The 144,179-nt window shown below is 39.5% G+C and overlaps 2 protein-coding genes across 2 annotated transcripts; one reads left to right on the top strand and one right to left on the bottom strand.

Moving 5' to 3' along the window:
- The first annotated feature begins 72,585 nt into the window (after positions 1 to 72,585).
- On the top strand, positions 72,586 to 79,169 carry Ndufb4 (NADH:ubiquinone oxidoreductase subunit B4). The gene is made up of 3 exons (XM_005327635.5): positions 72,586 to 72,821; positions 77,596 to 77,742; positions 79,050 to 79,169. The coding sequence occupies exons 1-3, from the start codon at positions 72,642 to 72,644 to the stop codon at positions 79,110 to 79,112; spliced, it is 390 nt and encodes a 129-aa protein (XP_005327692.1). The 5' UTR covers positions 72,586 to 72,641; the 3' UTR covers positions 79,113 to 79,169.
- A 16,101-nt stretch (positions 79,170 to 95,270) lies between these two features.
- Positions 95,271 to 140,024, bottom strand: Hgd (homogentisate 1,2-dioxygenase). Its single transcript, XM_005327636.4, has 14 exons — positions 139,856 to 140,024; positions 132,733 to 132,804; positions 131,789 to 131,877; positions 127,724 to 127,829; positions 112,968 to 113,027; positions 110,962 to 111,053; positions 109,821 to 109,855; positions 108,814 to 108,893; positions 108,133 to 108,232; positions 106,225 to 106,349; positions 104,307 to 104,411; positions 102,025 to 102,151; positions 98,251 to 98,432; positions 95,271 to 95,631 (listed from the first exon to the last, which is right to left on the bottom strand). Exons 1-14 carry the CDS (start codon positions 139,868 to 139,870, stop codon positions 95,482 to 95,484), a joined length of 1,338 nt encoding a protein of 445 aa, XP_005327693.1. The 5' UTR covers positions 139,871 to 140,024; the 3' UTR covers positions 95,271 to 95,481.
- Positions 140,025 to 144,179: the final 4,155 nt, after the last annotated feature.

Here is a 144,179-nt window from a genome sequence, read left to right as displayed (position 1 = left end):
ACCGGGAGGGGGAGAAAAGAGGGAGGGAAAAAGTGCTGGGAACTGAAGTGGAGCAAATTATGTTCCATGCACAAAGATTATATAAAAATGAACTCCAACATTATGTATAACTATAATGCACTGATAATACACTTTATTAGTATACTCTAATGCCGAAGTCTGGCTTGGCACAAATCAGGAGCCACTAGTCAAAAAGAAACTAACTTTATTTTTAGAACTACAAACGCCAAACAAAACAGCTCCAGGGAAAAACCCTCAGAGCCCAACTGCCACCACCGGCTTCCACAAGCCTCTCTCCCCCACACCAGCCTCTCAACCTCCCACAATCCTCCTCCTCTTGAGGCTGATTGGCTGGGTTGCGTGGGCAGAGCCAAAGAAGTCACCCAATGAGCAGCTCCGTGGAGGAGCCAATCAGCTAGATGTTGCTGGGGCAGCTGTGAGCCAATCATCAGCTGGCAGTCTGAAGGGCAGGGAAACAGCCCAATGAACATCACCGCAGAGGAGCCAATCAGCTAGATGTTGCTGGGGCAGTCTGAAGCTTGCTGGCAGCTGGAAGTTTGCTGGGGCCCCTTTGGCTGTGGCTCTCAACATCTCCCCCTCTCTGTTTAAACAACAAGCATGTGGCTTATGGACCGTGCCTGCCTTAGGTTGTCCAATACATATGGTCCTTACCCGTCTTCGGATGAGCTGACCTCAGGGCGTCAGCCTCCTGTCTTAGGTTGGTACCATTGTAATTGGATCTTACCCGTCATTGACTACCGGTCCAGTATACAGCCACACCTGTGGAGAGGTCTCAGCGGGGGGGGGGGTGAGGTTCTTTGCCTCACCTCTGTTGACCCTCAAATTTTAGCTGAATGATCATGACAAGCAGAAGGGAGGAAGATATACCAAGTCAATTGACGGCTTCTTTTGGGAAAATTGTACCACCGATGATATCATCAGCAAAAATACCCCAACACTACCACAAGTCGCTGCACCAACAGATAGTTCACAATGCATACAAGTGACACATAGTTCTGTAAGCAGTTCAGTGCAAGTTCTGTAAGCAGTTCAGTGATGGCTATTGCAGAAACTGTAGATTAGTTTTATCTTTGTCTTCACCGGCACAGGGATGAAGATAGGAATTCTGGCAATAATGACTAAAGAAAAAATTAGGTAACATTCCAGAAGACACTAAAAGAAAACAATTTTCTTAACAATTTATATTATCTTCATCTGAAGATAGAAATTCTGGCAATAATGGCTAAAGAAAAAATTAGGTAACATTCCAGAAGGCACTAAAAGAAAACAATTTTCTTAACAATTTATATTATCTTCATCTGAAGATAGAAATTCTGGCAATAATGGCTAAAGAAAAAATTAGGTAACATTTCAGAAGGCACTAAAAGAAAACAATTTTCTTAACAATTTATATTATAGTGAAGAGAATTATTAAATATAATGAAAACGAAAGGTGAGAGTAAATAAACAGATCTGTTAACCTCCTTTTTTGTTTACATATTAAAACAATTCTTAACAGTTATTTACCCAATTTAAATTAAACCATTTAAATCACGTGAATAAAAAAAAATATTTGGATCCATCTTTTCATGAGCGCTCATCATATATGATATATGGAAATACGTACATTGGACATACGTACATTCAAACATATAACACAAAACACAAGTGTGCACACATAATATAATACATACAACACATAACATAATAGTAAAGGCCTTATAACTTTTTACAGGTAAAATCTCTATTGCAATGTTTAAAAACTCTATAGTCAAAAAAAAAAAAAAAATAGAACTGATCAGCAAAACATTAACCTAGGTCTGTATGAGCTCAAAAAAATAAAATAGAACTTCATGAAATGGGAAAGGGCAATAATAAAATAGATATTGAAAAAAGCATCCTGGTTCTGTCGCAGATGTAAGGATAGCCAAATTGGAGTTTTGGATATCAGCTATTATGGATTTGAGCTAAATCATCTTCTTTTTGGTCTGTAGAAATTGCTTTAGTTAATCTCTCTGGAATCCAAATCGGCTGCTGTTCTCCCTGTGGAAACACAAAAACAGACCCCCGACTCCAGACAATCACTGGGTCAGGATTTTAGTTAATCTCTCCGGAATCCAAATCAGCTGCTGTTCTCCCTGTGGAAACACACAAACAGGCCCCCGACTCCAGACAATCACTGGGTCAGAACCTTGGTTAATCTCTCTGAAATCCAAATCGGCTGCTGTTCTGGGTCAGAACCTTGGTTAATCTCTCTGGAATCCAAATCGGCTGCTGTTCTTCCTGTGGAAACACACAAACAGACCCCCGATTCCAGACAATTACTGGGTCAGGACCTTTCCATTGTCCTGTTAGAATATCTTTCCAAAGTACCTTGGGCTTATGTACATTTTTTGGACACATATGCCTTTCTGCAGCACTAAGTCCTGATGAATCCAAATTTAAAAAGTTTAGAGTAAAAAGCGTTATTTTAAGTTTATCTTTGGGGAATATATACCCCTTCCCAATTCCATCTTTTTGCTTTAATAAGTACATTTTAATAGTTTGATGAGCTCTTTCAACTATGCCTTGACCCTGTGGATTGTATGGGATTCCTGTTATATGAGTAATGCCAAATGATGAGCAAAATTGTTTAAAAGAAGTAGACGTATAACCAGGGGCATTATCTGTTTTTAACTGTTTTGGAATGCCCACAGTGGCAAAATTTTGTAAGCAATGAGCTATAACATCTTTAGTTTTTTCGCCGGCATGAAGGGAGCCCATCAAAAATCCAGAAGAAGTATCAATTGTAACATGCAAATATTTTAATTTTCCAAATTCTGGCAAGTGTGTGACGTCCATCTGCCAAATATGGTTAGGCATCAATCCTCTAGGATTGACTCCAAGATTAACTTGTGGTAAAAAGGTCACACAATTTTGACATTGTTTTATTATTTGTCTAGCTTGTTCCTTAGTTATTTTAAAACGCTTTTGTAAAGTATTAGCATTGACATGGAATCTTTCATGAAAATTTATAGCTTCTTCTAGTACAGAGAAAATATGTATGTCACGTGTAGTTTTATCTGCTAAATCATTGCCTAAACTAAGGGCTCCAGGCAATCCTGTATGTGCCCTGATATGTCCTATAAAGAATGGATCTTTTCTGTCCCAGATTAAACTTTGTATAGTGGAAAACAAAGAGAAAACAGTAGAAGAAGGGGAAATTCTACCAGCATCTTCAAGGGATACTATAGCATTAACTATATACTGGCTATCAGAAAATAAATTAAATACAGAATCTTTAAACATCACAAAAGTTTGTAATACTGCATTAAGCTCTACCTTTTGAGCTGATTGTTTGGGTACTAAAAATGTAAAAGTTTGATCAGGTGTAACTATTGCTGCTGTACCATTATTTGACCCATCAGTGAATATATTTGGAGCATTCATGATAGGTGTTTTTCTTGTCATTTTTGGAAAAATTACAGGATGCAATGACCAAAAAGACAATAAAGGATTAGATGGTAAGTGGTTATCAAATGAAACATTAGATTTGCACATTATTATTGCCCAAGTATTTAACTCATTAGCTAATTCATCAATTTGATTCATAGTATATGGAGTAATAATTTTATGGGGAGAAATTCCAAACACTGCCTTTGCTGTTTTTATTCCTTTGAGTATTAATTGTCCTACAGCCTCAGGATATCTAGTAAGAATAGTGTTAGGAGAATAAGATAAATGTATCCATAATAATGGACCTTCTTGCCAAAATACTCCTGTAGGAATATTTTTTGTTGGTAATACAATAAATAATAAAGGCAAACTTATATCAATTCTATCCAAATGCATATTTTCCATATATGTTTCAATGATTTTTAATGCCTTTCTTGCTTCAGGCGTTAACATTCGGGGTGAATTTGGATCTGATGGACCTTTTAGGATATCAAATAAAGGTCCCAATTCTCCTGTTGGAATACCTAGATAAGGCCTTATCCAATTTATGTCTCCTAATAACTTTTGAAAGTCATTAAGTGATTTGAGTTGATCTACTCGTATTTGAATTTTTGGTGGACGGACCATGGTTGAGGATAATAGAACTCCTAAATAATTAATTGGAAAATTTAATTGCACTTTATCTATTGCTATCTCTAGATTATAATTTTTTAATAAGTTTGTAAGTGTGGCATAACATTCTAGCAATGTGTTTTTAGCTTTGTGTGCCAATAACACATCATCCATATAGTGAAATATTTGTAGTTCAGGATTTTGATTTCTAAGTGGCTGGATTACTTTGTTAACATAAATTTGACACATAGTTGGGCTGTTAGCCATCCCTTGAGGGAGTACTTTCCATTCATATCTCTGATCAGGACCTTCATGATTTAGTGCAGGGATAGTAAATGCAAAACGTGGACTATCCTCAGGATGAATTGGAATTGAAAAAAAACAATCTTTAATATCTATAACTAAAACATACCAAGTTTTTGGCAAAGCAGACAATTGAGGAATCCCCGATTGAGCAGGTCCCATAATGACCATTTCATTGTTAATGGCTCTTAAATCTTGCAGTAATCTCCATTTACCAGATTTCTTTTTGATGACAAAAATGGGAGTATTATGGGGAGATACAGAAGGTTGTATATGTCCTTCCGCTAATTGTTGTTTGACCAGATCATGGGCTACTTGTGTCTTTTCTTTAGTCAAGGGCCACTGAGGAACCCATACTGGTCTTTCTGATTTCCATGTAATTTTTATTGTCTCAGTGGCCCTTTGTGAAAATCCAACCCATGTCTGTCTGTTCCTTGATCTATTTGTATTGGTGCTGCTATACATTGTTCTTGTCTTTCTAATCTTTTTCCTTTCCTAAAACCTTGTCTAGCCATAATAGTGGGTGCATTTTGATTGATATTATTTGTTAATGTCAAACCTAATTGATCTAAGACATCTCGTCCCCATAAATTTACGGGAAGATGATCCAATACATATGGCTGTATAGTTCCTTCACATCCTTCAGGATCCTTCCAATCTAATAGCATTGCACTTCTATCGGGATTAGTCGCCACTCCTAGGCCTCGAAGCGATTGAGTGGCTTGTTGTAATGGCCAATGTTTTGGCCATTCTTGACGAGAGATGATGCTAAGATCTGCACCTGTATCCAGTAGCCCATTAAATTCATGTCCTTGAATATTTAGTTTTAGCATGGGGCGAGAATCTAAATTTAAAGAAAGCATAGCCCAATCTACACCTGTGGAGCCTAATCCCTTGGAACCTCTTTCTACAACATGACTGGAAAATTTATCATGTAGGCTTGGTATTATTAGTAACTGTGCTATTCTATCTCCTGGTGAAATTACTGATATACCCTTTGGAGAACTGGCTATAATTTTTATTTCACCTTCATAATTGGAATCAATTACCCCAGGACTTATCAAAAGTCCTTTTAGAGTAGAAGAGCTGCGTCCCAATAATAAGCCTACTGTTCCTTTGGGAAGAGGTCCTTTTACCCCTGTGGGAATGATTTGAACTCCCATCTCTGGAGTTAGTACTGATTTGGTGGAGGCGCAGATGTCCAACCCTGCGCTCCCTCTGGTTTGTCTGATGAGGGATCTGATGTGCTGGGCACTACCCTGATGGGGTTGCTGGGGTTGCTGGGTTCCTCCAGTGCTCCGTATATTTGTGGTTTGGGGCCCCGGAGCATTGGGGCCCCCTGTCCATTTTTTGGCAACGGAGCCCGATGCCTTTGTCCACGATATTGTGGATAAACACCTTGTCCTTGTTCGTTTTTTGATAATGGAGTACCCTCTATGGTGGTTTGAGGACGGTATTCATTAGCCCAATATAATGGAGTACCCTCTATGGTGGTTTGAGAACGGCATTCATTAGCCCAATGTCTCCCTCTACGGCATCGTGGGCAAATACCCGGTATTCTACTTGTTTGATACCTAGTTTTGTTAAACCCTCCTCCTATGGGGCAATTCCTTTTAAAATGTCCTGTTTGTTGACAATTGTAGCATGTTCTTGGCCTGGCATCTAAAGCCTGTTTTACTGCAGCTGCCACAATTTGCCCTTGTTCATTAATGTCTCTGGCATCTAAAACCTGTTTTACTGCAGCTGCCACAATTTGCCCTTGTTCATTAATGTCTCTGGCATCTAAAGCCTGTTTTACTGCAGCTGCCACAATTTGCCCTTGTTCATTAATGTCTCTGGCATCTAAAGCTTGTTTTACTGCAGCTGCCACAATTTGCCCTTGTTCATTAATGTCTCTACATAATTTAATATATGTGTTTAAATCTTCATGTTTCCATGGTCTAATGATATCTCTACACCAACGATTCGCTTGGTCATAAGCCAGTTGTTTTATAAATGGCATTGCTTGTTCTGTATTCCCAAAAACTCTGGTAGCTGTTTGAATAAGCCTATCTACAAATTCAGCGTAAGGTTCATTAGCTCCTTGTATTATCTTAGATAATTGACCTTGTAAACCTCCAGGTTCTTGTAAAGACTTCCATGCCCTAACTGCATCTACAGCAATTTGTAAATATACACCAGGATCATATGCAAGTTGTTGCTGCCGATCCTCATAAGGTCCCTTTCCTAACAACATATCTAGATTTCTCTGAGGATAACCAGCTGCTGCATTTCGACTAGCCGTCTCCTTGCAAAATTCCTCATTGGCAACCTTCCATAACAGGTATTGTCCTCCATTTAGCACAGCTTTACACAAACTAGCCCAATCTGCTGGCGTCATGCTTAAGTTGGTAATGGATTCGACCAAGCTTACAGTGAAGGGTGCTTGAGGACCATAGGTTGCTACAGCCTCTTTTAGCTCCTTCACTGATTTGAAATTTAAACCCTGGTAAGTTCGCTGCCCTCCTACCTCAAATACAGGGCATACTTGAGATCCTGTCTCAGGATCCAAACTATCAACTGCGGGGGTTGGGAGTCTCTTAGCATATGGAGGTGGTGCTGTTGATTGGACACTTATGCCCTCTGGTGATAGAGTGCTGTTAGTAGCAGTCTCCTGTAGAGGTGGCGCTGTTGGTTGAACACTTACGCTCTCTAACAAAAGGGTCTTATTAGCAGTCACCTGTTTTAACTTTTCCCCTGATAGATTTTTCTGCTCTAAACTTCCTTCCTCTGTCTCACTATCTCGAAAGACCTTCTCTTTTACTTGAATCTTTTCCTCTTTCTGACTAGCTCGAGCTTTTACTTGAATCTTTTCCTCTGTCTGACTAACTTGAGAGACTTCCTCTTCTACTTGAATCAATATGTCTTCTTCTTCCTCTACCTCTGTCTGAACTGAAGGCTTTGGACTAAGCAAACTAGATACCAACGTCCACAATGACAATGTGCCAACTGGCAGAGTCCCTGGGTTGTTCTTTTCTATTCTTTTTAAATCTTCACCATGATGGTTCCATTGTGATATATCTAACAACCCCTCCTTAAAAAGCCATGGGCTATATTCTTGTATTACATCAACGTATGCCCTGACTGCTCTTGGTTTTACTGGGAAGCTTCCTTCCTCTAACAATTTACTTAACACTCTTTCGGTTTGTTTTTTACTAATTGCTGATCCCGTATTTCTACTATAATACAACCCAACAAGATGACGCCAAACAAAACCGAGACAGAATCCAATAAAAAGGGAACCACACAAAATCATTATAACAGCCTTTCTATCCTCCTGACATGTCCATCCGTCCTTTCTCCCTATCTGTTCCTCAAACGCAAATAGTTTTTCCCCAGATGTGAGTGGTTTTTCTTCCCTCTCACTCATCTCCAGGGACAGGCAAGTTAAAACAAAAATGAAGCAAAACAAAAGAGGAATCTTAGAATGGCTCCCCATCCTCTCGCCCTGCCCTCAGGGGCGAGCAGTTTACTTACCCTCAGTTGCTCCCCGTGCGAGCCACCAAATGCCGAAGTCTGGCTTGGCACAAATCAGGAGCCACTTGTCAAAAAGAAACTAACTTTATTTTTAGAACTACAAACGCCAAACAAAACAGCTCCAGGGAAAAACCCTCAGAGCCCAACTGCCACCACCGGCTTCCACAAGCCTCTCTCCCCCACACCAGCCTTTTCCTCCCACAATCCTCCTCCTCTTGAGGCCGATTGGCTGGGTTGCGTGGGCAGAGCCAAAGAAGTCACCCAATGAGCAGCTCCGTGGAGGAGCCAATCAGCTAGATGTTGCTGGGGCAGCTGTGAGCCAATCATCAGCTGGCAGTCTGAAGGGCAGGGAAACAGCCCAATGAACATCACCGCAGAGGAGCCAATCAGCTAGATGTTGCTGGGGCAGTCTGAAGCTTGCTGGCAGCTGGAAGTTTGCTGGGGCCCCTTTGGCTGTGGCTCTCAACACTCTAATATACCCATAAAACATCAGAAAGATAGTTCAAGGTGTGCAAAAAAGGATTTTTGTAGAACAATGGTTATTACAACATTATTTACCGTAGTGAGAAATTGGAAACAAATAGCCAAAAAAGTAGAAAACTGGTTAAACAAATTATGATACATTTACCCAATTGAATCTTATATAATCATAAAACAATGCTATGCTGCAGTAATTAAGTTCATAAGAAAAATTGTGATTTACATGAAGAGAAAAAAAAACAGATTATAAAATTATAGAGTCTAAGTTAATAGTGATATCTCTGGGGAGATACCAAAAACCCTGAGTTTTTTCGGCCCTTTTCTACATTTTCTTTGTAATCAAAGAGCAACAATTATCATAAGAAGCCACTTCATTTATGAATCTGCTGAGAGATAGTGCATTTTTACTTGAGAACTCTCAGATTACTTAGCTTGTCAGAGATGCATCTACTTATAGTTCTCATCAATTTTTTTAAAAATACCTATCACTTCCCCTCATGTTTGGAAGCTTTCTGCTTTCTGTTTATGCAATGCATTGGGAAAATCTAATTTTCTTGTGCCAAAGTCATCAAAAATGGCCTTAATGTTGTTTCTGTGAAGTCTCTTTAGAAGTTGTTGGGAAGAAGCCATCAGGGCTGCAGTAAAATAGCTCTTTATTACTGCAAAAATCTCCACAGAAAAATTCCATCTTTAAAGCAGCAGGCACAACTCAGAAACCGAAAAGAAGACAGACATGTTAAGCTAGGGTACTCCTGCAATCACAGCCTGGACCAAAATGCTCCTCTAAAGATGGAGAATTGAAGCTTCCAGCAGTAAGAGTGTAGGCTGGGAATAGATCAGTCTGTAGGTGAACTCAGCCTGGTGGGGGAGGAGCCCTGTCCACTGCAATGTCACAGCACAAATGAAAATGAGTCTTGGCTAGACAGGAAATTCCATTAAACTGTATTATCTTAGCATATCAGGAAACAGTATCCATAGACTAGCTGTATCTGACTTAAGACTCATACGTTGAGGGAAAAACTACATTTTAAAAACTACAAAATCTCTGCAATAGCATCTCAACACATGTCTGTCTATCTTTCACATACATATACACACACAGTGGGGAAAAAGATATTTTAAGATGGCAGTATCTGGAATTCTCAGTGTTCCCTCCTGTTACATCTCTGCCCATGCCCTAGAGCTCTTCCTTTTCTCCAAGGTATTCATATTTTTCACCTCCACCCCACACCAGGTGCAAACCCATTTGCTTGAAGGATAATGAAGTAGCATTACTCCAGGCCCCTGGCCGCTCAGGTTACATGCTCTAGGGAAGGAGAAACTCCAACATAGACAGTGTGACTACAGAGTAGCTGACTGTGGGTTGAGAGGCACAGGAAAATGCAGTTGTTTGGCCCCACACCATGGAGATGAGGAAACCAGGTCAGTGGAGGAAGAGTAAACTGAGAATGAATAGAGATGGAAGAGAAAGGGTTAATAATGTGAGCAAGATGAGGATACCAAAGCGTGACCTAGGCAGGATGAAGAATGAGGGAGCTGTGTTCTGGGAATGAGCTGCTAAAGAAGGGCCACAGTAGGAGGTGTATAGTAAAGGCTGACTATTGCAGTAGAGATCTGTACATTGTTCATTGTCTTGGTTTTGTGTATCGAAAAATATCTTTATTTTTCTGTCTCTTAAGTTGTAGTTTACCTGGATGTAACTCTACATTGGGAGTTTTGTTCTTTCATCATTTTGAAGACTGCTTTCTCCATTGTTTTGTAGTATTTAGGATTGTAGTCTACTAGCATTTTTGTTGAAGTCTACTAGCATTTTTGTTCCTCCTCCTCCTCTTCTCTTAAAAAATAATTTCCGTTTTCTTTCCAGCGGTTTTAAGATTTCCTTTTATTCTCAGTGTTCTAAGCTTATTACAAAGTTCTTGGCTGGGGTTTTTAATTTTTTAGTATCAAGAGTGAACTTTCAAGGTTTGTGTGTTTTGCTCTGGAGAATTCTTGGCCAGTACTTTGGTGTTAAACACCTTGTGTTGCTTCTCTCTCTTTCTTTTCACTCTCTTTTTCTGGGTTGTATATTATACATTTTTGACAACTCTTTGGTATATGTGAACTTTCTATCTTTCTGAGTTGAATTTGGGCGTAAACTCTGCCCTATGAGCTTCCTAGTCACCAGTACTTCCTTTCCTGAGTCTAGAATTTATTCTATGTATTCAGCATTTTTAATTTATTATTTTCATTATTTATTTATTTATTTGGTAGTGGGGATTGAACCACTTTACCGCTGAACCACATTCCCCGGCCCTTTTAATTTTTTTTTGAGACAGGGTCTTGTTAAATTGCTTAAGGCCTCGCTAAGTTGCTGAAACTGGCCTTGAACTTGGAAATCCTCTTGCCTCAGCCTCCCCCGCTGCTGGAATTACAGGCTGCACGCCACCATGCCTGTCTACTCAGCATTTTTAAAATACCAAGAGCCATGGTTTCACTTCCCAGAGTTCTACTGGGTTATTTTGTATGTTCATCTGTTCTCGCTTCATTTATGCCTGTTTTTTTTTTCAAAATGGCTAGTTCTTTTTATAAATGTTATTTATAACTCTTTGAGCATTCTTGACAAATTTTAACCAATTTGTCATACTTCATTAAAATTAATTTCCTACTGGAGTTTTATTCTGATTTCATATTCTACTGACTGTTTTTTAGGATTAGTTTTCATGAATTTTAAAATTTTGATTTGTAAGCTTTGTTTTTAATCAAAGTGTTTTGTTGTTTGTTTTTTCTCTTTTCTCTCCCTGTGTCCATTTCTGTAAATCCAGTGGTTCTTTCCCCTGATTCTCTGGAATCCCACCTCAAAACTGGGCAACTCAAGGTTGTTGGCCATGGTGATATCACAGATATCTCAGGTCTAGTCACCAAACCAGCATGTGCCTTTGGTCTTTTCCGGGGTTTGGGGTCTGTATCTGTGTTCTCTCACCTGGCTGGTCCCACAGATTCTCCTCAATCACAGCTCAGGCAGCCTCTGGCTAAGGACAATGTTCTGATTCAGGTCCCTTGTGTCAAACTCCCACACTCAGCCACTACCACCTGATTCTGATCCTAGAGACCAGCAGGTCTGTAGTCTCAGTCCAACTCCCTCTTTTGCATTCTTTTTTTTAAAAAAAAAAATAATTTGTAGACATAGTACTGTTTTCTTGAACTCCACAATGTCATTTTTGTCTACTTTTTTAGTTTATCCATCTTTGCCATGTGTTTGGGGAAGAACAGCAAGTTCAGTATAGACTATCTGTCTAATTTTTAATTTTATGCAAAATGATTTTGCATATAGTGTGATATAGCATGATATTATGATACATATGTTCAATGAATAGTGATCAAATCAGTGACTGGCATATCTGTCGCCTCAAATGTTTATCATTTCTTTGTGAAGAACATTAAAAATCTGTTCTTCTAGTTTTTCTGTAATATACAATAAATGTTAACTATAATCACACTACTGTGCTATGGAACACTTGAACTTATTCCTCCTAACTGTGACACAAACTTTAAAGTATTATTATTTCATTTTGATTTGGTTCAAAATGTTCCTCATATATTCTTTTTCCCTTTTTATTGTTTCCTTTTAGTTGTACATAACATTAGAATTCATTTTGACATAATTATATAAGCTCAGAATATGATTTGCCCTAATTGAGTGCTTAGTTACTTCCCCTTTCCGTCCTGTGCTCCTTCCCTCCTTCCCTTTCCTCTCTTCTATTGATCTTTCTGCTATTTACTTACAGTAATTTTTAAAAATATATTTATTTATTTTTTAGGTGTAGATGGACACAACACAATGCCTTTATTTTTATGTGGTGCTGAGGATCAAACCCCGGTCCTGCCGGTGCTAGGCGAGCGCTCTACCACTGAGCCACAATCCCAGCCCCTACTTACAGTAATTTTTTCAAGTTAGTGTCTTGTGAATATACATGATGGTATATTCATATATGTACATAGGAAACTTAGGTTAGATGCATTACTGTCTTTCCGTACCCTGTCCCTCCTTCTCTCTCCCTCTCAATCCCCTCAATCCGTTTTATCTAGTCCACCAATCTTTCTTCTTCTATTTTGATGGAATGCCCCTGACTTTTTTTCCTCTCTCTCTCCCTCCCTCCTTCCCTCTCTCTCTCTTTCCCTCTCTCTCTCCCTTCTTCTCCCTCTCTCCCCCTTCCTCTCCTTCTCTCTCTCTCTCTTTCATTCTCTCCCTCTCTCTGTCTCTTTCTCCCCCATCCCTTGACCCTAACCCCTTATTTTGAATAGCTTCTGCGTATCAGAGAAAATATTCAACCTTTGACTTTTGGGGTCCAGCTTATTTAGAATGATAACCTCCATTTTCATCTATGTTCTGGTAAAAGCCATAATTTCATTCTTTTTATGGCTGAGTAATAATATTATGTTGTGTATATATACACCACGATTTCTTTATCCATTCATCTGCTGAAGGGCACCTGGGTTGGTTCCATAGCCTAGCTATTGTGAATTGTGTTGCTATAACCATTGATGTGGTTGCATTACTGTAATATGCTGATTTTAAATCCTTTGGATATATACCGAGAATAGCTGGGTCATATGGTGATTCTATCCCTAGTTAGTTGTGGAATCTCCATACTGCTTTCCAGAGTGGTTGCACCAATTTTCAAGACCCACCAGCAATGTATGAGTGTACCTTTTCCCCCACATCCTTGCCAACATTTACTGTTACTTGCATTCTTGATAACTGCTATTCTGATTGGAGTGAGATGGAATTTCGGTGTAGTTTTGATTTGCATTTCCCCAATTGCTAGAGATTGAATATTTTTTCAAATATTTGCTGACCATTTTCATTTCAGCCTTTCAGAAGTCTCTGATTAGTTCTTTTGCCCATTTATTGATTGGGGTATTTTTTATTTTAGTGTTAAGTTCTTTGAGTTCTTTTTATATTCTGGGTATTGATGCTCTTAGGAGCAGGTGGTAAAGATCTTCCTGTCCAATATTATTAGAAGTCCAACAACTGTTTTTAAACACCAATCTTTCTATGCTTTTACTTTTTTTTTGACAAATGGTCATTAATAGTACATAGGCTATGGGTTATCATGCTTAAGGAAAAATGAGAATTTATATTTCGCAAAGCTAAGATGACTTGCTAAATATAAAAATAATGGGGTAGGATTTTCCCTCTCAAGAGAAACTGTTCTCACTAGAACACCAACTCTGCATATAGCTGGGCACAGTGGTACACGCTTATAATCCCAGCAGCTCGGGAGGCTAAGGCAGGAGAATTGCAAGTTTAAAGCCAGCCTCAGCAACTTAGTGAGGCCCCAAGCAACTTAGCAAGACCCTGTCTCTAAATAAAATATAAAAAAATGGCTGGGGTTGCCACTCAATAGTAAAGTGCTCCTAGGCTCAATCCTTGGTATAAAAAAACAAAAACAAAAACAATAACAAAAGACAACTCTGCATCTCAATTGATTTGCAAATTTGGTGGTCTTTCAAGACCTAAAGTTTAAAAGAATCTAAGTCTATGCTCACAAGATTTTATGAAATCACAGGATTTTAGAGTTCAAAGGAACATCAAAGATCATATAGCATATGGCCTTTCTGGGTCTGGAAGAGGACACTAGGAAATTAAAGGTCTTGCTCAAGGTTACATAGTAAGCTAGAGTTTGAATAACTGGGTCCTTTTAGGTTTATATTTTTCTAATAAAATTGTCCTTTGTGTATAGAAATGACAGAACTAAGAGCTTGAAAATTTCTAATTCAGTGTTTATTTATTTACTAAGTGGAGGTACTTCAAAGAACAAATCACATCCAGGTGTCTTAAATTCTCAAATGCAGTCAACTATGTGTTTTGTAAAAGGCAGTTATTTACACACCAGCATTTCTTGGTTTAGAAAGAAAGCTGAGTTAGCAAGGAGACTCTTTATTCTGTCTGTCACACGGTCATGTCCTTTTCAATGTCTGATCTAGATAAATATGAGAATAAAAATGAAAAATAGCTGAAAATATCACCTTTTCAAGGTGAGGCGTTCCAAACATCAAATTCTGACTCTGATGAAGCAGAGAAGTGAAGTGGTTTACTACAGGAGTTTCGTGTAACTCACAAATTCATGGAGAATGCTAGAGAACCAGATAAGTTTCCTGAAAGGACCCTACACTTTAGAACAAGCCTGCTGAGAAAAATCCCTGCTGCTACAGGGACTGAGCATTATGTGCTAGAGTGACTTTGATGCTTATAGAACTGGATTTTACTGAAACCATTACTACCACCACAATCCCCACCATTTCTGCTGTGGATAATGCTCTGTACAGCCATGGGAGCTCAAGTTTTGACCTCTACTGACCCTGAAAGCCAGTCAGCTCCCTGTCCAAAGCTTCCTTCTTCAAGCAAGAAGAAGGAATTCTTACAGAAGATATATCTGCTGTGCTCAGATATATCTAGTTGGCGCACTCTGGTTCACATACTAACAAGCTAGCTCCAAATGAGGGGAGGGGGAAGCAAGTTTTCTTTCTTCAGTCTTGGAGAGACAGGGCTCTTAATATGGAAACTTCTTCCAATACAGCCACAATGTTCAGGTACCAGGTAGAGAGCAAGTTTGCCAATGTTTACTACATTTATAAGTTAAAATTGCCAAACAAATAAAAAATTTGAGGTGGCCACGGGGTTGCATGTGAAATAAGATGGTCCATTTTCTAGACATTCTCCATTAACACTGCTAAATCCACCTCATTCTTCTGCACCCTGCACAGTGCTGCAGAAGGCCAACCTGTAAGCATTGCACCAACCACCTTCCTTTCCATTGGCCTCTGGGTGGGTATGACCCACAGGAGGGTCTGGCAGGAGTTGGGAAGTTAGCAGAAAGATGAGGTTTGGACACGTAGTCTCCAATTCTGTGTGTGTGTGTCTGTGTGTGTGTGTGTGTGTGTGTGTGGTACTGGGGATTGAACTCTGGGGCACTTTACCACTGAACTACTACATCCCCAGCCCCTTTTAATTTTTTTTAAATTTTGTGACAGGGTTTCACAGGGTCTCACTTAGTTTCTTAGGGCATTGCTAATTTGTTGAAGCTGGCCTTGAACTTGTGATCCCCCTGCCTGAGCCTCCCAAACTGCTGGGATTACAAGCATGAGCCACCAAGCCTGATCCCCCAATTCTGTCTTGATTGGGCTGCAGGTTATTTCTCTCCTGACAGCTCTTGTTGCGTGATTCTCTTCTACCGTTGGGTTCTGACCACCACTCTTCCCTCCTACATCTCAGGTTTATGATTCCCACTAGACAACCCATCTCTTGTGGTTTTTTTCTACCTCTCACTACACCTTGTAATTTCTTTAAAATCTTCTCAACTTATCCTGTTTTCATGTGCCATCCCAACCCTGCCAGGATCCTGAATAACACACCCATCCAATCACCATGACACGTGCTCAGATCTTGTATTCTCTTTTCACCAAAGTGCTAGAATATATTTTTTTTGTTTTCCTCTGAAATATAAACTACTAATTAATTGAATTAGATGAAGATAATATTTTAAAATATGACAGTAAGGTTTTGAAATTTATTTTGTGTAGCTCTTGTCCTTTTTAGTCCTGGCCATGCATCAAAGAAAGTTCTAAAAAAAAAAAATCATGAATTTGGCACCCCATTTCAGACCAGGGGACACCAGGGCATATGCCTTGACTGGTTCTGAGGCAAACCACAGACAGATGTGAAGGAAGATGGATTCACAGAAACAACACAGCATTATAGCTATTGCTGCTGCCTCTCTACACATACCAATGGGCATATTGCCTTCTCAATACCACAACTGTGACAGTACTAAAATTAGTCTCCAAGTGGTTTTTTTTTTTTTTTGCAGAAGAAAATTATGTCTGAATTTGAATTCTCATAAAATTCTATAAAGGGCTTCTTTACTTAAATGGCTGTTTTCCCTAGTTGGCTCTGATTGATGGATAATTTCCCCTCACAGTCTAACAGATGTCTTAGCCATTTCTACCCCTGTTAACATAAAATACTCTCCACATAAAGCTTTTACTTATATGACGTAGCATTGAATCAATGGAAATTTCTGTTGCATTCTTCTTTATAAAAAACGACAGCAACAAGGAAATAATAGTGCAACAGAATAAAAGAAATCATCTGGCCGTGGAGGTTCAACCAACCCTCTCCATCTACTTTCATTGTGTATGTAATCACTAATCTTCAGAATGAAGGACAGAGGAATTGCATTATCTTTGGTCTTGAAATACTATTTTAGTATGGTCACTATTTACTAAATGTATTTGTGTGCCTATCTCTCCTTCATGTTTTATGGAGAACGAAGACATATGACATGTATAGCTAACAAAACGAGAGGAATGATGGTGAGAATTATTTAAGTCATATTAAACGCTAAATTGTGTGACATTCAATGGAAGAAATATAGGGATGCCTAGTATGTTCTAGTGTAATATGTGTTTCAGTGGTTTGTTTTTTTTTTTAACTAGTCAGCCATCTTGGACGAATGGATTTTGATGGATGACCCAGCTGGAAGTTATGATAATATCTCTCTTCCTAAGCCTCCTCTTAACATGGCTTGAAATTGCATTCCATTTGTAGCACCCACATTATAAACCTCTTCTAAAACTATTCCACAATAATGACTCTAACACTAGATTTCTTACATCCCCCACTTGTACAATTCATTTTTTTGAACCTACAAATAAATTCATACTCATTCCTATTCCATTATTCTGGTATTTGAGGTCCATTATCCTAAGATAATTTGGACCCTGGTTCTGTCATTCAAAGTATTTAGGTTTCCTTCCCAACTTTGCTCACCTGAAACCACAATTGAGATAGGTCTTAACCATAAGGAGTTGTAGTGTGCGGTGAAGTTTGTGAAACTCTGTTGTCTGTATTATTTCATGTTGTCATCCAAGTCTCAGGAAGTGATTGTTCCTTTTCTCACAAGTGAGACCACTGAAGCTCAGGACAGTGAGATGACTTCCTAATAACTGCAGCAGGATGAGAATACATGTCTTCAGACCAGTGCCTTGAGGCACTTTCTTTCTTTAAAATATTGCATATTTTTAATGGATTCTTTTATTTATTTGTAATTTTATAAATTTTATAAATAACATGTTAAGTACATTAACATTGCATAAAACAAACACCAGAAATAAATTAATATCTTCCTTGGCCTTTCCTTCAACTCTATGTCCCTCTCCAAGAGCACAGCTTGGATTGTATTCTTCTCTTGTGCTTCATCGCTTTTGAAAATGGTTCATTTTGTGAAATATCATATGGTAATTTTCTTCTGTAACTTGTTTTTTTTCACATTTTAACATATTTTAGAGCACTTTCTAAGACAGTATTTACATATATTTTTGTCTAATGCACAGTATTACATTATAAGGATGTGTGTACAGATGGTCCCTGACTTATAATGGTCCAATTTATGATTTTTCTTTACAGTGGTGTGAAAAATGGTATACATTCAGTAGAAAGCATACTTTGAATTTTGGTCTTTTCCTGAAATGGTAATGTGTGGTATGATACTCTATCCTGAGGCTGGCCAGTAGTGCCACAGCTCCTAGGTAGCCAGCAACTGTAAGGGAAATGACCCATGCTCCATAATGTCGTATGTTGCTAAGCTATGATGTATGGTAGATTAAGTGTATTAAGCACATTTGCAACTTATGATATTTTCAACTTATGATGGATGTTTCAGGATGTAGCCTCATCATAATTCCAAGAGTATTTGTGATTTATTTAACTGTCAATAGACATTACTATTGTTTTCTTTCATTTCATTACTTTTCATTACTACAATATTCAAAATATTGTAATGAAGATCTTGTGCATGAATCTTTGGGCACAGTTGGGGAATTTCTCTAGGCTGTATATCTGGAAGTAGAATTATTGCTTGAAAGGGATGTCCACTTAAGATTTTGATAATGAATGCCAAAATTCCCCTCCAGAAAGGACATTTCAATGTGTATTTCCACCAAAGTATATAAGAATTTCATTTCCTCACACTTTCAGTAATATTGATTAGCACTATTTGTGTTTTTTTACTAATGTAAATTACTCCAACTTTAATGAGCCTGAGCATTTTGTATATCCTTTTCAAAGAATTACTCATTATTTTTATAGTATTTTCTGACTATACCTAATGTCTTCTTATGAACCAAAAAGGTGTTGAAGAATAGAGGAATATGTATAGAGCTATAAACAACTTTATAGGCTTTCCCTCCAATGGGTGTACATCTGCTAACAGAGAATTGAATGCAGATATTTGATGAGCAGCAGACCCCCCTATCAGTCTACAAGCTGGGCAACATCCCTTCGTGGTGTTCAAATGAGTATTATGAGCATCTTTGCAAAGCACTGTGCTGAAAAAAAGATTCACTTTATCTGGTATTTCTATATTCTATATATTTTTGTTCTATCCAAAAATAATATGAAGGTTGTTTGTATATGAAGGTTGTTTGTATTGTCTTAATGATTACTAAATGTTCATGTAATGTCTCTTCAAGAATATTTTGCAGAAAGTAATGCTCAGCTCACTTTATAGATTCTACATTTAATTTTCTTTCCATTTAAAAACATCTGTATTCTTGCTTGGCTCATATTTCTGGCACTTGCCAATTTTTTCTATTTCCCTGAGAAGAGAGGCAATGGTTCTGAGACCTATAATATTTTGCCAGTCTGCACAGCCTGTCTACTGAGTTCTGTCTGACTCTCTTCATTTCAAATTACTCTCTGTGTTACCTATTTTACCTCTCCCAGTTTGAAGATCAAGTTCCTTAGTTGAGAATAAAGAAGCAATTGAGTGGCTCTGCCTTTCTTCTCTAAGAAGTCAGTTATTCTTTTCTTCATCTTTCTGCTTCAAACGGTGGTGTGTTTTTTAAAGTCCTCTCTGTGGTCTTCATTTAGCACTCCTCAGCTCATTCTTGAGTTTCATCTTGCAGGGTTTCTGTCTTTCTCACCTTGGTATGTGTCCCTTCCCTAATTTTTTCATGTGTCATTTTGAAATACAGATTCATCCCAGAACCCCATGGAAAGTCATATTGGCTTCTGCAGTTAACATTATACTACAAAGTTCATTTTTAAGAGATCCACATTTTAAAAAATCCTTTTTGTTGCCTTTAGTCTTTGTGTTATATTTATATTTCTACAGATTTTTTGAAGTTTGTTTTCCTTAGAACCTCAATGATATATCTACTATGATCAAAGGTTCTTCTTTTTTTTTTCTTTTATAGAATCTGGTATAACTTAATCTCATTATTTCATCTTCAAGAAGGCAAAGACTGCATTTTATTTCACATTTGCTTAAGTGAAGTTTTCACACACACCCCTTCTATAATACTGGTGTTTGTAAGCCGGGGTGCTCTAACACTAAGCTACACTCCCAACCCTTTTTAGTTTTATTTTGAGACAAGGTCTTGCTAAGTTTCCCAGGCTAGCCTTGAACTTGGAGTCTTTCTGCCTTCAGTCTCCTAAATAGCCAGGTATAAGCGTGTACCACCACACCCAGCTTGAAATCAAGACGTCTGTCATATAAACATCACTAACAAATCCTTCCTTGCTAGTTAGAATGCAGTGTAAGGTAGCGGTGCCTGTTATGCCTTTTTTAAAAAATGGAATTATCAAGAAGGCAAATCAAGAATGCACTAAATTCTAAGATTGTTGTAGAGAGTTAGAACAGATGTCTAAATAGTTGAAGCAACCATTCAGTATTACATCTTGCCTCTGACATTTTAATTAATTGATTTAGGAAAGCATCTTCCAGCTCCTCCATTTGGCCTGGCGTTCCTAGCCTGCTCCCATAAATAACAGTACTCCTTCACTCTTGTTTAGTTCTCTCCATATGCTGTACTTGTGGATGCCACATATTTTCAATTTAGATGCTTGGTGGTAACATATACCCATTTTTACCCGACGTATTTGACATTGAAAAGAACACACTATTCCACTGTTTCACCTGGCTCCACTTCCCAATAATATCTAGAAAATCATATTTATCAATGTAGTGGTGCTGTGGTACACCATCTGTTCCTTTTCAGGAATAAATTTCTCAGTCCCTTTGGGGACTGCCTCAGCTGAAGAGAGTGTCCCCCATCCCCAAGGCCATTCCAGGGTAGCCTACCTTTATTGACAGATCAGTGTGGATGGTAAAGGATTGGGTGTCCCTCTTGGCCCAGTTCAGGACAGCTCTGTAGGGCCATGAGAAGTCCTCAGCAGAGCTGGCTGCGGCATTCCACTGAGACTACCTGAGTGCTCCACTTCTCCCTCTGGTTAGTCTTATATCTTTCCTTCCCTTCCACAGGCCTTAATTCCCCAAATCACTGTCTAATAAGCTTCTTAAATGCCAATCAGCTTCCTGAGAAACCCAACAGGGGACCATCTGCTTATTTTTTGTTGTTGTTTAGTTTCCTTTTTGACAGAGTCTTGCTGTGTTGTCCAGGCTGGCCTTGAACATGGGCGCTTCCTGTTCAGTCTTGAGAGGAATAAATTATAGCTGGGACTATAGGCCACAGCACTGCACTTGGCTCAATTGGCTTGTTTTAAAACTTTGGTTATATTGGGTTATCGTGTACACTGAAATATGAATAATTGAGCCATCAGTATTATTACCAGCCTAGTTCTTAAATGTATTATATTCTTGGAATTATTGGATTTCTCTTTCTTTTTCTGTGAATTGTTTTAATCTTTTTTATATTAACTTCTTTTTGTGGGATTTAAAAATTTTTTTCTCAGTCTTTTCTCCCTTCCCTCTAAACTTCCTGCAAAGACCTATTGTCATCCCCAAAGCATTTTTTTCTATCCTTTTTAACATGCTTTTTAATTTGCTTTGGCAATAATATGCTATTTTAATATTATAAATCAGAGTTGAGAAGAAAATATATTAGCAACATCTTCTGAGACACCTTTTCACCTCTAGCAATCTTCTTTATCCTCCAAAGGCACAACTGGAAGAGTCGAGAGAGTGTTGCCGCAGTCAGTCCTTCACCCATAACCCTCCCTGGCCAGCAGTTCAGGGCCCTCTGTCTGAGTCTCACAGCCAGCAGGGATTCTCAGTAAGGTACTTCCTCTCAAGGGAGGGTCAACCAGGCTCACATTTTGGTAGGGGTTCTGAGGGCCAGCGGGCCCTCCATTGTCAGTTTGCTTGCTTCTGGCAGCAAGATAGGACAGATTCAAGAGTTTAAGAATCAGGATGAAGCAGGAGGAAGCATAATAGAGCAGGGAAAGGTTTCAAACCATGATGTGGATCTGACATCAGTGAAGTTAAAAGTGAAGGGGAACAGAATTGGACAGGGAGAACTTCACACAGTGCTAGAGATCAAACAAGGTCTCAGCCAACCCAGTGAAGAGATTTGGAGCAAAGACTATTTGTTTGAGGTGTTCTATAATAAAGGAATGGCCAGACCCTCACATCCCTGCTGTGCTTAGTCACTGAAGGGGGCATGCCCCAGAAGAGCATGGTCTGAGCTTGAAGGTTGAGGTGTATCCTGATGGCTGAATGACAAGCTAGCTCTAGCATCTATAGCTGGCCCAGTCTCCTTCTTTATACATGGACAGGCAGCTCCTTCAGGATCTAGTGGGCCTGTCTTTCTGCAGGGAGACTTAGAAAAGGAAGGTTGATGGGATGAGCTACATCCTCCATAACTCCAGCACTATCCAGGAGTGACCTTCTCATGGCTAACTGGGCAATGGATGATTCAGGCCCAGTATTTCATATTTTCACATGCTTTTTTGAACCATTGTCTATATCAACTGTGTCAGTTGGGTCCTCCAGGAAGAGATGTTAAGAAACAACTAATAATTCATGAGTTTTGAAGTGGAAGGCACCTGAGAAAGATGAAGGGAAGAAAGCAGGACAAGATAGGGAAAGTTTTAGACCATGATACAGATCTAACCTCTGTGAGAAGAAAGAGCAAGGAAGCAGAATTGGAAAGGGAGAGAATCAGAATACAATGCAAAACTGACAGTTTTGGTTAACCCAATGGGGAACTCTGGATTAACGGTGGTTTGGTTAGAGGAGCCTTGCATTGGAAGAAATGGTCAGTCCCTGGTCCCCACCATGCTTACTTCTGACTTGAGCTGTCTGGGAAGAGCAGATGGCCATGGCATTAAAGCTGCAGAAAATCAGCAGATTGGGTCTTTTAAAAATATTTTTTAGTTATTGATGGACCTTTATTTTATTTATTTGTACGTGGTGCTGAAAATTGAACCCAGTGCCTCACGCATGCTAGGCAAGCGCTCTACCACTGAGCCACAAACCCAACCCAGCTGATTGGGTTTTTTCAGCTAACAGCAAATCCTTTTTTGAAAGGAGATCTATGTGTTGCACCTCTCTGTTACCACACTTTGTCCAAGCATGCCAACTCAGACTTGATGGCATTAGAGAACTAGGTTTTTCCTCCTCTTAGGCACAGTCACATATCCTGATTTGACCATGGCTTCACAAAGTGACCTATTATCAGGGGGTCTGGAAGTTTAGTTGCAGTAGAGGAAGGAAGCCCCTTGTCTACAGAATAAAATAAATCTCATAGATGGGGAAGCTGTCTCTAGAATGCTAACATGATCTTCAGTGCTCAAAAAGACTGAAAGCTTTACTACTAACTCTGCTTTTGGATTCTGAGACAGTTAAGACATCTATCCATTTCCAAAGAAGTGCTAAGGCACTAGGCTTTGTTGAAAGAGTAGACTTTAGGCAGGTCATGAGAACCTGGTCTGTCTTTGTTAGGTACCCAGAGGCCTCATTGTCCATATGTGGACTTTAGGTTGGATCCAATGTTCAAGAGATGGGTGATATTTAAATTCCTGAAGGACAAGCCATGCTTGTGATGTAGATTGTCATATTAATGGTATCTTCTGTTTTGATTTTTCATTTGTTTATTATCCTAGTCTAGTTCAGCCTTATGTAAACAATCATGCCTCATAGAGGCTGTGCTAAAGTTTTTGGGGGAAGTATTGTTAATAGGAAGGAGCTATTTCTCTAGAGGACCTATGCTTTGATCTTTGTTTTAAAAAATGAGATATTAAAACAAATATTAGAGGGGCTAACCTAAAGTTCCGATGAACAAAGAATGATCTTTCCACAGGGAAATTCATTAAATCGCTCTCCTACACAATAAACACTTGGTAGCTACTCAGGTAGAAACAGCCCCACCCCTCAAGTGCTACAATATCTTCCTCAGAGAGTATACTTTTTAGTCCCAAATTCTCCCTTATGAAGAAATAATTTTATTAGTAGTAGCTAACATTCAAGTAGCAATTACTACCCAGGGACTCTTCTGAGCAACTTATAATTGTATAGTAACCCACTTTATTTTTACAACAATAACAGTACAAGGTAGGTGCTATTTTCCCCATTTATCAGATAGTGATACTGGAGAATAAGGAGGTATATTTATTTTTTGAAGGTGATATAACCAGCAGGCAGTGAAACCAGGTATACATCAAAGTAGCCTGGCTCTGTGTCCACCTAGAAACCCCTAGGCTACAGTGCCTATTAAAAGATGCATCAAGGGGCTGGGGTTGTGGCTCAGTAGTAGAGCACTTGCCTAACATATGTGAGGTACTAGGTTCAAGCCTCAGCACCACATAAAAATAAATAAATAAAATAAAGGCATTGTGTCCATCAACAACTAAAAATAATTTTTTTAAATTAAAAAAATGCATCAAACTTCCCTATGGTGCCTCAAGAAATCTTATAAGAGGATTCAAAAATAGGTCACTAATTGTTAAAATTTAAACCAGAGATGGGTCATTTGCTGGATGGAACCTCCCACTGTTTTATCCATTGGAAATCAATATTGCCATATGCCAGGGCTTTTCACCAGGGCTGCTGATTCTGGAGCTGCAGAGAAGGTTAAGTCTGAATGGTGGTTTTCTCCTAAACTGTTACTCTCTCACTCTTCCTTTCTATGCAGGCTTGGCCTATTAGCAAAGTAGTAAAGGAGAGCTCCTCCCCATTAGTAATCTACCATAACCAATTTATCTCTTCTCACCTGTTTGCCAAGACCATTCTGTGAGGCTCTTGTCTAGGAAACTATTCTGAGCCTCTTGATCTAGGAAACTGTGAGAAACCTTTTAATTTACTTTCTTCTTTTCTAAATTATTATTTTCTACCCTTAGGAAACAAGCAAAGCAATGAATATTTAGTAATAAATGAAGGTGGAAAGTAGACTAATCCATTTTGGAAAGATTTTTTGTACTGGAAGATTTTTTCCCCAGTTAACCTTCCATATCCCATTACGCAGAAAATTAAATTAAAAAGAATGTCTAATTCCCTGACCATGCTGGTTAATCCATATTTAAATGGAAAACAAAGTTAATATTTACAATCATTAATCAATTTTTTCTCTAGAGGACCTATTCATTTGATTAATGTTTCTTATTTGTAACTCTCTTACCTTGTGAATATCTCCAATCTAGTTTTTATTTTTTTTCTTGTTTGAGAATGGTTTAAGAATTCTGCCATAAGTACAAGAAAATGTTCCTGGAATTGGTCCATGAGATAAATATCACAGAGCTACTTGTGGAACTTGAAAATCTACATCGTTTTTCTTATGACCTAAACTGGAGTAGTGAAACATATATGTGGTTCTGGTTTGTGTACTAGCACTGACTGGATCACACTGATATTGTATGATATACATTTACCAGCTTTTAGAAGTAACTGTGAACCCAATGTCGTGTCCTTTCATTTTGTGGATGTACTATCTACAAGATTTTTCAAAACCTGTGGAGCATTTTCTAGTTTACAAGGAAGCTAAAACCATGATTTCTCAAATTGTGGTCCACCTACATCAGATCACTTTAGAGATGGTGCTAAAAATGAAGATTCTTAGGCTGCTTGCAGGATTACTGAATAAGAATATTCAGAAGCTGACCCTAAAGTATGCATTTTTATAACTCTTAGGTGCACTGAAGTTTGAGAACCACAAGCTAACTATGGTAAATAGTGCAAGTTAAAATGGGTAACTTAGGAAGGTTTTTGTACTGGAAGACAGTTTTTTGTTTTTTGGTATTCATAATCCAATTCTAAAATTTTTATAGAAAGGCAAACAAGTTAGAATATTCAAAATAATTCTGAAAAAGAATAACAAGGTTAGAGAAGATTCATATTACTTGTTTTTAGGACTTACTAAAAAATTATAGTAATCAAAACTTAGACACATAGATTGGTGAAATAGAATAGAGTCCAGAAAAAACCCATACAAATATGGCCAAATGAGCTTTGACAAAGTGTATATGTAATTCAAAAGAAAAATTATAATCTTTTCATCAAATGGTGCAAGAATAACCTAATGTCCATATGCAAGAAAATGGATCTCAAATATTCTACAAAAATTAATTCAAAATGGATCATGAACATAAATATAAAACATAAAGCTATAAGACTTTTAGAAGAAGACGTAAGAGGATATCTTTGTGGGCTTGAGTTACTCAAGGTTCTTAGAACAGCAAAAGCACAATCTCTAAAAGAAAAACTTTGGGATGTTGAACTAGAGGGAAGCTGTGTTTCTCAGCTCCATGACACAGGACTCAAGAGGGGGAATACTGCTTCTCTTTGGTATGGGTGAAAAAGGGATTCACTGATACTCAATAATGGACAGAGAGCCTTGGAGGCTTGAAAATTTGGTGTGCATTAAACAAAGAAAAGGAACACAATTGGAGCCGAGCTCCTGGTGGGAACAGGGAATTGGCACACAAGATTGGAAAAGGCTGAGAAGTGCTGCAGACATGGAGAACCCTGGGATCAGAGGGGCAGCCTGCCCTCTGGGCTGACCCAGAGGCTATTTGGCTCATTAAACTGGTGCACAAAAGATATTCTGAGTGTGCCATTTGTGCATATGAAGCTGAGATAGGAGCCATCTTGGGGGACTGCCCTATAGTGGCACCAACAGATTTGTAAGTCCAATACATGATTCCAGCAGATGCCAGCCACGGGATCTAGACTGAATCTAGCAAATCCAGGGAATTTCAGTCATGGAGAGTATTTTTCCCCGGGGGTAATACAGATCAGGGACACCAGAGATAGCCTGCCTCCCTCCCCTCCTTTGAGTACAGCAGTATGCAGAACCAGCAGCAGCAGGCTGGAAATTTGAACAGGAAGGAGTGATGATGCTTTGGGACAGACTCCCGGAGGCCAGGAAGGACAATATCTGTGAACAACAGAAGGAGCTAAACATAGGCTCCCCTATCCCATGAGAGGAGCACTGGGGAACTACTGGGGTACAGTCCTAGAGGCGTGTTGATTTAATATTGCCCGAAAACTCCCTACCCAACGAAACATCTGGGACTATAGTAGACCTAAGCCTTGCCCCCAGGAACTTCACCTACAGAAACCAATCTCACAGAACCCAGCAGCATCTATACCTTGAGAATAACTTGGGAACAAAGCCCACAGTGCTTCCCATTCCAGCCCACACCATTATACTGAGAAGAGAAGCTGAGAAACAGAAAGGCAGTTCAGCATAGACAGCAGCATATTTTCTCATTGACTACTCTGCTTTTTTAAAAATATATATACTAATTGATTCATGGCATTCACAGTATACATATATGTTCCTGCTTTCTCGTTTTTAACATTTCCTGAAGGTAGTTGTGTTTCCTTTGTCTTTTGAGGGTTAGGGTTTTTGATTAGTCCATTTTGATTTGCTTTTGCATGTCTGTTTCATAGTTGTTTCCCTTTCCTTTTTCTCTTGCCAACAATCAAATGCTATTGTTCTCCCTTCTGCTCTTCCTTTAATTTTTTACTTCTATTTTTCTCCTCCCCTATTATAAACAACACATCCTCTACCACCTCGGCATCTGCCCTACTCACCTTTTGAAATTGCAAGCCCTTTTTACCCTCCAATCTCTTTTTCTTTCCTCTTAAATAACTCTAGTTATGTTCTCTTAACACTAATTTCTTTATAAAATGGCAGACCCAACTACTAATGCTATAGCAATGATTAATACAGCAGAAGTTATAGATCACACCTATTGATTGATTTTATGCCAGACATAATTCATCATTACTTACTGTCTTTACTATAGAAATTGCTGATCCTGCCTTTTCTGTTTATTGTGTCAATTAACATTGTAAATGTCATAATAGGGACTAAGTATTTAATTTAGTGTTATATATTGTATGCATAGGTGGTGGCTGTTGATTGGCTCTCCCTAATCTGTGAGGCACTAGAGACCTATAGGATTACTAAAAGCTCATAGAATAGGAGCTCTGCTGCTTCAGATCCATTGAGGTAGACGGGTAGACACACAAACAACATGAAAGCAAGGGAACAAACCATCCCAAACAAACCAGAATGAGTCAACAATGGACTCCACTGACACTGCAGCCCAGGCAATGTCAGAGATGGAATGTGGAAAGTTTACAGTCAAACTGATTTATGAAATTAAAGATTACATAAGCAGTGAAATAGGAAGGAAATACAAGAAGTGAAAGATCACACTACAATAAGGAGATGGAAATTATGTAGAAGAATCAATCTAAAATTCCCCAAATGCATGAATCAATAAATCAAATTAAAAATTCAACAGAAAGCATCACCAATAGACTAGACTATTTAGTAGATAGATTTTCAGGCAACAAAGACAAAGTACATAATTTTGAAAATAAAGTTGATCGTTGAGAAAAATAAGGATACAATTTTAAAAGTTGCTGGCAAAAAATGACTGATCACATTTAGAGGTAAACCAATCTGCATCTCAGCTAATTATTCAACCCTGACCCTAAAAGCTATGAGGCCTTAGAATAATATATAACAAAAAAATGGATGCCAACTAAGAATACTATATCCAGCAAAACTAAGCTTCAGACTTGAAGGTGAGGTAAAAACTTTCCACTCTAAACAAAAGTTAAAAGAATTCACAACTAGAAAGCTGGCACTACAAAACACACTCAATAAACTATTTCATAAAGAAGAGAATACAAAGGAAAACCAGTAGAGGGTGAAATTACACTAAAAGAATATATCAACAAATAATCTAATTCAACTTGAAAACTAGAAATAAATCAAAATGACAGGAAATAAAAATCATCTCTCAATGACTCTGAATGTTAATGAACTCAGCTCATCAATCAAAAGACCTAGGTTGGTAGATTCAACAATATGCTGTCTCCAAGAGATTCACTTCATAGACAAAGACATCCACGGATTGAGGGTGAAAGGACGGGGGTGGGGGGGGCAGGGAGAGGGACTTATCATTTACATGGATCTTGTAAACAAGCAGGCGTTTCTGTTCTCATATCTGATAAAGTGGACTTCAAGCCAAAGTTAATCAGAAGAGATAAAGAAGGTCATTGCATGCTACTTAAGGGAGTCATACAACAACAAGAAATAACAGTTGTAAATATTTATGCCCCAAACAATGGAACATCCATGTACACCAAACAAACCTCCTCAATATAAAAAAAATAAGAGACCTCATCACAATAATGCTGGCTAACTTTAACATGCCTCTCTCATCCCTAGAGAGATCATCCAAACAAAAACTAAATAAAAAAAGCTATAGAATTAAAAACATACAATTAATAATTTAGACTTAAGAGACATAGATAGAATATTTCACTGTCAATGACTGAATACACTTTATTCTCAGCAGGCACATGGAACATTTTCTAAAATAGACCATATTTTAGGCCACAAAGCTAATCTTAGTAAATATATATTTAAAAAAATAGAGATAACACCCTGCATTCTATCAGATCAAATTGGAAAGAGATTAGAAATCAACATTAAGATAAAAAATAGAAATTACTCTAATACTTGGAGACTAAATAATTCACTATTGAATGATAAATGGATAGTAGAAGAAATCAGGCGTGAAAGAAAAAGTACTTAGAGGATAAATGAGACTAGCAATGAATCAAAATCTCTGGGACACTATGAAGGCAATTCTAAGAGGAAAGTTCATAGCATTGAGCTCATTCATTAAAAAAAGTATAAAGATACCAAATAAATTATCTAACATTACATCTCAAGGCCCTAGAAAAAAGAGCGAATCAACACCAAAATCAGCAAAAGACAGGAAATAATTCAAATCAGAGCTGAAATCGATGAAATTTTGAGATTAAAAATAATTTCAAAAATTAATGAATCAGAAAAATTGGTTCTTAGAAAAAATAAACAAAATTGATAAACTCTTAGCCAAACTACCTAAAAGAAAGAAAAACTCAAATTGTTAAAATATGTTGATAAAAATGGAAATATCACCACAGATACTACTGAAATATAGAGGATAATTGGAGACTGCTTTGAAAATTGATAGTCTAGTAAGCTAGAAAATATTGAAGACATTGACAAATTCCTAAAGACATATGACCTAGCCAAACTGAACCAGGAGGATGTAGAAAATTTAAACAGATTAATTTCAAATAATGAAATTTAAGAAGCCATTAAAAGCCTACCAACAAAGAAAATCCCAGAATCACATGGATTCTCAGGAGAGTTTTATCAGACCTTTAAAGAAGAACTAACACCAATCCTCCTCAAATTATTCCATGGAATAGAAAAGGAGTAAACTCTTCCAAACACATTCTATGAAGCTAGTATCACCCTGATTGCAAAACCAAAGACACATCAAGGAAAGAAAACTTCAAGACTAATATCCTTGATGAACATAGAATTCTCAATGAAGTACTGGCAAATTGCATACAAAAACACATTAAAAAAAGATAGTGCAAGCCAGGTGCCTTGCCTCATGCCTATAATCCTAGTAGCTTGGGAGGCTGAGGCAGGAGGATCATGAGTTCAAAGCCAGCATCAGCAAAAGCGAGGTGCTAAGCAACTCAGTGAGACTCTGTTTCTAAATAAAATACAAAATAGGATTGGGGATGTGGCTCAGTGGCAAAATGCCCCTGAGTTCAACCCCTGGTACTTGCCCCCCAAAATAGTGCATCATGAGCTGGGGTATAGCTCAGTTGGTAGAGTGCTTGCCACATAAGCAAAAGGCCCTGAGTTCAATCCCTAGCACCATTAAAAAAAAAAAATATATATATATATATATATATACATGATCATCAAGTGCAAGTTAGGTTCAATATATGGAAATCAATAAATGTAATTTATCACATAAATAGACATAAAGACAACAATCACATGATTATTACCTCAATAGATGCAGAAAAAGCATTTGACAAAATAGCATCCATTCATGACGAAAACACTAGAAAAAGTAGGGATAGAAGGAACAGACCTCAATATATTAAAAGCTATATATGACAGACCCCAGGCCAACATCATTCTAAATGGAGAAAAACTTAAAGCATTCCCTCTAAAAACAGGAATAAAACAAGGTTGCTCACTTTCACCACTTCTATTCAACATGGTCCTTGAATCTCTAGCCAGAGTAGTTAGGAAAAAGAAAGAAATTAATGAGATATGAGTAGGAAAATAAGAGCTAAAACTATATGTTTGCCTAGAACATAATTCTATATTAGAACACCCCCCCCAAAAAAAACTAGAAAACTTCTAGAACTCATAAATGAATTCAGAAAATTAGCAGGATACAAAATTAACCATCATAAATCAGTTGCATTCCAATATTCCAATGATGAAGCAGCTGAAAAAGAAATTAGGAAAACCATCTCATTCACAATAGCCTAAAAAAAAAAAAAGCAAAAAACAAACAAAAAACCTTGGAAGTCAATCTAACAGAAGAGGTGGAAGACTTTACAATGAAAACTACAGAAAGAAATTGAGGAATACTTTAGAAGATGGAAAGACCACCCATGTTCTTAGATAGGCAGAATCAAAATTGTCAAAAAAGTCATACTACCAAAAAAAATGCGATTTCCATCAAAATTCCAATGATGTTCTTCATGGAAATAGAGAAGGCAGTCATGAAATTCATTTGGAAAAATAAGAAATACAGAACACCCAAACAATCCTTAGAGGGAAAGAAAAGCAGGAGGTTTCACAATATCATACCTTAAATTATGCTACAGACTATAGTAATACAAAACCAGCATGGTATTGGCATCAAAATAGGCAAGAACACGAACAGAACAGAGTAGAAGACACAGAGAGAAACCCGCAAAACCATGGTTACCTCATACTAGACAAAAAAAAACTATTAGGGAAAAGATAGCTTCTTCAACAAATGCTGCTGGGAAGACTGGAAATCCTTATGTAGTAGAATGAAATTTGACCCCTGTCTCACTTTGCACAAGACTCATTCAAAGTGGATCAAGGACCTAGTATTAGATCAGAAACCTTGCACTGACTAGAAGAAAATATAGGCCCAACACTCCAATATGCCAGGTCAGGAAATGACTTCCTTAACAAGACTCAAAAAGTACAAGAAGTAAAATCAATAATCAATAAATGGAATGGCATCAAACTAAATAGCTTCTTCACAGCAAACGAAACAATCAAGAACATGAAGAGAGAGCCTACAGAATGGGAGAAATCTTTGCCACCTGCACTTCAGATAGGGCATTAATTTCCAGGATATATAAAGAACTTAAAAACCTTAATAACAAAAAAACCAAATAACCCAATCAATAAATGGGCAAAGAAACCAAACAGAGGCTTCACAGAAAAAGAAATAGAATAGTTAACAAATATATGAAAAAGTGCTCAACATCTCTAGCAATTAGGGAAATGAAACTCAAAGCTACACTGAGAATTATCTTACTCCAAGCAGAAGGACAATTATCAAGACTACAAGTAACAATATTAGTGAGATTGTGGGGCAAAAGGTACACTCATATATTGCTGGTGGGACTCCAAAGTAGTACAACCACTCTGGAAAGCAATATGGAGATTCCTTGAAAAACTAGGAATGGAACCACCCATATGACCCATTTACCCCACTCCCCATATAGCCAAAAGATTTAAAATCAGCATACTACAGTGATCCAGCCCCATCAATATTTATAGCAGCACAATTCACAATAGCTAAGCTATGGAACCAACACAATAGCTAAGCTAAGGACACCAACATAGGTGTCTTTCAACAGGTGAATAGATAAAGAATATGTCACACACACACACACACACACACACACACACACACAATGGAGTATTACTAAACCATAAAGAATGACTTTATGTCATTTGCTAGAAAATGAATGGATCTGCTAATTGAATTAATCTGCTAATTAATTCAATTAGCATCACACTAATTGAAATAAGCCAATTCAAAAAATCAAAGGTCAAATGTTTTCTTTAATATGCCAAAGCTAACCCGCAATAAGGAGGGGGGCAATAATAGATGTTCAGTAGATTAAACAAAGGAGAATGGAGGGAAGGGAGGAGGGTAGGAAAAGAAAAGACAGTGGAATGAATTTGACATGATTTTCCTAAGAACATACATGAAATGAATCCCACCATTGGACAGTCATTTTGTATTCTTACGTAGTATCAGCAAAGTCAAACATACACTTAGTATATCACCCAGCAATCTCACTTTTAGGTATTTGTTGAGGTTTGTAGAAAAGGTGTTCCGCAAGATTGGGGTCCTAACTATTATAAGACATATTCCATGTTTGTGTAATTATATCAAAATGAATTCTACTGTCATGTATAACTAAAAAGAACTAATAAATAAATTTAAAAAATTGATAAATGAGACTTAATCAAAATGTAAAATTTTGCTTTGCATAAACATTATTTAGAGAATGAAGGATAAGTTACAGATTGGGATAAAGTATTTATTTACACATTGCAAAAATGGACAAAGGACTTTTATCCAAAACATATAAATAACTCTCAAAACTCAACAGTAAGGAAAAACTCAATAAAAAAGTCTAAGATTTGAATAGGTACTTCATCAAAAAATATAATGCACGAATGGCAAAGAAACACATGAAAATGGTCAACACCATTATTTATTAGAGAAACACTAATTGAAATCACAATGCACAGTGAGATAACACTACATTTACTGGAGTGTCTAAAACCTCTCTCTCTCTCTCTCTCTCTCTCTCTCTCTCTCTCTCTCTCTCTCTCTGTCTCTCTCTCTCTGTCTCTCTCTAACAATTCCAAGAGCAGCTATAGATGTTGTGGAGAGATTGGAACTCATAATTGCTGATGATAACACCATGTCATAGTCGTATTGTATTCTTACATAGCATCAGCAAAGTAAAGTTAAACATTCACTTAGCATATCACCCAGCAATCTCACTTTTAAGTATTTGTTGTGGTTTGTAGAAAAGGTATTCTGCAAAAGCTCCTGGCTTTATTCAGGAGGTGAAATAATTAGATTATGAGAGCTGTAGCCTAATTGATGGATTAATGATTTGAATTGACTAACTGGTAACTGTAGGCAGGTGTGGAGTGGCTGGAGAGAGTAGGTCACTGTGGTATGCCTTTTGGGTTTATATTTTGTCCCTAGCACTTAGCTCTTCTCTGCTTCTTGACTACCATGACATGAACAGCTTTGCTACACCATGCCCTTTCTCCACCCTTCCACCATGACGCTCTGACACTTTAGGCCCAGAGAAAAGGAGGTGGCCAACTATAGACTGAACCTCTGAAACTGTGAGCTCAGAATAAGCTTCTCCTTTTGTCCTGGTCAGTGATTTTGGTGATAACAATGAAAAACTAAGTAAGTGTTTATCCAAGAGAAATGAAAACATATGCTCATAGGAAAACCCAGCATTATTCATAATTATCCCAAATTAGGAAATATTCTTCAACTGGTGAATAGATAGACTATGGTATGTCCATACAATGGAGTAATACTCATAACGAAGAAAGGACCAAAGTACACTCAAATGAATGACTCTGAAATGCATTTTTTTTAAGTGAAACAAGCCAAAGGTACCTACCCTATGATATATCTATTATATGACGTTTAGGAAAAGGCTAAACTGGACAGATAACTGATCAGTAGTCTCCAGGGACTCAGGGAAAGGGAAGTTTTGACCATGAAGGGGAAGAATATACGAGGGAGCTTTTTAGAGCTCCTTTAGGTAATGGAACTGTTCCAAATTTTGATTGTGGTGGTGGTTATGCATTTGCCATTACACAGGACTATATGCCAAACAGTACAAGTTTTACTACATGAATTTTTAAAAAAATTTAATAGCTGAGACATATCTGATTTGAAACCACCCAAAGAGGCAAATTAATATTTATTGAGCACCTAGTATCAACAGGGCCTGGACTGGTGGTGTGAGGGAAAACAAAGCCTCACGGTAAGGTCCTGTGCACTGATGCCAGGATACTGGGAGACAGGACACTACATGAGCAACTACTATGGGGAAATGGAGGATTTCTTCCTAAAAAGGAATAAATAATGTATAAAAAAGGAACACTGGATTCTTACCATGAAAATAGTAAGCTTGGGGAACTGTAAGGATGAGCCACAGAAAATATAAATAAGATTGCAAACGAACCAAATTAAGATGGGAGAAAGTAATGAACAAGGAAAAATGTGGTCGTCGATCAGGAAGGGTAAGGCAGTATAAGCAAACTCTAAATGTTTTGAGGTTGAACCCAAGGATTGATGCTGTTTTTAAAAAGGCAAGTCAAGTAATTCAGTACAGATTCCTCCCAAGAAAGGGAAATGAAGAGATAAAAGGGCATGTAGTGTGTTGGTTTTGGATTCAATGAGAAATTTCTTTATTCTGTTTCTACCTCCCATAAAATAGCTTCCTGCACTGAGAACTACTACTGAAAAGAAGTATCTCCCGTAAGTGGAATGTTAAGGTTATTATCCAGCAACCTTTGTCTTTCCTGGGTGTGAGGGAATCAAAGTAGTTAAGACTTTGTGATCAAAGAGGACTAAAATTAAAGTATATGTCTAAATAGTGCTTCTCAAAGCATGGATCCTGGACCAGTTTGCAAGACATCATTTGGCACTTGTTAGAAATGCAAATTATGAGGCTTTGTGCCAGAACTACTGAAGAAAAAACCCTGGAGTCGGCCTAGCAACCTGTGCTTTAGCAAGCCCTGCAGGTGATTCTGGTGATTAAAACTTTGGAGAATTGAGATGTTAAAACTCAGTCACAAAGATATAATGAAAATCAGTGGAGTTAGAAGTAAGACAATGAGAGGGAGGGAGGAAGGAAAGGGTTAGGAAAGAAAATATGGGAAGAATCTAATAGAACCGTGTGTGTGTGTGTGTGTGTGTGTGTGTGTGTGTGTGTGTGTGTATATATCTCCCGAAGGGAATGTCTCCTTTCTATTTGTATAAAGAACAAATCTAAATAAATAAATAAATATGTGAAAGGAAGATCAGTAGAACAGAGGAGAGAGAAAAGGGGGAGGGAGGAAGGAGGAAAGGGCAGGGAAATGGGAACTGAAATCAAATTCCTTGTACGTATAATTATGTCAAAAGGAACCCAGATCCTATGTATAGATATAATGCTCTAATAAAAAAATTAAAGGATTATCTCTCATACAGGAACAAAACAAAAACGCTGAATGCTGTGCTTGACTTGTAACTTGCTGAAGCTAATTAAGGAATGTGACCTTTTAGTGATGCTCCTTAGCAGCCCCTCATTGGGCCTACCTGAAGGTTCTCCTGAAAAATAAGCACTGGGAATTGCTTATTACCAATCATGTAAGACTTAGAGGTTGGATCTGTCCTATGCAGAGTGTTAGTTTTCATAGCTTAATTAGCATGGCCACCTTGAGTCTCCTCCACCTTTCTAAAGCATCTGTAAAGTTCTGACATTTCCTCCTCAGCCCAATAGTAGGTGAATTTATTCCCCCTGACAGATGTTTTCTTTTCAGGCGAAGAAATAAACTCTTTACTCTGCTTCCTTTCTTAGTGTTAAAGGTCTGGTGGGCTTTGTTTTATTCATTTACAGACAGCAGGCAGTCAGCAAATGATTCTAGGAGGTCAAGTTTATAAGTTTACATTTTCATCCCTGGACAAGCACTTTAGAATAATTGGAAGACCTCTGTTCTAATCCTTGTGCCAACCCAAATTGTGGGAAGGCCTTGGGCAAGCTACTTAATGTCTCTTAGAGTCAGTTTACTCATCAGTAAACAGCCAGGGGCTAATTATCCCCATCCACCTCAGCTGACATAATGGCTGTGGCGTTGTTCCGCAAAGTAGAAAGTGGATGCACATGTAAGCATTATTATCATTTTGTGAGACTTTTTCAATACTGTGCTTAATACCCTCAACCCCCCACCCCTTGTCATCAGAGCAATCCACCAGGAAAGTCTGCAGCCTGGCCATGGTCCAGAGTCTTCTGGAGGCCGAGGCAGCTGTACAACTAACATCATTTTGACATTACTCTGGTAAAATGGAATAACATAATATTCCAGCCTAGGGGATGATGGATAAAAACACTTGATGACTATTGGAATACATAAAAGACTTTCCATCAGAACTTGGAAATGACATTAAAAATTGGTCTGTGATTTCACAATAAAATGTGCTCCGATCCTTGGAATGAGTAATGAGCTCAGAGCAAATCCTCTGAGCTTCCCCAAAATGATGATCCAGTGAAAGCATTTTGCATGCTGAGTATATCATTACATGCAGGAAACAGGGTCCAGCTGATGTCCATGTCTATCCATCTTGGAGATGAACTGCTGCTTCTGGAAAAGAAGTGGCAATTTATGTGGAATTATTTGCTAAGGGTCAAATTGGTTCTTGCAGTGTAAACAGCATTTCTGAAGTTTTTCTGATAAATAATGTCTTGGTGCATACGATTATAAGTAATCTGATATAGAAATGATCCAGAAAGGTTTCCAGGGCCTGTAGGAATTAGGGGTTTTCCAAATGTATTGAATTCCCATAGCTCTGGAGAATGGCAAGTCCAAGGTCAAAGCACCTTGTTGGTGTATCTTCACAGGATGGGAGGTGCAGAAGGGTTGAATTTGTTCTCTCAAGCCCTGCTTTTGGTTTGTTTCTTTTCATGTGCGTGTATGTGTGTGTGTGTGTATGTGTGTGTGTGTGTGTGTGTGTGTTTGAGAGAGAGAGAGAGAGAGAGAGAGAGAGAGAGAGAGAGAGAGAGACATACTAGCTATTGAACCCAGAGCCTTGGGGATGTCAGGGAAAGCAAGTGCTCTACCACTGAGATACTTCCAAAGCCTCTTTTTATTTTTGTTTTTTGAGACATGGTCTCACTAAGTTGCTCAGGTAGGCCTTGAATATGTGATTCTCCTGCCCTCGGTATCTCACGTAGAGAGGATTAGAACCTATTTGGTTTAGATGTGAGGTGTCCCCTGCACAGGGTCCTGTACTAGTGCAGGGATATTCAGAGGTGAAAAGGCTGAATTGGGAGAGCTGTAACCTTCAGTCCACTCCAGGGTGAATGGACTGTCTTGCTGGTTACTATAGGCAGGTGGAACATGGCTGGTTATTATAGGCAGTGGGTCACTGGGGTCATATCCTGAAAGGGTTCTTCACCCCTGTAACCACTGCCCCACACTCTTTCTCTCTCTGTCTCTGTCTCTGCCTATTGGCTGCCCTGAAGCGAGCATCTTTCCTCTGTTGGGCCCTTCCCCCATGATGGGCTGCCTCACCTTGAACCCAGAACAACAGAGTCGACAATCTATGAACTGAGACCACTGAAACCTTGACCCTGTGTAAACGTTTTGTTCTCTAAGTTTTTCTTGTTGGTGTCTTGGCCACAGCAATGATAAAGTTAAGTAAAACACAGCCATAGGCCATGGTTCCTAGCTTGACATATGCTTGTGTATATATGTAGATTCTCATATCAGAGCCTATTAAATCATATTCAAATCTGTCTTGCACACATATGTAACACCCAGTGGCTAGTCTGCGACCTTGACCATGACCTGTTCTGTAGTTCAGTCTTAAAGTCGATGACATGCTGTTTATGGTTAGATCTATGCATGTGCCATACAGGACTAGGACATTAAAAAAACTGAAAATCCCGGCTCTATTTCTCAGAGAACTAGGTTCTCCTCCCTTCATCTACACTTTGGACTCCTGCAGTCCCTGTTTTGGCTACTGTTGCTCACTCTGCCATGCCGCCATGGGATTTCTTTGGAGCTGGGTGTGAGAGATGGGGAAAGAGAAAAAAAGTTATTTTCTCCTCATTCTCTCTGATCATTGAATGACCTTTTCCTAGTCTTTGAACCAGAAAAATAGAGGAGGCTTTCTCTAGAACTCTTCCCAGGCAAATGCCCACTTTCAGCTTTCGGGTAGTTTAGAGTTCAGCCTGAGTTATTGATGGAGAAAACTCATCACATGTTTTATGGTACTTAAAATTCTGGTCTTCCCCACTCACCAGGTGCCATTTAATTCGTTTGCTCCATTTTACTCAGAATTGAATACTCTTTTTGAAACACTGAATTATTGCTGGGTTGTTGTTTTGGTTTAGTTTTGTTGTTGTTGTTGTTGTTGTTAAAGCAGCTAGGCCTTTCCTAACTTATGGAATCCATTCCACCACCCCTTTGTTTTTGCATTGCACATTGCGATCCCTTAATCTTAGATTAATCCTAAAACCCACCTCTCTGCCCACTATACCTTAGTGATGTGGTGGGCTGAAGAAAATTTATTTAGCTGTGTGGCCTGGTGAGTTCCATTTGTGAAATATCTCTTCTCCCATTTTTCAAAAACTTACTCTTAGTATTTGCCTTTTTTTGCAAGACCCTGACTTCCAACCTCTTAGTTTCTCAGAAAATGCCTTTACTACCTTCTTCTCAGAGAAAGTGTAGCTAGTAGGCAACTTCTTACTGATCACTTATAGATGTCTCTAGCAATGTATCATTCCTCCTATTTAATATAAGAATGTAATTTCTCCTTCCCTTCTCCAGTTGAAGAGCTGTTGCTTCCGATGCTCTGGATCCCTATCCTCTGCCTTCTCATGGTAGTCACACATTACTGTCTCTCTTTATTCCATTTTCCACTGATCTTTAACCATCCACTTGACTAGATTAAGGAATGCCTAGATAGCTGACAGAGTATGATTTTGGATGTTGTCTGAGAGAATATTTCTATAGGAGATTGGCATATGAGTGTGGGTTCAGTAGAGAAGAGTCCCCCTTAACATAGGCAGGTATTCTTCAGTTGGCTGAGGACCTGGATAGAGGAAAACGCAGATGAAAGCTAAATGCACTCTCTATTGGAGCTGGGACGACCTTCTTCTCCTACCCTTGTACATCAAAACTCCAGAATCTCTGGCCTATGGACTCTGAGACTTACACTAGTGTCCTCCACTCCATCCTCCCCATCCCCACCTGCATTCTCAGGTCTTCCATCTGAAATTGAGGACCACACAATTAGTTTCCCTGTTTCTAGGGCTTTCAGGCTTGTGTTGAGACCTGCCGCCATCTCCCAGCTTGCAGGTAACCTATTGCGGGGAATGCATATTCTCTATAATCACACAAGCATATTCTTCTAATAAATCCCGCTCCCACTCCTGCTCCTGCTCCCGCTCCCCTCCCACCTCCTCACCCCCGCTGCTCTTTCCTATTAGTTCTCTCTTGCTCTGGAGCTGACTAATTAGCTTGATTAATGAGACCAACTAATACAGGCTCCTGTACTTCAATGTATAACATAAAAAGTCTGCATCTCACTTCAAATTTTGCAAAATTTCCTAATGTTCCTCTGGCAATAGGGCAACCTAGGAGCTTTAATAATATTTAGATCTATGAGACTTAATATAATAAAATTTCATTTTTTCCTCATGATAAGTTCAGTGTAGGTATTCTTGATTAGGTTGCTCTTTTGGACACTTCTTCTATAACTCAGGGATGCAGGTTTCTTTCAACCTGACCCACAAACATTTTCTACATGAGGACTTCGGGGTTGCTGTAGAAGGAAAGACATCTTGAAATAGTTCCCTACACACTTGGCCTGAGTGACCTACACCTTTTTTCCTAGAGTTCTTTAGCCTAAACTGGTCCCATGGCTCCACTTGAAGAGAGCTGGGCAATGTTATCACTCACTGGGCAAATGCTTCCCAGCCTCATGTCTACCCTATGGAAGAGGAACTCAAGATTTCAGTGTTCAGCAGTCCCTCAGCTGCACCCCTTGCCCCTGGTCCTGCCACACATCCAACCACACGGACTGCACCATGATCTTTCCAAACTTGGGTCTGATTGTGTCCCTTCCCCATTTGGTACCTATCAGTTACTCCACTGCCCACTGAAAGAAGTCCAGCCCATTCATCAAGGTATTCGAGACCATTTAGGATTGAGCCCTTCCAGCCTCACTTCTTACAGGATCTTAGATACTAGTCCCACCAAACTGCTTCTAATTCCCAGAAACTACTATAATGTAACCTGCCACTGTACACTAGCACATGGTCTTCCATTTTTCTGAAATGTTGCTCTTTGCTATGTTTTATGGACAAATTTCTACTGTCCTTTATCTGGAACCCCTTCTCCTTAAGTTTTGTTGGTCATTTAGTTCCTTTGTGTCACCACTGAGCTTATGGAAAACCTCCATAGTGGGACCCTTATGCCTTTTCCTGTTTAAACTGAGTTCCTTGAGAACTGGGATCATGATTCACTGTCTTACTATTTCCAGTGACTAATACAGTGTTGGCCAAATGACGGATGCTTAATAAATATTTGTTTAATGAATAATTAAATGATTGAACCAGTGAGGTAGAATTTCAAATATTCCTTCTACCTGAATTTTAGTTTAATATTTATTCAATATTTTAAAAATTGGGGGCAAAATTATGAATTGGTGCTATAGTTATTGTATTTTCATTGATTAAGCAAGAATGACATTAAATTAAGATCTTATAGAAGTGCACTCCCATAAATTTTTGATTTGATGAGGGAAGCTTCTTCACACTGCATCATTGAAATTCTTGAAGGTGATACAAGGTGGGCTGATGTGACAGGAAGTTAAAGTGACATGGATTTTTGCAGAAAGAATAGCAAATGTTTCAACTCAAAGTGCACAGAGAACAACCACAGAACTGAGACGACTTGAGTAACTGAGACAAAGAGCTTGAGGAAATACTACTGCAGTCTGTAATATAAAAATGAATGTGCAGAAGACGACGCTTCCCCAAATTCATCTTTTCTAAACCATCAAAAAGTAGCTAAACTAGTTTAATATAGTTTTGAAATAATTTTATTTCATTAGTGATTCTTTGAAAATCATTCTCCCTCTCTGTTGCATGTGATAATTCTTAGACTGGTTGATCAGTTCACCACCACTCCATCTCTAGCCAGTCCATGTGAGTGGAAGTCACTGTATATTGAAAAACAACAAACAAACATGAAACCAAATAACCTGATGCCTAAATCATGTCCTCTGAACCATCGTGAGTTACTGTGACAATGTGAATGGTCTTCAATTTGGTCTGTTCTTGGACTTTGCCTCCCAGGGGAGAGTTAGAGTGAGGCAGGAGTCTGATTTACCAAACTCAGATAAGGATCAGGAAAACTGTCCTTGCTGTGGAGGCTGGTGCAGAACAGGAAAGGAGTGGAGATGATCTCAGCCTTCATTTCTGACATCAATTATGGCAAGGGATGGAAGCAACGATGGGAAGCTTCCCTCTCTATTTGGAGATCAGGAATTTGGAGATCACATTTGGAGTTGGGTAGTAAATTCACACACAATGGATGAGATTAGCCATCTGTTGAAGAAATGCCAGAGACTGTGTGAAATAGGTGGGCCTCACAAAAATGCAATCAAGGTAGGTGATTTGGGTGTAAGCAAACAAAGACAAGTCCAGAATGTGCATGTCACTTAGTAGTAGACATTTCATCAACTGTATTGTATATTGTGGGACAGAAGACTGTGTGAAGGTAGGTGTGGTGATGGTGGTAGTGGTAGACGGATGGAAGTGAAAGGGTCAACTTGAGTTGAAATAAACAAAAGTCCAAGTTCCCATAACTTGGCAGTGCTCACTCAAGCTCTGTGCAGAGGAGAGACCCTTCCTTTTGCGCCCTTGCCATGACTGGGGTGTAATAGACTGTAGTGAAGAGGAAGTTCCTTTCCCAGGCTCTCCTGCCTCCCTGAGTTTCCTTTGCCTGGCAATCTCTTTCACCCATTGTTGCCCTCCCAGGGCTCCGCTCCACAGTGGACAGAAGCCTTTCAGTTTGGGGGAAGAAATGTGTCCCTGGGTAAATTGGGAAGCAGGGTATGAGATGAGGCTTATAGATTTGATTGATTTGAGTGACTCTGTATTCTGAAAATTTCTGATCCTGGTGAGAATAAATGGTGGCATTTGGAAAGAGGTCAGTTCCTTAAGCAGATACCACCCAAGAGACCTCTTGATAGGCAGCACAGTCTTCTCACAGAACATACCAACATTGTCATGGCCCCTCGCTGCCTGCAACAGACAGTGCCACTGTTTCCACTTGGGTTAATGACTGTCAACCCTATCAGACCCAGTGTCCTATTTTTAAATGAATGTTTTGTTATAGTATCTTTACTATTCTGAAAATAAATTTACAAACAATATAGCCTTCTACTCAGGGATTTTTAAAAACTCAATGTAATGTCTTAACTATAAAATAAAGAAAAATACTGGTAAAGAAGAATAAAGAATTTCTAATAAAATATCATGTGCTGGAATGTGCTGATGCTTGGGGTTGACTCACCAGAAGGCATAATGAAGTAGTGACAGACAAATGTAGGTGGTGCTAGGTGTTCAGGCAGCTCAAATACAAGATGTTGCTGCCAGTGGCATGGTTTTCTGACACCGTGACTACTGTTGGTAAAGTTCTCAATCAAACAAAGTCATTCTTCTCTTGCTTTAAAAATATTTATGGGGCATTTACTGAAAAAATCTAGTTTACATTAGAACTTCATAAAAGTAATCTGTGTGTCCACATAAAATGGGATTGAGTTTCACATCCAGATAAATAGAAATATGATTTTCTTTTTTTTTTTCTTGGTACCAGGGATTGAACATTCAACCACTGAGCCACATCCCCAGCCCTTTTTTTGGTATTAGGGCCTCACCAAGTTGCTGAGGCTACCTTTGAACTCACAATCCTCCTGTCTCAGCCTCCCAAGCTGCTGTAATTACAGGTATGTGGAACTACACCTAGCTATAAATAGGGTTTTCATACTCATGTCCGATGTGACTTTTGAAAGTTACACAGGACACACATTTTGGGTTTTTTGTTTGTTCGTTTTTGGTACCAGGGATTTAACCTGGGGTGCTTCACCACTGAGCAACATCCCCAGCCCTTTTTATTTTTATTTTTTAGACAGGGTCTCACTAAATTGCTTAGGGCCTTGCTAACTTGTTGAGGTTGGCCTCAGACTTACGCTTCTCCTGCCTCAGCCTCCTGAGTTGCAGGGATTATAGGCATGGGCTGCCATACCCAGCTAGATGCACATTTCTTGATTGTGGTGCCTTGTGCTGTGCATGACTATGAAAGAAGTAGGCTCATCCCCTCACTACCTGATTGCCATCTTCTTACAATGACGAATCTGCACCTCCTGCATCCCCTACCACCTTCACTTCTTCTATGGGTGTGTGTGTATGCCAAAGGCACTCAACCGAGGGAAACTTTCCCACCACAAGGGGACACAGGGAGATGAGGATCACTAAAGGTATATATATATATATATATTTTTTTTTAATGACCCAGTAAGAGATAGGCCAATCAGTCCTGACTAACAAGTGGTGGCTGTGTCCCTTTCCTCAGTAGCTATTCAGGACAAAGATTTTGCAATCAATCCCCACCAATGGGCAATGGCCAAGTACTCTTGCGTCAAGGACAAAAGTTGAGGAGACTGCCTGCTAGGTGTGCCTGCTTTGGTTTTGATTGCTATGTACCCTTCAGCATGTAGAAGTAAAATTCTTGCCCTACCAACCGAGCTGATTAGTCTCCAAGTGTTTATTCTTGACTCCTAAGGTATCTAGGACCCCAGGATCCCTGCTATTTCCAACAACTGGACCCCTAATATCTTTAGTTGCCCCTCAGTAAATGCCATCAGTGCCACCTAGGGAGCAGTATTACTGCTGTTGAAAAGCAGTGAATTAAATAAACAGAAACCCACACAAGGGTCCAAAAAGACTAAAGTACCAATCCTGTGGCACAACCATCCCATGGCCTGGCATAACAGATGAGTCCAGCTAGCAGGGGAAAAGGGATAAGGCTGGATGGGTTGGATTGAGTATCTAGTTTAGAATGAGAAAACAATTCCAGGTGGGACAATTAAGCCTGAACTTAGAGTGGAAACCAGGGTAAGAGTTTCAGGGACTCAGGCCAACACACGGACAGGGTCAACCTAGAAAGAACTGTGGCTGCAGGTTATGTGAATACTCAAGTGTTATATTTTGGATCTTGAATGCCTCCAAAGGCCATGTGTTAAAGGCCACCAGCCTGTGGTGTTATTGGGAGGTGGTGGTACATTTAAGGGGGGGGGGGTAAGGCCTAGCAGAAGGAAGTTAGGTCACTGCAGGCAAAATGTTGAAGGGCCTATTGGGACCTCATTCCACGCTTCTCTCTTTGCTTCCCAGCTACAATGAGGTAGCTCCTCTGCAACATGCTCTTGCAATGATATACTGTGCTGCCACAGGTCCAAAGCAATAGGGTCAAACAACCTTGGATTGAAACCATAAGCCCAAATAAACTTTTCCTTCTTATACATTGATTATCTCAAGCATTTGGTCCCAGTGATGGAAAGCTGACTAATAGCAGATTTATTCTCCATGTCAGAGATCCCAGATCTGCCTGAAGGGGAAGAATTCTGGGTGATTCCAGGAGCCTAGAAGCATTGGCTTTGTTTCTAAGATTTAAGTCTGGGAAGGTGACTTATTTCCAAACTCCTCCTGTAGGCACAGCTCCAATCATAAGTGCCTCTTCATCAGGCATGAACTAAAGTAGCAGCAGCTGAAAAGAAAGCAGAGGCTGTAGAGGCCAATAACCTCAGTTCACCATTCCCAAGCACGTGCTCTTGAAGAGGGTATGTCTTCCACAGCCACACTGAAGTTCTCGAATTATTTTTTGCCCTAATTTTAACACAAGCTTATCTGCTCATTACTAAAATGAATATATATATATATATATATATATATATATATTTTTTTTTTTTTTTTTTTTAAAGAACAGAACTTAAATGGTGTTCACAACCATTCCTCACCCTTCCCATATACCAGTTATCTGTTGGTTTTCTCAGGGTAGACACAAAACAGCTGCTTGGAACTCATTTGCAGTCCATTTCCAAAAGTGAGGCCATGAAGGTGTGGCCATGAATTCAGGCAATGTTTATACTGAATATCACAATTTACAAGGATAAGTACATAATTCTGCTTGGAGCCCAGCCTGAGATCAGCCCCACAATCCCTGCTTTGTGACTCAGAAGCCGAACGAACACTCACACACTTGATATTCCCTGAAGTCCCTCTGAACGGATGATGCTTCGCTTCCTGTGATTTTGTTCCCAAAGCCCCATCCAAGGCAACTATCTATCTAATCTCTGCTCAGTGTTCAAATTATTTGATTTTTTTTTTAAACTCCAGTGGGTTGAGCAGGTTCTTTTGTGTACACAGTTCCTGGAAAAGTTTAAAAAAAGAAAGAAAGAAAGAAAAAAGCTCTTGTTTCAATTACAACCCTTTCAGAGGTTCTATTACTTCATCTGTCCCACGTTAACCATAGTGGAGGGTCATGTTAGTGGAGGGTCATGAGAAGAACAGGTCCAGCTTTATAGTCCTTGATGGAATGTATTTAGCAAAATTGAGTCTTTTTTTAATTTAATTTTTTTTTAGCTATACATGACATTACAAAGATCTTGGTAATTCATACATTTGTATCATTGGGGTATAATTTCTCATTTAAAGAGAAAGGAAAGTTTTCTGTGCCTGAAAAAAGATTTTCCATTTTACTGTGTAAAAAGAGGGAAGGAACTGCAGAAAAAAAAATTATCTGCAATTACAGAACAATTAAGGAGATAGTTGACTTTTTTTTTCCTTCCAGAAGCTCCTCAGTCATGCTTGATATAACTGCTAAAGCACACACGTGAGGTCCCAAGTCCGTCAGCTGACTTCTCACCTGCTCTGGACATCTCTGTCCCTCCACTCTCCCATCTCTTTATCCATGGCAGTTTCCAATCCTGGCTCAGCCCCTACATTTTGAAAACATGTCTGGGCAGACTTGAGGGCCCCTTACCTTTTGGTTTTACCCTCAGTGCCACAGACCAACAATTTGGTTCCTTGGCAGTTGATGACCTGAGAGGCCACCATAAGCAGATCTAGAATGATACTTGGTGAAAAGGAATCTTCATACCTGTGCTAATAAATTCCTCAGTGCATTTTTCTATGTGTCCTTTAGATTTTCTTCTTTTTTGTGTCTCAATTTAATCCAGATCCATTCCCCTCTCAGAAAATCCTTGATGGTTTTCTTGATGGTTCCCTATGGCCCCAGAATCAAGCCTACACTTGTTAACATAGTAGTATCCAAGATCCTCTGAGATTTGCCCCAAGGAGCCTTTCTAACAACTTCTTCCATTGAAAAAGCAAAGCGGCTGAACATGTAGCCCCAGGACTCAAAATCTGGTTTAGTGCCTGTGAGCTGTGCGCTCAGCTAAGTAACTTAATCCTCTCTATGACTCAGTTTCCTCAACTGAGGAAATAGCATAATAATAATAATAATAATTTGGGTTGTGTGAGAATCAAGAGAATTAATAAATGTTAGGTGTTAAGAATAGCATGCTGGGGCTGAGGCTGTAGCTCAGTGGTAAAGTGCTTGCCTTGCATGTGTGAGGCACTGGGTTCAATCCTCAGCACCACATAAAAATAAAAAAAGACTGTGTGTTCATCTACAACTAAAAAAAATAGCATGCTGACACACTATAAGCACTGTCTATTGCTATAGTTGTTATTACTCACTACCCTCAATTAACTTGAATTTTTCTATCTTTATGCCTTTTATCATAATTACCAATTTCTGAAATGCTCTCTCCTTCTTTTCACCCTCTAAGTTCTTCCTATCTTTTAAAGCATTCATCAAATTCTTCCTCTTCTGCAAACTTCCATGGACCATTCAATTTTCAATGTTCTCTTATTTATCTGTAGCTTTTATGACCTATTCCACTAATTTTACAAGTAGTCATTTGTTACATCACGAAACTTCTTTTACTGCTGCTTTTACTCTTTACTGCTTTGTGGCAGTAATTTTGAATGTAATTTTCTCTGGAGCCCCCTGTTCTTTACCCTGTGAATTCTTCGTACAGAACCGAATACCTGGTATATTGCCTTTCCAATATTAGCTCAATAAATATCTATTTATTTGAATTGACTTGATCTAACAGGTTGAATGCAGGTTTGTTGGGTGCCTTTGGGAGCAGTGAACTGAAGTGAGAGTGGAAGAGTTGAAATTTTATTCTTTTCTTATGGAATATTTATGAAGTGTCTGTGCAGAATGCTTCACTTTCACCTTGAATGTGGCGTGGTACTCCCCACCCTGCCTCTCTCCAAGAGTAAATGCCGAGATATTCTGATTGATGAAACTAGTATGAGACCAGGCACTGTTTGGGGCCACAGGGGTAGGTTGGCAGCCAGAGGGCTCTTAGAACAGCAAGTTAGCCAGATGCAGAGAGGCAGGGGCAGAGTTCCCCAGGCATGGCTACAATGGTTGCTTCTACAAAGAAGTGTTATAAATTCAAACTTCTCTTCCTTGGCTGATTTCCCTGTGAAAATCTTTGGCATCTAAGGGGTAGAGCCAAGCAAGATAGGAAAAGAGCTAGTGTGTTGTTGAGTCAATTCTTTGTGTTTTACATGACTGGCCAAATTATACTGTTATTTTGTGTGTATATATGGATATGCACAAATTCCACTCTTACGTATAATTGTAATACACCAATAAAACCAAACTAACCAAAGACTTTTGTGTTCTAGTCCAGATGATTTCATTAACTTCCTGGGTGGCCTTGGACACACGTCATAGACATGCAGCTCCCCTCCCTACCAGCGAGGGTGTTAGATCAATGTGTAATCTTGTGGGTTTCTGTCGACTCTAATACTCTATCACACTTGGATTCTTCTCACAGTGGAGTCATTGGTATATACTAGTGGGGAGAGAGATATCCTTCAGCTGGAATTCGCAGTCTTCTGACTGCTGAGATCCAATAGGATTTCTGTAAAGTGGAGCTCAACTGAGTCAGTCCCTAGGGTGTGGGATGGTCTCATTTCTTTGGGAGTAACCCTCTTACCACAGTCTTGAAATCCTTTTCCCTCTCCACCCGATCTGGGAAAGTAAGGACTCAGAGACTAGGATAATGAAGAGAGAGCAGGGTAATAATGAGCAAAGGACTTAAATTAGGGAGGTCTCTATTACTGGGTCAATTGTCCTTCTCTCCAGATTACCAGTGAATGTTGCTTCCTTACCGTCCCTCCTGAAAGGACCAATGTCACAGCTATTGGTGACATTAGGAGATAAAACAAGATTCCTCTGAGGCTTGGTGCCAAGTGTGTGTGCCAGTGGTCTGAGAACCCATCCAGACTTGGGCTCAGTTCTTACTAGGACATTACATTTGTCCACCTCCCCTCCCACTGCCAGAAGGTCATCCAGGATGTCCTTGGCAGCCTCATTCAGATGCTCTGGACAATCTCTCCTTTAGCACCACCTCTTCCACCCAATTTCTACCCATAGCAGCTCCTCCTACTAATCCTCCTCTATTCCCCCAGCTAGGGCAGTGAACCTGCCTTCTTATGTCTTGTTCCTGGGACGTGCAAGGCCAGAGCCTCATGTCTCTGGCCTGTAAGTCCATCTTGTGCCTGGAAAATCATGCTGAGGAGAGTACTGCTGCTATTACCTCCACCACGGGAAATTGTGCTATGTTCTAGAAGCAGGAAATATGTGTGACAGGCAGGGCATGTACAAAGATACCAGTTGTGGTAGAATGAGTAGCCAAGTGTGGAAACAGACATCTGTCCCAGTGACCTGCCTCACTTCCTGCTTTGTTTTCCGTCTTCCTGGCAGGGTAGCAGCCTGGCTAGGTGCTTGGCTCTGTTAAGACTTGCTGGGTGGGGGAGGAAGAGAAGAGAAAACACAAGGCCTGGACCTCCAGGGAGCTTTCTATCTGGTTAGAGAAGAAAGGCATGCACATACGTACGTATGCACACACAGGTTCATGAGGGAGGCAGAGGGAATGTTACCCTGGGGCCCAGATTCAGGTTAAAGCAACTTAAAGCCCCAAGTTAATCTTTTGGGTGAGAAGATCCATAGTTATTTGATATGGAAGGCACAGTAGATCCCCACCCCCAAGAGGATGAAGAATCAAGCTTAAGTTGGAAGATCTGGGCTCTAGTCTTAGGTTTCTACGTGTTATTTATGTGATGGCAAATCCTCCCAATCCTCGGTTTCTTAATCTGGAAAATGGGGGGGGAATAATTTCTCTTGCTCATCTTTCAGGGTTGTTGAGAGTACCAAATGAGATAAGTAGGTGAAAATGTTTTATGAGACACCATAGAGGTAAAAGATTTTATTAATATTTTAAACTAAAATATATGATCATACAGAATGACAAAGTCTAAGGTTATTGGAAACTTAGAGATGTCTACTCCAATATTTTTCACTTGAAGGAAATGAAATTGAAACTGGTAAGCGACCCAGGGATAAACAGCTAAGCTGGGCAGAGCCAAGACCAGAAAACAGCCTCTTCAAGGCTGTGCCCTGGAGCTGCAGGGGTCATGGACAGCTCTCTGCCTCTATGAATGAATCTTTTGCTGCAGGCAGAGCCCCTTAGTCCTTTAGCCTCATGGAAAACACTGTCTGGCTAACCCTGGAGTCATTTACCCCCTTACCTTACCCCATACCAGCTCCATTTCTGTTCCTTCCAACCAGCCAACTCCTGTGAAAATGGCTTCCGAAGGAACCATGGATTTCAAGTTACATCACCCCCACATAATTGATGACCTTGCAGAAGAGACCCAGAGACAAGTTTGGGACAGCTTGTATGAAAAAGTGAGAGTCTTAGTAGCCAATCTAAATATTGCAGACAGAATTCTTGCAAGCCAGAGCTTTCTAAAACATCATTTGCCAAGATGGCTCACACCATTGCAAGGCAAGAAACTAGGTACAAGCTTATGAAACAACTGGTACAGAGGCAGCCTTGGAGGGCGTCCCTGGCAGGTGGGTTTTCAACCATGAGCTTTTCATGACCATGAGCTTTTCAACTACTTCTCTCCAGATGTTCTATGGGCCTCTTAAGGTTCTTTTGTTTTTCAATGGAGAAGAGAACCCTGGAAGTTAGCTCATTCAGGTTATGCTTCCATCTCTACACTGAATGTTACCTGCAGCTTTTCTGAACACAAAGGTTCTGCTCTTTCAACGAATGTTTCTAGAGAAAAGTACATTGGCCTTGGCAGTTGACCTTCATTTCCTCTGACTCCTACTGATTAGAAGCAGGGAAATAGCCACTCCCCAAGTTTTCCACTTGAAAGTATGCTAAGTACTTGATCATAATAAGCCCCTTTAACCTACATTTATCCAGACCTAATAATTTTAGAAACATTTTATCCATTTATTTACTTAATCATGTCCCTTCCCAACTGTTACCTCACTACCCTTTCCCTTTCCCCACAGTGCCCCTCACTCTTTTCTAGGGACCCACCTCTCTTTGCTACCTAAAAAAGAAACCTTCCCATTTTCAGTTCATCAACATTTGAATAAGCACAAGATATTTAATTTGGAAACAGTGTCTGTGGGAAGGAGTGCTTTGTTAGTTCCTAAGTAATGCAAAGCTTAATTTAGAAAGTAATATAACCTTGTTGTTGTTTGGAAGTCACAGATTATGAATTGCACTGCAGAGGCAGCCTGCCTGATGATTTTGCAGCACTGGGTTTTTCTGTAACAATTTCATTTCACTCTTGTTCAGTGACACAGGGGTCAGTCCAATGGAAGCATTTACTCCATGGGGACCAGACCTTGGTCTCATTCATCCTCTCTGTAAGGCCAGGACCTGGCAAGGGCAAGCAAGTGTGGAGTTTTTTTTTTTTTTTATAAGTTGAACTGCATCCTGTTGCCTGTCTGCCCCCTCCTCCCTCCAACCAGATTCTAGAACTAGGAAATAACAGCAGCTACCTGGATTTGAGCAAGGCAGGGCCAGGTGTGATCAGATCAAATCACCACTACCTTCCTTGGATCTTGGAGAAAGTTAAAGTGTCCCAAATGAAAAGTATCCTTTCCTATCAGATCAAAATTAGTCTCTTCCTCTCGGGGACACACAGGACTAGAGCCTGAAAACTGATGGGAACATAAATAGAATGGGACAGATTTGGAGGCAGGGTCCATGAAAGAAGAAATTAGGAAGCTACCTCATCCCCACCACCTTAATACAAGTATTCAGGGCTGGAACTGAGATACACCGCTGTTAAGCCTCACTGCCCCAGAGCCCTCAGTGAGTTCTGGGCAAAGTAGTCTTCTGTCACTTGATGAGGGTGTCTCTTGACTGTCATGGAATGTTCTAGCACCTTCAAATAATGATCATTCACATTTTTTTTAAAAAAAATCCCCAAGGCCCAAAATTTCTAAAAGAGAATATAAAATTCTGTTCCCGTCAAAGGTTGAGACAGATCTAGACTATGTGAGGGTGATTTGGAGAGAAAGACAAAGGACACATGGCTGTCTCTCCACTTCTCACCTGGAGTCCCTGGTCCTTGAGCCTAAGAGTTCCAAGTATTTTCTGGAAATGAGGGGGGCTGTCTTTTTTAGGAAAAAACAATAACACTGTCGGGAGTTATACTCCTTCTGGTGTAGGCAGCTTCTTTAAAAGAAACAAGAAAACCTTGGTCTGGATGATATGGGAAGGAGATGGGCATTGGGCATCAGTGGTTGGGGGAGGGGGGCAGGGTGTAGTAACCAGTGGGCAGCAAAAATAGGACAGGGCAAGGGCAGCCCACTTGGAGGACAAAGACATGAAAGATGTGACTTCACCGCCACACGCTGGCAGAGTTAGCCATTTTTGCTTCACAGCATATTTTTAGGTTTTGTTCTGCATTAGCTTGTGCCAAATCTTAAAATCTTTCAGAGCTCTGAAATCTTTTCAGCCTATGGGTACGTTCATCTCCATGCATTTTTTTTTTTCCTTAGGATTGACAAGTGGGTCAAGAGTGACACAGAGAAACAAGAAAACAGCTTTGACAGAATCACAAAAGCAGGAAAACCGAGGACAACAAAAATATACACACAAAGAAAAACTGGGAAACCCTGAGAAAAGGCGTCAGAGCAACGCAGAATGCGTTTTGGTTCTAGAGAGAGATTCCAGAAAGCCTGTTAAAATGGCATTTTCTGAGAGATGGTAGCTGGGTCCCCCAGGATGGGCATCAGGCCCTTCTGGCTGAAGCCTTCCGGGATTAAGAACCAACCCAAAGAGAAGACAAAGCTCCATTGTTCTGTTAGTTCTTTGGCTTGGCTCCTGCCAACCTGTGCTGGGTTCTGACACACACCCTGAGCTCCCCCTGCTGGACACTCTTCAGAATTTCTTCATCGGGAACCAAAGTGGAATCGGATTACGTCACCTCTTCTCGAGTTGCTCCTCCCACCCACACTCCCCCGCCAAATTCCTGGCTTCCGCAACGCCTGATTTCTATAGCCTGGGCCTGAATGCCCTGACTGGTTGCCCCGGCCCTAAGGCCCAGAGAGGTCAGTCCTGAGAGACCCATGCTATAGAGAGGGCACCGAGGAGGCTGGATGAACAAACCTCTACCCAACACGCACCACATAAAAAGCGCTGCGGAAAGGTCTGAATTAATCTGGATTTCTGAGCTTGGGGAGGGGCATGGTCCCATTCAGGCCTGACCCACTGGAGCAGTCTTCCAAAGAAAGTCTGAGCAAAGCCTGGCGCTGGTAGCAGCGATGGCAGAGGGTCTTCATTGCCTTCTCTCTCCAGCTTCATCTTCTCTTCCTGCTCTGCATGAAAAGGAAGAGTTGCAACGAAGAGGAAAATTGCAAAGCCCTTGGGCCAGGAGAGAGAGAAACACAAGTCTCCCCAAATGTCATGCCTATTCCAATACCAAGAATACACTTTTATTTCTGGGATGAAGGGCAGAGAGCTGGTCCCCACACCCACCCCTGCTCCACATTTCCCTCTCCTTAAGGTTGACATAAAGGCATATGGTGAGCCCTGTCCTGTCGTTCCTAGAGCCACAAAGGCTGGACAGAGGCCTATGGGAGGAGAGAATCCGAGTTCAGAGAAGGGCACAGAGGTGAGGGAGAAGGAAAGAGGGGGAATAATAGAGGAGGAACAGGAAATCTGCAACTGGGGAGTCTGCAACACCAGATCATAGACAGGGCTTAGTCAGACTCTCCCAGAGAGACTTTGAGTCAGTAATGGGGGTCAATTGAGGCTCTAGGCAGTAGACTCCCACTCTGGCTGTTCACGGGGCCCAAGGGAACTGAACACCTTAGGACAGGGGGACAGATGTCCAGACTCCTGGGTAGGATGTATGCTCACAAAAGGAATTCTTTTCCCTTCTCTCAGCTCCTCAAAGATTAGAAATCCAAACCATCTCTCTAAAAATCAGTAAGTTTCTCTTTCAGAAATGTGCTGTACTTCTCTCAGGGCAGAAAATAAAAAGACTCCTAAAATATTAGCTTAGTGGCATAGGGTTATTTTCAAGATCTGATTCCCTTTCCTTTGTTAATCATGAACAGAACAAACTTTACAGTAAAACACATTGCAAAAAGCAGTAATTGCCCTCAGGGAAATAGGGCCACTTGTGTTTTAGTTCCATTTTTACATGCTTGGCCTTGGCCTGCTGTGTCTTTCTCTTGTCCATCTTTCCTCCCTTGCTCCCCCTTTTCCTCTTATTCTGTCAGCCTTTTGCTCACTTTGTCCTGATCTCCCTGAGTTTCTGGCTTCCTGCCTTACATACTTTTCTGTTGCTCCTATATCTTCTTCCCTGGTCAGGGTGCTGATGTGGAAGGACAGGGAAGAAAGCACTGGCTTATCTGTTTAGAGTCCCCTAAATGTCCGATGCCCAGCAGGGTTCTAATGGATCTACCAGATAGCCCACAAAACTTGAGGAGAATCAGGCTCTTTTAGTTAATATTCAGTCTGCAAACCACCTCTGAAAAACTACTGGCCAGCTGACAGCCCATAAAGTTATATTATTTTCTATCTTGAATAGCCCCTATTCATTTTTAAAAAAATTGTTCTTATTAGTTGTACACGACAGTAGAATGTATTCTGACATATTATACATATACAGAGTATAGTTTCTCATTCTTCTGGTTGTACATGATGCTCCTGTCCATTTCTACCATAGAAAAACATTTTATTGATTCGTGAGTCAATAGGCGCAGAAGGGCCTTGGCAGGCACCGCATATATACCAATACTGGGTATTTTTCACCAATGCAAGTCACTCAAAAATAACTGAAACTGACCCAGTTTTGTTTCTGATATATAAAAGAAAAAAATCAAAAACATAAAAAATGAAAAAATCAGGAATGCTCTGTAGGAGACGTCATTTCTCTGTGCTGTTATAGCTGGAAAAAAAATTGTAGTAGTTTCTAAAATGCTTCTGGAAGAAAATGGTTATTCAAAGAAGCCTGTTCTGCTGCCTGGTGGGTCTCAGCTGGTCATAGCCAGCAGGGGGCAGCCTTCGGTCACAAACGAAGACTGCAGGGTGCATAACAGGGACGGGGCAAATGAAAATTCCAAGGTCATAAACTGTTTATTTTGAGCTGTAAACACTCACTTGAGCCTGTGCAGACCCCCAGAGATCCTTGTCCAAGACTCTTGATAGATTATGAGAAGCTAGATTTCAAGTAACCAGTGTCTTTGAAACGTGTTTTCTTTTGTTTATGTGATTAAAAATCGGACAGAAAAGCTGGATCTGAATATCGCCCTCTGGGTGCGGCAAGCTATTTAACGTGCAGTCTCTGCAGTGACTTGTGCCTTAAAGCTACAAAATGTTCGGAGTGAGGATGTTTGGGCTTACATCTGACTTGGAAAAGCCGGTGCTGGGCTGGGGTTGTGGCTCAGCAGTAGAGTGCAGCACATAAAAACAAATAAAATAAAGGTATTGTGTCCAACTACAACTAAAAAATATTAAAAACAAACAAACAAATGCTGTGTCACGGACTGAGTGAAGGCATCCCTACTGTTGGCCATTCTCTTTTGTTTAATAAATGAGAAGAAACCCTAGGAAAGATAGAGATAGGAGTGAAAACTGCTAGAAACGTTTCCTTGTGATCTGGGCGATGGTAGAACTCCACTCCTAAGTGTATACACCCAAGGGAACTGAACACATGTCAGCCCCAAAACCTGTACATGAATGCTCAAGGCACCATTATTCATCATAGGTAGAAAGTGGAAAGAGGCCACTGTCCCTGGACTGATGAATGGTTAAACAAAAGGTGGTACATTCACATAACAGAATATTAGTCATAAGAACTATGAAATATTGATACAACGTGGATTAACCTTGAAAACTTTGTATTAATTGAAGGAAGCCAGTCATAAAGGATTATGTATGATACCATATGAGATGTCCAGAACAAGCAAATCTATAAAAACAAAAAAATAGATTATTGGTTGCTGGGGGCTCGGGGAACAGAGGGATGAGGATTGACTCCTAGTAAGAGTGATATTTCTTTTTTAGAGTGATGAGAATGTCCTGAAATTAGATAATGGTGATGGTTGCACAAGTCTGTGAATACACTAGCATCCATTGAATTGCACATTTTAAAAGAGTCAGTTTAAGTATGCAAATTATAACTCCATAAACCTATATACATATAAATATTGTGCATATAAATATGTGTGTGTGTGTGTATATATATATATATATATGTATAAAATTTTTGGATATATATCATGAAGCAGGACAGACATTATAGAGGGAAACTTAGAGCAGAAAATCAGGAGAATACAAAAGAGTATTTGCCTTCTGGGAGAACCAGTCTCTCTTTCAATTTAAAAAAAAAAAATGGGTTTTAGATGAGAACAGAGTAGATTTAATGCAGGATAGAGATAGAGGTAGCCAAACTCAGCTTAGGAGGCAAAGAGAATTGTCCGCTGTGATGAGCCATCTCTGCGTCCTCTCCAGCTGACCCACTTGTGAAGAGTTTACACATTCAGTGTGGTCATGCTGGCTGTGGTAGGGTGGGTGCTGTTCTCTTCAAGATAGAGGGCTATGGGAGAGTCGATGTCATGATGACCCCCTGTGCCGAGGGAAATAAGGGAAGATCACACTCTTCAGGCCACAATAATAAGAAAGGCTTCCCAGGCTCTCAGGAAGTGGCAAAGAAGAAAGGTGATAATAATTAAGTCATCAGCTCAGCTGCTGGAGCCTCACAGTCATACTGGAGTCCCAGGTATATTATCAATAATGTCCACGGGGGCCGAAAAGTTGTGTTCTTTCCTTCTGGAGTCCCTACACATTACTTTCTAGACACCAAGCCCATGAAATCCCCCTTAATAAAAACTTGGAAAAAGGGAAGCAATAGTGAAATAGATAAGGACCCAACTGAAAAGTCCAGTTAGTGTGACTAAAGCCACAGGTACAGCCTTGGTGGACACATCAGAGAGGACGTGTCCTATGAAGAAGACAAGGAGACGTGTCCTATGAAGAAGAAAAAGTAACTGGAAGAATATAGGTTAAGTGCCAAAATAAATATTTCTTAAAAAAAGAAAAAAGAAGATGACAGTGGAAAATGTTTTCACTTGCCTGTTTATCAGAACCACCCAGTGGATCTGTCTTCTTGAGGCCAGAGACATTAAGCAGGGCCATTGATGTCCCACACCTGCCTGAGCATAGCCTTCCACTTCAGTTTGTTTAATATGTCTTTGATCTCTTACCTTCATTCAGTTCCTGGACAGAAATTGCAATACATTAATATCATTAGGTGCTATCAAATCAGAGTTTCTTTCTAAGATACACTGCAAGAAACTATACAAGAGTATACCTTTGAAAATTTTTGTTTACTGATTTAAAAAACTCAACAAAATCTTTCTGTCCTGTAATTGTTTATGGTGATCAGAGATGGCAATGATTCTAGAGTAATATTTATCACACTCTTGTGTTTGTCTCCATGCCTGGTCCTCTGGGTGAATGCTACGCATTTTAGGAAATGGGAATATGTGTGACTACATCTTACAAAACTTGTCTAATTATAGGTTCAGCCAGGAATTGGGAACTCAGGACTTTCTATGTAGCTAAAGTTTCAAATGGGCATTGAAACTGGAGCTCAGAACACTTTCAGCTACATAGTAAGTAAGAAGTTAAAACAACTGGTGAGATACCAATTGTCTTCGATAAATTGCATGAGCTTAAAAGTTGAAAGGATTGATTTGGGAGTTGGGCAGATCTGGATTTAAACCTGGCTTCTTCCTTCAGATACCTCTTGAGTAAATGTGTTTTGATCATCTACCACCTGCCAGGCACTGTGTTAGGCAATGACACTAAAAAGTACATGAGAAAGACAGTCTCTGTCCTTCTGCAGCTTGGAGTCCTAGAGCCCCAGTAAATACTAGTTATCTCTAAAAAGTTATTAAACTTTCTGCATCTAGATCTGTAAAATGGAAAAGAACACACCTAATGTTGAAGGTTGGTATAAGGGTTCAATTGAATCCCTTAAACAAAATGCCTAGGATGTTGCATTTTGAAAGCGTTCTTTTCCTTCCAATGTACACACCTTCTTGGTACCATTTTGTCATTTGATACCACATACTATTCCCTCTAACTGAACCTTCCTAGCTTAAAAGGAGACCAAATGGGCAAAGGTGCTTTGGCAAATCCCAAAGCACTTCCATTAGGAGACACCAAGTGTTACAGTTGAGACCTTGGGAGTTGGCATCAGAAAGACCCAGGTTAGAAACCGACTCTGCCACTTGCCGATATGGGGCAAGTTATTTAACCTTTTGAGCTTCAGTTTCCTCCTCTGTAAAATGGGGCTGATCCCCCTGTAGTTGTTGAGGGATTGAGGAGATACTATATACAAAATACTTGGCTCAGTGTTTGGCACATAGCAGGGACTGAGTAAAGCCTGCTATAATTATTTGTCTTACTTGTAGAACATCAGTTTTCAGTACTGGCACTGGTCTTGACTGGCATCATGGCCAACTCCACACTTTATAGATGAGGAAACAGGTTCAGAGTGGTTTGGCCAAGTCATACTGTGAGTTGGAGGCAGAACAGGAAACTCTGATTCTTACCTCAGAATTCTTCATCTTTACTTCATGTTTCACGGATGGATTTGACTAAAATGTTGGTTGGAGGAACATTGAGTTTGCCCATGTAGAGTGTGACAAGAAGCCGTGCTCCCCTCCTGAGACTCATTTCTTTATGTACAGGGTTGGAGTTGGCTAGTTGATTCTATTCAAGGTTCTAAGTCACCAGGCCTTTCTGAGGAGAAGACATGGAAAATAAGTGACCATGACCTACTTCACCTGACCCTTACTAAGTTCAGACTTGTGATCTATTTCAATATCAGGTATAAACAAATGTGGGATTCTGTCTCCATGCTCCTCTTTACAAGGCTTCTCTGCCTGACCTTGTAGGTGGCTGCTCGTTCCATGACACTGATTTCCAAACTGCAGAGCATAACCTATTAGTGAGTCTTGAAATGAAGTGAATGGGTCAATAAATTAGATAGAAGAGAATTTAAGGTATCAAAACGTATCCCGGGGCTGGGGTTCTGGCTCCGTGGTAGAGCGCTCGCCTAGTATGTGGGAAGCCCTGGGTTCAATCCTCAGCATCATATAAAAATAAATAAATAAAATAAAGGTATTGTGTCAACTACAGCTAAAAACTGGTTTTAAAAAATGTATCCCAAGTAGTAATAAGAGTATTATTTTGTAAAATCCTGTGCAAGTTGATTTACGTACTATGACATCACAATTTAAAAATATTTTTTTAGGATGGGCAACAACCAAAAACAAAAACAAAAACCTGAAAGGTACTGTTTCAAGACATGATCTTATTTTTTGCACTTTTAAGTTACCCATTCATTCATTCATTCACTCAACAAACATTTGTTGAACACCTACTAAATGTCAGACACTGTTCTAGGCCCTGAAAATACAGCAGTGAATAAAATAGAGAAAGATTCCTGTACTCATGGGGTTTGCCTTTGGTGAGGGAAACACAAGAAATACATAGGTAAGGTACAAAATTTAGGAATAGAAAAATTACAGATAAACAGAGGAACAAGAAGGAGGGAAGGAAGGAATCCAGGACATTCATAATCAACAACCCAGAAAAAGCACTGTTGTCACTTTGGTTTGTGTCCTCACAGACCTTTCTCCATGTGCAGGTGTCATTCATCTTGACATTCTGTGGACATCAGGGTTGCAGGTTATGTGATGTACATGGTGGACACTGACCAAAATCTGGTCCTTGGAATTATGGGTTTCTCTAATTCTACTTCTCTCCTTCTCCCATCTGTCCCACAGTTGGCTCCATGTAGCCACTGTTTTCTCTCTGTACTAACTGTACTGTCAGGTCCTCAACCCCAGGCATCTTGACCTCTGTTGCTTATGAAATGGGCACAGTGCCGGGGTCCACTCATGGGAAAGTTCTGGGTCAGGGTTCTGTTGCACAAGGACTTCTAATGTCAATGACTTCATCACTTTATAGATAACAATACCAAAGTCCAGAGAGACTGTGACTTGTCCAGCTTCTCCCCAGTGGGAAGTAGAGGCAAAAGGCTGAAATGTCTTGTGTGTCACCATTTGAGAGCTTTGGTTTGGCTTCTCCATCCACCATGCATTTTAAATTCCCTCCTTATTGTAGCAACATGTTTAAAAAAATTAAAGATACAAAGGTTTCATATTTGCTCTTTTAAGTTGCTGTTTTCTAAGAGGTATAAAGTGGTTAGACTTATCCTGGTATAAAAGATAATTAAAGTAGTAACATTCCTTGTATTTTGTGACTGCCATACTAAAAGCCTTAAAAAGGAATGGAATAAGAAGCTGCACCTGGGCCCAGCAAACCAGAAGATAGAATTGCATCCTTTCCAAAAAACAGGGTTTAGGCTTCAATGGCACTGACTTTCCATCCTATTTTAACAAGCTAGTCCACGAGGTAACTTTACCCTTAAAAACACTGAAAAAATTTTTTTGAAGAGATGGCTTATGGTAGAGAGCGAGGAACTTAAAATGGAAGAGGTTGGACTCTAGCTCCAGTTCTGCTGGGTGACCTTCAACTAGTCACTTCCCGCCTCTGAGCCTGTTTCTTTCTTTCTTTCTTTTTTCTTTTTTTAAATTATAATGTGCAGTGTGGACTAGATAGAGATTTGCAAAGGGTGGTCAGTGGGGCTTTCCAACACATATTAAGTGGAGGCTCAGAACCTGGGGTTCCAGAATACTGCCTCCTCACCCTCTCCTTTCCCCTCCCTCAAAACAGCTACCTTTTGATTTAACAGGGAGAGAATTGTAAAATATTTTCTCTAAAAGAAAGCGTTTGTTTGTTTGTTTGTTTGTTTGTGGTGCTGGGGATTGAACCCAAGGTCTCTGACATGCTAGGCAAGCTCTCTACACTGAGTTACACTCCTAGCCCAGATCTACTGTTTAATAGCATTTAAAAATCACCAGAACAGCCAGGCACATGCCTGTAATACCAACTGCCTGGGGAGGCTGCAGCAGGAGATTTGCAAATTCAAAGCCAGCCTCAGCAATTTAGCTAGATACCACCCCCCACTCCCCCACCTACCCCCAGGTCTCAAAAAGGTGTAGGGATATAGCTCAGTGGTAGAGCACTTCTGAGTTCAGTCTCCAGTGCCTGCCCTTCTCCCTGCCCCCACAAAAACAAAATCACTAAAAATGCTTTGAAAGATCCTTGCCACTGCTAACATTCTATAGTTTCTTTGCTCTATGGACATACCCACCAATCAACCCTAAATTATAATATTCTCTCTGCTGACCCATACTGTGCAGCATGTATTATGCTGGCCATAAAGCTTCTGGAAGAGAGCTTATCTGGTAATCCTGCCCTAATAATGTTGCAGCCAGCAGGGAAGAACATTCGAGCAGCGCTTTTTGCTGACCAGGGATTTTATTTTATTTTCTTAATTTGCAGGCATTTGTTCCAAGTGCTTTGGAAGAACAATCCCAAAATTGTCCCCAGTCCTGGCCAGCACGGCAGCATCTCATTCATGAGCTGCTCCTTTGTGTAGCAAAAGGCATTGTGCAAAGCCATTCCTAACTGCTGCCTGCGGCGGGTGAACAGCTGCATCCCACACTCTCTCCTGCACACTGTTTTTCTGGTTGTCTGTCTCATTGTGTGCTCCCAAAGTTGTCCCTGAAATCCAGCCATCTTTGGCTGCACCACAGTCAGGGCTGAACCGGGCCACGCCTTCCTAGTCCTGCCTAGAGCACAGCCCTTGCTGGTACTGATGAATTTCAAATGCAAGGTGGCTGCTTTTCTTGCTCCGGAGTGGAGTGAGAGAATTTTTCCTTTACAAAGAACAATTTAAGTTTCCATTAAAGCTCACAGATGCTAAAATCAGACAGAGATAAATCAGCAATTTCTACTCACTGCCGGTCAGTAAGGTTCAAGAACTTGCTGGAAGACATGTACATCGGGATGTAGAAGGGGAAAGCGAACACCGAGTATAGCACTCTCAGTGTTCTTTTCCTCATTTAATCTTTATGACAACCCTCCTAAGTAGGCATTGTACTCTCGACCCCATTTGAAAGACAAATAAACAGATTGGGAGAAGTAGAATAACTTGTCTAGACACACGCTTAGGAAGTGGCAGATGCAGGAATTGAACTTGTTCTATCTGGCACCAAATGCTCTGTTCTTCCCACTACACCATGCTGCCTTCTTGAGCATGCTGACTCATTTGGGAAGTTATATAAGCTTGTAAATCACTCTGAGATTCCCAGATAATGTGACTGCATAAAGAAGAACAAAGTGTTGCCATGAGGAGCTCTGGTGCAGTGGCGGAAGCTTGTGCTAGGCACTGCGCAGTTGGGAAGGACTGGGCAGAACTCTTGAGAGCCCTCTGCACCAGTGGGCTCTGAACCAGAGGTGATCCTTTCTTCCTTCCCCTCCTAACTTGTTCTGCAAATAAACAGACTTTTCATGATAAACATAAAAATAAATCCATCCCTCCATTTAATGCATAGGTAGTGAATGAAAGACTGATCCAAACTTTGGTCACCTGCAGGAGGTATACCAAGGTGCCCAAGGTCAGGCATTTTGGTATCACTCAAGACAGTGCTTCTATCAGGGGAAGTAAGCAAAGCTGGCCTTTAGTATTACCTACATACCCTTTTTATTGATTACAGAAGTGTCACAGTCAGATTTGGACTTCAGGAAGTTATCCTTGGCCTCTCCGTGGGGAGAAAGGGTGTTGTCAAGGCCTCACCCCTGTTCTACATGTTCAGCACTCCACACTCAAGGCCTGTGGCCCCTGCAGCATGGCTTGGCAGCATGCTCAGTCCATGTACCACACAGACCAGAAGTGCTGGGGAGCACAAGACCCTGAGACTAGCCCTCCAGCAATGATGAGTGAAGGGTTGCAGGGTAAAGACCCCAGCTTCCCTGTAAGTCCATTGGGATGACTCTGAGCCCTATTCTATACTGTCTTCCAGACTTTTCCAGTAGGATGAAGCTCCAGAGCCTCAAAGTGCTTGGTAACACACCTTTTATTGGCTCCCTCATTTCCCTGTCTCATGTCTCAGCCCCTAGGGTTTTCTGGGGTCACCTCTCAAGTAGGTTATTTATCATCAAATCCTGTCTCAGGTTGTGTTTCTAGGAGAACCCAAATAATGACTATTAAATACTTGGTGTAAAGATAGGTGATGAAGATTGGACCAAGGCAGCAGAAATGGGAGTGAAGGGGTGGGGGGAATAGGAGGAATCTTTGCCCTGAGATTGAGGAAATAGGCAACTCCTACAACTCAATAGGAACAAAACAAATAAACAACAACAAACCAATAGCCCAATTTTAAAATAGTCTAAGGACTTGAACAGACATTTCTCCAAAGAAGACACATAAATGGTCAACAGGTATATGAAAAAATGCTCAGCATCTCTACTCATCAGGGAAGTGAAAATCAAAACCACAGTGAGATATCACCTCATACCTCACAAGATGATGAGGATAAAGAAACAAGACAATGTATGTTGGTGAGGATGTGGAGGAAAGTGGAACCCTCCTACACTGCTGGTGGGAATGTAAAATGGTGCAGCTGCTATGGATCCTCAACATTATTGAAAATAGAACTATCAAGTGAACTAGCAATCCCGCTGCAGACTATTTATCCAGAAGAATTGGATAAATAGTAGAACTGGATCTTGAAACAGAAAAAGCACTCTCACGTTCACAGCAGCACCCATCACAACAGCTAAATTATAAAAACAGCTGGAATGTCCATCAAAAGACAAATGGATTTGCCCCATGTGGTTGTGTGGTGGTGCATGCCTGTAATCCCAGAGGCTCAGGAGGCTGAGACAGGAGAATTGCCAGTTCAAACTCAGGCTCAGCAATGGCAAGGTGCTAAGCAACTCAGGGAGACCCTGTGTCTAAATAAAATACAAAATAGGGCTAGGGATTTTGCTCAGTGGTCAAGGCCCACGAATTCAATACCCAATACCAAAAAAAAAAAAAAAAAAAAGATGAATGGATTAATGTATATTATATTTATATGTATTTTATATATGTAATATATAGTATATATAAACCTATATACTATATATTAATAATATATATACTATATATTAATAGTAGAATACTATTCATCTTTAAAAAGGAAAGAAATTCTGTAAAAGAGCAATATGAATGAAGCTTGAGGACATGCTAAGTGAAATAAGCCAGTCAGAGAAGACTAATATTGTAGGATTTCATTTATATGAGTATCTAAATAGTCATATTTATAGAATCATAAATCATAGAATGGTGGTTGCTGGGGGGTTTGAGGGAGGGAGAAGGTCAAGTTACCAACAGGAGCATTGTATTTCAGTCAGGGAAGGCAAATGAATGCTCCAGAGCCACTGGACAGCATTGTAACTGTAGTAAAATTAATGCATACTTCAAATGTGGTTAAGAGGTTAGATCTCGTGTTAAATGCTCTTTCCACAATAAACAACAAAACAAGTTAAACAGTGGTAAGAGAATAGGGAAGGAAAGAGGAGACCCTGTGAGGCTTCTGGGACTCTGGTGTAAGCTGCTAGACGGATGCTGATGCCATAGCTGAACCGGGGACTACATCCAGGAGGTAAGAATCTGTGGGAGAAAGGGGCATTGGGCTCTGGTTGCAAGAGTGAAAGTGCCTCCTTTGCCCAGAGCATCTTCCCAAACCTCTTACCAGAGTGCCTGAAGCTCTATATTAATCACTTCTTTCACTTGCCTTTTTCCAGACTCCAACTTTTTAAATGTTCCTGAGATCATTGGTACTTTTGTTATGTATGGTAACAGCACTGGGATTATAGAGGGAAAAAAAAATCCTTAACTGTGAGAAATACATGCCACAATATTTAATGACAGTGTAAGATGAAACACTGTCAGGGATTGCTTTCAGCTAATCCAGCAAAAAGAAAACCGAAGTGTATACGTACAGAGATGGATAAAACAGTATTGGAAAATACGTAAAATCATAAAAGCTGGGGACTAAAAGCATGTGTTCATTACACCATTTCCTCTACTTCTGAGTGTTTGAAAATTTCCACGATAAAAAGAAGTACTCTGGGCTGGGGCTGGGGCTTAGTGGCAGAGGGCTTGCCTTGCACATGTGAGGCACTGGGTTTGATCCTTAGCACCACATAAAAAAATAAATCAACAAAAAATAAAGATATTTTTTAAATGCCAGATATTTATTTAAGCATAAAAATCAATTTTTTTTAAAAAAGTACTCTGGTACTTTCAAAAGCTCCCAGGAGGATATTCTATCCAATTGTCTTTAACACCTGAGAAAAAACAACTACAAAAAATGTACTTTACAAGAATAGGAAGCTAAATTCCATGTATGTATGATATGTCAAAATGAATTCTACTGTCATGTATAACTAAAAATAACAAAAAATAAATAAAATTTTTTAAAAAGCGTTTAAAATTTTTGCATTTTATATATTTAGAAGCAAAGAAGCTTGGTTCTTTTAAGAAATAGATTTGTTAGGAGCTGGATTTTAAAAGAGGAAAAAATCAGGATTCAGATGTAGAATATTATAAAATCAACTAGATTCAACAGCTAGTTGATTTTACCTAAGGGAGCTTAAGAAAGCATCTAATGACTCTACCACATCCTCCCATGGTGGTTCTACATCAGGCGATTTGTATGCATGATCTCATTTTATTTCCCAAACTTTGTCTAGAGATCCAGAAAGGTTCAAAAGGTCAGGTCTTTAACTTAACCATGGGGTGATATATTGCAAGGGTATTGGGAGAAATATCCTGGGTTTGGAGCTCCATGTTTCTAGTTTCAAAGTCTGGTATATTCCACAGTCTTCAGCTCAGCTCACTGAGGTCACCTAGGTCAGCTTGCCAATCCAAGAGGTGATCACTCACAATCTGGCTCCTCAAATTGATTTCCTGAAAATTGGCTTTGATTAGGATAAGCCTAAATAAAGAGAAATGAAGAGCTTGCTCCATGGGCAGGGATGGCAAGGTGCATAGACCAAGTGAAGATTGTCAGGGAAGCATCAAAGCTGTTCACCCCAGACCCCTGAGAGACTGATGGGTTGTCAGGAAGGCTGAGGTGGACACAGCACTTAGAACAGCTGACTAGGAGAGAAGGAAAGATAAAATGAACTGTGAATAAGCAAACAACTCCGTGAGCAAATAAAAAATGTTAAGAAAAGTGCTGTTTCCTTATTCTAAGTTCTTATTTACTTTTTAAAAAAAATCAACTTAAGGCCCATTAAAGGACATTGTTAAGTAATTATAATTTTTTCCTTCTGTTGGAATATTATATGTCCATAATACTATGGATATTATTATCTATAGTAAAAATGCAAGAAAGCTTCATATATATATATATATATATATATATATATATATACACACACACACACACACATATATATATATATATATATATATATATATATATATATAAATTTTTTTTTCAGTACTGGGGATTGAACCCAGTAAAATGCTCTACCACCAAGCTACACCCCCAGCCAAAATTACAATTTTCTAAAACCATTTTCTATGTGGAAAAAAGATTGAGAGAAAAAAAAATTTTAAAAAGTTATGTGATTGTCCTTAGTTTATACAAATATGGATTTTTAATATTTTTTCATTTTATTTTTAAATTTTCAAAATGAAATGTGTTAATTTCATAATAGGGGGTAAAAACAGAAAAGAAAAAAGAAGAAATAAAAAAATTTTATATTATTGTTTATCCTGACTTAATCTGGGTAATGAAAATGATTATAGGAATAAAAGAATTTAAACACATTTATAGTTGCACGTTGACAATTTAAATATAATTTAATTTAAGTATAATTTGGTAGGAAATCTGAGCAAACTTCATGACTGGGTCTCCATCCCTTTTGATTGATCTTAAACTTGAGAAAGTCTGTTCATCCCCAAATCAAACCAATGATACCAGATTTCTAGCAACACTTCTTTCCCTAGACCTCAGGAGGTTAAATATATACAGCAATATTTTAAATAAGCCAACTTTTTGGTTTATTCAACAAGACTCAAGAGTTAGACTTGGTAAATCATAGTCTTTGACGGGGCAGACGTTGTGCTGAACTTTAGAAAGCCAGAGTCAACCCAAGAGAAAAATTCTACTGTATCTCCTACCTGGATTGAAAACTTCTCCCCAAGACCCTTTCACCAAGAGCTACACCCATCTACAGAACCTATAGTGCTTTGGCAGGGGGTAGTGTTTTCTTTTCACTGACTCTGAAATGGAAACATTGGATATTTGTCATTTAGAAATATGAAACTCGATAGTTTTCTTTTTTCATTTTCTCTTTTAAATTTGGTATTGGGGATTGAGCCCAGGGGCACTCAACCACTGAGTCACATCCCCAGCCCTATTTTGTATTTTATTTAGAGACAGGGTCTCACTGAGTGCTTAGTGCCTCACAGTTGCTGAGGCTGGCTTTGAACTCGAGATCCTTCTGCCTCAGCCTCCTGAGCCACTGGGATTACAGGCATGTGCCACCGTGCTCGGCTCAGTAGCTTTCTTTAAGAAATTTTAACCAACTCTGAAGAAAATAAATACATATTTCACATTAGGACTAGCCATGTGTCCTGCATCCAGGATAGACTCTGCAGCACAAATATCCAGTAAGAAACAGACTTGCTCTTTAGAAGAGAGGAAGAGAAAACCAAGTATAAAACTGTATCTGTATCTGGGGGGTTTTAAGGGAAAGGTTTTAAAGGTTTAAAGGTTTTAAAGGTCACATCCAGGGGATGTGACCTTTGCGCAGACCTTCATGGACATAATTTAGTCAGCTGCAGACAGCAGTAAGGGTATCAGATGGCATGAATGGGGAGAAGAATATCACCAAGCAAAACACAAGATAAAAAGAACCAACACTTTCTGTTCCAAATTTTATAATAGTCAAGTGGTCCTATGAACTGAGACCCCAGGAGTCATGGCCTGGCCTATGGCAGGGCTTTGTTTTGGTGGGTGAGGACTGGAGCCCTGGGAGGCAGGTGAAGGAGGAGGCAGCTTGGCTGGAGGGGCTCCAAAAGAAGGGATGAGACAGCTCCTATTGCTGGAGAGATAAGAATTTACCAGCAAAGAAGAGATGTTAGAAGGGCACTGTGAAGGGCATTTGTTTTGTGATATGCTCCTCCTCTTCTGCATATTCTGAAATCTTTGGTAAAAATCTATGTTTCTGGACAATGTGCTGGACTTGAACGTTGAATTAGTTGTGTGGGAGAACAGTGTTGAGGGCTAATGTGTGTGGTATATGGTATGTGGCCTGAAAGTGCAGGTGGGATGGAAGCAGAGGCAGAAAGAGGGGTGCAGATGCACTTGGTTAATATACTCATTCTGAGGTGAGAAAAGGCAACTAGTTATTCATTCATCACTGTATGATGTGCCAATACTGTGCTAGGTTAAGCCAAGTGTGATGTGGTTCTGGTCTTCAAAGAGCCTACATTCTAGTTAGTGGAGGCTGGGGGTGGGGGTGGCCAGGAATTGACTAAATAATAAAAATGATCAAATTAGGATTGCAATTAGTATTATGAAGGAGAGGTCTATTGTGCTATAAAAGTTCATGGAGGGATTTGACATTGTTGGTTAGTTAAGGAGCTATAGAATTGAGTTTTGAAGGATAAACAGGAAACACAGGCCTGTGCACAGGCCCTAAGAGAAGATGTTGTATTCTGGGCACAGAGTGATACAGAACTTGGAGTCTAGGGTAGTTGAGAAGGCAGGAAGCAGACCGCATGGGGTGCCATAAACCAGGTACCAGTTTAATAAGAAGTGATAGGATCGTGTATATTTTAGAAGAGCACGCTGGCTCCTGTACAGAAAAGAAATGGTAATATGGAAAGAGTAGACGCATGTGAGAAAACCAACCTGGAGGCTGAGCTCTCTCCAAGCAGAAGATGATGACAGGGCAATATCTGGTCACCAAGAAGAAGGCATAACTACAGCCTCAACTAAGGCCTCAACTACAGCCTCAACTACGAGGATCGACCCTATCATATATTAAATTAAAAACTTCCAAGAAAATGTCCCCTTACACTAGGTTCAAAACTTATTGCTCCATTCAAGTACAAATATGCACTTATGTAAGTGACTTTAGTAATAAGAACAGATATATGCTAACATAGGAAGCAAAGACTGTCTCTGAAAAGAGGGATGCAAAATGTAATATTCATAAGCTTTTGGATATGTCTACATGACAGATGTGTTTCTAAGTGTACTGTATATTTTTAGGCAGAGATCTTTTTCTTTTCTTTTTTTTTCCCTCCTGGTTGGTTTGTATACAGCACACTAAATGGATGAAACAATGAAACCATTATGTAGGAATTATTTTGTCTTTGTGATTACAACAATTAACTGACCTGACGCATGCATTTAAAAAATTTCCATATCACCTTCAATTCACACTGAGGTCTCTAATCTTGCTCAAGGAAAAATTAACAAACCATAATGGCATTAAGAGATTATAGTAAAATTCTATATTGGAATTAGACCAAATAGACAAAATGAATAAGGATACGAAGAGATCCAAACCACACAATTACCAATCTTGTCTAACTTTGCACTCACAAAATATTTTAAAAGTTTATGTGGAAGTATTATAAAAGCTGAGTATTCATAATTACAAGGGTGTGTGTACTTTGTAATAACTCATTGAACAGAATATGTATGATTTGTGCATTTTCTTTCTGAAAATTATATTTCAGTAAAATATTGTATTTTGAAAAAGTCAACCCAAAAATTCAGAATAGCAATATTTTAAGAATCTCCCAGAAACGTGAAAAAAAATACAAAGACCAAAAAAAAAAAAAAAAAAAAAAAACTGACTACATATAAAGTTCCAAAGAGAATCTAAGCAGATTTCAAAGGACCAAAGTTTTCTTTTCAAAGTTCTTTCACAATAAAGCAATTAAATTATAAATTAACAATAAAAATATGGTTAAAACATATTTTTTGGGGAAAAAACATCTTTTGGAAAGCAAGAAATGAATTTCACAGTAATATATGAATTAAAAAATAATGAAAATTATGAAATATTCAACACTATATGATAATGAAAATACTAATAAAATTTATGAAGATGTAACTAAATATACATAATTATATTCACATTACAAACTATAAAAACAAAAAATGAATAAGAAAAGCATTCAGTTTAAGAAGCTAGAAAAAGATAATAAAACGTAAGAAATGCAAAAGTAGAAGAAATAATTATAAAATTAAAAATTATTGTTTATAGGTAATTAAAACAATAACAATGGAATCCAAATAAAAAACATCTCAGCAATTTATTATGTGGATGTTGACAGTCTGATTCTAAAGTTCATTTGGAGAGGCAAAATTTAAAAAAAATTCAGAATAGCAATATTTTAAGAATCTCCCAGAAACGTGAAAAAAAATGCAGACTCCTAGGTTCCCTATGAATTTCCAAGAGGAGAATGAAATGAGTTTAAAAAACTCCATAGTTTTTAAAATTTTTATTAGAGTTTTATAGTTATACATAGTACTTGGGTTCATTCTGACAAACTTATACATGCATGGAAATCTATTCCAGTTCATGATCCTCCCTTTTCTCTCTCCTTTCTCCCCTCTCTCCCTTCTCTTATTCTCCTTCCTCTACTCTACTAGACTTCCTTATACTCATCTATTAATTTATATGTTATCCTATCCTTCCCTCCCCCTTTCCTTTATTTTTACTCTAAGTTCCACATGAGAGGAAACATTGGATCTTTGAATTTCTTAAAAACTCCATATTTTTAACAATAATCTTAAATGATCCTTATGATAATCAGCAAAGTGTACAAATAACCAACTACCTTAATTCATCCAAAGATCTTGTTTTAACAAAGTTTCTCTTTCCCTCTTAAGAAATCTTTTTTAACCTTGTCAGCAAACTTGTACACACTGTACTTCTTCCTTTATCTTTTATTCTTTTTAATACCCCTCTTCCTAGAGCAGGGTCTAAAACAAAAGATTTTCCCCATTGTATCTACGGAGTCTTTACCCCAGTCTCCATTTCTTCTGTCTTTCCCCCACTGGGCCTAGAAAATTGACTGAATCGTGTGCAGTATGTTTCACGTAGTGGATGCTTAATAAATATTTTAAGACAGTATTAAAATGCTGAATAAATTTGACAGCAGTGTTGCTCTTCATTACTTAAAGTGCCAACACTTTCTAGCTCCCTTCTCTGCCTAGCAACCATTTTCCACATACCTTTATGTCCCAGACAGTACAGCCAAACTGTACTGTCTTTTAATCCAGTTTTCCTTGCCTGAATTATGGAAAAACTGTTTACATTGTTTCCCCTGAGGAGTATCTTTATTGGTGTCCAAAGATACTGCTGTAAAACTTGTTTCTTTTTCCCTTTGGTGATGGGTGTGAGGTAGAGGAATGAAGGTTACATTTAGTATGCTAACCACACCCCCGTCCTTTTTTTTTTTTTTTGTATTGTTGATTGAAACCAGGGGCACTTTTTCACTGACCTGCATCCTCCGCCCTTTTTAAATTTTGAGACAGGGTCTCCCTAAATTGCTGAAGCTGGCCTCGAACTTGCAATTGAAGCCAGATTTAAAGTTAGGTAGTTAGTGTAGTTAGGTAAATCGGGTCTAATATCGAGTGAAATCTAAAATGGAGGCCATGCTGGGAATGACTCAGGGAAAACACAGGACAACTCATGGAATGTTAATGAAGTCCCGAAAAGGCCCTAGGCCAAAGTCCACCTGGAAGAAGTATTGATGAATAGCCCCCAGCAGATTTGAAGATAGCCCATCACAAAGAAGTGATAATGAAGTCCTTCCTGCTCAGACTACTTCTTTGGCCCACCTGTGTCCCACCCCTAGGGCCTTCCAACCTACATTCCATCACTGAAAGAACTATAAAAAGGGGAGACAACTGCACTTCCACGGATTCCACCTTTTGGGTCCCCTTCTTCCTCCGGGAGAAGTCTTTTCTGCTGTCCTTTAATAAATTTCTAATTTCTACTCTGACCTTGCCTCAGCGTGCTTCTTTGGTGTTAATTCTTCAACATCGGGGAGCAAGAACTCGTCACCGGTCAACAGCGGTAACACAATGATCCTGCCTCAGCCTCCTGAGTCGCTGGGATTACAGGCGAGGTCATCTTGCTGGCTACTCCATCTTTTACAGTGAGAGACAATGCCCCTTTTTGTATCTTTGTGTCTATAAAGGTGTCTTTCATTTTTAGTACCCGAACTGTACTAAGGAGTTTCAGTAAGAAGTTTTAGCCTCTTAAGGCATTGTTTCTTCATGAGCTTTATTCAATACCTCATTTTCCGCACACTACACTTAAGCAATCCTTCTATATATCGTTCTTATCATCCTATTATTTCATTCCTACGAAAAGTGTGGTACTATGTTGTGTAACCTAACGCGGTAAGGTACAGACAAGCTTTTTATTTTGGATTGGGAATTACTTTTCACAAAGCACTTTGACATTTACTCATTAGTTTATTTAGTGCCCGCAATGTTGCTAGATGAATAAAATAGGGATCATTATCCCCAAGATAAGGGAAAGGAACTCAGAGACATTGACTTTTCCAAGGTCACACACTATGGTTATATCCACAACGAAAACTAGACTTTGCATGCTAGAGCTAGACACCGGTTTCCTTGTCCCGGCCAGTCTCACAGGTCACCTTCACCAAGGTCTCCTAAAACGCAGCGGAAAGACTGACGGTGGATGGCTACGGGGAGCTGCACACTGCGCATGCGCACACCGCGCACACATCGCAGATACAGAGCTCGCTAGTGGAGGAAGGTCCGGAACAAAGCCCGGCTTTTGGTTAAACTCCACCCCTCCGTTCCCAGTAACGCGCAGGCGCACTTCCTGAGGCTGCGTTTCCGATTGCCGGGGGCGGGCCTCAGCCACGCAGGCGCAGTTGCGCCAGGGCGCCAAGATGTCGTTTCCAAAGTATAAGCCCTCGCGTCTGGCCACTTTACCCCCTACCCTCGACCCCGCCGAATACGACATATCTCCGGAAACCCGGAAGGCGCAAGCCGAGAGGTTGGCCATAAGAGCCCGGCTTAAACGGGAGTATCTGCTTCAGTACAACGACCCCAATCGCCGAGGGCTCATCGTGAGTGGGGGGTCGGCCGGGCGGGACTCTCGGGCCGGAGTCTGGACGGTCCCCGCAGACTGGGCAGCCCAGATAGGCCAAGGGGGACCAAATGGTGGGCCGCCGCCGTACCCAGTCCGTGTTTTACACGGGGGCCCTCTTCCAGGCCCCGAAGACAGGCCGACTCCTTAGCCCTTTGACCTTGGCCAGAGAGCTTGGTCAGGTTGATCACTTCCCTTCTGGATGATCTTGAGAAAGTGGCTGAGCTCTGCATAGCTCCGTCTTTCCTACCTGAAAAACAGGCATAACTGTTACTTCCTCTCTCACCAGGCGGTTTTGAAGATTAAATGAAATAAGACACGTGACTGGCCTGGCATGTAGCAAGTGTGTTCAGGACCCCTCCACATACAGCCATATATGTATAATTAAAGAAGGTATTTTTATACCTTTCTGATCACAATTAGTAGGAATACTGCTCACTCCTGATGGGAATATAGTGATTCTTCATCTTATGTTTTTTAAAGACCCCACAGCTTCCTGAAGCTTTGGACTTTAGAAGTAAGACCCCAGGGCACTGCACATTGGCAAACTTGACTTCGGGCAACTTATTTAACCCCTTTAATTCATAGTGTTTTGTTTTTTAAATGTTCATACAGAAATGATGTACATTCTTCAAAGAATTGAGATTAAATGAGATAATTTGTGTAACAGTTCCAGAGGATAATATATGCCCAGTAAGTAGATAGTTACTATTTAGCAAGTGTGCTTTTACACAGTTTTCTATGCAAGAGCTGTCAAAATATTTCAAACAAGATATTTAAAAAGATGACTTTTTAAAATATATCTTTTTTATTTTTATGTGGTGCTGAGGATTGAACCCAGTGCCTCAAGTATGCCAGGCGAGTGCGCTACCACTTGAGCCACATCCCCAGCCCTAAAAAGATGACTTTTAGTAGGCATAGTGGCACACTCTTGTAGTCCCAGCGGCTAGGGAGGCTGAGGCAGGAGGATCTCTAGTCAGAAACCAGCCTCAGCAACTGCGAGGCACTAAGCAACTCAGTGAGACCCTGTCTCTAAATAAAATACAAAATAGAGTGGGAGATGTGACTCGGTGGTCCTATGCCCCTGACTTTTGCACTGGTGTTCTATAGAAATTTTTGGAAGTTGTGAGTATTGAAGGAAAATTACAATGTGTCAGACACTATACCAAACCCTTTCTGAATATTTCTTTATTCAAATGGTGGTCACAACTATTCGGTGCATTAAGGTCTATTACTCTTCCATTTTTCCAAATGAGATGATAGCAGGGGAAAAACACATATCTCATTCAGATATACCCATTAGCAAGTCATAGAGCTGAATTTGAACTCTGGTCTCTGCAACCCACAGTATTTGCTTTTACCTAGTTAGCGGTACTCTTTCCCGCCAGAATTTGTCTACTTGGAAGAAGGTTCAGAAAAGCACATCTGTTATGTACATGTGCACATAATTGAGTTTGATGTTAGTACATACTAAAACAAGAAATAAAATAAAAAAAAGATGAACCCTAGATTTTCTCTTTTCCAGCTCTATGATCCAGGGCTGTTTTAGTTTTCTCATCTGTAAAATAGAAATAGTAATACCTGTCTCTTTAGTTGTTTTGTTAATTGAATATGTGGCATACTCATTAATCAATACCTGTAAATTCTCTTTCCTAATCTTTAGGCATTTAGGAATAATTGATTTAGTCAGTGAATAATTGCCAGGGTCTTTTATGGGCCTGTTTTAGATGCTGAGGTAACAGGAGGACAAAGCCAGCAAAAAATCGTGTCCAAAGATCTTTCTTTCCAGTGGTAGAGCAAGTAAGTGGTAATAAGCAAGTTAAAAAATGAAATAATTTAACATATTAAATAGTCATAAGTGGTATGAAAAGAAAGATGGTGAGGGGATTAGACTCCACTCAGATATAGCAGGAAGGATAAACAGCTGCTTGGAATGTAACATTTTGAATGAAGATCTGATAAAATTAAGGCCAGGGAGCTAACCTCATGTAGGAAGTAGCATGCTAGTTAGTGAGGATGATAAATACAAGGCTCTTAGGCAGGAGTGTCCTGGCTAATTCAAAAAATGTTGTCCTAGTGAATCTGGATGCTAAGGCAGGAGAATCACAAATTCAGTGATTTAGCAAGATTCTGTATCAAAACTATAAAAATAAGAAAGCCTGGAGATGTAGCTCAGTGGCAAAGTACCTTTGGGTTCAATTCGTAGTACCCCACCTCACCCCACCCCCACCCCAAATTGCTTAAGTAGAGAAGGATGATGGCTGAGTGGAAAAGATGAGGTCAGAGAGGTACCTGGGACTAGGTCACATCAGGCTTGTAAAGATTTCTACTGAGAAGGGAGTAACATAATCTGGGATTTAGATTTTAACAAGCTCTCTCTAGTTGCTTAGTTGAGAATTGAATATGGGGAAGCAAGGGCAGGAACAGAAAGATGAGTTAGGAGTAACTGAATGTCTTAATTTATAGTTGCTAGCAGGATAGTGGCAGTGGAGATGGTAAGTAGTGGTTGATTCTGGATAGGTTTTAAAAATAGAGCCAAACAGTTTTGCTGGCAGATTATATGTGGTATATGAGAGAAAGGGAGAAGTCCAGGAAGACCTAAGCAATTAGAAGAATGAAGTTGCCTTTTAAAGGATAGAGAAGGAACTAGTATAGAGATGGAATTGAATATTATAGAATCGGTTTGGGATGAGTGACATTCGAGATGTCTGTTTGACAGTAGGTCAGTGTATAGGTAATTGGATATTAAGACTGGAGTTCAGGGTAGCAGTCTAGGGCTAGGGGTATAATTTTGGGAATTATTAGCCTATGGATAGCTATGAAAGTCATGTGGCTGGATAATATTAATGGAGTGAATGTAGTTAGGAAAGACCAGCAAGGTACTACTGTATTGGGGACATGCAAAAAAAAGAGCAAAAGAGATGAAGAGAGAATGGCCAGTTAGGAGGAAAATTAAGCAGGTGTGGACCCTGGAAGTCAAGGGAAGAAATAGTTTCAAGGACTATTCACTATGTCAAATGCTGCTGAAACTCCATTGGATGATGAGCAGTGTCACAGAAGGAAAGCTGTTACCCAGGATGTGTCTTTTAGAACATCTCTTAATCTCTCTTAATAATAGTACTGCACCTAATGAACCATGGTCATAAGGCAGTTAATGTCTTTATAAAAAAAATGTCTGTTTATGGAAGACATATCTGGCAGGCAGATATTAAAGCATAAAAAGGTGGCTGGCAGGTTGAGATGTCTGTTGCTAGATCATCATTCAAATGCTTTTATAGCAGAAGTGATAGAAGAACAGATGTATTTATCTTTCATGTGTCAAGCTCCAATATCCCTTTGAACCTGTATTTTGTGTCTTTACCCTCTTTACTGTTTCTGTTCACACTATAGGCATAGTAATGAACACTGCAGCAAAATGCTGTTGTGTTTGCTTTCATTTTAATATGGTGTGATAATATTAATAGTTTCTAGAGCAGCAGAAGGTATTTTTGGATTTTGAGTCTAGTAGTGAGTGTTCGCACCCTGAAGGAATTTCAGCCTGATTGAAAGCAAGGGGAGCATTTTTACCAAAAGTTTTTTTTATTTCCAGCTCTAGCTGATTATCTCAGGGTAAAATTGCTGTAATTCAGTTTGGTTTGACTGTAGAAGACCCAGTTAAATTATTTTAGTCATACCACTTGTGACTTAATGTTAGTTAGGACCCTGAATGTTCAGTTAATTGGAGAGAATAATTTTGTAAAATCATTTGAGGATTGAGCTAATTAAATTTAATTATGTGTTTGGGTAGGTTTGCTATTCTTAGGTAGTTATTCTAATATAAAATATGTTACAATGGGCAATTACCTGTCTTTCTTTTAACCAAGACAAGCTGATTATTTTTCTTTAACAACTTTGACCTTTCTATAAAACTTTTAATAGTGTGAAATACACTAATTTTGCTTTTAAAATATCAGTTTAAAAACTTATATTTCAGTTAACCTATTTTTGCCTTCGTCTTCCTGCAGCTTATTTGTAGCCTGGGAAGATCAGTATTGGAATGGCACTAAGAAAGTTCCTAGACAAAATTCAAAGCTTGATACTTCCCTTATCACCTTTCAGCTCCTCTTCCTTTCAATCAGATTGAAATCTTCAGGGTGTGAACACTCACTTGACTCAGAAGTTCAAAAATACCTTCTGCTGCTCTAGAAACTATTAATATTATCACACCATATAAGATGAAAGCAAATATAATAGCGTTCTACAGCAGTGTTCATTACTTTGCCTGTAGTGCAAAAATAGTGAAGAGGGTGAGGACATAATATACAGGTTCAAAGGGATGTTTGAGCTCAGTGTAATACATTCTAAGGTATGAAATCTGCCTGTCTTCACGCACCATGGGAATTCTGTGTGGTTTTGATAGTCATACTTCAAGAAAGATAATGAAGCTGAAAATAGTTTAGAGAACAATAGATAAAACTAATAAGGGAGAAAAAGTGGCTTCATGATAGTTTGAAAGATAAGGATTCTTAAATCTTAAATAGAAAGCTAAGGATGTTAAGAATCTTTTTAAATTCTGAAGGATTTGAATAGGATTATCAGTATTATTTTAAAAATAGCTAGAAAGGAAAGATCTTTAGGTCTTTAGATCTTTAAGGGTGTATCCTTAACTGTTGTGGAGAACGAAAGACATCTTCTATGCTCCTTCACAGAAATCCTGATGAATTTGTTTCGTAGTATCACCCAAGTTTTATAATTTTTGTTTTCATTTATTTCAGGAAGATCCTGCCTTAATTCGTTGGACCTACGCAAGATCAGCAAATATCTATCCAAATTTCAGACCCACTCCCAAGAACTCACTCTTAGGAGCTCTGTTTGGAATTGGACCCCTCTTCTTCTGGTATTATGTTTTTAAAACTGATAGAGTAAGTATGAGAACCAGATGTTTGTTATTAGTGTGATAGGTTCCTTTGGTAGATACCAGCTACAGCTCCTAATATTGCCACCAGTGCCCCTTCCACTTTAGCCCTGAACTCTTCTTTCCCTTTCTTCTTTTATCTTTATTCCTTTCCAGTAAGAGTTAAAATAGGAAGTTTTCAATTATATGTTTAGTTTTATTGCTTTGTTGTTTGTATATCAATATAAGTGTACTTTGTTAAAAATCATGGTAGCCTCTAGGCATTTCAGATTTGATTTAATGACTACTCAAATGGCCAATTTAAATTTCTAAAACTTGACCTTAGCTCATGAAGTGGTTTTTAGATAACATAAGGACCTTACTGTGATTGTTAAGCAAAAGAATACTGAAATAACTTTTTTTAAAATATTTTTTTTAGCTGTAGATGGACACAATACCTTTATTGTATTTGTCAATTTTTATATGGTGCCGGGGATTGAACCCAGTGCCTCACACATGCTAGACAAGCACTCTACAAGCCCTAACCCCGGCCCCCTGAAATAACTTTTTTAAAGTTAAATTTTTTTTTCATTACAAGATATGTATAAACTAAACTTTTGTGATTAACTTTAAGATACCTTTGCAAAATCTTCATTTAGTTTATTTGTTCATTTGTCTTAAAAGAGAGATTTATTGGGTCAAGTATCAGCAGAATACATAAATCATGTAGCATGTTCCCCTTTGGCATGAATTCTCTTTATATTGGTCATATTTTGTGAATTAATGTTAAAACATGTTGATAACCCTAACAACAGAGAAGCATAGGCAGCCTGGGCTGGGAATCACTGCGCTGAGAGGCCTATGTGTATGATTGCAGAGAAAGCTAAGCTTACCTCTGGCACTAGACCACTTACTCCTGGCTCTGGACCCTGAGCCACAGCCCCCAGGCCTCGTGATGCCATCTGGACTGGAGCCCATTCAATTTACCATTGTTTTAAGTTGGCCAGCCCATTCTCTATCAGAGTTCATGTCTTTTGATTGTGTGATAAATTGGTCACTCTTTCCCATGAGGTGTTTGGTTTTGTTTTCAATATATGCTTTTTAGTGGGGTAATTTATTTCTAATTCCTGAAATGTGGGTAAGGAAATTTTTGAGTAGGAGCAATTTCTTGTTCTCTCTTTAATTCGTCAGCTTACTACTTCCTCCCACTCCTTGAACTTTAGATGATGGGACTGCAATTAAGTTTGGAGTATTTTATTCTGATTTTCAGAATTGTACCATGAGTCATTCCAGAATGCATTGTTTTTAATGTACTTTTTTTTTCTGTCTATACAGGATAGGAAGGAAAAACTTATCCAGGAAGGAAAATTGGACCGAAAATTTAATATCTCCTATTAAGTCTGGGAATGATGACTAATATATTCTTGCTTAATAAATCTTCTAATAATCATTAAATAGTTTCTCTTTCTTGGCATTATTTTGATTCAGTGTTAAAACTTGCTTATACCCTAACAACAAAGAAGCAAAAGTATCTGTTCTGGGAATCACTGCCATATCACTGTTACATGCTGAGAATACAACATGGTAGGACAGACTTAGTATCTGTGCTTAAGGAGTATATACTCACAACTGTTCATTGAGCAGTTATTACTTGAATTAGCTTATGTGTTTGGTACCACTTCATACCTAACTCCTTGTCTGGTCCCAGTTATACTGCAAAGGAAAAGTAACAACAGTTTAAGATATTCAGGGAAAATGATAAAGGTAAACTGATAAGGAAATAGCTCTGTTTGAATTTAGGAAAACGACATTTGACCTGGGTTTAAGTTCATAAAACAAAACAAGAGCACAAAAGGGCAAAGTATGTAGGAATATGGCTGGACTGGAGCAGCCTCAGTGGGGTGAGAAGATGGAGGGTGGAGGTCATGGTGAGGAACAAAAATACATTGGTCATTGGGCTTTGGAGGTCAGATCTGAGTTAGAAGACACAATTTAAATTTAGCAGTTGGAATTCTGGGCTTCTGTTTCCTCATCTACAGCCTGGTGATAGTAATAATCACTACCTCAAAAGATTAGGAACATGAAAATAAAATAACAGTGCTAATAAAATAACAGCTACTCCCTGCTTTATAGTTAAGTCCTGAAACAGTATGATGACAATTTCATCCGTAAAGATAGTAAAGTCAAGTACTGTAGATGAACGGTATACTTTGTAGGGATGATTTACATGAGTATATTGGTTTTTAACTTTCAAAGCATATATACTCTATTCTCATTTGATTCTGGTATTAGCCTTTATTATACTAAAAAACAAAGCCAGAGAGGCTTGTATTCACGTAGCTTAGGATCTGAAAGAACAGGAGTGGGAGACTGGGAAGAGTGAAACATGGAAGGAGGGAAAGCCCATCAAATGTGTGCTGTTGACCTCTTACCTCTGAGAAGAACAGGCTCCCACAAGGGACCTCTGAGGAGACCTGTAGAATGTAGAGTCCTTTCCTTCCAACATTTTGCCACTGAACCACATCCCAGTCTCTAAAATGGTTCTTCCAGGCAAATGTGGAAGAGGAAGGAAGCTTAGGGCAGAAAGCAAGGTGATGGGCTGTGCATCTGAGATAAAGTATTGTCAGGTCACACCTGCAGGCAACTAATAGTGGCAGCCATAACAGGAGTCAAAAGACAGATCAAGTGGTTGTGAGGCAGGCACACAGGTATATGATTCTTTATTCCATTGACTATTTAGATCTGTTTGTGCATAAAATCCAAACTATAATATGTCCTCGAAGGTGATGGCTAGATAGAATCTACAGAACAATGTAGGAGAAACAAGCTACAGTCCACACTATTGCTACTGGCCCCTTTCCCCCAACCATGTCCCTTTCTTGGTCATCACTTTAGCAGATCTAGATTGCTTGCCTGAAGAAGTCACCAAGACCTTCATTTCCAAAGACCAGAACCTTAGTTATTCTACTCATCATCAGGCCTTTGTTGTAGCAATCTCCTGTTTATAGTTTGCCTGGATGCAAAGTTTGATTGTCTGATAAATTGGTCATGCATCAAGATACTCCAGTGAATCCCTTGGTCTCCAGACAGGAAGGGATCTTCCTATCCCCATTGTGTAGCAGTTACTCTGGCTCCTTGTAATTAGTGTCACTGATACCAATATGGAAACGTATGGTCTTCTTTCCCAGACATAAGAAGAAGCCCCCAGATAACCAGTAGGTAGTCATAGCTTCAGATTTTTTGCTTCCCTGGCACAACTGTGTTCTCCCCATGTTCCACCATGCTGGAACTTCTTAAGTAGCAAAACAAAATTCATGGAGAAGTGAAGTACACATTCCACAAGTGTACATTGGGATGGCAAAAGGAGCCAATCCTACTTTTCTTGGTTCTCAGACTCAGGCGTCCTAGCTGTTAGGGCATAGCACTGTATCTATGACCATTGCATCCACATGGCCAACTCTGCAGGATGTCCCCAAGCAGACACCTTAGCTTAGTCTTCAGTAGGTTTACCTGTACTCACTTGTGCTATGTCCACCTGCCATCATGACTCAGTGCTTCTGAAATGCAGATCATGGTGGAGAGCTTTTGTTGAATGGTTACTTGGTATGGTGGATGCCCAGCTGCTTTTAGAATGGTGAATTGTTCTCTTCTGCAGAAGGCATGATCTTTCTTCAGAATCTTAGAAGCCTGCACGGCAACTATACTATTTGCAAGAGACTCTAAGCAACATCCAGCTATACCACAAATTCCTGGAGTGTTGGGCTCCATTTAAAACTTGTAGCTTGGCTGGGGGTATAGCTCCATGATAGAGTGCTTGTCTGACACGTATGAGGCCCTGGTTTTGATCGCCAGCACCACACACAGACACACACACACACACACACACACAAAAAAAAACAAACCAAAAAACTGGTACCTTTATGAATCACCCCATAAGTAGGTCAGAGCAGTGTTTCCAAACGGGGTATGCATTGCCTCTGGGATCCAGAGACTGACAAAGAGGTACTTTTTTCTTAGTAAGAGTATATGTTTTGTGGAAAAACTTGTCCTTGACTTTGGAGGTGGCTGTCCTGGCATGCTGAAAACCACTGGATCCTCAAACATCCTGATTTGGAAAGCTTCTAAACCTGTATAGACATTATCTCCCACTTTCTGCTATCTCATCCTATGATATTGAAAAAATGAGAAGCCTAATCTGTGAGTGAACTGAAACTTTGAGGCAGAAATAATGGACAGTGTGAGAAACAGCAATTCAGGGGGACCAGAGTGATAGACACACGGAGAAGCTGTGTGTAATGAGGGAATGTTGGAGTAAAAATCCAGGAATTTCTGCAAAATTGACCTTCAAACCATCTTGGATCTATAGCCAAATCATGTGATTCTCATTTCAATATCCATGGGATTCCTGTTTTTAATTTGCTCCTGACTATATCATTATATGTCTGCCCCTGCCTCCCCCAGCCCTCTTAATGGCCATTATTCTTAAATTGTTCTCCAGACTTCAAAGAATTATAATACTTTATTCTCATTTTACTAGAAGGCAAAAGTGGTAGGAATCCTACTTTGACTTTCAGTTTTCTCTTTTAGGTAACTGTGATGAATTTTTCTCTCTTAATGCAAATGTGTAAGTCTATTGTAAGAAAACTAGAAAGTAGTTAAGTAAGAGAAAAAAGTAAAAATCACTCCCAATTTCATCACACAGAGATAATATTTTGGTAAGTATCTTTCTAAAGTGTTCTTTTTGCCCTCTCTGCTTATATATCCCCACCCCCAACCAAAAGAGATCCACTGTGCATAATGATTTGTAAGCTTCTGGTTCAGTGATTTGTCTTGAATGTTTTTCCATGGAATGACATGATTTTCCTGTAATTAATCTCTTTTCCCCTTTCTTTTCTTTTTTCTTTTGTTTTTGGCTCTAGGGATTGAACCTGGGGCACTTACCCATGGAGACACACCCCCAGCCCTTTTTATATTATATTTATATCAGGGTCTAACAATTGCTTAGGGATTTGCTAAATTGCTGAGCCTCGCTTTGAACTTGAGATCCTTCTGCCTCAACCTCCCGAGCCACTGGAATTATAGGCATGCACTACAATGCCTAGCTCTTTTCTTTCTTTCTTTCTTTCTTTCTTTCTTTCTTTCTTTCTTTCTTTCTTTCTTTCTTTCTTTCTTTCTTTCTTTCTTTCTTTCTTTCTTTAATTTTTTTTAAAAAGAGAATTTTTAAATATATATATATATTTTTTTTTTTAGTTTTTCGGCAGACACAACATCTTTGTTTGTATGTGGTGCTGAAGATCAAACCTGGGCTGCACGCATGCCAGGCAAGTGTGCTACCACTTGAGCTACATCCCCAGCCCCATCTTTTATTTATTTTTAATGCTGGGTATTGAACCCAGGGCCTGGTACCTGTGCTACCACTGAAATTATAATGTACCACTTAGCCCTACAGCATTTATTTAGTGGTTGCTATTATTTAAGTATTTAAAGTCTTTGAGCCTCAGTTTCCTTATCTTTATAATAGATATACTAATTACATAGTATTATTTCAAGAGCTATTACTTATAAAAGACTTTAAAAGTGAAATATAGTCTCAATGAGTATTTACTATTATTATTTTTAAACCTGAATGATGAAATATATTTAAAATTGACCTTTTATTTATTATTGAGGCTTAACATTTTTCACATATTTTTGTCCATTTATATTTTTTTGATGATTGCTTGTTCAAATCTATTACCTATCTTTTCTGATGTGATATGTCTTTTTTCTTAATTATTTTAAGACTTAAATAAGATAAATTAAAGATATTAATCCTTGATCATACCAATTTTCTTTTATCAGGAATTATCTAGTGTCCCTTAGTAATGAGAAAAAAATATTTACACACAAAGTATCCTTGATGCCAAAATGTTGAAAGAAAGCAATACTCAGCAATTTTTGCAAAGCAGGAATTTAAATTTTTTTTTATATAGTTGTAGATGGACAACATGGCTTGTTTTATTTGTTTCATTTTTATCTGGTGCTAAGGATCGAACCCAGTACCTTACACATCCTTGGCAAATGCTCTGCCACTGAGGTACAGACCCAGCCCCACATAGCAGGAATTTTTAACACTAAGAATTATTGAGCAGTGTGTTCTTATGAGTCTAATCAATTTAAAAATATTTTTTATCAGTAAGAAAAAATGTCTCAAATGAGTAGTCTGATGAGAACACCAATTGCCACCTTGTCTGAGTTCCAAATGCTGCCATCTGTCTCACTGTTGCTGCTAGCACAGGGCACTGGAGCCCACACTGGTACTGCCGAGCATCCAGAAAATGACAAGTGTGTAATGAGGAAGGTAATCAGGAACCAGATCATAAGGCCCTTGTCACACAAAGAGCTCAGACTTCTGCATGATGGAAGTGAGAGCCATTGAAGGTATTAAAGCAGGACTAACCTAATTGGATTTGCATTCCTGGAAGAGCACTCTGGTTCCTGGGTGGAGGATGATCATAGAGCAAGGGAGGCTGCAGGAATACCAGTAATGAGGCTGTGAATTTTCAGTCAGACATGATTTTCAATTTTTGAGGCAGCCCTCATTGCAGAATAAAGCAGCCCCTGCCAATCCCAAGATGACTCATCTGGATGTGAACTTGTCAAAAGCTTTATGAACGTCTAAGTTTATTATCTCTATTAGTTTCCCTTTATGCACATGCATGAGGAGTCAGTCTTCTTAATAATTCTTTATCCTTGTATGACACCCTTCCCTTTTTCTGAAATAGTCTTGCTTCCCTGAAAGACTAGTTTGTTTGAATACTATGTCGTTTTATCTTTTAGCATGGATCCTGCCTGTAGAAAAAAAAGATCATATCTGTGCTCTTAAATCACTTGGATCCTGTCCCTGATTTGTTTTCCTTATTGCGTTTTTTCATTTCTAGAGGCACTGATACAGTCTTCACATAACTTTGGGGGAGGTACAGTGTACTTGTTATCTCTGTCTATGTTGTTCAGGATATCAACGAGGCATCTGAAGATATTAGAAATCTGTAAAAGAAGCTGTTTCCATCAAATTTTCATGATTATAAAACATGGTCAGGACTTTAAATTGCTAAAAATATAATTCTATGATGTATTAAACTATTCTGGGCCTGGGGATGTGGCTCAGTGGTACAGAACTTGCCTAGCATGGGTGAGGTTCCAGGTTCAATTCCAAGCATCACAGAAAAACAAAAGAAAAAAATATTCTGAATTTTTGAATTTTCCACTGTCACTTGCTATCTTTGCATGAACAAAAACAATTTTATCGTGGTTCTATTTCTCTTTTGGCAGACCTATTGGTGCCTGTATCTATTCTTTCCCTCTTACTGCCTTGATTACTGCCATTTTTTTGGCTGAGATAGAGACTTCTCAATCTGCTGAGACTCACCATGGCCCGGGGAAACACCAAGTCATATCATCTACCTGGAGACTTTTCATTTTGAATTACTAAGAAAGTGCAAGGTGAATCAATATATCATGGCCAAACTTCAGACTCAGAGGATTAAAGAAAGCTCAACATCTGACCTCTGAATTTCCCTGGAGATGGATGGCTGGTAGAATTCTGAGAATTCTGGAGCAAACTGCCACTAGAGTTCAAGTTAATTTCTTTCCCCTGACCACAAGGAGTAACACCTTAGTTTTGAGTCAATTCTTTGCTTCTGTTACCAGTTGCTTTAAAATCATACATCTCTTATAATTAAGCTTTGGAAGAATTTGGGGGCTGGGCGATGGAGGAAATTGGCTGAGGCTACTACAACAGATGAGGGACTTGAGGGCTGTAATCTGGTATGAAATTGTTAAGGGGAAGACACTGGGCAAAGGAGCCTGTGTCTTACTGAATTCTTATAGGACAAAAATTGGCCTGCAAGCCTTTTGTGCATTGATCAACCACTTACTGAGCCCCTGTCATTTTCTAGAATACACCATTATGAAGAATATATAAATCATTCTTAGAGGAACTCACAGTTGAAAAAGACAATTATAGCAGGCAACATTTAATTGTCTTTTTAATGTGTCTATTTTTTAAATGTCTTTGTTAGTGTGTTGATCTTTACATTATAGTGGGGTTCATTTTGACATATTCATTAATATATATAGCATAATTTGCTTCCTTTCAATTCCCAGTACTGTCCTTTTCTCTTTCTCTCATCTCCTTTCTCTATTCTACTGGTCTACCTCATATTTATTTAATGTTTTTTAAATTGGTATAATATGATTATACATAAAAAGGTAACTCATTGTGATATAGTCTATGCACCTAGCATAATTTTGTCAATTTTATTCTGCACTTCCTCTCCTCTCCTATTGTTCCTCTCTCCTCCTGGATTGTCTTCCTCTACTCCACTGTTCTCCTTTCTAAGTTCATGAGATCACCTTCTTTTTAATTGCTTATTTCTCTTTATCCTCTGTATATGAGAGAAAACATTTAAGCTTTGACTTTCTGAATCTGGCTTATTTCACTTAGTATGATGTTCTCTAGTTCCGTTTGCCAGCAAATGACATAATTTTGTTCTTTATGGCTGAGTAGAACTCCATTGTGCATACATACCATATTTTTTATCCATTCATTTGTTGATGGATACCTAAACTAGTTCCATTACTTGGTTATTAAGAACTGAACTACTATAAGCATTAGAATGCATTTATCACTATCATATGCTCATTTCTGCTCTTTTGGATAAATACCAAGGAGTGGAATAGCTGGGTCATATGGTGATTCCACTCGTAATCTCTTGAGGCATTCCATGCTGCTTTCCAAAGTGGCTGTACTAATTTGCAGTAGGTAGGAAATGTCTCTGGAAGTTCTTTGCACATTTAAGTACTTAAAAAACTTAACATTGCGTGTTTTATACAATCAAAACCACAAAGTTTTATAAAGAGGTTTTATTCATATTTTATATAGGATGTAAAAAGCATCAGGGTCTTATTATTATTCTGTGTGAGGTGGCTGGGGTGATGATGGGGTTTGTCAATTATGCTGAAGCCATCTCTTATAAACTAAATAGGCAACTCTCCCTCCAAAATCATGCTTTGCAGAAGAGGTAACCCATAAATGATTTGGTTCTTTCAGGCATTTGAGAGAAGACCCCAATACAGGCTATAAGAAGGATAAGCTGCCATTGGTCTGCAGATCCTAGGGATAGGTGATTTTCTGGAGACACTAGGCAAAGAAGCCTGTGTCTTGTTGAATTGTTATAGGACAAAAATTGACCTGCAAGCCTCCTTTGCATTGATCAAACACTTACTGAGCCCCTGTCTTTTCTAGCATTGAGGACACCAACATGAAGAAGATATATATCCCTCTTAGAGGAACTCACACAAAAGAAAATTGCAGCATCCAGCATATAAGAAGCTCTGACATTTGGGCTGGAATTTGTGGCTCAGCAGTAAAGCACTCACCTAGCATGTTCGAGGACCTGGGTTAGATCCTCAGCACCATATAAAAATAAATAAATAAAATAAAGGTATTGTGTCCACCTACAACTAAAAAATAAATATTAAAAAAAGAAGCTCTGACATGTATACTAAGTTAAACTAAGGGATTTAAATATCTCCTAAAATACTTCAAAACAACCTTTGCATGTAGGTCCTACTATCTTCATTACATAGGCAAGATTTAGAGGGGTTAATAATGCCCATGTCCACAGAGCTGGTAAGGACATACATCTGGTCATCCTCCCTCCAAAGTGTGTCTTTCACTGTTGAGGGCCACAGCCGAGTGGGGATGACGCATGGCATTTTTGCCAGAAGTAGTGGTTGAGAGGTGACGCTAGTGAGCCATTAAGATGATGACTTTTGAGTTCTGGCGGAGTTCCCGTTGAGTTCTGCTTGAGCTCTCGAGGGAATTCCCGGAGAGTTCCCATTGGTTGGGGAAGTGCCGGAGGAGGGATATTTCCGGTTGCTGGTTCCTGGAGGAGCTGCGTGGCGTTCAGGAGAATTCCCAGGGAGCGTGTGTGGAGTGTGCTGGTGGAGTTCAGAAATAAAGTTTGTTCCTGCTTCAGTGATTTGTGCCCAGCCAGACTGCGGCATTTCACCACTCTTTGAAAGGGATAAAGATAGACATGGTGGGGATTTGGGTTCAGAGAAAGGACACCAAATCCATCCCGGAGAGTATAAAACATGTCACCATTCAGAGCAGGGACTTTCACTTGCACTTTTAGGCTTTCTAGGACATGCCAAATGTTAAAGCTGAAGAATCTTTAAAGATATGCTAGGCTCGCAGCTTTCTACAGGAAAGGTTTGGATAGGAGAAATGACTTTTCCAATTATTGAAGAAATCCTGCTAATTTGAAGATTAGGTGTTTTTTTTTTTTTGTTTTTTTTTTTGTGGTGGACAGGGGGTACCAGGATTAAACCTAGGAGTGCTTAAACACCGAGCCACATCCCCAGCCCCTTTTCTTATATTTTATTTAGAGACAAGGTCTTGCTAAGTTGCTTAGGGCCTCACTAAGTTGCTGAGGCTGGCTTTGAACTCTGCGACTTTTGTCTCAACCTCCTGAGTTGCTGGGATTATAGGTGTGTGCCACCACACCTAGCAAGAGTAGGATTTTTGGTTTTGGTTAGGAACCCCTGCTCTGATTGCCTTTGTCACCTACTCGTGATTAGTACCTGACAATTGCCAATTTTCTGACCTCATATAAACAGAAGACTGACAGGCCATTTTAATTGGCAAGATTTGGGAATAAATCAGGCAGAGTTTAAAGCATTTTATGTGTAAAGCAAGTATCGGCAAGTATTTCTTGAGATTGTGAAGGCATTCAAACCCAATGGCTCCTGTACTAGTGGCTGAAGTGCCATTAGATGGTATTTATGGCAGGCACTAAATGTTGCCCACAGCCCAATTGCACTAGGGGGCAGTGGGATATCCTCACCCATGTCCCCCACGGGCGTGGAGTTTGGGTTTCCTTTGCGTGGAGTGAGCTGTCTGTGACATAAAGCTAAGAAAAGAAGGAGGTGAAAAAAACCACACTACACAGAATGTAATTTCAGAAAGCTGGGGTGGGATGGCTCCTTGACTTTATGGGTTGAGCTTTTACACTGGGAAGAAAGAGGAGAGAGAGAGAGAGAGAGAGAACTTTTGCTTTATTATATATGGGGAAACCTCAAAAGTTTTCCATAGAATGTTCTTCTGCCAAATAAAGTAGGAGGTGGGCTGTCCCTGCCCAGTGGGTTACTCCCAGTTCTGGAGCTGTCCCATTAGTAGAGTAAGAGCAGACATCTCAGGCCTTGGGCAGTCTACACACGGGAATGCTGGGATCATTCTCAAGGGGAGACCTAAGTCCTCCATGGCTCAGTACCAAGTAAGGACCACTCAAGTAGCTTAACGAGTGGCACACCACAGGATGTGTGACTGAGAGATCAAAGAAAATATCCGGAAATGGCATGAGACATAAGGTTTATCAAAAAATGCTTTTATTGGGCTGGGGCTGGGGCTCAGCAGTAGAGCACTCACCTAGCATGTGCGAGGTACTGGGTTCAATCCTCGGCACCACATAAAAATAAATAAATAAAATAAAGACATTGTGTCCAACTACAAATATATATATATAAATTCTTTTATAAGGAAGGTCCTGTAGTAATGAGCTGGATAAATAGTGCCTCCACTTTCCATGGTCTATCTGGTACTTTGCCAGTGAACATTTCTCCATCCCTCATGATGCTTTGACCAATGGTGGTCGGCTAGACAAGCATTTATCCTCTCCACTGTACTCTGCTCTGCCCCAGTTACCACAAATGGTGGTTTTAGGGGTTAGGTGACAGAAGCAGTGACATCATCAGCTTATCTCACTTTGTCCCATTGTGTGACCAGCATTTTAAGAAATTCGGTTGCATGCAAGAAAGCAGCTTTTTACCAGTGACACTGACTTGTCCCAAATCCCAGTATGCATGAGAGAAAGCCAGTGTTCTTCAAGATAATTATCTGGAATGTGTTCTTAGTGGATCTATATCCTCTCATTAAGAGAAATGACATCATAAAATATACCTGCCCTTCAGATTTTAATTTTATGCATGTAATCCGAAATAAAGGCAGTAAATGTTCATGAATTTGTGATACAGCTCCGTTTGTACAGTTTTTCTCCCAGGGACTGCGTAGCTTTGCATATGCTTAACTTTTACAAGGCATCACCATTAATAGTGCCATAGAGGTTTGAGTTGAAGCTTCCAATATAAGTTTAGATTTTAAAAACCTATATTAGGCTATTAAGAGTCCCAAAGGTCCCCATCATTAACCAGGATTGTTCAGGAAAAGCTCTGTACATAGTCAGACAAAAATGCTTTTTTTTTCAAAGCCAGTTTAGAGTCTGTCTTTAGCTTCTACTTCAATTGATCCATTAATACACATTGTTGAGATTTTAAATTAAACTTCAATTAAACTTGCTTAAATTAAATTTTCTTTCTCTTAGGCCTAAAATGACTAGAAGGATAAAACATTTCCTTTTTTTCCCATACTTTAGACATCTATTACTACTATATTAGAAGAGTGCACACCTTTCTCTTCTGCTAGATGCTAATTTATTTAGGGACAAGGACTCTGGCTCACTTACTCTGGTATCTCCTACAGTAGATGGCACCATAGCCTCCCTGAGCCAGGAGCTGAGGATTCACTGAGCCACAATGGTAACAATAAACAATAACAATAATGATAGCCGGCATTTTCCTGTGCTCCCCCTGTACTGAAAACAAGTGGGTGCCTCCAGCACATTAGATCATTTAGTCCTCACAGAATCCCTGTGAAATAAATAATTTTCTTTTTCCAAATCAGGAATGTAAGGCTTAGAAGGTTGTAAATTGCTCAAGCTCACTTGATTATAAAAATTTACAGTTGTAATTTCAGATTTATGTTCTTTCTTTCTCTTTTTGTGCTACTGGGGATTGAACCCAGGGGCACTCAACCACTGAGCTGCATCCCCAGCTTTTTACAATATTTTTGAGACAGATTCTCACTAAGTTGCCAAAGCTGGCCTCAAACTTGTGATCCTCCTGCCTCAGCCTCCCTAGTTCCTGGGATTACAGTGATGTGCTATGGTGCTCAGCCAGAGCATATATTCTTAATTACTATTCTTTCCAAAAATTGAAATTCAGGCATAAAGGTTATTATGTTATTAACTATCTAACAGTTGTATTTAAAACTAGTATTATAGAGGGAAAGGTGAAATTCTGGAAAATGGTATTGACCAAATTATTTTGTTATATCATGTGCATGTATGTATGAAACAATGAATCCCACTATTATGTATAATTAAAATGCACCAATACAAATATGGGAAAAAATCATGAAGAAAAATATTTAGAATTGCTTCCCAGTGTAAAGACTCTTTAAATTTCTCTACTTAATTACAATAACAATAAAAACAACAAAGTTTTATTAAAAATATCAAGATTTTTAAAACTCACTCTGAATAATAGTGACTTGCTGTACAGTGCTTATTATATGATAGGCATTATTTGAAGCAACTTACCTATCTTAACTCATTTATCTAATACTGTAAAGTAGGTACTATCATTATCATTTTACAGCTGAGGAAAGAGAAACTCAGAGGTTAAGTGACTTGCTCAGGGTCACATAGCTAACAAGTTGTAGAACCTGGATTTGAACCTGGGCAGTTTGGATTTAGCATTTGTGCTCTTAACCACACACTATACTGGCTGACAAGAGCGTAAATTTTGAACATACCTCAGATTTTGTGATATAATTATATAAATTGATTATATCAAGAAGGCTAACTGATCACTAAGCATAACAAAGAAGTTTAAATGTCAGCTCTCAAGCTATTATTTTTATTTAGTAGTAGACTATCTCCAGAAGTACAAAATTTCCTTAAAACTCAGTAGTGATGATAACTCATCACTCTGGACAGTCATAAAACAGAAAGTGCATGCTAACTTCTCACTTAATAGTTTACATCTAGGTCTTAGCTTCCATTCACACCCCTTTCCCCAACTCTCACTTTCTGATGGGGATAGTCACCTCAAAACACTGCCCAGGAGCCTGCTTTTCCAATCCCTCATCTCACTCTGCCATCCCATCCCATTTCATGTTTACTGAAAACTGGAGGAGCTTCAGGGATTTTTCTTTTTCTTTTCCCTTTTTTCCCCTCCTTTTTGTAGACTCTAGGAAACCCTGAGTTGGACCAAGATCTGAGGTTGGAAAAGGATGTTTTTACTACTGATTTTAAATTTCTGAAACAGTGGTCCTTGGCCTTGCCTGTGCATTGAACTCAGCTGAGGAGTTTCAAAAAAGTTCTCACAGCTGGGCTTCCTCTCTAATGCTTCTGATTTAGTCAGTCTGTGGTGTACCCTGGGCACTGAGAGTTCAAGAAGCTGCTGGAAGCTCCAAAGCAGAGCTGAAGTTGAGACCCACTTTGTCTACTGACATTTAGCACAGGACAGCTCTTTGTTGTAGGAGACTGTCGTGTGCATTGGAGGGTGTTTCTCAGCATCCCCAACCTTTACTGGCCAGGAGTCCTTTCTCTAGTTGTGACAACCATACCTGCCTGGAGATTTTGCTAGATGTCTTGCTAGGTGGAGGATGGGGGAACAAAACCACCTGCTTTGAAAACCACTGGTGCAGAGTCATTGCTAGTAGCCTGGGCTGTGAGACAAATCTCTCAGACAGGAAGAGAGAAGGGTGGCTGCTATCACACCCTTCTCTAATAGCAAAATATGCCAAGATGCTGCCGGGTACTGTCAGAAAACCCTCCTGTCATGGCAAGAAGCCTAATCAGGCTTTTTGTTCTTTAGGTTTTTGTATTTCAAATCAAAGAGATGGTATATTTCTTGAGGAACACCATAAAGGAAGGCATCATGGAGAACAGGGAATTAAGGAAATGATACAAATCTTCATAGATGACCTGAGGCACAACAGAAGGAGACTAAATCTTTTTTAAATTAGAGTGAACAGTCTGGCCTGGGTAAAATACTGTCTGTAGCTGGAGTGTTGCCGCCAGGAGCAAGGAAATAATGCACAAGGGCTTGGGTGCAAAGTGTGTGGACACCTGCAATTCTGGGCCCAGCCCAGGAAGGCCCTGCCACCAAACCCATAAAAGAGTGAGGTGAGAGTCAGAGTGGAGGTAATCTGCGCAGAGGAGTTGGGGTAGAATGAGCTCATGCTGGGGTTGGTGGAAACACAGGTTAGTGGGTTTCAGGGAAGAGCCCAGAAAGCACCACGAGACAGAGAAAGTGAGAGAAAGAAAGGAAGCAAATAGTGATGCATTAACAATAATTTGCCCCTGTGGGTGCCTGGAACTTACTCCCTTGGAGAGTCTCGGGGAGCCCAGGGCAGAACATAAACCTCAGAAGTGTCAGGTGAGAGAGCTGCTGTATTTATCCACCAGTTTCCATTTATCATTTGTCAGGGCCATTTATTCCTCAGCAGTTAGGCTGAGCTCTGGTTTTGTCCTCAGGTGGAGTTGCAGGTGTGGACCATTGAGAGCAGCCAGTTGGCAGTGGATGGTGATTGCTGATGGAATATGGCGGGGGCTGGGGGACACTGGCAGCTTCTGTGACAGTGGTCAAATTTAATTTTTAATAAAGATTTAATTTTTAATAAAGATTTTATTATATTAAAGAATATTGGGAAAGCATACTAATATTTGTCACTCTCAAAGATTCCTCTACCTTATTTTTGAGACCACGAAGTACCACTACCAGAAACTCAGCAGTCATCTCAGCCCTGACTGAAATGATTCAACTCCTTTTCCTCACTCTTTACACCCTATGCAACAAGCCCTTTCAGGTCCACTCCAGAACATTCTGGAAGTTTTCAGACCCTGTCTCTGTTTCTACTCCATTAGTTCAGGATGATGTTATTTTTCCCTGAACTATTAATAGCCTTCTCCTATGCTTCTCACGTCTCCTCTTCTTTCAGCTCCTTGAACCCACAAGGCGCTTTGTTGGAATATTACTCCTTTTCCTCTTTCCACCCCACTCCACCCGCACTCTTCCAATGACTTGCTTCTTCCTGTCCTTCAGATCTGAATAAATGTCACTTCTTCATTGAGGACCTAAGATCTCCTACCTGTTGTTCTATCTCAATCCCTGTTTATTTTCTTCTCAGCATGCTTTAACTGTAATTATTTTGTTTGTTGATTTTGTCTGTCTCCCTTTCTAAAATGTAATCTGCGTGAGAGCAAGCATCACATCTATCTCCTTCAGCCCTACATCCCTCATAGGATTGCCAAATTCAGGAAATAGATGATTCCAAGTTAAATTTGAAGTTCAGATAAACCATGAGTAATTTTTTAATAGAAAAATGTCCAGGAATTGCATGACATTCTTACACTAAAAGTGATTGGTGGTTTGTCTGAAATTCAAATTTATCTGGGCATCTAGCAGAAAGGGCAAGTCTAGTCTTTAGGTCCTGACCCATAGCTAATTCTCATTACACATCTTTGAATGAGAACTTGGTAGCAGCATATCAAAACTGCTACTATGGCAACAAAGTGGGAGAAATGTAATAAAACTACAGAACTGAAGCAGTGACGAACATCTGTTCCTATGTTTCTGATTTGTGTGTCTGATTAACCCCGGAGCATCTAATCAACTCAGACCCAAAGTCTTGGGCAGCTCAATAGTCTGGGTGGGATGGTGGGATGCTGACCACAGTAAGGGAGCTATCAGGTACAGCATTGTTATTTATTTACCCTTTTTTTTTTGGTACTAGGGATTGAACTCAGGGACACTCAACCACTGAGCCACATCCCCAGTCCTATTTTGTATTTTATTTAGAGACAGGGTCTAACTGAGTTGCTTAGCTTCTCACTTTTGCTGAGGCTGGCTTTGAACTCATGATCCTCCTAACTTGGCTTCCCAAGTGGCTGGGATTACAAGTGTAGGCCACTGTGCCAGGCCCTGCCTCATTTTTATCCTGGCTCTATGCCACAATCTTGATTTCCTCTGACCCTGATCTCCCAGACTGTCCGCAACCCAAGGAGAGATACTGCTTCTTCCTTTTCAAACAGTCATCTCTAGCACCTTGCTTTGGAGCTGGGAGTAAGGACTCAACACACCGGTACCAAATGGTTTAATAAATGAGTGAATAGTAGGTTGAACAACTATTCCAGCTTGACTAGGACTGAAGGGTGTCCTGGGATACAGGGCTTTAGTTGCAAAATTTGGAGTAGTCATGGGCAAATCGGAACAGCAGATCACCCAAGAGAATGAAATCTCTCTTCTTGGGGACAGGGATTTTTGCTCAATATCATCATATTGGCTGTTACATGACCACAAGATTAGATAGACTACAGTCCTGACTGCCCATCTATTTTAGGCTCACAGATGTAAGTTTGAAACTCTGCTGACCCCTTGGAATTCCCCATGCATGGAATAAATCCTAAGAATTTGACTTTGTGCTTCATCCTTCCTGGTCTTGTGGACCCTGATGGAGCTTACAATTGTTCTCATAAAATGAAGGCCCTCTGGACAACTACATGGGCTGGAGTGTTAGCCTTGGTCCAGCCTCTTGGATTTACTTGGCTCACCAGTCCTGGCCAGTACAGATAAGCCTCATCAAGATTTAATTATAAGCATTCATCATTTCAACAGAATAGCAGCAAATTTATTGAGTAAGTAAGCTGATAGCCATAGAACTTTACAAATAGATTTCCACAAATGTTCTGACTTATTTGACTGTGAAAAAGTGAGTTCTCGTTCTAACCAACCCTCTTCCCTATTACTTCTAGAAGGCACAAGGTTTTCAGGGAAATGGCACAAATCCATTCTCATGTATGGTAACGATGCTCCAGGCTCAGTTGAATTCTGCTGGTTTCCTGGAATTGGGGGTAAAGTGGCTCTTGAGAGGCTCCCAGCATTTGTAGTAGTTCTCATCTAAACAATTGGAGGTCTTCAGTCCCCACTTGGTGACCGCCAAATTTAGGGAAGATTCAAACATAAATGCCTGTAGTAAATGAGGATGGAGATAAGAAGGGACAAGGTAGACAATAAAGAACATTTCATTAATTGTCAAGAGAAGATGTAGGTTAGCAAGATCTTCAACTCATCAATTGGTGAGGAGAGGAAATCCACACCCTAGGTTCTGGCTCTGGTCCTACCTCTCAGAAGCTGATGAGACCTTGTGCAAGACCTTTAGCTACTCAGGGCCTCGAGTTTCATTCTATGAAGTGGAATTGGGCACTTAGGCCACACATTATTCTCATAGCATTATGGAGCTCATTTTACTAGATCCAAGAGCAGAGGTGGGAGAGTCCTGAGATATTCTTCTTCTCCGGGGTCATCACTTACCTTGGCCATGTCCTTGTGAGAGAGGACAATGTCTCTGTTTTGCAAAGGAGGAAGCTAAGGCTCAGAGCTAGGAAGTGAGTTAATAAGTTGTGGCAAGGCTGAGATTTGAGCTTGCTCTTTCAAGTTTCTGACCAAGAAATTGGATGGGAAAAAGAAAAGGAGGAAGAAGAGGAGTGGAAAGGAAAAGGCAGGAATGACAATAGCACTTTTAAAATCATATCCCAGTAGGGTCTGAATGGTGTATCTCACACTGTTCTGGATATTTTTTGTCAACAACAGAAAGAATATTTAAATATTCTGTGCAACTGAGATATTTCAACTTCATCAGTAGCTGATTTTCCTACCACAGTGGCCTTAAAAAATAAGAGCAAAACCAAAAACAAACGAACCAACCTATGATTCTTATATACTCACATTAAAAAATTTAAAGAATATAGCTTTTGTGTGTGGGGGAAAGGGGCTTCACACATGCTAGGCAAGAGGTCTATCGACTGAATGACATTTCCAGTCAACATATTTAAAGAATATAGCAGACAAAAGAGAAATGATACAGTTTTCTTGTGATACTATTTGGAGCACGCATATTAATGTTTGTTGTCTCATTACATTACCTTCTGCTTGCCTACATCAATGGAGATAAGTGTTCTTGCCTGACTTCCTATGGCAGACTCCATGTGAGCTCTGGATGAGATTTATGGAGTGTTATGTAAGGTATAAAGCTCTATTCAGGTATAGCTGTTATGGCAATTAATATTGCTGTCTTTTGCTGACTGCTTCCTAGGTGCTTCCTAGAATACTAAAAACCCCGTCCCAGCTAAGCTATAAAGACCATATTATATCAAGTTAATCATTCCAAACTAGAATAAGAATAAAGCGTCTACAATGCCCTTAGGTCTAAAATTATATAATGGGAATGAGTGAGGGAAACTCAAAGTTGGGTAAAGTGTTGGGTACTTCTCATCAGGTATTGTGGGCTCCCAGATACTCTGGGTCTCTCAACCTAATACCTCTACATGAACAGCTCTTTCCTACTACTAGTCTAGATCCAGACATTACCTGAATTCTCGCTCGTTGTAAAAACTGCTTCCTGGTAACAATGACTATCCAAAGCCAATTTACGGGACCAACCAATGGTTACTGTGTGACAACTCAGGAGTAGCCTGTGCACTTTCAGGAGCCTTCAGAAACAATAGCTTAAATAAGATTGTCAAACCATGTGACAGAGATATAGGGGTCTTTTAAGGACCCTGCAGATACCCTTGCAAGGGACCTCAGCATAAACCAAATCCAAGCAGATGGGAGGTACTCTATTCCTTCCTCCTCCAAGCAGCTCCACCAACTCTGGCTTTGCAGTTAAGACCCAAAGCAAATTGCACTGGACAGATGGACAGCTAGGGCTCACTGCTTAGTTAATTTATGAGCTGGGCATGGAGTCAAGCAGGTTTAAAATCTGTGTTATAGATTTTAAACCAGGTAGCATTGGAGACATTTGTTTAAAAATGTAAAACAAATTTGCATATGATTTAGCATAAAATTACTTCTTGTGGTCGATTAACTCTACCTCCAAGAATGCAAGAATAAAATAAAATCAAGTACCGAAGCCAACTGCAATTGTGTTCAGCCTCAGTGTTTATAGCCGGACACCGGAAGAATACAAAACAGTTTCTAAATCTCATCAGTTTCATTCTATGCCAAAGCAGAGCCAAGGAAAAATGAGAAAACAGCTGAGATCTTGCTCACAAGCTTTGACCAGAGTAAGGCAAAGGCTTGCTGACCCTCCTTGGCTTGAGAAACAGGCTGAAGGTGACATCCTGCCTCCCCTGCTGTTGTGGCCCTGGAGGGTTATTGCCCAAAGCAGAAGACTCAGAAACAGAGCGCAGGCACAGGGCTGCATATGGATATTACTAATATTTCCTTGCATTTGAGCAGTTCATAAGATTAACTCACAACCATCTGCTGGGCTGGATAGCATGGCTTTTCTACAGATGGGAAAAATGGAGCACAGAGAAGTAAAGTGACTTGTTCAAGGTCACACAAGAATTAAGGATAAGATTTGAATGCAGGTCTGACTCCAAGTCCAAAGGTCTTCCTACATCCCATACCATAAGTCTAGTATGTATATGAGTATGTATATTTATATACACGTAAACTTGCATATTCAGACACACAACTCTTCCTAGCCCACCTCTGTGACTTTGGAGAAAAAAAGGCCCTTTCCTCTCAACACAGTTGGGGAGCTCAGAGGCCACCAGAGCCTGGCATTTAATTTGCTTACCATGGTGCCATCAGCAATCCTCTCAGGAGCCAGCTTGGCCTTGCTGGCCTTCTCAAAGCAATCTGCATCAGGGCCGTGGGGGGTCATGGCACTGTGCAGGCTGCCTCCCCCTGGCAGGAATCCACCTTGCTTTGCCTCGTAGTGACCTCGGATGAGTCCCATGAATTCACTCATGCAATTCCCTGAGAAGGTTGAAGCAGTATTGTTTTTATTATTTAAGGCAAGAATAATAAAACATCAAGACCTCTAAAATATTATTCCTGCAGAATGCCAAGAAGATAGAGGATATGATAAATTTTATAGGATTAAAAAAAATATGGTTTGACAGAAAAACAACATTCTTGGTAGGCAAAGCTCAACTCCATGGTATGTAGATGAAAGTCTTGAGTTCCAGTATCTGAAAGAAACTAGACTAGATCTAAAGAAATCAAGGCCCAGACAAGATAATGATAAAAATGAAAATCATAATAACAAGTGGATAGGTTCCCGTATTAAAGTCATCTTCTCTTCTAGATCAGAGCTCCTTCCCCAATAGCTGCAGCACAGCAGTATATAGTGTCACCACATTTCTGATTCCCAGTCTAGAAAGATGAAATGGTATGTGTGTGTGTGTATGTGTGTGTGTGTGTGTGTGTGTGTGTGTGTGTGTGTGTGTGTGTACTGGTGGACGGTGATGTAATGGAAAGAAGCTTAGATTTACAGTTCATTATTAAATGATAATCTGTGTGACAGAATCTTGATATCTACAAAACACAGACTATAAATGATAGTTATCTTAACAAAGATTATCTTTCTGTATCTTAATTGAATATAATCTTATTCTTCTGTTCTTCTATAATACTAAATCTTAAAATTGGAAAGGATTCTTACTGCTACTCAACACAGAAGAATTTTCTAGTTTTTTTTTTAGTTGTTGATGGACCTGTATTGTATTTATTTATATGCGGTGCTGAAAATCAAACCCAGTGCCTCACAAATGGTAGGCAAGCACTCTGCAACTGAGCTACATCCCCAGCCCCAAATTTTCTATATCTTTACTGACAGATTCCTGGATTCTACCTGAAAGCCTTCTAAGAATGGAAGTTCTCCATTCTACCAAGAAATCTATCATGTAACTTAACAACTCTGGGTGTAAGAAAGTTCTTTTCTATATTAAATGGAAATGTACTTTCATATAATTTAAATTCATTGGTCTTAGTTGTGCTTTCTGGAGTCACACACAATTTGACAGACATTACCATGCTTCCACTCTTTCAATCTTATGTTTTTATTGTAATAAAGGTTTTTATTAAAATAATAACACATTTAGAGCAAGAATTAAAGAAATATAACACCTGAGTGAACTTAAGTGTCTTTCCATCTCCATCTGCCATCTACCCATCCCTCCATTCATCGCCCATTTCCTACTTTACCCATCTGCCCATCTTTCCAATGTATATAATTAGACACTATGCTAAGTTCTGTGATACAGACAGGAATAAGAAATAACCTGTTTAATGCTATTCATAGTCTGTCCTATGAAGAGTGCTGAGAATGCAAACCATGCCAGAGTAGAGATATGGAAGTCACAACACTTGCAAAGTCAAATATTTGTCTTATCCATGCCCTGCCCTTCTTTCTCATATGCAAAGTACAAATGAGAGCCCAAATACTTTTGTAATCCACTGAGCAGCTGCGCCCACCCTGCCCCCAAAGTAAAAGCTGCTGTGGGATCTTACAGAGTAAGTGAGAAAGTAACAACCCTTACTGAGGGGATGAGACCCAAGTCATACATGGTTCTACTTGGTTCTCCACAAAGCAGAAATAGAGGAAAAGAAGCGAATGGAAGCAGGAAGTATCCACATTTTTAAAACAGTTCTGCTCTTAAATTTGCTGTCACGCTCCCCACTCTAGTATGTATCCTCAGGGTCACCTTCCCAGCTTAATTTTAAGAAGAGAGCAAGATGGAATTCAGCTTTGATCTGAATATGAATTTAGGTGGCAATGAGTTTGGCTATAACATTTCTACATCACTTTCGAAATTTCAAAGGACAGTGGGAGGGTAGACCTTACCTTTCTGATTAAAGCTAAATCTCGTTGACTAAAATGCATTGAAATGACCGGAGGCAATATTTTTAGAGAAATAATTCTCTGCTTCTCCTTTAAAGTCACATCAAAGTAGCAAAGATTCTGAGTATTGCTAAAGCAATAGTTTTTAATGTCTCTGGCAAAACTAATTTCTAACTTAGGGTTCCCAACCAACTCAGGATCACCATACATTTATGAGATCTATCCTGGGGCCAAATTTACTTAGGGAGTCATTAAAAATTTATAGGAGGCATTTCACAAGGCCATTTGTTTCACATGGTCTGAAGGAGAGATGAAGATGAAGGAGGGTTGATATTCTATAGCACAGTAGTGAACTTGACCATGTCATAACACTCTATTATCCCTCTGCATAGGTGGGGTGACAAACCTATGTTACTATTTCTCAACAAAAGGTCTGTAGACCTTCTTCTACAGTAGAGTACCTTGGCTTGCTGGCCTAAAATGCAGATTTGGAGGTTCTACCTTAAAGCCAATGAATTAAACTCCATGGGGGTGGGCCTTGAGAATAAACTTAAAAAGAAAAAAAGAAAGTCATTTTTTATGATAACACCTGAATAGGGAGATGCCAACATCTGACTATGAAGTGGTTTCTTTCATCCTGAGGATCTTACTTTCCCAACCTCACAGATGCCTAAGTTACCCATTTTGTTTTCTAGAATGTTCTAACTGAGATCTATCCTAGAGTCTTTCTAGAGTTCTACATCCAAAAATGACAATCTCTGGGAAGCAGAATTATACATCAAATTTTAGATGTGATTTTTCAGCTAGTTATTGTATAGTTAAAAATGTCAACTTCACTAAATATAGCCATGACCTAATGTATTCTTGATGATGTATTCACTTGTTGAATAAATATTTATTAGATGTGTATTATGTGCCAGGCATTAGGCCAGCAGCATCAGTGAGTGGTCATAAATGTCTTCTGGCATCAGAGATGGTCTGCAATTAAATCCTGACTCTTTCAGTAACTAGCTGGAGAGGGCTTGAGACTTACTTAATCCCTCTGTGTCTATTTCATATTCTGAAAAATAAAAGGAGGACAATGATAATACCTATCTCTTGCAGCTGTTATTTAAAATAAATGAGTTAATATTTTTAAAGAATTTATGATAGGGGCTTAGGAACTGACCAATAATCATTAACCATTAGTCACAATAATTTTAACAAAACAAAAATAGTAGATTTGTTAGCTCCAGTTCTAAGCAACAAATGCTCTGTAGAAACTCCTTCCAGAATAGAGTCTCTCCCCTAGTGTAGACAATCTGCTTTGTCCTGCTTAAGTAACTAGAAAAGGCACATTTTACTGGCTCTTGAACCACGCTTAAGTAATAAACTTCCTCAAATTAACAAACAACTAATTACATCACTGCTATTTCCCCATCTTATAAAAGAAAAATCTGAAAATTATGGAAACTTCTTGTTTCCTGCTTTACCAACCTTTCTGCCTCTCTTCAGGTCCAGAAAAATGGGGATCAAGGCCCTAAATTGATGCATCCCTGCCATTCTGCAGGGATTATGCTTGAGCAGTTTGAAGCCTGGGTGCAGCATGGGACTGGGGAGGCAGGATCCTAAGCTCTGGGCAAGATGGGGTGTTCAGAAACAACCTGGGCACTATTCCCAGTGCTTGGTGCTCACTGCTTTGCTGTCTCTAGTCCCCAAATGTGGCTTGGTAAAAGAAAGACTTACTGTGGTAATAGGGAGGCCTGAAAGTCTTATCAGCAACCCCCCATCGAGGTGGGAAGATAACAAAATCAGCAATGGCCACTCCAGGGCGGACAGACTTGGCAGTTAACACTGTGAAAATGGATGGGTCCTGTAACACAAAAGGAAAGGCAGAATGCATGATGCCAGGAAGGGACTGGACAATGACAAATACGTCACCAGCACATGAAGCTGCTTTCAAGTTGACAGTCTAATTTCTGATCCAATGACAGAAGTCTGGACTTCTGCTCGAGGTGCACTAATCACTCATCTGACTGTTCCCTCGATGTGCTTGAAGCAAAACGAATTCACACCAGCTAAGAGCATTCTGAGCTGCCTTTTCACCCTGCTGAGCCCACATTATCCACACCCTGCTACCCTACTAATCCGAGAGCCATTGTGTCTGCCTTCCAATCTTGGACCAGAGTGTCAAGGAGCTCCAAACAAAAGATATGCTCAGAGAAAAGTGGACACAGAAATAAAACAGCATTTAAGTTTTGGTGTTGATGGGCTTCCCTTTGGGGGGATCAGAGATTCCAGATGGTAACCATGGAAAGTCACTGGTTCATTGCTTTCTGATCAATTAACTCTCAGATCTAAAATACAACATTTATATCAACTATCTATCTATAACTATATAGTGATAACTATATATCACCAACTTGTTGGTGATAGTGTAGAGGGGTTAGGTTGAGAGTCAAGATTATGCTTTCAAACATCTTTAGACTTCTTCAGTGGAAAAGCTGAGATTCAATTTAATTGAAATTAACAATTGTGTTCAATTTCAGATGCCATGCCAACATCTAGGGAGTCCAAGATGATCGGGATTGATTCCCTGCCCCATTAGCTCTAACTGAGGGGAGAGGAAAGAGACTATCTCTACCCAAAAAAAAGATCAGGAAAGGCCTGAAAAAGCAGGTGTCCTTTAAGCCTGGTGTTAAAAATGATCAGAAGAAAGGAAAGAAGGGAGGGAGGGAGGGAAGGAAGGAAGAAGGAAAGGAGGAGGGAAGAAAAGAAGGGGGCCGTTAATCACAGAAAAGAGAAACAACATCCAAGTGCACAGAGGTTTTGTTAAGAGGAGAGATAGTTAAAACCCAGGGTGCATTGACAGAAGGAAGAGGGGCAAGAGGTGGTATTAAAAAATGAGTCCAGGACCAGATGGTGAAGAGCATCAAATACCACGCTTCAGAGCTCAGACTTAATCCTAAGCCATGGGGAGCTTGTGAAGGTTTTCTAATGCAGTGGTGGAATGATCAGATCTGAATTTTGGAAAAATAACTACAGCAGCAGCCCAGAGAAGATTGAACCTGTGTAAATTCAAATGAAAAAAAAAAAAACACAATCTTCATTGCTTGGAGAGTTAACATTGCTTCATCCATCATGGGAAATGGCTAAAACTATTAAAGGAAAGAAAACATAGTAAGGCTAAAATAAAGCTTTATCAGTGCCTCAATATGCTTCTTCATGTTGGTATGGGTTTGGCGCCCCAATTTTCTTTTTCCCTTTGGCTTTATTAAGAGTTACTCTTGTTCAGAAAGGTAGTTTTGTTCCTCCAGAGATAAGCTGAACTGGTTCAGAATAATCCTTCTTTCTCTGATTTTCTGGCTAATTATCCCTCCTGCTTGTGGGCTGTTAATCTATTATGAACTAGGCTGCAAAATGAATTTCCCCCAGGATCTCAGAACTAACACTTATCAAGTATCTGGAGCCTCAGGAGGGTCTACATTGTAGACTGGGGACCTGTTTGTGGCCCCTTAATTGACTGAAAAATATGACCAACTTCATATACTAGGATTTCTTTGGTGGAAGTTCAAGTACTGAATATTATGAGTGACTTTAAAAGAGGGCTGTCTGCTCTATTGCTGTCAATAACAGCCAGGAGTAGAGGTACCTGGGTGGCATCCAGAGCAGTAGGGTAGACTCCTAAGATGTGAGGAGGACAGAGACTTCTTGAAATCCATAAATGTTCTTTTCTCCTGACTCTAATACTAATATTAGCAGTTGTGTGGGTTTTTTTTTTAAGTTTTACCCACTTATGAGAATTATTGTGATTACACTGTAGAGAACTAGGCTGTGTTGAAGGATGATGTTGAGTTCTTGGTATCCTCATTAGCTACATTATTGACACCTTCACCAAAGGACAAATGACTCTCTCTAGGCCTTCCAAGGGTGGCCTTGGAAATACTAAATCTGTGACTGCTACCAATCTGCTGTGGATCCCCTTCCACCCAAAGGTTGCCCCATCCCCAGGACCCCTCCAGACTTACTGCATGGTCAAAGGCCACTGAGTTGATGACCATGAAGTTCTCCAGGTTGTACTTGTAGGGTGTATAGTTCCCGTGCCATGCCACGACATTGAACGGGGAGACAAGCTAATCACAAGAAGGATAAAAAGATGATCTTAGTATCTAATGTTTTTGTAACTGTGATCTTACAGTATATATTGAGCACAACTCTCTTTTTATTTGATATTGTTTAAATCTAATTATACCATCCTTCGAGAGAAGTATATTCTTAATTACTCTGTGGTTGCTTCAAACACCCTTGACCAAGTCCTCAATTGGCTACTGACCCTATCTTTCTAGTTCATAAGCCTTTTGATTACATGTGCAGCAGAAGCACAGTTACCAAGTGGTGTCTCTTCAATGATTTTTACCATAAATATAGCAATCTATATTTATGTGGATGCTAGCAATTCTCAATCTTGGCTACCCTCTGTTTCCTGGTACAGTGGGCACTTCCTATGCAAATCTCAGGCTTTTGCAACCTAGAAGAGCTACCCATAAACATAATGCTTGAGTTGGTGAGTATAGGGGTGGGGAGCAGACCTCTAATATTTCTAGCCCCAAGGATTAGCAACTTCAGAGTGACCCCAAGGTCCTTCTTGATCCTGTATGGGGTAGGAGGGGATCAGAGGTCTGTTATAGAATGGTGGTCTCCAGTGCTGCTTAGGGTCTATTTAGGAAAAAGGATCCAACTCAGAATGTTCTAAGGACTTCAGTGAACAGACTACCCACAGAGGTGTGGTTAGAGATAAGTGGAGGTGTGGAGGTATCTGAGCATCACAACAGTGGGAAGGCATTGTCATTCCTAGATGTGAGAAATAAGGGAGGGCAATACTGTGACAGAACTCCAGCCAGGGCTAGAATCATGAAAAAGAGGTTTCCCAGTGGTATGCTAGTATATATTTAACAACTGGCTTTCTGGGGGAAAAATCATTGATTTACAGCATTTGCTGATTTCTGGAGCACAAATACCCTCACCACAATCATTTTTGTGCAACTAATGTGACATTGCTGAAAACAGAGCTGTGAAGAGGTGTGCATATCAGCTCTTGTGAGTTAACATGAATAAGCTTCTCAGAGGTTTCAACACAAATAGTTCCTGAACCACTTCTGAGAACCCCCGATCCTAAGATGAGGGTGACAATGTATGTGCCTCAAGGGTTGATTTCCAGAGGCAAACTGGTTGGCCTCTGCTAGTTGGCATGACCTCTAGATGCTGTTCAAGGAAAATAACATACCTTGTCAAATACAAGCAATAAATCAGATGGACAAAAAATAACATTAGTAGAAGAGATCTTTGGGTTCTTTTTATTATATGATTAATTTACTTTAATATATACAATATATTAAGAACAACACATAGTAACATTACCAGTTCTATACAGTAATCATTTATAAAGTTATTTTTATTATTTTCTGGGCCTTTGCTTATGCCCTGGGTTTACCAAGCTGGTGATATAAACCAAACCAAGTTAATTAACTGAGTTCTACTTGTTTTGTATTAAACATTATTGGTATTTGAAATAAGGTAGTCACTGCAGAACATAAATCTCAGCTGATCTTCTTGTTAACTCATTTTCCTTTTCAGAATACATTCTCTGCCTGCATATTTTGTTTTCCACAGCATTTATAGGGACCTACATATTTCCAGGATTTTCATTGATTGGTGAGTAGAAAGAGCCTAACCTTAGGAGTCAGAAGGATGTGAATTTGAATGCTGGTTCTGCTATTTATAGGGACATTTGTAAATTATTTCTCATTACCTGGTCTGTTTTCAGGTGAAGCACTTTTAGTGGTGTTTTCAAGATGAAAGGATGTATGGAAGGTACCTAATACTGGTCTTGGCCATCAGTAGATACCTTTTCATTCCCTCTCCTGTCTGCCAACCCTCTTATTTTACCTGTTTGGCAGCAAACAGCTTGCCCTGGTATTTATTAATCACAGTGTAACCACCTGGTACTTGACGATCTTCATACCAGGCAACAGGTATCAAGAAATCACGAGGATTGGCCAAGCCATTGGCTCCTAAAACACAGTAACCCAAAGTCCTTTTAGACACTTGAAATCACATATGAAAGATGCTCACAAAGAGAAAGGCCTTCTTTCTGGTTAAGAGCCACTCAACAAATTGCTTTCATTGCTTAAAGACCCAGTTGATTCCTAATCTGCTACCTTTTCTGGAGGACCCAAGGAATTTGATCAATTGGAATTTTACAGTTATCACCTTTATCATCACCAACATCATATCCTAAAGTTTTGGAGTGACTATGTTTTACAAAATCATTTTTACATGCATTATTGATCACTATAGGTGAGAGGAAAGGAGAAGAAAGGACTAGAAAAGAAGAAAAGGGAAAATCTGACCGAAAATCAGGTATTTGTCTTTCTGAGGAAACTCTGATGACTCTAGAACACATCTACAGTCCTTGATCTCAGATAGGAAGGACCACCACCATCATCCCAGGCAGGCCTCTGCTCCTTAGTCAGAACTCAAAATCCAGGACTGTAAAGTTGCTCTCCAGCCTGAAAATCCTATCTTCCATTCAGGGAAAAAGGCTTCAGGATGTGCCTGCTTAGCTCTGCCTCAGAGCCAGTGTTCCCTCAGAGAAGGAAAATAAATCAAAAGACCAAATATGAAAAGCATAAGTGCAAAAACATAATTCAACTCTGAGAGGAAAGACCTGGGGAGTGTTTTATCATTTCCAGCTCCTGGGGTTAAATAAAATAAGCCCCCAGCTGGTTAGTAAATTATATATATTTTCCGAAGGGTACATGTTCCGGGGAACCTGGGGGCTATGCTGCCTGCGGAACAGCAGGAAGCCAGACCAAAGTGGGAAGAGTGGGTGGTGAGCAGGATGACAGACGGCCCACCAGGGCTCCAGCTGCTTCTTTGCTGCCTCCCACCTTCCTCTGAATATTTGGATCCCCCAGGGGAGTGACCAGAAGGCACATGCTGGCCTGTCCTTGTTTTGCTCTGAAAAGCTGTTGACAAGGAAAGCAACTGGGAGGTGTGGCCACAGATGGAACCCAGGGCCAGTTTCCCAGCTCTCCTTGCACTCCAAAGGGAGGCTTCCAGAACAACCCCTCCTAACACCTTCTCTTCTCTCCTGAATCTCCAGCCTCCAGCTTGCCAGAAGAATGAGGACTGGGGGACCTCGGTTCACTTTAGGAAGTTTTAATCTGCCTCATGGCAGCTGTTATTTCTAGCTTTTTCATAGTACTGAGCGATGTACCTTTTTTTTTACTGTTAAGCATGTGGATTTTGTGCAGTGTGCTCAGGAGAAAAGTGAGGTTCCTAGACTATATGTGTCACTCAGTCCCCTCCTCCTTTCCATAGGAATGGCCACCTGGCCATTTTTATGGCTTTCCCCACTTTGTGTCTATACCTAACCTACTAATGTAAGAAAGTAATTATTCACAAAACTCATTCCCATTTGTATGCTTTTGCTTAAATTATTCCCTTTCCTCTTCTCCTCAACTTTCCATCAAGAATTAGTCAAATCTCATCTCTTTTGTGAAGCTGTTTCTGGTGACCCCACCCACAGTAACCCAAACTTCTACATGCTGTGCAGAAATGTATTACACACTGTCTTCATCTCCAACGGTTTATAATATTATTCTAGAAAGAAATTTGTAATGTGTTGGCTTAGGTCATTTTCTGTTATGCATATATTTTATGGGAAGACACTTGGTCTAGCTGAAGAGGAAAGCTGAGATTTGAATGAGGTGGGGAGGGGGAAGGATATTTAGCTTTCATGAAATTATCTGTGTCCTCAAGCAAGGCTGAGAGGCTAGAGTGAAGATTTACCAATGGGTCCCAGGTCAGGTAACTCAAAGTGGACACCATAGACTTCCAAGATGTAGCCCCTGGTCTCCTCAAAGACATCTATGCTGAACCGCATTCCTCTCTGGAATTGAAAGCAGACACAGGGGTGGACTCTTAAATCATACTTGTAGTTATAGAGAAGCTGCCACAGAGCCACAGGCAGTCAGTCCCACATGCAAAAGCAAAGCTCTAGTTTGGTGAGTTATGTTTGAGAGATGACCAGATCAAAGATGAATTAGAAAGAAAAGCTTCATTTCTAATCATGCCTGTGACTCAAGCCAATTCTAGTCTAATTTCTGCCTGGGTCCAGAAGTAAAAGTAGCCCAGATTTAGTCACTTTAAAAAATAAATAAAAACAAACAACAACAAAAATAACTTTCACTGCCTCCTACCTTCAATAGAACCTTATCCAGAGTGGGCATAAACACTTAGAAACATGAATGACGAATGCTCTTTGCTCCGTGGTTGTGTGCTATATTAAAGCAAAGCAGCACCCAAGCCTGCTTACCCTTCGGCACATGAAGCCTTCTGAGCAACTCAAATTCCCTCCCCCTTGCCCAGACATGACAGAGAAATTTTAGAGTTGGAAATAGAAGCGGCTGAAACATCTGATTGCTCCCAAATTAGGGAGAGACAGGGAGGAGAAGGGGGCACATTACCAACCTGAATGACGCAGATCTCATTGGGCTGCACAAGCATCTTGCCAAACTCAGTGTAAATGAGAAGCTTCCCTTTCTGGGGAACTGATAAAAAAAGACAGGGCATTGGTGAGCAACCCACTTTGTGCAAGAACCATTTCATAAAGGCTTAAGGGCTGCATTTGCTTTTTATTTCACATAAAAAGAGCTTTACTCTATGTCTGGCGGGGGCGGGGGGAATGCATATTCCAATAACTTCAGTTAGTTATTTTACTATCTGGAAGAATGTGAATAATAATAATAATAATAATAATAATAATGATTTTTCCCCCAGCTTCTAGGTGAGGAACTTATAAATGTACAATTTTGTGAATCGACAAAAAAAGTGCATTGCATTTCTAATGTCTATACCAAAATGTTGGTTTCAAGATATTAACACTAAAACCACCAAATGGAATGGGAAGATCGGGAAAAAAAAATGATTAGACCTTACATTTTAGATGGTCTCATGAAAGTTGGTATTTCTATTGCAGTTATCAATGACAGATGGGCTTTTCTTGGGTAAGTTTGAAGGTAAACAGAGTTATATTTAAAAAAATTTTTTTAGTTGTATATGGACACAATGCATTTATTTTGTTTATTTATTTATATGTGGGTGCTGAGAATTGAATCCAGTGTCTCACACGTGTTAGGCAAATGATCTACCACTGAGCCACAACCCCAGCCCTCAGAGTTATCTTAATAAGTTAATCACATGCTGGTACCACTTATTTCTTCTCAACTGCCTAGATCTCTCACATTAGAAAGGCCCAGAGAAGATGAGCAAAGGCAGAAACCAGGAAATAGGAGTTTTGAGGTATGCAAGGAATCTTTTCCAGACCACCAATGGCCTCTAGACTTCAGTCTATAGATTGCATTAAATTAAATAAAACAGATTTGAGAATGAAGGAAAATAATAGGTCGGAAATTAGAAAGCAGCTTGTGGCTAGAGATCAATGAACAGTGAAGGGGTCTGAAATTTTCAGAACTTACCAATCAAGAAGTCCCCATCTGAATTATAAAAGCATCTGAAACATACAGAGTATTTCCTGTCAGCTTCAGTTTTAACACTGTCTAGACAAGTGAATTCATTCTACAAATTATTGCTTTGTGCCTACTATGTACCAGGCTTAGCACTAGGTATATCATGGTGAGCAGAACGACCCAGTCTTTGCCCTCATGGAGCTTAGAACCTGGTAGGGAGTCAGACTGCAAATAAACAATTACAGAACTAAATCACTGCAAACTACAATAGCCCATGAAAGTCAAGTTCAGATAAATGAAAGAAAAGGGATCTGCACTAGTTTGGGGAGATAGCAAAAATTTCCCTGAAGGTGGGACTCTTGGCCTGGGAGCTGAAGGTATTATCCAGGCCAGGGGAGAGGACAATCCAGACCAAAGGACCAGCATGCACAGGTTGCTCTGTGGCAAAAGGGCCCATGCAGGTTGAAAGAAGTGAATGAAGGCCAGTGTGGCTTGAGTGGAGGGGAATGTGGCTCAATATGAGGCTGGACTAAAAGGAAGGTTGTCAATGACTTGCCATAGGGCTGTGATCTTGGTCTTCATTTGGGGCTCAGAGAAGTTAAATGACTCATGCAAGACTGAAGTTGGGTTTTGGATGCAACATCTGGTTCTACTGGCAGGACAAAACAGCTGCACTAGTCTGCTTCCCAAAGAAAATGCAGGAATGCCATTTACCTTTTTTTTTAAAAAAAAATAATTATTTTAAAAACGCCAGTATATAAACTGCTTTTCACAGAAAGCTTGAAGCCAAGTCTATTAGCATGGCCTGCCACTGACAGGTGGCCTAATGACTGCCCCTGCTGTGACTTTGATCTCAAGAGCAGAACTTAGAAATTGAGAATATTCTGGCCCAAACCCACCTAAAGATAAAATGCTTTTTGTACCACACCTTCATTCCGGGGTCTCACCTTCCTTTTTTTTCTGTTGACCCTCTTGTTTGTCACAAGAGTCAGTAAAAACAGAAAATGCTTATTTATATTTCTCTGAGGGAAAAAATAACAAAAATAACAATGTGCAGGTGTGACTTTGTAAAAGTGGATACTTGTCCTTCACCTTCTGGCAACAGCCCTTGGGGAATGGGGATGCCCAGCCCTAGCACTGAGTCCCTTACCTGTTCTCCATGGAAGTGTTGCACAGGAAAATATGGACAGCAAGCCCATTGTTAGACCTGATGTCTCCAGCTCCACACAAGGTGTGCAGACCCTGGGAGAGACCCATGGGAGACAGAGGTTGAATACTAGTTGTGCCCAAGAGACCAGCCTTTGCCCTGTCCCCCGCATCCCCCTACCCCTGCCAAGGTCATGAGGCAAGGTTTCAAAAGGCTCTCCCCTTGGGGACCAGAGAGACATTTGGGATCTGGGCTAACTCTGGGGAGCCTGGAATTTACACTTATGTATGGTTGTTTGTGGCTCACTCTACCTTTCAGCTGTGACCTGAATATGGCTATCCTAATGGCTACATCATATAGATTTATGAGGCAAGAGTTCACTAATTTTAATTAATTCAAAAGTGTGCTTAAGTTCAACCTGGAGGAGCAATTCCGTTCGAGGTGATATTAAATATCAAGGAGGCTTAGGGAAGATGGTGGCAGCTTCAGGTGTCGGTTAATGCCCCTCCAGTCCACCCCCATATGAGCAATCCTCTGCTTGTGAAGAGGTCAATCTAACCTCTCCAGAATAGGAAAAAGAAAAATATATTCTAACTGACTATAATTCTCCCTGCTGTGTGACCAGATGATTGATACCCAGTGTAAGGAACACACAATCCTTCTCAGAAAGCTCCCAGCCCCAAAGCTATAGATGGTAGAGCCCAAAAGGAGAAGGTTCTGCTCCTCAGAGACCCATAATTCACACAGGAAGTGGGAATTTTTTTTATATATTTTAATTTGGATTGCAAGTTTGTGGTCTATTGAAGTGATTCTATACAGGATTTTGAAGCATTTAATAAGGGTAAAGAATTTTTCAAGACAATTTAAACAATTTGGCCTTCTGGCTGAATACCTAGACAGTCCCTAGGTAAGCTATGTGCCAAGTTGATCGCAGAAAACTCCACTGGCCTTTTGGAGTCCACCTCCCTATGGCTCCTTCTGGGCACAGGTATTATTACAGTACCCCACCCCTGTAACTGCCAACAGAGCTTCCAATCAGCTATGTACTAACTAGAGCTGCCGTCCTGAGTTGATGCCCACTCATCCACTTCAGGGGTTCATGAACTTGGATGAGAAAAGTTTTCTATTTATTTTCTCTAATCTTTGAGTGAAATTCATTGTTCCCTTTAATTAATATGAATATAGGCAACAAACCACAGCAGTATTAGAGGTGCCTGTGTTCAATAATAGAAATCATGGATATTTTCATGTCATATACCACAGGCGTATCAAAGCATCATTTTTGCTCATATCACAATTATTTCCCATACAGCTCATTCCTTAGTACACTAACAAGAAGTCATATGTATGACTATAAATCAAACACAATTTGTTTTTTGAAATATTTTTTATCATTGTGTTTCAATATGATTGTCTTCTTTGTGATTTTATATAATTTCTTTCGCACATTAAAATTATAGGTATCCCTGGGTGCAGTGGCATATTCTTGCTACCTAGGAGGCTGAAGAAGGAGGATTGTGAGTTTGAGGCCAGCCTGGGCAACTTAGAGAGAACCTGTCTCAAACTGAAAAACAAAAAGGGCTGGGGATGTAGTTCAGTGGTGAGGTTCTTGCCCAGCATGTACAAAGCTCTAGATTCAATCTCCAGCACTGCAAACAAAACAAACAAAACCCCCAAGGGTGTAATCAGACTATCAAATGGACCCATGGAGCAAAAAGGATAAGATCCTCTGTTCTAACTTCAAGAGAAGAAGCTCGAGGTAGGAACACATCCACTGCCCATTGGCCTTTCTGAGATGTAAAAGCTCACTGTTGTCCTTTGGTGAACCATGGACTCATGTTGTGCCTATAAGGAAGATATCCTTTTGCTAGCCCCCTATGGCAGACACAGGTGAGTTTGTCTCTGCTGCCTCCAAATAAGGCTGCTTCTGTTTGGCATTCAGCCTGTGAATGGTGAGGTCATTCACTCAGAAGAGAGGAGGGCTGTGGGAAAGTGTAGCATTGACTTACGCTCACAAAGTCCACTTTCTTCTGAGAGGGTTTTGGAATCTCAAATGGTTTCCATCTAAGCTGGAAAAGAAATATGCACACAGGAAAATGATTTCACAAAGGGAAAACCATAGGCTTTCTAAATACAATACATAGCATCAGTTACAAGGAAAAAAGAGGTCAGCTGCTCCCTCTCTGAGGTTTGGACTACTTTTGATTTTGTTATTTTAAAATTAATGATAATCCATCATTTCTTTAGAGGGCGTCTACTGGTGTATGTGTGCATGTGTGTGAGTTGAAACCTACAAGAATAAAAACTGTCTTTGTTCCTTAGAACTTTCAATTATAGAAATAAAGAGAAATCATTGCTTTCTCATATAGAAGCTGTTTGTTTCTTTTAGCATTTTGCTCAGGCACATCAGCAAGTTTTGACTGATGCCGCTTTTCCTGCTATTTATAATCAGCTCCTTTTCCTGGCATGCCAGCTTCTCTGTGTGGGCTCCTGACACTGCAGGGGAAGGTTCTACTTCTACTTCCAGCCCTTCGAGTTTTGAATTATTTCCTTAAGAGAAAGAAAAAGCACCCAGCTGAGATTAGATTTGGTAAATGCAATACTGAGTTCAGTTTCTTCACCAAACCCTGCGTTTGTCCCTAGGCTGCCTGATGGTTCAGTTTAAATCATAACAATCTTTAATTTAATAATAAACTGATCTAAAGAAGTGCGAAGAAGAATCAGCAGGTTCAGACCCCGCTTGGATTGTCAGCCCAGCACTTATTAATCAAATAAATGGCAGCCTGACCCAGCCAGGCTGGCAGCTGATATACCCAGCCACCCCAGGGCATAACTCAGGAGTGACCTATACCCCAAGGCTGGCTCCACTGCCTACCGTTCCTGATGAAGGCAGGCTGGAAAGGGCCTCCCTCAGGTCCCTTTTGTATGGGCTCAGGGCTCAGCTCATTTGTATGTCTGATCGGCAGCCAGATGGGAAAGAAAGTAGCAAATACAAGAGATGGCACTGGGGTTATTCTGCCTCTCTGACACACACAGTCAGGCAACAACCTTTATTTCTTAAAAGCAAAGCAGATTGATCACATTCTAAGACAACTTAAAAAGACCTGAGCTGGGGCATGGTGGCACATGCCTGGAATCCCAGCAGCTCAGGAGGATGAGGCAGGAGGATTGCAAGTTCAAAGCCAGTCTCAGCAACTTAGTGGGGCCCTAAGCAACTCAACGAGATCTATCTCTAAATAAAATACAAAAAAGGGCTGGAGATGTGGCTCAGTGGTTAAGAGCCCCTGGGTTCAATCCTCGGTACCAAAAAGTAAAATAAAATAAAATGACATGAAAGGTGGATTTTAAAAAGATCATTCAAATCGTGCTTTCAAGAAGGAAGAAAATACTTTAGGACTGATTCCATTAAGGATGATTTCTCTTGGGGGAAGAGAGGGGTACTTGAAAGCAAGGATGTAGGAAAGGCACTGTTGACGTTTTTGTGCTGCATTTATTGCAGGGGCTGTGCTTCATAGGATGTTTAGTATCAACTCTGACCTCTACCCACTAGATGCCAGTAGCTTCCCTCCAAGTTGTAAAAATCAAAAATATCCCCAGACATTGTCAAATATCCCTTGGGGGACAAATATCCCTTGGTTAAGAACTATGGAAACAGAAGGACATTTCCCTGACCTTAGGAAGAGCCACAACTGAGTACTGTTGGATGCTGTGTGTGTGTGCTGGGATTGAACCCACATGTGCAGGCTCAGCATGTGCTCTGCCACTGACACAGCCCCAACCCTGAGCACTGCTGGAGTTTTGAGAGGAGGTTCTGGTCTGCTACTAACTATACCTGCTGCTTCCGTCTAAGTAGCAGTGCAGGGTTTGCATACCAAGGAAAACTGTCAGAAAAAGACTCATCATCTTAGATTTCCCAATGGAAGAGATTTAAGTATCAGATCAATGGTTGCCTGGGCAACCCTTCAGCTCTAACCAGAGATTCCCAGCCTGATTTTTCAACCTGACCCATGGAAATTACCTGGAGAGGTTTTGAAACCAAGACCAAATTAAATCAGGATCTGTGAAGGTGGGCCCTGGCATCAGTATTTTATAAAAGCTCTCCTAATGTGCAACTACACTTTAGAATCACCACACCCAACTTGGAGATTCTGATATTATTGCATTGCTGAACCAAATATCATGCTTGGAAAAAAACACCCAGTCAACCAACCAAGCCACAAAACAACCTGACAACCAACCAATCAATCAACTAACCTGTGGCATCCTGGGCCAAATGGCAGGGACAATGCCACTACCAACTAGCAGAGAAATTTAAATAATGGAAGCGTAAGGATCTATAATCTAAGAAAAGAGAGAAGAAAGCAAAAGGGAAAGAAAGAGAGGGAGAGCGAGAGATCCAGCTCTCAATAGCAAGGGAAGTGAGAGGACCTGAAGGGCAGATGAAAAGACAAGCATGTGATGATGTAGGAAGCATGCCTTCCACAGGGCCCACAGCCCGATGAAGCAGTGGCCTTGATGAACCTTCTCTAATGCAAAAAAAAATGATTCCCTTCAAATGACAGATGGTGTGGGGAGAGGAATCATTTATCTCTTGGGTCCGATGGCAGCAGATTGTTCATAGTCTATATTCCAAATGTGTTGGGCCTATTATGAAGGATGATAAAGACCCCAAGGTGATTCTGATAAACTCAGTACCCAGAGAAGGAAGCCAGCTTTGGGTACTCCAGCAAGATTTTGGTCAAGAGCCTTGATGTGATATTTTGGTGAATGTGAGCAAGGGGATTTGGGGAGAGGATGAACAGAAAGAGTCCATGGAGTGCAGGGTATAAACACCTACTGTCAAAAACAGATGCTCAGCTTAATTGTACATATGCTGTGGAGCAGTACCTCTCTGATCCAAGGCCAGACCAAGGGGATGGTGCATGCGGCTGAACCAGGAGACTTGGTTTGGGGTACTGCCTCCAATCCCATTTACTCTGTGACCTCAGGCAGGTCATTTTCTCTCTTTGGATTGTGTTTTCTTACACGTAATAATGAGGTACTGGTAAGAATTATAGTTCCATAAGTCTCTTCAGAGAAGAGCTTTTATAAAAAGTGAGTGCTTATTAGCTTATTCACTCCTTGCTGTGGCCTAAATTGTGTCCTCTCCAAATTCCTATGTTGAACTTCTAATGTCTAATGTGATTGTTTTGAAGATAGGAACTTTAGGAGGTAGATAAGGTTCAATGAAATCATAATTTGGGAGATTCTAATCCAATAAGATGTGTGGCCTTCTAAGAAGAAGAGATCTCACTCTCTTTCCATATGTACTGAGAGGAAAAGCCATGTGAAGATGTAGTGAGAAGGTAGTACAAGCTAAAGGGAAGAGGCCTTACCAGACACCAACCCTCCTAGCACCTTGATCTGGGACTTCCAGTCTCCAGAACTGTGAGAAAATAAATTTCTATCGCTTAAACCATCAGTCTAAGGCATTTTGTTACAGCAGTCCAGTAAGATTAATATAACTCAACAACTTTCTAGTTGTAGGTTTTAATGGTGTATTTTATTCATACTCTATGTTATTGCTAAATGGCTCTCCCATGCAGAATTTCATAATTAAACATTTCAAAAACAATGACATCAATTGTAATGCATGATGTAGTGTCTTGATTATGATAGGCATCAATAAATATTTATTGAATGATTGAATAAGTAAATAAATAAATGGCACTGAGAATGATGCTTATATTTCAAGGAATGAGAATAAAGCAAATTTGTGAGATCTTTCAGAGTAAAATGACATTCAGGCAATAATTAGCAAATTGATAACTATTGTTAGAAACCCAAAGATAATTTCCAAAACATAAGTCAGTTCTTCATGCATGTGAAAAATTATCACTTCTACATCCATTCTAATTTTCTGTCCAGTTCTATCAACTATTGAGCGAAGAGTGTTAAAGTTTCCAGCTATAATTGTGGATTTGTCTATTTCTCCTTTGAGTTCTGTCATGGATTTACATACTTTGCAATTGTACCCTACAAATCCTATTGGAAAATAAACTGTTACTTACTAAAAGTGGGGTGATAAAAATAATTTTAAAAGAATCTTCAAGAGTATCCAAAGTTATAATTAAAAATTCTTTAACATTATCCAAGGAGGAAGACAGATAATTGGTGGCAATATTTAATTTAATATATTTAAATTCATACTCAGAGATGAAAAGAAAATATGAAAGAATCAGTCTCAGTATTTCCAAAGTTAGAAGACTGGGAGTTGGGCTAGATGATCTGAATATCCCTTTCAACATTGAGATTCTTTGATTTACTGAGATTCTATCCAAAATTGCCATGAACTCAATTAAATTGGATGAATTGAAGGCTCTTAATGACATTAACTGGCTAGAAGTAGACATGTCATTAGAAGTCAGTACCAACTATCCAAGAATTTTGAATTAACTTGTGAGTAAGTGATCCTCGTGTTCAAGCAATTATTAGCAGCAGCTATGACTGAGAGAAGTCCAGGGTAATTGGTAGTGGTGAGTTTCAGTCCAGACAGGGAATATAAGGGTGAGTAAAATAAAACAGTGGCTCATTGAATTCCTCAATACAACTAGCAATTTGAGGGAAAAAGTAGAGAGAATCAGGCTTCGATTCTCTCTTTCTTTGATTCATTGGACTTCTTTGATGGGCAAGAATACAGATAGGGAAGATCCAAGTCTCACTAATTTATTTAGATTTTTTAAGTCTTTCAAGAGGCTACCAAAAAAGATAAGCCATACTTTTTGACCTTATCTTTGAAAGTAAAACTAAGGGCTTTATATTCATTATTCAGTGCCATGGTTTAAATGCCATATTATTCAGCTTCCCATTTCTATTATGAAATACCTGAGAGGAATAGCCTATAAAGAGAAAAGAAAGGTTTATTTTGGCTCATGGTCCAAGATTTAGTAGCAGCCCCATTTCTTTGGGTCCCTAAGGAAAGAGGCATATGGAGCATGTGGCGCAGAAAACTGCTCACTTCATGAGCAAGGAAGCAAAGGAAAGAAAGAAGAGGCGGCTAGGGTCCCACTATCTCCTTAAGGGCACACACTCACTGACCTGAGGACCCACAAAGGCCTTACCTCCTGGAGGTTCCATCAGCTCCCAATAGTGCCACCCTGGGAACCAAGTCTTTGATACATTGGGAGACAATCATAAACTTTTCAGTGCATTTGCTATGGTTTGAATATGTTGAAAACATAATCCTCAAATTCATATGCCAGTGGTATTTGGAGGTGGAGCCTTGGAAAAATAGTTAGGATTAGATGAGGTCAGGAAGGTGGGGACCCCAGGATGGTATTAATAACTTTATAAGAGGAAGAGAAACCTAGGCTAGCATGTCTGCTGTGTCTCACCATGTCATGTCTTTCATCATGTTATGATGCAACAAGAAGGCTCTCACCAGATGCAGCACCATACTTTTGGACTTCCCAGCCTCTAGAACCCTGAATTAAATAAACCTTTATTCTTTTTTTAATTTTAATTTTTTTAGTTGTTGATAAATCTTTATTTTATTTATTTACATGTGGTGCTGAGAATTGAACCCAGTGCCTCGCACATACCAGGCAAGTACGCTGCCACAGCCTCAGCCCCCATACTTCTATTCTTTATAACTTACTCCTTCTCATGTATTTTGTTATGTCAACAGAAAATGGACTAATAGGGCTGGGGATGTATAGCTCAGTGGTATAGCACTTACTTAGCCTGCATTAGCCCTGGGTTTCATCACCAACTCCACAAAAGTGCGGAAATAAAGAAAAGAAAACAGACTAAGATACTCATCACCTTGCATAGATCATGGAATATATGTTGGATGACTTCATCCTCACAACTCTCTGAAGCACTTATAATTATTATTCTCTCTTATTTTAGAAGTAAGAAAACTGATAACTTAGAGAAGATAAATTTTTCTCTCCTAAGAACTGATGCTAAAACTCTTTTGGTCACTTTTTAATGTATACCCTAAGCACTTTGAGCTCAACTCGTCTTGATCTGTTTCACAAACTACTGATTTTCTTTCCTCCTAAACCCAGCTTGACCTCTGTGTTCTTAACCTCTAATGTTGGTCTTGGTCTTTCATTCTGACCCTTATTTGCTCCAGTGCTGAGTTGCCCTGGCCCAGTCTGATTCCTGAGACCCTACTCCTGATATGGCCCTTCAGGATTGGAATTCTTGTCCAAACCCTTCACATTAATTTGTTCAAACAATATTCATTGATTCTCTCCATGTGTCAGATCATATACTAGGTGCTGAAGGTTTCTGCCCTTAGGGAAACAGTTCCAGAAAATCCTGGAAGTATGGAGAATTTCTGATAAGAAAATAAGGATACAGATAATGTAAGTGACTTTGGAAGAAACACGTAAACATGAATATTCCCTCAGGAACAAATGCTGGAACGGGGCCTATTTAACACTCTTATATATGAAAAACAAGAGACACAAGCAATAAAATCATTGGTTTGTGGACAGCTTCAATTTCTTTCCAAGGAGTAAAATGTAAGTTGATAAAGATGTATTATAAAAAAGATCTAGCAAGCTGTCCAGAAAGGGCTGAACAGGGCAATGTACACGGTAATGTTGGCAAACTCCAGTGGATGCATTTATGGAAATGCAATCTAGTCTATTTATAGGATGATGAGATCTGAGCTACAGGAAGTATCAACAATTGCAATATTAAATGTTTGGAATACGGTACATGCTGGGTACTGCAGATAAAACAAAGATGATGGAGATATAAATTCTATTCTAAGATAACCCTGAAAAATATTGAAATTTTAGTTTTTTTTAAAGTGATATTTAAAATGAGTCTTAAATTATGGGTGGGATTTTGGTGGGTGGATATTTGTAAACAAAAGGAAATCCAAGTAAATGTAATAGCATAAAGCACCAAGGAAAGAAATTTCAGGATATTTTCTTGGAAAAAAGTGTGGTTTTAGTATGACTGAAAAGTAGGGCACATGGCAGAAAGTAGAGGGTTTGAAAGCTCATGACAGGGAACTGGTCTTGATCTTCTATCTTGGGAGCTTGTCCTTGACTGTCTGGGAAGTGGAGGGGTGGACTGATGGTGGGGTTTAAAGATTTCAGAGATAGTAATTCAGTAAGCTGAATCTGGCAGCACAATGTGGGATGGGGTAAGGAAGCCCTATGGATCAATTAGGAGGCCATTATAAAGTTAGGCAAGAGCAAATGAAGCCTGTACTAAGCAGAGTCAGGAGAAGGGAGAACCAAAGAGGCTCTATAGCAATATTTCTTAAAGTGTGGTCCAAGGCCAATATGAGTGGAATCATCTGGAGGCACTCCTGTACACCATCTTAGATCTTTTAGACTGGAATATCTGGAGAGCAAGGCTTTGGATTCCACATTTTCAACAAGACTCTCTGGTTAACTCTTATGTATACTTTGGGAATCACCATGTTGTGGACTTGCCACTTAATTTCACATAGAAGGAAAAAATCAAAAGTTCTTAAAAATGACTGTAAGGTGGGCTGGGGTGGTGGCTCAGTGGCAGAGTGCTTGCCTTGCACTTGTGAGGCACTGGGTTCAATTCCATCACCATATAAAAATAAATAAACAAAATAAAGATATGTGTCCATTAAAAAAAAAGACTCTAAAGATTCAAACCTGGGTATGTGAAAGAATGGTTGTCAGTAACAGGCTTAGAAAAGCCAGGGGGAGACAATAGTTTGGATGGGACTGTCACATCCTCCGTATAGGATCTTTTAAGTTAGAACATACACATGGCATCATCCAATGCAGTTTCTGAAATTGGAGGGAAGATTTGTAAAACATACTTCAGAGAGATGACATTTAATGTCATGGCTATGAATGACATTTATTCAATTTTTTTATAAGAAGAAAACCTGGGAGGTTAAAAAGATGGCAAGAGGGAGATAAAGTGGATGATAGGATGTAAATATTGACACTAGCTCTAGAATGGCTTCTGAATTCCAAAGTTGTGTGAATGACACCTTGCAATGTGGCCTACAAGGTTATAGCAAGCTCTGGGCTGGAGTTATGTTGGGTAAAGTTATGCCTTAATAATACTACCTGCTGAGGTGTGTACCTATACATGTGTTGAGGGGGCCCCAGGGAGAGGTGAGAAGCAAAGTGAGCTAGAAATATCATCTGTGGTCAAGGAGTTCCTCCCCGCAGTTCATTCCAGTGGGGCGTTTATCATCAACTATCCCTTTAGCTCTAAGGCAAAGAGAATCCAATAAAAGTGGTAACCCATGGCCAACATTTGGAAGGAAATGGGGAGAAAGTAGAGGAAGAGTATTATAGGCTTTATTGTATTTTTCTTAAATTCCATATGTTGAAATTCCAACCCAGTACCTCAGATGTGACTGCATTTATAGATATAATCTTTTTTTGTTCTTTTTAGATATATGTGACAGTATATTTTGACACAGATACATACATGGAGTATAACTTATATAGATAGAATCTTTATAGAAATAAGTTAAAATGAAATTATGTTCCTAGGATTGGCTTAACTGAATATTCCTATACATTCTTATACAAAGAAGAAATGTGGATACACACACAGGGAGAAGACAACTATCTACAAGCCAAGGAAAGAGGCCTCGGATACTTCAATCTTGGGATGAAAGTGAGAATGTAAATCTTCGTTGGTTACGTCACCCAGCCTGTTTTTTGTTATGGAGTCCCTAGAAAACTATTACAGAAGGGGAAGGGGAAATGTGTGTAATAAGAAGGGAAAGATAAGGGTGAAGAAGACAATTAGGAAGAGGAGCAGGGAAAAGAGATTAAGTACTTCCCCATTTTCCAGGCAGAAGATGGAGACAAGAGGGAGGTAGAATCTTAGTTCAGGACCCTGGAGAGCACTCATTTTGCAGGCTCAGGAGTCAATGCAATGCCATAAAGGTCAGAGATTCAGGAAAGAGGGAGGTCAGCTGTTCATGCTTTAGGATGCTGCAGAGACAAGAGCTGGTATTAGCCATGGACGATTTATAATGGTTGACGATCAACTATTATAAATTATGGATGATTAGAAATCATGTATCATGGATGATTCATAATAATGAAAATAATCTAAATATATGGCAATAGAATAATTGTTTTATAAACATATTGAATTATAATACAGCATTAAAAATTTATCTGCTCTCACCAGGCATGGTGGTGCATGCCTGTAATCCCAGAAGCTCAAGAAGCTAAGGCAGGAGGATAGAGTTCAAAGCCAGCCTCAGCAATGGCAAGGTGCTAGGCAACTCAGTGAGACCCTGTCTCTAAATAAAATTGGGAATGTGACTCAGTGGTTGAGTGCCCCTGGGTTCAATTTCCGGTACCCATCCCCTCAAAATTATCTGCCCTCAAGGAGTTTACAAAGGCACAAAATATAATTTTAAGTTTAAATAAATAGAATGCAAATCTGTATTACATCATGACCACAATAAAAGTAAATGTATGCATGTGTGTATGTGTATTTATCTGATTTTTAAAAAAATTAATAGCATTCACAGCTCCTCCTCTTCCCATCCAGATTCTCTATGAAAAATTCTGATTTCCCCATTGTCACTGCAATCCCTTGAACTCCAGCGTCACTGCAGAGATCAGTGCTTTGTGTGTGTCTCTCCTAGGAAAAGAATGGGAGAATCTACACAGCAAGTGCCATTTTATAGAGGAGGAAGGTAGGAGGAAGAGGAAAGCTGAGAAGCAGTGGTCACATGGCACCAGAAGCTTGGGGAAGGGAAGAGGTGAAGAGAACTCTGGGCAAGAGAGGGTAGGTGTCTGGGGAAAATTGGGGAAAGGAGATTTTTTTTAAAAAAAAGTTTTGCCTCTGCTGAGGGTGTTGCTCAGTGGTAGGGCACTTGCTTAAATATATGAGGCTCTGAGTTTGATACCCAGCACCAGAAACAAAAAGTAGGGGTTGGGCTGGCTGCTAATAGAGTCTTGGGCAAGAGCTTCAAGATGTAGGAAAACACAAGACATTTGGGTGGGGAGGGGCTTTCAGAATGGCAAAACCTGAATAGTTTGACAAATTAGACAGCAAATAACTCTGTAAGGATATATTGGTTTGAAACATTTTTTGATAATTTGCATGAACTGTGGACAGAAGGAATTCTATGATATGGCCTTTACTTAGCTTTGAGGTAATTCTAATATGGTAATTGGAACCAAAAGGTAATTTCCTCAGTTGATGTTTTAACTGGGCCAAGAGTCTGACTTCCCCCAAACCAAAAGTTCAGGATGTAGTAACAAGAAGTTTTAAAAAACTCTTGAGTTCTACACTGGAATGCTGATTCAAGAATGCTAATTGAAATCTGTAAAACTGTGGTTGAATTGGATGCAGGCTTATTCATTAAATTCTGAGATTTCACAAACTAGAGGAAGACATGTGATAAAATTAGACATACTTCTTATGTGAGATATTAATGTACTGAGTTTGTGTCCATGGGCTGAATTTAAATTTACTTAGGAGTTTGCATGAATTCTTGCATGACTGATTAAATATATACTAAAGGAAATGAAAATTTTGTGGGGAATAGTCTCCATCTTCCTAGGAGTGATGATGATGATCACTATCAAGGGTGACGGTGATGATCATCTATCCCATGATGTTCTCTGTGGCACTGGATGTTAGACTAGAGGAAACATTAGGCAGTTTTCAGGTCTTCACATTTCCAGAGATGGCCAATGTGGGTAGTTAGTGAAGCTGTTGAAGTAAAGGCTTTGATTAATAGTTGAAGGCATACTTATATAGGCTGCAGCTGGGAAGTACTGTCAGGCACCTAAAAATAATTTTCTCAGACTTTCTGGGTGAGAGTCTGGAGCACATATTTGGAAGAGGTTATGAGAGGGAAAAGTGATGAATGCAGAATGTTGTGGTTAATTAATGAGGCATAAAATTGGAAAGAGATATTAACTTGTCAAGGAGAAGATGAAAAGACAAAAGGATAGATTTTGCCAAGAACAGCCAGGGTGTGTGTATCAGAGAAGGGGAAGCAGATGGCAGGTGACACAGGTCACAGGTAGGAAGGATGGTAAAGAGCTACCTTGTTGGAGCTGATGTTCATGGAGGCACTGTGAGGTTCTGAAGCATGTCTCTCCCAGTGTGTGAACACAGGGCTGTGAACGAGTAGGGGATATATTGGAGAATGATCACCATCTAAAAAGTGTTCAAAGAATTCAAAACAGGAGAAAAGGAACAAATTGAAGGACAAATGCAAAGCAATGTTAGAATGGAAAACCACAGAAGCCCGTGGGAAACAAATACAGACTGAGCAGATAGGAATTTTTGATACAGCTCTTTTGATGACTCTGTGAACTCAGAGTACAGTGCCATGAACTTCTCTGTCAAAATGTATGTTAACTGTGAAAGAATGAATTAACATCTGCAACGGATACACCCATCACTCTCACCTCTGATGTGAGACTTCCACTTTTTTACTTTATTAATTCCTATATCATTTGAGGTTTTTATAAACATATGTTACTTGTGTAATAAGATGAAACTAGAAAAATTCTATTGGAACAGGGTTAGTTTTGAGAAAAGAAAAAAATTTGAAATGTCCTAAATTTAATGATAAAAGCCAGAGGGTGGAGGGCAAAAGAAGTCAGGAAAGTTAACCAGCTAACAACTTGGGGCAAAACCAGGAAAAAAAATAAAGAAAGAAAGAAAGAAAAAGAAAAAAGGAAGATAATGTTGAAATCTTGAGTGAAATCCAAACATAGTGAGCAACAGGGTCACCACACTTTGTTTGCTTATAACTTTTGGGACTGTTAACTCCAACCAATCTAGACACAACAGTTATTCTCTTCATGACTTCCCTCCTACCCAAAAAGCTTTCCTGCTCAAGATTATCCCACTACAATGTAATTCACAGTGCTTGCCTACCCCAAAGTGTTTTTTTTTAACCAAGAAAAAACTACCCCCCAAATTTAAAAATATTCTTAGCTCTGATCTGCTACACAACCTTGCTACTGATAGTTGTGGCAGCCTGTCCCAAGATCCAGTCCTTTCCTTTTCTGGGTAGCATCTGTGAATGGCTCAATAAATGCTTGGTCCCTTGGTCCCTAGAGTTTGGGTTTCACGGCTTCCATCGATATGTTATCTATACTTCAAAATAACTATTAAGAAGATATAAAATGGACTTACAAATTGAATTATACAAAAGAATTATATTAACAGGGACTTTAAAAATAAAATTATATTTTAAAAGTATGGCTCCACTGTTGCCCACAAAACCACAAACAAATACATCTATGAGGATGTATTATGGTTTGGAGGCCACGACAACTGCTGTGATCAAGGCGAACAGGTAGGGGGCGCTGGAACTCCAAGGCCCAATCTTGTTTACCGCTAGTGATTTGTTATCTTAAAGACCACATGATTTAAATTCCTGAAATCTGCCCATGGAATTTTCTGGAAATCCTTCATTTAGTCTAGCACAATGGTCCTTAAATTTAGTATATGTAAAAATTACCTTACCAGGCAGCACACACAGAACCATGCATCCTATACTTTATGGGTGATTAAAAAGATTTTCAGTTATAATTTTGTGCCTAACTTTTGTCTTACTTGCTGATTTTACAACCATATGTAATATGAACTTTGGCTCTGAAAGAGTGAGCAGTCAGAAATATGAAAGAATCATCTGTGCCACCCAAAGAAAGAACTAGAAAACTTACTGGGATCCAAATAGCTTCTCAATCTTCCCAAAGTGGTATATAATAAATGTTTAGTGGGCGTTAAGCCTGATCAGAAATCCCACAAAAGCACAGAGAAGAGATTCATAGTTGTTACCACACCCTGACAGGATTTTCATCTATTTTTCTGAAGGCAACTCTAAGAGGTTACTTGAGAGAATTCATCTGCACAATAAGACAAACTTTATTCATAGTGAAGTGCCCCTCACTTTTCTTGAGCCTCAGACTTGAGGAAGAGGGGAAGTCAGGGTTTCCCGGGGTTAGTTGTGCAAATTGTGGTCCTGTACACACACACACACACACACACACACACACACACACACACAAGGGATGTGTCCAGCTGACAGAGAAGGGGCAGGAGCTTTCTGAGACCTTGTGTGGGCAGAGTCTGTGTGTGGGGTGGGGGTTGGAGCAGGGGCTGCCTGTTCCCCTACACGCTCAAAGTCAATATACAGGCCAGTGGGAGGGTGGGTGGGAGGATGTCTTCTGTACACATTAAACTTCAAAAAGGTTAAAGGTCAGGTATTTAGACAAAATATACCTGTTTCATGATGGCTAACATTTTAATATTGATAATATTTTAAGATGGATAATTTTAAGGTGGATAATATTTAAGACGATAACTCATATTTTCTGGACCCTGAATGCTAGTTTCCTTTTCTGTCCCTCCTGGAGAGGGGTAGGCCACATATCAGCTGTACTTAACTCTTCGAGATTTCTATAATTAAGGCAAGAAATGGAGCAGGGCAGGAAACCAAAGGTGACCATGAATTATTCCAGCTTTTGTTCTACAAAAAGTCTAAGTGCTTAGGGGAAGTAGATTTGCAGGTTTAGATGAAATGTCTTGGTGAACAAAGGAGAAGCAAGTGATTTCCTTGGCTGAGGAGAGGAGAGACAGGGAAGATGGGGACCTCAGAATAAAAAAAAAATAGCATAAATAGCATCAAATTAAAAACAAGTTTATCTGAAGTGTATAAATTCTGAGATTTATATTCTGCCACTGCCTTTAAGCGAATGTATCAAAAGGGCTGTCTCAGGGTCATGGTTCTTGACAACTACACGCCAGGCACTTTGTTCACACCTATTCTCTCTAGTAATCCTCACAACAACACTGCAAAGCAGATGCTGCCATCACATTTTATAAGTGAAACAACAGGGATCAAGGACACAATTGGTAAGTAGAAGGACGAGGGGTGCAAAGCCACGTTTGCTTTTTTTCCTGCACTATAGACCAGTTATCAGTGACATGTACCTAAACTCAGAGACAAAGGAATACACTGAGGTTTTCAGAAGGTTCAAAACAAAAGAGCTCAGTCCTGTATAGTATTGAGTCTATCTCATTCCATGAGTAGATATCTCATTGATATGCTCAGCAGAGTATCTCAGTCCTGTATAGTATTGAGTCTATCTCATTCCATGAGTAGATATCTCATTGATATGCTCAGCAGAGTATGTAGATAATATTGACCCCCAGAGGAAAAGCCCACTCATCACTGAACCAAAAGGAGGGATTCATGGGCAAAGACTAGAAGTTCCTAAGTCTGAGGAGAATGTGAAAGCAATCTGTCACAAGACTTAAAGAATCCTGCTCAGACAATAAGACCCTTATGCCTGTGCCAGAGTTCAGAGGCCTTTCTTCAAGAATGTCAGTATTTAAGATATTTTGTGTATTCAATGGTAAATTTAGGCTAAAACATAACTAAACAAAAAGCCTGTGGGCATGAAGGCATTTTGACCAGCCTATATAATTTCCATCCATCCAATTCATCCATCCAAGGCACTCCCCCCAGGTCTATACCACTCCTGTGCCTATCTACATGCCATTAGGCTAGAAATCAACTCTCTCTCTCTCTCTCTCTCTCTCTCTCTCTCACACACACACACACACACACACACACACACACACACACACACCAATCAATTCCCAAATCCTCTCCCAAGTTTGAGCCCCAAACAGACAAGCTAGCATTTATTTTAAAAAGCTGACTTACTTTTCCAAAGACTCTGTTCCTGACTTAAAGATTTCTATTCAAGGTATTGGTTATACGAGTAAGCTCCGATTCACAGGACCAGGTTACCTGGTTAGGATCAGGACCAACTTCATCCCAGTTGTGAGTGACATGGCCTTGGTCAATGGATTCAAAGGGCTTGTGAGAGACTGAAGGTAGAATCCTGTACAGCCAGCTAGGGAGAAATAAGAACACAAAGCCTCAGGGTAATGTTCTGAGTGACACAGAGACTGGCTCAGGAAGTGCCATCAAGAAGACCGTCAAATCAACAACCTTCTATGGCTTTAATGTGAGAAGTAATGACAGCATTACTTCTTTTTTATATGCATATTTTAAATTGTGGATTGGCATAATACCTTTATTAAGTAATTAATTTATATTTATGTGGTGCTGAGGATCAAACCCAGTGCCTCCCATGTGCTAGGCAAGCACTCTACCACTGAGCTACAGCCCCAGCCCAGCATTACTTCTTACTAACCATTTGCTGCCTGGAGCTTTGGCCCCTTCTCTATTTTACACTATATCATTCTTGGGATTGAGCTCCAGCTCCTAGATATTCCCACGCTGCCAAAAAATGAAGGACTCTCTTTCCCTCCCACCAGCTGTAAGAAGTACCTTGAGGGATATCAGTGCAGGGAAATCCATAGAAAATCCTTAGCTTTTTATACCACAAGGTGCTAATCCTTGCTCTCAAAGGCCAGGGCAGTGAATTCTATGTAGACTGAGAGAATATGGGTGTTATCTTTGTTATATAAATCTGTCTTTTTCTTTTAAAAATTATAGAAGTAATACATGGCGATGGTAAAAATAATTCAAGTAATTTAAAAAGTTGTGAAAGGCTAATGGTACCTTCTCTTCTACTTTCTTCATAGCTATTTCTTAGAGGCATCAGAGCTTAATGGGTTTCTTACATATTCTCTTAGATAATTCAAATGCATATATAAGGAAAATTGTCAAATCATTTTACCACTTTACTCTCATATCAGGAATATGTTGGAGAGGCTGATCATCCCCATCTTCCCTAAGATTATTTTTCATCCTGAATGAGTAAACATTAGGGTTAGAATTAGGCTGAATATAAAGGTTTTTACATATTAGGTGTAGGAATTATTTTTATAAAAATTAGCAGAAGTTATTATAGAAAATAAAATAATAAGAAATGATATTATAATAAAAGAGGATAGTAATTAATTATTTTTATATGGAGCTGTACCAATTTTGTGGTTCCTAAGGCCAACAGATCCTTTAAAGATCAAGAAAGATATATTATTAGATATGGAGGCATGAATTGGCAGTTCTTATATACTTCCTCAGTAAATGAGCTTTAATCTTCTATTAAATCTTTCTATTATAAAGTATCATTAATATTAGTCTTGTGGTGAAAAAATAGTCTCTTATTTTATATTTCCTTTATTATGAGTAAGGTTGAGAATCTGTTCATTTATTAGCACTTTGTAATTTTTCTATGAATTATCTGTTCAAGTCCTGTACTGTTTTCAGTAGGGTTATTTGTCTTTTTGGCATTAATCTGAAGAGGTTTTTAAATCAATACTTCTGTACTCCACAAATGTTAGAAACATGTCCAAGTTTTATTTCAGTATACTTATAGTTTGTTGGTTTTTTTGTTTTCTTTCTTTTTTCCCCTTCATTTCTACTCTCTGTATGTGTCAAGGCCTGGGCTAATGTTCTGTCCACCAGGAACAGATCTCAGGCTTCAGGAAGGAAAAAAGAGTCTGATGAAAGAAATCTGAACAAAACCAGGAGGAGAACCTTCCAGAAGTTGAGTGGGACACTGAAACTCACTTCAAGGGACCCAAATCTTTCCAAAGACCATTACCCTAATGGGGTACAGAAGGAGGCAGGACCCTACTTCCTACAATGGAGGAAGAGATCTGCTTAATGGCCTTTGATCCTTTAAGCCCAAGGAAAGTCTGATTCAGGGCATGGAGGTTATTAATCTGGCCTGGCCCAATACTGAACCATCCAGGAGATAATTGGCTAACTTTGTTCTTCCATCTGATTCCTCCAACTCTTGAGAATGTGACCTCAGACCTTGGACCCACTAAACCTCTCCAACACCCAGTGGTATATGGGGTTGAAGGAATGTGTGTGTATCTTGGAACCAGCTGTGTGATTCAGGGCAAGTTACTAAACTTCCCAGACCCTATGTTCCTCATCCTTATCTCCTCGGATTGTTGTGAGGAATAAAAGAATTCATGTGTCTGAAATGCCTGGCACGTATTAGGTGATCCTTTATTAGATGCTTTTGAACATTTTCACAAAATTCTTGAGGATACCCTTAGAGAGTTCTAAATAGATAGGTGAGCCATGCCTAGTGCTCCTTATTTATTTATTTATTTATTTATTTATTTATTTATTTATTTATTTATTTATTTATAGCAGAGTCTATAAAACTCCCCAGGCACCTCTACATTGCCCTGGACAGAGATTTAATTCTGACGCAGGGAATTTTGCCAGCTTCTAAATTTTGCCAACAACTCCTTTTCAGCCTCCTGGAACACAACTCAGCTCCTGCTGGCTGAAGATATTGCTGAATAATGGGGGCAGGCAGCAGAATCTGGAGACCAGGTGGCCTGTTAGTGGATGGGCCATAAAGTCAAGAACATAGTCAGGAGGCCAGGTTGTCATAAATTAGAATGGATAGAAATTGTCTGTGTGCTTACCTTTATCCTATCCATTTGGGTTTGCAGAAGGAGAAATAATTAAATGCAATAGAATTTACCTCTTATTTTTAATATATATAAGAAACTATCTTCCCCTGTTCTTCTATGCACACATCTATCAAGAGAAACCAATATTGATACACACTTACTGCCTCCTAATACTGACCTTATACTATAGCACCTGCCATATCTTGTGCTTCAGCTCTCTAAAATACTCTGGAAATACTTCTAGAAATATTTCTAGAAACACCCTGGGATGGAAACAGAAGCTCTTCTATGGTGTCAATAATGATGATGATTTTAATAATAACTCATGTTAATTCAGCACTAACCATGTGCCAGGAAATATGCTAAGCACTTTACACATATTCTTTCCACAACATCTTCACTAAAACTCTAAAATAGGTACTGTAATTATCTCTGTTTTACAAATGAAGATCTAGAGGTTCTGAGAAGGCAGAAGATTTGCCCATGGTCACCCAACTGAAGAAGAAGAAGTGTGGATTTAAAGTTAGAGGGCCTGATTCCAGAGTGGGTAAGACTGACCACCAATGGAAACAATAGTTATCATTGGTGTGGTCCTTTGTGTTTTTGTATTCACCATCTTACTGACTTCTCAGGAGGACCCTGTAGAGATAAACCCACCTCCTCCTTCTAAGCAGTATGATACCACCTGTCCTCTTCCCCAGATCTCCAAGGTCAGCAGCAGCTCTCTTCACAGATGCTTTAACCAGAAAGTCCAATGATTAGATGCTACTTATTTAAATCATGACACTTACAGCCTCCTCAATCTACCTCATCTATGGCAACCAGCCTGCCCCAGAGGAGTTAATCAAGAGAGGAAGATCATTGGCGTGACTTATGGGAATAGAGCAAGCAAGAATGTGACCTTCTGTGCTAATGAATGTGCTGCTTTCTAGGAAAGTCAAATTCCAAAGAGCAAAAACCTTACTAATTCAAAGCAGAAGGGGCCACAATACATGAACTTTTCAACTACTTGGGTTTTGCTTATCCAACATTTTCATGCAAAGAATGTAATATTTTTGGTTAGTTGAAAAAGACACTGCTCTGAATCTTCTATAATTGTGATTTAATCATATGCAAAATCAAAAAAATAAGTAAATAAAAAAACAAAACTCAACTGAACAATCCTTCGAAGAAGACCAGAGTATTAGACATATTTTATTTTAAAAGAAGAAAAACACACTTCCTTCTGAGTACTGGTGAGAATTTGTAAGTGCAACTGGACTTGGGTTTTCTGTGTAGTTTGTTCCCTCACTATCTCTCGTCAGTCACTTGATTCCAACTGGGAACAAGGCCCATTCCCCTCTACCTGTAACCCAGCACAGCCTAAAAGAAGAAGGATCCATGACCCTGGTAGGGGAGGTGGCACAAGGTCCTGGTCATAGTTCCCACTGTCTGCAGATCAGAACTCATCTCATTCTCATACCTTCTCTTATTGGTGCTCCGGGGACAAGTGAAAGCTGATCCTGAGAGCTGCTCAGCGTACAGATTGTAGGGGCAGACTTGAGGATTATTCTAAAACCAAAAGAGGCAATAAACAATGTCATTCAAATCCAAAAAGCATCCCCCTAAACCTTTCCACCAACCAATTCAGTGGGGGAATCCTTCCTGAATGGGGAGACTCTGGGCCACTGCACATGACCACCCCAAGTCATTAATACTTCTTTTAATACCTTTTTATGTAAATGTCCCCCTGATTATAAAAGTAATATATGCTTATTGTAGAAAATTTATTAAATATGAAATCTGAAAACACCCGTTATCTCATCAATCAGAAATAACCAATGTTAATCTGTAAGTGTATTTCTTTTCATTCTTATCCTCCAAAAATGAGGATCTTCTGATACCTGTAAATGTAATAATCAGGACTTGCTTTTATTTTTTTAAGGAAATAATATATCAAAAGCATTTTTTTGTGTGTGTGTGTGTGCCATGAAATATTCTCCAAAAAGTTTTGAGAGAATTTTGTTTACTGTAGTTTTGCAATTATAACCAACACTGGTACAAACGTCTTTGTACATATATTTCTAAAATAACTTATTTTCTCATCATTTTCATATCTTCTGCTGTTCAAAGGAACTAGAAGAAAAGGCCCCTACCTCTGGATGTTGGGGTTTCTCCTGGAAATCCTACAGCTAATTTTACTAATTTGAGGTGGGTACTTTGCCATAGGTAATAACCACCTGTCCCCAAGTTGAATTTTTGTATTGCCATTGTTCTGTATTCCATTTTTCCTAATAACTTGTGAAGCTCCCAAACAGTTTAATCTGCTAGATTAGAAGAACTTTGTTGGGTGGAGGCCTTTTGGCCTGAGGGCTGGTCATCCAAGCCCATGAGTTAGTATTCTCTAAGGATTTTATTCACTCATACCTGTCCTTCAGGCAGGGAACCTGGACAGCGAGGGTCCTCTGAAGCACATTCATTCCCAAATCCAGAAATGTACTGCATGTAACAAAGACATAAATGCCACCGTTATTGGGATATAAAGAACATTTTTCCCAACACTGACTGACTACAAAGGTAAGAATTTCTGCATGGTCACATGTTTGAGTATGATGTTCCAGACACAATATCTTTTCTATGTCTTGACATGAAAATCATTTAGGAAAGACTATGTATTTTGTATAAATTTTAAAGACTTCTATTTAATCAATACCCTTAGTGGTACTTTGTTGATTATGGGCTTATTTTTGCTTATCTCATCTCAAGAATAAGCTCTTTAATTCTAGTTCCATCTGGAAGTTCTTGAGAGGAAGATGGTTCAAGTCCAGATTAGAAGGATCTTGCTGGGCCTAGATTGCAATCTCCCTAAGCTTGGGAATCCATTCTCCCTCCATATCCTAGAAAAAAAAAAAAAGAAACTGGGGAAAATGTATGTGCATCTAAAATCACAGCAAAATCTTTGCCAGAAAGCTCTCTCCAAACTAGCCTTGCTGCAGGCAGAAACCTACGTTATCTGGCTCATCTATGCAGTACGTGTATATTTATACTTATATCTGTGAGGATATGTGAAAATGAAGTTGAAAGGTAGGGGTGGCTTTCAGGAGATGTCTTAGCCCATGATCTTTTCACAATGGCACAATGGAGCCTATTGTGATTGACATCTCTTAACTTTATACCCAGAAGGGAAAAGTTTAAGAGATTTCTCAATAAGGCAGATCATGGGGGATCCCTTGAAATTTACCTTCCCCCACCCCGTGGTACATACTGCCTTATTGGTCATAGTTAGTAAATGTCAATAAATATTGATTCCCAAAGCCATAGAGAGTGAAACTAAACCAAGTGTACTAGAATGACTGAAGTCACAAGCCTCTTGTAAAATGAGTCCACAGCTGACATGGCACATGCTATTCTCCAGCTGTAAGAACCATGGTGGCTCTATACGGGAAAGTATCAGCTCTACCTCGCCCTTTGGATGTACTACAATTCCATTATACTCCTAAAACAGTTTTTCTTTCTATGGAACTTTTTTTTTTATGGAACTTTATTTTCAAGATGCCTGCAGCATTTATGGTCCTCTGGGCAATCTGATGAAGAAACAACAGATTTGTAGCATCTTGGCTCATTACTGCCACCATCCAAGACCTGAGATTGACTCTTGCAGTATTTAACACACCTGTGAGTTTTGTCACAGGTCTGTCACTGGTTTCCTTGTTCTGTTATAAATTTCACGAAAGCTGGGACGATGGCGGTCTTGTTCTCTATGTACCCTGTGCCCTGAACCATGGAAGGTATTCAGTAGCTGTCTGTGGATTGATTTAGTTTTTCACTTATAGCCAGCTTCTACTATGAGTGCATGTAGGGTCTGCTAAGTGGGATTAGAGCCTCCTTTGCTCTAACTTAAACACCAATTGATTTTAGTTCAGGATAAGCAGAGTGCAGCCTCGCTGGGTGAGTGAAATGCCACCATCTGAGCACATTTCTTTAGAAGATATAAGAAGGATGGATGTGGGTGGAGGGTAGGCCCTCCAGAGTTCTTGGCAGCTCAGGAAAGGATGAGCTAGATGTAACACGCCTGGATGTGTGAGCGATGATCAGGCCAACAGTGTCTATATTTAGAAGGAATATTGAATGTGAAATGTTATGACCTAGAAAGCAATGAAAGTGAAATTATTCTTTTGCTTTCAGATACAGTTTTTGGGGTGGGGGTGCTGAAGATTGAACCCAGCATCATATATGTCAAGCATGTGCTCTACCACTGAATTATGTCTCCAGCCTCCGCAAATTTTTTGTATATTTGAAAATTCATCATCACACAAAAACCCCACCAAGTTATAATCAGATTTGTTCCCAGCAGCACTGTGCTGTTTGGAATGGTATTTTGGAGGAAAGTGGCAGAGATCATCCAACATTTTCATTCTCTACAGTGAGGCTGGCCAGAGACTCCCACCCAGAAGACCCTTACCCTAATTAAGCAGAAACCCCTACTATATTTGTAATATATAAGTTCCTCTTCAGAACGCTTTCTATCAGCAAAAACTTCTGCATGCAGAAAGGTATAGGGGTCGGTAGTTTTCTCATTTTTGGCAAATGCACGGTTTGCAGGAAAAAAAAAAAAAAAAGCTCGTGAAACCTGTCTGCAGGATAGAACAAAACACACTCATTATATGAACCTCCCAGCACCCCCCACTATTGGGTATAAAGTTCTAAGAATTTCTGTACACATTGTTCAGAAGAAGAATTCTTAGGCGAGAGCCACCTATGATGAACCCTGCAGTCAATAAACCTGCTTCCTGAAAATTCCTCAGGTGTCCAGCCTCTTTGTCTACTTCAATAGATTACAGTTTTCTTTTCTCAAAATGAACCTCATGCTCACCATCAACAAGGATTGAATTTGAGTTGCTGAGAATCGGTAATGACCCCAAATTATCTTCAATTCTGTGAAATGGAATTTTTGCCCAGCTTGTAACTGAAGCCACTGAGTATGACAGTGCCTTCTCTTTGTTCAGCTGCTGCATTGTTTCTCTCTGCAAGGAGAAAGGAAGGTTCCAGAGCTGCCCAGTACAGCTGAGCTTTCTGGCAGGCATGAGTGGATTTACTTATTAACCTTTCCCATTCTTTGCAACTGTTGGCCTCAGAACAGAGGTTATATGTGTGTTCGGAACAAGGAAAAAGAGAGTTAGTGTATGTGATTCTGAAGCATTTGATTCAGGCTGTGCTTTAGAAAATAGAAAAGAAAGCAGAAAGAACAGCTGGTGGTTTGGAAGGGAGCCACCCCAGTGCTGAGAGAGAGGTGTGAGTTCTGAATCCCTTTCTCCAGCTTAGCTGCAGTGCATTGGCTCAAGAGGAGGTGGAAATTGCTGAGTCACTATTGACTCCTTTGGTTTTCTTAATCCTCTGAGAGCAAAATTACCGATGAGTTTATTAGAGCTTTAAAATGCCATCTCCCTCACTGCTGAAAGATTCTGAATTGGGGAAACTGCACTTTGCAGCTGCTTTCTCAAGGCTCTGAGCTCAAGGACAGCATCTGAACTCTGCTTTTATCAGCCCTGAAAATCCAAGCATTCAACTCCAGCTGGTTCAGTGATTATGTAAAAATTACCTTATAGGAAAATGTAGCAAAATAAAAATCTGACATTAAGCAAATGTGTTTGTATGTTTGCTTCATTTCAGATTTCAGAATAATTAGATTCAACATAAAAATATGATTTTCTTTCCAAGAGAATTTTATGCACATTTTCTAACTAAAGAATAAATTACTAAGCTCCATGTGATTTCAGTACCTTCAGTTTTTTGGCAGCTCACTAGTATACAGCTTTTTAATTCTCACCTGGTCCCCAGGATATGATTTACTTGTCAGAATAATTTTATGAGGTGCTTTCTTCTGAGTCAGATTCTAAGTACTATCTAATGGGACTAGCAAATGGTATACCTCTCTTCCTTTTACTGGTCATGAAGTAAAGTGAGAGAAATCAGGGTAAAGATGGAACTATCATTACCTTTTTTACCTATGCAAAGAAGGAATCTGGTATTTCTGGCTAACATTAATTGTTAGGTCAACTTGCAGATATTGCTGTAGGTTGAGTAATGGACCTGAAATGTCTTAATCCCTGGAATTTAAGAGTATTACATTATGTAGTGAAAGAGAATTTTGCAGATATGACTAAGTAAAGGATCTTGGAATGGGCAATTCCTGTTTATTTGGGTGCACCCTAAATGTAATCATAAATATCATTTTGAAACAGAGAAAGGGGGAGATTTGATTGCAAAAGAGGAAAAGATGATCTAAGTAGAGATCTGAGCAATGAACTTTGAAGAGAGAGGAAGTGGCCACACAAACCAAGGTATGGAAACTGGAAGCTGATGGGACCAGGGAAACAGATTCTTGTGTAGAGTTTCCAAAAGAAAACTTCCAAGTTGACACCTTGACTTTAGTCCAGTGCAACTAATTTTAGACTTTTAAAGGCAGGAGTATAGGGTTAAAGTTTAAGCTGGTTGTGCATGCCTGTAATCCCAGTGGCTCAAGAGGCTGAAGCAGGAGAATTGCAAATTCTAAGCCAGCCTCAGCAATGTAATGAGGCCCTAAGTAACTTAGTGAGACCCATCTCAAAATTAAAAAATAAAACTAAAAAGGGCTGGTGACTCAGTAAGTAGTTAAGTGCCTCCAGAGGTAGGCAATCAATCTCTGGTTTTAAAAAAAAAAATTAAACTGGTATTAGGAAGGGACTATATGCTTTATGCTTAAGATGAATAGGAAAAAGCCTCCCAACTACATTGGTTGTTTAAAATAAATAACAAGAAAATATCAAACTCATGCAAGCAGATCTGACCACAAGCCCTTGACCGAAAGTAACCGGGAACCATTTAAATGCATTTCCATATTAAAGACATGCTCAGGAGGGAGACCTAACACAATTTTAGACACAATTTTGACCATGTGCCAAATGGTACAGGCACAGTAAGAGATTGCAATATAATCATGAATATTGTTATGTAACCTACAAATATGCAAATTCCTGATCCACAACTATATAAATGTTGTTTGCCTTTTGACTTTCTTGCCATTCTATCTATGGAATGGTCACTGCTGCCTGGCTACTCTGCTTATGGAGCTCCCACCTTTCTATATTAATCAATGCAATAAATGATCCTTTCTAACCCTCTCTTTATTAGCCATGTTTGATTTCTGTCTTGAATGAGCTGATTGACCTGCTGAGCTGGTGACATTCTGACCTCCAGAACTGTAAGAGAATAAATTTGAGCTGTTTTAAGCCATAATACTGTGGTAACTTATGACTGCAGCAAAAGGAAACTAATTATGTAAGCCAATGTGTCCCCTCTCTAGCTAATCATTAAAGTCTTTTCAGAAATGTGATCAATATAGATTCAAAGCTAGGGAATCAAGTATCTGGTGGTGGGCTCCAAAGTCTGCATGTAAAATCAGTTCTTCATTTTAGAAATGAAGAATCCAAGGCCTGGAGAAAGAAGCAACTTAAGACTGTGGGACAGTTCACTTTTAGATTTAATTTTATTTTTTTTATCTTTTTACTTTTCTTCCCCTAGCTGTGCTTTAATGGAGATGTGATTTCATTTGAGGTTTTATGTTGATATATCCATTAAAATGAAGAAACCTTTCTAAAGTTACGTAATGCTTATTGATTAGAATGTGCATGATGCAATCTGACTTTCTGCATTTAGATTTCTGACCTCTGCAGCTAACCTTTCTTCTGGAGATTAGACAGCAGGCTGAGAATGCCTTTGAACTTAAGAACAAAGACCAGCATGCAATTTGCATTGGTGTGCTGGTGCTGTGCATAATAAATTGCTTAAAAACTACAGCAGGATAAGATTTTAGGTATAATTTATTTATAAATGGTAAGGATGTTTCCAGCCCTGCTGAAGTTCCTTGTAGGATTTTCATCAGAAAACAGTTTCTATGTTTTCTCCCTTCTCCATGACTCCAGCAGCCACCATTGACATGATGATCACATATCTATTCCCCCTACCCCTGCCCACTGCCCCCATACATCCACCCACTTCCCAGGTATTTCCATTTGGCTGGATCTCCAGCAACTCCAATTAAGCTGCATCACTGGGACTCCAGAACTTGCAGAACTCTGCATATTTTGTGTCTTTGCAGATGCTGTTTCCTCTGGCCCCATCATTTTTTACTTCACCAATGCCTACTTTTTTCCCCAAGACTCAACCTAAGAATAGTCTCCTTTAGAAAGTTCCTCTTGACTTTACCTAAGTTGGACTTAATTCCTACACTAGATTAATCTGCAGCATCACACACTAGCACATACTATTTGCTGAATGAAAGAATGAGAGTAAACTCTCAGTCGGGCATAAAATAAACTCTTATTCTGGTGTTGAGTGTGTTTAGGATTCCTATTAATTAGAGAGATGTTAAGTTCTTCAAACTCAGCATAGGTTAAAGGGCATTAGGGCAATGCTTAAACTCTGCTTTCTGGGAAGCAGTGGGGAGCGGGTCTGTCCCACTCAGTTTGAGCCAAGGTTCAGGGCAGTTCTGCTTAGCTCTACTTGCATCAGGCCCTGATGTCAGCTTGGGCTAGGCATTAGACATGATTGTAGATACTGGGGATATTTTCCTTTCCCTGGCCTGAAGGCCCCAGTTTAGGAGAAGCCACCAAGACTCTTTTTCTGAGTCTGGGATTTGGATTCAGACAAAACCTAAGTACTAATCCAGTCTCTATCACCTCCTGGCAACAATCTTGAGCAAGTTATTTAGCTCTGAGCTTCACTTTTGTTATTGGTCAAATGAAAACAAGAGTATCTAGACACCAGGATTCTTTTGAGGATTACAATATAAGTTAATTCATAGTTAAATACATAGCATCTAAGAATACATAACCCACTCATGCTTTTCTAATGCACATTACCTGAAAAGAATTATTTCCTAGGGGAAGTGCTAGATACTGGTCAAAGATGATTCTGAGTATCAAGATAACTTATCATATTAAGCATATCTGATTGGTTGCTGGAAGCAGTGCAGGAAGCTGTAGCTACAGGAACAGGTCAGAGACCCTGGGGTGAGAAACAGATTCAGTGAAAAGTGTGTCCATGGTGAAGGAGAGCCTTAGGACATGCCTACATGTCCAAGACCATATTTGAAATGAAAAAAGACAAGAGGTGGTCAGTATTGCTTTCCTTTATCAATTCTCCCTTCTCTCCCCCGTTATCTGCATAGACATTTCTGTGAAGCCTCTGAACACAGGTTTTTTTTTTTTAATATTTATTTTTTAGTTGTAGTTGGATGCAAAACCTTTATTTTATTTTTATGTGGTGCTGAGGATTGAACCCAGGGCCTTGCCTCTGCAGTAAGCAAGTGCTCTACTGCTAAGCCACAACCCCAATCCCTAACACAAGGATTTTGATCACTGGAGTTTTCAGAAACTTCTATCAATTCTGGCTAAAGAAGCCACTGCAAACTTGCCAGGTGGTTTCTTTTGGTGCTGGGGATGGAACCCAGGGCATTGAGCATACCTCTGAGCTATACCTCAGCCCCAGCCCCAGCCAGATGATTTCTTACCTTCAGCTCAGCCATTTCCCTTCTGCTTTAAGTGTGATGACTTGGAGAAATCCAGATCCAGGGAGAGTGTGCAGTCAAATGCTTCTTACTACCTTCCAGATGTTCTTGTTCCCACTAATACACTGTGCCTCGCTGGTCAGCAGGTCTCTCAAGGGAGCCAGAAGAATTGCTTAACCACTGATATATTAGGGAGAAAGTCCAGCAAATCTTTTACATAAATGTCTTGCACAACTATTTTGTTTTTCTTGCAGTGCTGGCGGTCAAACCCAGGGTGTCACACATGCTAGGCAAGCATTCTGCCACTGAACTACATCCTCAACCATGCTTTTGGTTTTTTATTAAACACAGACTATTTCTGAAAGAGTTTGCAAAAGCATGGTTCCTCTTTACCTGACATAAATATTGGCTAATTAATTATTTGTTTCACTTGAAAGAAGAAGACTTATTACAAAAGGCAGAGAATTTAAATCTATCTGGAAAAGGAAATGTGGGAGTTAGTGCCTGCTGATGATGGTAGTGGATTCTCTATTCAGTCCTGCCTCAGGCCAGGAAGGGATAGGGCAGATGCTCATTTCCCCAGAGAAGAGTGAGAAAATGAACTGTGCTCCCTTCCAGGTATTTCCACAGAACTTATTGAAGATAGGGCCTGAGCCCAAGAGCCTAGGCCTCTGCAGTTGCCTCTCAGGAATGAGCTCAGGTTTCTGGGTAAACTACTCAGAGCCTGAGCACTTTATTCAAAGCAAACTGAAATGTTTTCTACTATTTTTCTTAATTTCTTCAAATATATTTAGTTAATATATTTTTTATAAATTCTTTAGCAATTGTGTTCCCTAATGCCTTTCCCCCTCTAAAACCAGACAGGGGGATTACTCTCTAGCCATTTCTCCAAGGACTCCCTTGTCCTTCATCTTGGCACCTCTCCTCAGTCACCAGAAGGTCATGACTTCATGGCTAGTGATATTCAGTAAGGAAGCAAATGTACCTCAAGTGCTTGCTTGTGCCAGGTTTTTCTGTAGATACTACCTCATTTAATTTCACACAAACAATTTTGTAAGGTAGGCTTTATTATCACATACTCAAATGCAACAGGCCAGGTAGAAAATGTAAATGTAAAATATTTTTTTGAGATAAGATGTAGCTACAATTTTTAAACATTGGGAAAAGAAAGGAAGCATTAAGTTAAAACTTTTGAGTCTAAGAAGTATTTGAAAATTTAGGTTTATTAGCTGTGCAGATGCTCCTCCCATTAAGAGATGAAGTCTTTTTCTTAGCAAACATGACACAAAGAAATGAAAAATGCTTATGTCTTAGGACTTGTTCATTTTTTGCATCCTGAGACCAATATGCAAATAAACAGGACTATTAGCTTCCAGGGGTCCAGGCATCAGCCACTGTAACTGCCAAACGTGTAAAGGAGGCAATTTGGCTGTCAGGTGACTGCAGATGCCTGAGTGATCCCAGATGAACTCAATAGAGACAAACCATCAGTTAAACGCAGCCCAAACTGCTGCCCTACAGAACTGTGAGCAAATAGAATGGTGTTATTGAATGCTATTAAGTTTTGGAGTTGGTTGTTAAGTGGTGATAGATAAAGGATTCATTTATGCAGTCAAACACATATAAAAGCAGCCAGGCACAGTGATGCAAACTGATAATCCCAGGAGCTCAGGAAGCTGAGGCAGGAAGATTGCAAGTTCAAAGCCAGCCTCAGCAACTTAGTGAGACCCTAAGCAACTCAGTGAGACCCTGTCTCTAAATAAAATACAAATAAGGACTGGGGATCTGACTCAGTGGTTAAGTGCCACTGAGTTCAATCCCTGGTACAAAAAAAAAACAAAACAAAACAAAACAAAAAACAAAACAACCAAACAATAAACATATAAAGGCCTGAAATGTCTAGAGGTTGCCCGTTTGATACCTTCTCCCTAGACATCTAGGTCTAAGCACCCTGCAGAGGTCCCTGGGCTACAGCATATGCAGCAGCAGCAAAATAATTTGTGTGAGGTGTTCACACAGAAAGAGCCAGACAAAAGGGAAACAAGTGATGTGTTAGTGACAAACTGAATTGATGCCTGCAGAGCGGGCAGCTGACAGGACATCTCAGCATGTCAGCACAGACAGATGATATTGTGGTATTCTTTATATAAGCTTCTGTGGAATTTATGTGCAAACCAGGAAGAAGCGGGTAGAGACCCCTACTTTACTAAGGGTAAGTTTTCACTATTTGTGAAAGATTTAAACTCAAAATAGAAAGTAAATTCGAAGAAGATATCTCTTGCATATATGAGTTATGAGTACCTTGGACCTTGAATCTCTATTATCTTGGAAATTACCTTTGGGGGTTAAAAAAAAGTGCTTTAATTTTCCATAAACTTTCTTTGCTCTTTCTACTGAACCAGTTTTGATGGCAGATTTTAAAGGTGTTTCAGATCTTCCTTAGGAGTGGGAGATTTCTGAAGGAGTCAGAAAGCAGATCATTGTATGAAAAAAAAACTTGGAGGGACCTGAAAATATTTAAAATTTAATTAACTTATCCCCAGACTTTAGGGATTCCTCCTAGGTAAGTTAACTTTATTTCCTGTCCTTTTCTATTTTTGTTACAGCAATTAAATGAAAGAAGCATTTGCTTTATAACTACTATATTCGAGGCACTGTGCTATATACACCAAATGGATGTGAGATTAAATAAAATAGGTACAGATAGTTCTGATTCTATAATGGGTTTCTATTTGAATTAATATAATCACACATACCATTACAGACTGCAGTAAGTACTGTAATAGTGAAGAGCCCAGGATTAAGGGAGGTATCAGGGAGCACAGCCCAGACCAGCAGGTCAGGGAAGGCTTCTTGGAGTTGGTGATGTCTGAGCCACATCGAACAGAATGGGAGTTGTACAGAAAGGGCATTGAACAGGGGGAAGAAAAATGTGTACAAAGATAGAAAAGCAGAAGTGCAGTGTGTTCAGTGAACTGTGTTAAGGGCCCTCTGACTAAAATTAGAAGAGTGGAGGGATCTAGTTAGAAAGGCTTCTGGGAAGGGAAAAAGTTTTGGCAGACATTTAAGGCAGGAAAAATAGAGATGAGTCAAGAGATGACCTTCTGGATGGGGTGATCAGCCTTCAAAAAGGCATCAGGGTAGGAGTAGGTTGTATGGAGTTAACTGAAAAGCATATTGGACCCAAGCAGAGTCACAATATCAAAGTAATGAGCAACAACAACAAAGCTGCTAAAATCCAGGCATAGGAGGATGAATTTGGTGAACCAATGTGGGGACATATGGGGCAGAGAACCTGAAAAGCAGCAGGAATTAGAGACAGCAGACAGCTTTCTCAGCTTTAATGCAAGATAGGAGGTTAATTCTTCAGAAACTGAAAAAAAATGTCCAAACTCACAAAGACCAGGGAGTTGGGGGCAGGATAGCACCAAACAAGTGTAATAAGCAGTGATGAGACCTCCAGCCTGCTTAGTGCTCAGGAGGCTGCGCCAAAAGAGTGAACTGAGCCCAGGAGTTTGGGACCAGTCTGGACAACACAGAGAAACTTTGACTCAAAAACAAGACAAACACCTCCAACCTCCTTTGCCCACTGTATTTCCAGAATGCTATCAGCAAGTATTTTATTCTCCAGATATGAGTCTGGAAGATTTGTCTTTAGGACAGCGACTTGGAAATACTATACAATTGAATAAATATTATTAAATATAAAATGAAAATTTTCTGGAGAAACTTTTTTTTAATGAAGTGAATGTTCCTCTCTTTTAACTCACATATCTATAAATGAATAATTATTTCTAAAGGGAAATGAGAATTCAGTATTATTCAGAATTCAATATCATTTCATCCAATTCTTTGTGGTTTTACATATGTAAATGTTGAGAAAATTTGTTCACATAAATAAGAAGGTATGAATGTTAGAGATTTTGTGATGGCTTCACTTCTCAATTAAACATCAAAAATCATAGTAATTTATCATTAAATATTATTTTAAATGATCTACTATCAACAACTCAATTAGGTTATTCTTTAATTGCATTGGAAGCAAGTAATTGGAAATCTGACTGGAAAGACTATTACTCAGCTATTGGAACCATTTACTTTAAATGCTACACTTTCACTTAGAGGTACTTTGTCTAACTCATTTATTCAGAAGGGGCTGGGGAAATAAAAATGTTAATTTAATAGATCTTTTTAATGTAATATTTTGATATTTTTTGACATTTTTATAGACTAAGGATTGCTATGGAAGAATGTGTCACAGCCTTGGCTATTTCTTATCAAAATTTTCCTCTTTGCTTGGAGAAATTATAAAAAAAATTATGGGGAG

Source organism: Ictidomys tridecemlineatus, chromosome 3, assembly GCF_052094955.1.
Source record: "Ictidomys tridecemlineatus isolate mIctTri1 chromosome 3, mIctTri1.hap1, whole genome shotgun sequence".
NCBI classification, from domain to species: domain Eukaryota; kingdom Metazoa; phylum Chordata; class Mammalia; order Rodentia; family Sciuridae; genus Ictidomys; species Ictidomys tridecemlineatus.
Note: the sequence above shows the minus strand (reverse complement) of the source record. Positions and strands in the feature narration are given on the sequence as shown.

Excerpts from the sequence above, each read along its gene's own strand:
- Ndufb4 (XM_005327635.5), top strand. The coding sequence starts at position 72,642 with ATGTCGTTTCCAAAGTATAAGCCCTCGCGTCTGGCCACTTTACCCCCT. Across the intron at positions 72,822-77,595 it reads CCAATCGCCGAGGGCTCATC|GAAGATCCTGCCTTAATTCG; the intron begins GTGAGTGGGGGG and ends CATTTATTTCAG. Across the intron at positions 77,743-79,049 it reads ATGTTTTTAAAACTGATAGA|GATAGGAAGGAAAAACTTAT; the intron begins GTAAGTATGAGA and ends CTGTCTATACAG.
- Hgd (XM_005327636.4), bottom strand. Across the intron at positions 108,894-109,820 it reads AGATGGGGACTTCTTGATTG|TTCCCCAGAAAGGGAAGCTT; the intron begins GTAAGTTCTGAA and ends TTTTTTTATCAG. Across the intron at positions 108,233-108,813 it reads ATGAGATCTGCGTCATTCAG|AGAGGAATGCGGTTCAGCAT; the intron begins GTTGGTAATGTG and ends TTTCAATTCCAG.